This window comes from Azolla caroliniana, unplaced genomic scaffold, assembly GCF_043228905.1.
Source record: "Azolla caroliniana isolate FFs.n. ecotype wild unplaced genomic scaffold, voAzoCaro1.0.p SCAF_15, whole genome shotgun sequence".
NCBI classification, from domain to species: Eukaryota; Viridiplantae; Streptophyta; class Polypodiopsida; order Salviniales; family Salviniaceae; genus Azolla; species Azolla caroliniana.
Window position 1 is genome coordinate 1504181 of NW_028230450.1, and position 142620 is coordinate 1646800.

Consider the following 142620-nt stretch of genomic DNA (forward strand, 5'->3'; position numbering starts at 1 on the left):
CCTATGAAAATGCACTTGAAGAGGCTCATAATATCGAACATTGTAGGGGAACTCGAGGGGAAGTAGGCAATCATCATCACATGGGTTAATGTAAGAACTTCTTGTGGTAGTTGTCATTGTCGTCATCATCTTCTAATAATTATATGACTAGATTGTATGCTTGTCTTTTGGTACATGGAGGATGCAGATGATGAATGTGTGGAAATTAAACGGCCACGGCGGACCTCGTCTTCAAAGAGAAACCGAGCTGCAGAGGTTCACAACCTTTCTGAACGGGTAAAAAATGAAAGAAAAACTTAAAACATGAATGGGAATTATGGTTTCATGAACCATTAGATGCTCATCATGAATGGGGATTATGGTTCTTAAATTGATATATAAATATGAAAAGTTGTGCTTCACAGAACCGTCGCAACAGGATAAATGAAAAACTAAAGGCTTTACAGGACCTAATACCTAATTCAACCAAGGTTTGTAAATTCTAGACAAGTTTATCTGTACACACATTCATACATGTATATGTATGCTGTGCATGTAGTTATCCCATTAACCCCTCTTTTTCACAAAAAAATGGCTTTTGTAGACTGATAAAGCTTCTGTGCTTGATGAGGCAATTGAGTACATGAAGAGCCTGCAGATGCAGCTACAGGTGACTTTGCAGCTGTGAGTTTCTTTTTGGGCCTCGGCTAGTCTTTTCCTGACACACAATGTTTAACTTTCTTGTTTGCGATGGCGGGCAGATGGTTTCCATGCGGAATAGTGGCATGAATATGTCTCCAATGATAGTTCCTGTAGGAATTCCACATTTACAGATACCATCACATCATACGATGGGGCTCGGGTTGCCGATCGGCCATCCAGGAATGGGCATGGGCATGTATGGCCAAGGTATCATGGGTGGTCCATATCAAGCAACAATTCCAGGAGTGAGCCATTATGGAATGCCATACCAAGATGGATGTAGTGTCCAAGGTCAACCATATAACAATGCGCATAGTGTTGAAAGTCAACCATATCAGGATGGATGTAGTGTTGAAAGTCAAGTCTTTGACAAGGTCAAATTTCCTCAAGATGAAGCATAATTCTACATTTGGTGTGCTCTTGCTGTTGCAGATTTATGATACTTCCCGTAAAATATTAACCATCGGAGTTATTGCATTGGGTTAGTTGCAGCTTCCTGAACAATCCTTGTGATGTAAAGTATGATCAAGTTACTCATTGCTAGATGCCCTTTCATGCAAAATTGACCAAAATTGAGTCTAATGAGTATATTTGAAAGAAGTATCACTCCTGAGCTGTCTTCACTCGATCAAAAAGGTTTAGGAAGAATCTAAGCTTGATCATGTATTTGTATAGTTCGATCTGATTATTACCTTGTAACAATTGTATTTGTTTAAATTTGATGTAGACAAGGGTCTCCCTTGTTGGTGTAAAAATAATGCTAGCATGGAATTTTGAATGTTCAAAGTTTTTTAACCTTAATATGATCAAGCTCCTGGCCCTCCCATGTCACTTTGTAAATTACTACTACTATATCATCGCAGGTTTTTTAGTAAGTGAAATTACATCATAATTTGAAGTGGCAGATGTTCACAACATCACAGTTCCATTGGTTAAAAGTTTTCGACGCAGGTGACGATTTGATATAATTGTAATGTTTCATTCAATGATGAATTAGATGCTCTATGACAACAGAGACAGAAGTCGGCATCAACAACTGAAGTCCAAGCATATGGGATATTTGTCTTCAGGTGGAAAAACATGCAATAAGATGGGAGAAAAAATGTGAATACCAGTGGTGACCATGAAACTTAGGAAGAAATGTCACATTCAGTCAATCCAAATATGATCTGAATACGAAGATGTCTTACCTTTTGTAATGTTTCAATCAGAATTGATGTCTTACTTTTTGCAATGTTTCAATCAGGATTGGAACCAATGATCGATTATGATCTTGAAAAGACCTGAATTAATCATACCTATTTTTCTTTACAATTAATATTGATACACTAACTTGGCAAGGCGTGATTAATTCATCTTGGAGTTCAGTAGCTAAGTCAGAGATACTCGAGAAATCAAGGAGCTGTCTGGATTTCTCATTCGGTACAATGAACGCTAATAATAATGGTGACAGATACAGACCTTTGTTAAGAATGAACATGAAATCCTTTAATTTATAAATGTTGGTCCTCTCAAGTTCTCCACCCTATGCTAGTATCATAGTATGTAGTGTTTCCTTGAGCAAATAAATAATAGATTAGTTCATGCATTTATTTAATCAATGATGTTGCTTGAAGAAATAGATCAACCATCTACAACTTCTGCAGTTTATGGGTTGGAATTTCTATTAGTGTACACACATAGGCTTGATACCTCATTAATAAGGTGAATCCTTTCACTCTATTACTCAAAGGGCATGAGGCTATGATTTTGTAAGGTAGAAAAAATGCATAGATGTTAATTATCTTTATGTCTATCACCCCTTGCATGTATATCAAGTCCTTGATCTTTTTCAATGTCTTCATTTGGTAACAGATGCTTTAAAGAACCTTTCCTTACATGATCAACCATATTATGCTAAATCAATACGACAAAGATATGGCAAACATGTTTGAATGCAAGACAGAATATAAAGAACCAATTTATTTTTGTGGGACACTGGACAGACAGAAATAATTTTTTCCAAACCCATACAGTAACCAAAAGTTTTAGGGTGAGATTTGTTTTCTGAGATTAAATGCAACTATATGCTTTATCTAATTAAATGTGTCAATCCTTGAACTTGCAATCATAAAATTTGATGATTGTGCAATTTCATACAGTACTTGAAACTTCATACAATATATATGATGATTGAATCAGCAATCATCAGCTCCTCACTCACAAAATGAAGTTAGCAGTCAAGACCTGGTTGGCCTAAAAGGATAATTGAATTAGCATATTCCCTTCCCTCTCTCAATTAGAGAACTGGAAAAGCAAATGTACCAAAAATCAAATGTTGGTGCACTCTTTCCAGGCTCAATGAATCAAAATAGTCACTGCCCCTTCCATACGTGAAAGGATGAAGAAAAGAAATGTTAGGAGATCTACGTTCCACTAAGAAATATTTAACATGGAGGCCAGTCTCAATAATCATAGCGTGCAAGAAGAGGCCACATTAATTAGAGCATGAATCAAAATAATATAATTATAGGTCTTTTTTGCACTGACAAATCAATTGACAACCACATCATTCTGGATATTATCATATGATAAAAGGAGTTCACAGTCCGAAATACCCCAAATGTCCCTGAGTTTTCATCATTAACACCCAATGCCCTTGGTCAATCCAAGTAAGATAATGATATGTGGGGAGACCCATTTGCTCTCTTGCAGAAGTTGACATAGGGAGGGCATTTGAGGAAATAAGAAAAACCTCCAACCTCAATCGGCATCCATGCACAGACAGAAAGAGTGCATTGCAGCAGAAGGGAAAGAACGAGGTAGCGAAGGATGAAGAAAGGCCATGGGAGCTGGATGGATCAGGGGGAAGGGGAAAGAAATGGTGGGATCATGGGCCATCACAACAGGGGCGGGCCATAGCCATAGTTAGCAATCGCAACAGCTCGGTTTGAACCGAACCGAACTTCGAAACCGCGACTTGACGGTTTAAACGCTTCATGTTCAGGTCTTAGTAAAACGGTTCGATTTCGGTTTGGTTCAGTTCCAGCCTTTATCCGTTTAACGGTTTTCCCTGTTATAAACGGTTTAAAAACCTCGGTTTAAATTGTTTTAATATTGATCAAATTTCTTAAATTGTTTTTTGAATATTTTAAGCCTAATTTTGATACTTTAAGAAAAATCTTTCAATTTTGAAAATTTAAACTTTGGACAACATGGTTGAGGTGTCAATCGTAACAATGTTTTTGAATGATTATGTGGTAACTTGGTTTATGGACACCATTGGTTTATAGGTATAACCTCTGGCACTAATTCTACGACTTATCTTAAAGGGTTTAAGGGTAACATACGTTCACGAAACCATTTTGTCCTAGAACCTTGGGACAAACCCTTGAAGGACCTATGGCATGTGCCAACACGTGATGGTCTAGGAGCCTTAGGTGTTGGGCAATATATGTACATAAAGGGGACGATCTACTGAGTACTCCCTTCATTACAACATCTTAAGACTTTGCTAAAATTCTATTGGTGAGGATAAGCTCTCATTGTCGGGTTTGTTATTCAACTCTTGAAGTACAACATACGGTACCATTTGATGGTATGGGACACCAAATGGTATTTTAATCATGTCTCATATCCTTCCCTCGGGGATGGTCAATGTGGTTACGTTGCTCATCATACCCTTAATTCATCGTTTTTCCTTAATCTCTTATTACGTTGCTCATCGTTAATACGGTTCTTAACATCGTATGTAGTCTAAAAGATAACATTATCACACTCTTGTGGAGCAATCAGGCAATGGAACATCACAATGAGCTTGTTCATAATAATGATGTCAACAAATTATGTTGTGCACATCGTCATGAAGTGGTCACACGCAAAAAAGCCAACATAGCAAAAGTGAGGAGATTTATATGCTTCTTTATCTCTCACTTATTTACGGAGTGGAATGAATGGGAGTATAACTCCTTGTAATGAGCATTAATGTGACAATGGTCATGGATGCAAGTATTGTGCCGTTGTGAGTAACGTGTGAGATTATTCTATGGTATCTTTCTTCAACTTTCATAACCTTCTAATATACCTATCTAGGTCAACACATTTTACATTCTTGGAGTGAGAGAAGACAAGAGAGAAATATCTCATTCACCATATGATAAACCTCAACTTATTCAATAGATATGGTACACCCCAACAAACAAACACTTATTCAATAAATATGATAAACCTCAACAAATAAACACTTATTCAATAAATATCGTAAACCTCAACAAACAAACACTTATTCAATAATATATGATAAACCTCAATAGACAAACACTTAATGAATAAATACGAATAACCTAAATAGACAAACACTTATTGAATAAATATGATAAGCTTTGACGGACAAACACTTATTGAATAGGGAACCAGTGAGAGAAACTTCTTGTTTTACCATCACGAGAGAGGCATATCTAATGAACCACAATATTGGTGTAGTAACCAATGACAAGAAGGGAGAAATGTATTCGAGTGGCGTTAATATTCACATAGCAAGGGAGAAGGGCATTCGCCCAAGTGGTTGGTTTATTCTCTCAGAGAGGTAGATAGGTACATATCATTATCGTCATATGACTAAAAGCGAAGCATTTTTCACAAAAGGTATGTATGTGGAGTTGAGTAATAACTCACTCTCGACACTCAGAGGACTTTACAATTCAAACTTCTGGAGTCACGTCGGAGCTATGGAGGGTTCTCGCATTGCGAGTTGTAAGAGAAATGCGTGCAGGGGAGAGGATTGAACCATGCCCAGGTCGGGATCGGATGATGTGTGGAAGACAAACTCAGAACACGATCGGAAGAGATGGGGAGTGTGATGATTCTCAGACCCACAAAACTCATGTGTGCCAGCAGAGTTTCCCTGGGGCCTTGGGCTCAGATGGGGTGGGACCCTGACATGTATCTAATAAAGAGACTCTAGACATGGACATGGACAATGGACACTCGATTGGGAGAGAGACAGAGAGGGCCTAAGAGAGGGACCTATTTGCCCTTGTCTATCTATCTATCTATCTATCTATCTATCTATCTATATGTATAAATAACAAACAAATAAATAAATAAAAAAAATATAAATACATAAACATATACATACATATATACTACGTACCATACGTGCATTCGCATTCGAGAATGTTTCAATCATCCAGAGTATGGTAAACAACCTCAAAGCATGGTAAATACCAACCATACTTTTGTATTCGTTATTTATTATAAGGTAAAATTTTCTTTTAAGGTAAAAAGTGTAAAAAGAAGAAGAAGCATAAGAATGTTTTCATAGCACATGCATTCGTTTGCATTCGTATAAAAAGAATGTTTGCCAATGCATTCGAGTATATTATGTTGATAAAATAAAGAGTGAATTGGGTTTCAGAAACAGAGGCAGAGAGAAACAGAGACAGAGAGAAACAGAGACCCAAGAGTGTTGTGTTAAGAATTTGCCTCTCTGTCTCTGTCTCTGTTTCTGTTTCTGTCTGCATCCCGTCCCCTGATCTCGGCCATGGGAAAAGGAGCTGGTCGTGGCAAGTTCAAAGGGAAGCCCACCGGTCACCGCCACTTCTCGAATCCTGAAGAGATGGGTACATATATACCTCTCCATCTTCTAAAATAAGAATTATGTCAGAGCTCGTTGCTTGTCTCCTTCTTCTTCTTTTTGTAATGTGAAAAAAGTGAATCATTTGCCTTTCAATCATTGGAACTTGTCAAATATCTGATGCAGACGAAATGGGATATATGCAAATATGTATTTTTTGTATGTGCATATGCTGTAATATCCATGGTATTCGAAAGTGCAGATGAAATGGGATATGTGTAGATATGTATTTTTTCATCTCCCAAAAAGGTCTTCGATTCTTGCTGGAATGTATGTGCATATGCTGTAATATCCATGGTATTCGAAAGTGCAGATGAAATGGGATATATGTAGATATGTATTTTTTGTATGTGCATATGGTATTCGAAAGTGCAGATGAAATGGGATATATGTAGATATGTATTTTTTGTATGTGCATATGCTGTAATATCCATGGTATTCGAAAGTGCAGATGAAATGGGATATATGTAGATATGTATTTTTTGTATGTGCATATGCTGTAATATCCATGGTATAGTGGACAGAACCCAGTTTAGTAAAAGATTCAGAATGATTGTGAAGGTGGGGAGGTGTAGACACAGCCATTGTGGTCGGTGATGTATAATTGAAGGATCAAACCTCATTTGTGCTATAATGACTGCGACTAGGTCGAGACCTATTGGCAAGCCCACGAGGATGGGATGGCACAAGGTCATCCAAGTGGGCGGAGATGTGGGTATCGGGCAAGGTTTTTACATTTTCTATACATTTCCCTCAGATGCTGTCCCTAGCATGGGGGAGTTATTGAACAATGTTTATGATCAAAAGGTTTGTCAAGCGTAGATTTGTAGACAGTTTGTAACGAGGAGATCCCTCGGCATTTTTGTGTCAAAATGTATATATGCATGCATGTATACATACATATGCACATACTGCACATATATAAATATGTGTCTGCATGTGTGTACATACATCATACATGTATATCTGCCAGAAGGATCGCTGCTCTCTAGATAATTGCACCAATAAATGCTGGAAATCAGAGTTTTTTGTGCTATTAATGTGAATGGTATGCATTCCGATTATTAAAAGTGGTAATGATGAATATGTATATATGCTTTTTTCCTTTGTATACGAGATTTAACCTCTCTCATGGTGGAAGTTTTATACACTTATTATTAACACATAGGAAATTGATACAAACCTAAACCTTTTGAATCTTTTACAGTTGCAGGCTCATCTGGGAGGGCCCGAGGTTTTAGCAAACGTGTAATCTCTTGCTTCTCTGTTTATATATTTCATGTTATGGACTTAGTTTCATATTCCTGTGAATATATCTATGATTCATATGTACTACCGCAAATGTATGGAATGTGGGTAAATTTGGATAGTGAGATTTAAAGATCTTGTATTGTCATGCCATATGTTTGCTAAGATCTCAATGTAGGCTAATATTAGTGCACCCTTATATTCTAACATTTCAGGTTGAGGAAGAACCTGAAGATTCTGAAGAAGAATCAGAGGAAGAAGAATCAGATGACGAGTCTGAGAATTCTGTTAGTGTTTCCCTATTTATATCTGCATAAATATAGAATATATTCTGAGACATAATGTCAAATGTTGTTTTTGTAGTTGAAGGGTTTGTTTAATGGTTTCTATGCATTGCAGAAAAAGAAGGGTACTGAGGGTCTTATTGAAATAGAGAATCCAAATCTGGCAAAACCTAGGAGTATCAAGGCCAAAGACGTGGATGTAGGTTTTTGGGTTCTTTTGACTTTATGCCATTATTTGCAGTAGTTTTTAGAAGAAAAACTTGCAATCATGTGGCTTACACAATTGACAATGTTTCAAGAAATAATTCCTTTCCGTCTGACTTTGCATTATGGAATTATACAGTTGGATCGCCCTGCTGAGCTTTCAAGACGAGAAAGGTAATTTGCTATTCCCAACTGAACATGTTCTACTTTGTCAGGATGAAATTTGCATGGTTTGTGACATGATTTACTTTGTTTCTGATCCTCAAGAGCCAACAACTTGATATGCTAACTATAAGTGCGTGTGTTGAAACGTTCGTGTTGTTTCTAATCCTCAAAAGACTAATATCGATATGATTATCATTGAGAGACTGATCTATGGATGTGTTAACTCTCAAAGCTTAATGTGTGGATATGCCAATCCTCAAAGACTGATGTGATGGTGTTCTAATCCTTAAAGATGCATATTTTGATATTCTAACTATAATATGTTGGTAAGCTAACTATAATATGTTGAGAGACTGATCTATGGATGTGTTAACGCTCAAAGCTTAATGTGTGGATATGCTAATCCTCAAAGACTGATGTGATGGTGTTCTAATCCTTAAAGATGCATATTTTGATATTCTAACTATAATATGTTGGTTATAGAGAAGAGCTGGAAAAGCAGAGGGCACATGAGCGATACATGAAGTTGCAGGAGCAGGGAAAGACAGATCAAGCAAGAAAAGATCTAGGTTTGGATTTCAGATTTGTAGCAAACCATTCATTTTTGAGAATTTACCTTCTAAAAAGGAAGTCTTGAAAAATGTGGGACTATCTATCTACATACATTTTGAGAAATTACCTTCCAGCAAAACGTTCAAAAACATCTAAGTCTGGATTTCACAGTGTATTAAATCATATAGAGGATTGATTGTTATTTACCTTTCAGGAAAGAAGGTTGAAATGGTTGAAATACATATACCATTTTGTGTTACATTAATGGTTATAAAATATATTGTCATAGTTTGAAACTGCTTGTAAAGTAAATGATCATGCTCTGCTTCCTTGAAAACAATTTCGTTTGCTGTTATTACTGTGATAAAGTTTGTGCATATCTTACTTCTAGAATTTGTTTTCTTTCGGTGTGTTGGATTGTAGAGAGACTAGCACTCATCAAGGAGCAGAGGGCAGAAGCTGCGAAGAAGCGAGAAGAGGAGAAACTAGGTATATTCTTGTTCTTCTTTTTGTACCTAAATACTTTTTTTTCGAGTGTCGAATGGAGCACGAAAGATTCATTTGCGTGTGGATTCCTTCCTTTTGCAGCAAAGGAATCCAAGAAAATCGAGGGAAGGAAGTGATTGAACGATTGTGTTCTGTTTACACCAAGATGGCATTTTGGAAAATAGAGTCCAAATTGATAAGAGAAATGCCACTTTGAGCATTGAAATTGATGAACACGGTTTTCCGTCGATCGCATCAATGACAAAATGGCTCATTTTTTACGACAGTTTTTGTTGCTCTTTTGGTGCAAACAATATATATAGATAGATACATATGTAGTAGGGGCATATCATTAATCGAGATAATTATAAATTTAACTCTTTTATGTTTCAGAAATTTTGAAATCAAGATCGGCATAGAGATATGCAAGCAACTCTCTTGTGCTCAAATCTTATTATTTAGTTATTGCCATGATGGAAATTTTTCCTAGCCTCTAGCATCGAGGTATTTAATTTCTAGCTAATTAAACTTGTGATAGTCCATTCACTGATTGAATCAATATTCTTCGAGATTGTTCTGCTAGTCTTTACATGTGATGGTTGTGACCTCTAGACCTTCATAATAGACCATGTGCACGTGTACTATATCTCCTCCTAGAATTCACTATTTCTTCCTGCCTACCCTTTATGTTCTTCATAAATCACCGTCATTCCTCAGTTCTCACTTGGTGAAAATATACAAAGCGTAATTAATAGGATCTAGACATGTAATGTGAAAGTTGAAGGATAATTGATGAATTAGGTGTTACAAAAAAATAAATATCAGGGTGATTATCAATCAGATGCCCGATGAATGACACCCTAAAACCTTATTTCGAATCTAGGTGAAAACAAGCATCACATAGAGGAATTGCTGGGAAGTGAAAGCCTAAGGTCTATGATGACAATACCTTGATGATTTCTTCAACCACAATTGGATGTAGATACTATGGATGTGATGTGTGATGTAAGGTAAATACCAAGGTTTACTTGGGGAAAGGCAAAGGTCTATGATGACAATACCTTGATGATTTCGTTCAACCACAATTGGATGTAGATACTATGGATGTGATGTGTGATGTAAGGTAAATACCAAGGTTTACTTAAAAGTGAGTATTAGGTGGAAACATTTAACTACACATCTAAATTGTGGGTGGATGCGTAGAGGGTTTGAAATACTTACGAGTCACTTAATCAACCTAGCGCACTTGTATTAGAATCCAACTTAAAGAAATTTCTATAACTAGGCATGGTTATATTATATGTGATTACCAAACATTCACCTTAATTAGATATGGGATGAGACACAAAGGATTGTAAAACCCATCTAATACCATGTTGAAAATTCAATGTGAATCAAAACATAACACCATATACTTGTGGAGCAAATAAAACGAAAAGTGAACTGATAAAAAATGAAATTAAAAACCAATGGATGCAACAAGGGCAAACGTTCACAAGTCACGGGTTTTGGAGGTTCTATATTACGCGGTGTACTTAGCATGGTTAGTGAAGTTGGTGCCCATAAATGAAACCTCAAGTAGGTGGAACTCTTTAAATTGAGGGGCTTCACAATATTATTCCTATTTTTTCTATCCAAATAAAGGTATCTCCATCTATGGGTTAGTAGTGAGAACAATTGTGATATAATTTAAATGAAAATCACTTTCTTGCATACTAGGGGCGCACTAACTTATTGGCGACGTTAAGATTTTCAAGATGAAGATACTTCAATAACTTGGGAGACATGTCTATTATGAAATGCATGATTTATGTTATCAAGCAAAATGGATTAATAGACATTAAAAAGAAAGATTGGTAGATTTAGGCATTGCATAGAAGAATAACAACACTTCTATACAAACTACATGCATTAGTATTGGAAATTCATGAAAATGAATAATATGCCTCTACCAAAGTATGACCTTGTCATAAAGGTTTGGATCCAACATTAGAAAAGCATACCATCACTCGAGGTCAAGAAAGAAAGATTGCTACATGTATTCCAAAATGTTGGTTGTAATCAAACCACAAGGGAATAACTTTGTGGGTAGAATTGCAAATTACCGTTTTATAAAAGTGCATAGCACCCGCTGTAAATGCTAACACATGTGAATAAATAAACATTTTATGTCAATGATTTTTATGCAATAAATAACATGTTAGAGTCAACAATCACGCCGTTATGTGCTTTAAAACTTTTGTCCTTTTCGTTTTTACTTTCGAAGTAATAGGCCTAAATAACATGTTAGAGTCAACAATCATATTGTTATTTGTTTTAAGACTTTTATCCTTCTCGTTTTTACTTCCATAATAATTGGCCTAAACAACACGTTAGAGTCACCGATCATACCGTTATTTGTTTAAAAACTTCTATTATCGATCAAACAAAGAGCCATATAACGTTATGACTCTAACTTAACATTGTATGAACACTTTAAGAGTGTGGCCCCCACATTTTCTTATACCATGAGATAAATGTAAAACACATCTTTATCATAGAACAAGTACGAGTCCATAAGAAATCCGTGTACATCGCATTGATGCAACGAGAGCAGTTCTTAGCCATCCAACGCTACTTTGGGAATCCGACCAAGAGATATTAACAAGATGCTTGATGAGAACACATATGACACCATGTTTTGCTAATCCTATTGTCCGCCATATTGAAACTCATATTAAAACAACCAACCTCTACATGAAAAGGTCATCTGCTTATGGAAACTCACCATAAGTTGACAAGTTGTTAGTTTTAGTAATTGTCTTTGTTCTACTTGGTAAAACACGTTTGTGCAAAATCCCTACATTGTTTGCCTAATGCCATTAATGCATACAACAAAGAATTCGAGCGTTTTCCCCCAAAACTCTACTTGTATAGCAAGTGTTATAGCAAAAAAGGAATTATATTGCTCATTAAAGATGACTCGCATTTGTAGTTATGACGAGGATTTACCATGAGCCTTATTATTCATGTGAAACTTCGGATTAGAAAAACACTTACATGAACAAAACAAAATGTCTTGTTGTTTGAGGAATGCTAATCTTCATGATTGTTATATATTTTAGTGTTGGGATTCGGAATCCTCAATAATCACTTCAAGATTCTTTGGCTTCTAATTTCGAAAAAATCGATGTAATCGAAAGGGAATGGTTGGTTTGATGTGGAGAACGGGTGAAACATTTATCACCATGATAGTCACAACCTTCCTTGGAATGATGATAGTAACACCATAGTGTACCTTCCTTTTTTATAGGAAGGATAATTTCTTGGACATCTAGTTTCATATGGCTAGAGCTCTAGGATCATGGATACTCACGTGAAAACTCTTTCCAAGAAAATGACTCTCAAGGTTCACAATGGTGTGTATCTAGGACTCTTACGGATGTGTTGTAAGGCTATCTACTTCAAATATAGTGATTGCCCATTGAGCATGTGTATTGTTGAATGGATGGTGATTCTCACACACGAACTCTTGTGTGCTTGAGATGGTGAAGAAGTTAACTTGACCTATGGGACCACTTGTGTCAAAAGAGAGAGACGAAGGATCCTCATGTTCATGTTTCTGTGTGTGAGGTCTATAATGTTGAAATAATCCATTAAATATGCTTCACAAATCATATAGAAAAACAAACATGGTAAGTAGACTTGGTGAAAATCATTTGTGATTGAAAATTTAGTAAATCTTTAATTGTCATATGAGAGTTGCGACTCCTTCACTTACTTACATACAATTGTGTAACACGTTTATGATGAGAACCTTTTATATAATCATTCCACTCTTAAAAGATGAGCATACCATTCTCTTTCTTGTGCCATATCGTCCTTGCCAATCATATACATGCACTCATCGACAACAGATGAATTAATACATCCAAACCTTTACTAAAGTTAATCAAAACAATGTTGTTCTTACAAATAGAAACATGGGTTTTATTATCATTGAGAAGCTCTTCTCAATATGATGTGCAAACATTGTCATGACCCATGACCGTGACCAAAGTTAAGTAAAGAAGTGGTAGAAACATGATAACCTTTTACAAAGTCTTATCTTAAATGAATGGAATTCTTTAACTGGTACACCGTTTCGACGCAATAGCTGTTGAAAAGTTAACAATTGTACGAATTGATATTCAGAAGTAAATGGATGCATTGGAACATCACTTTTATTTATTTATGATAAGGGTATATCAACATCTGTGTGTCCTTGGTTAGCTATCCATTTCTAACCACTAGCTTCAATGCTTGTATTGTGGACTCTTTTTCTAGCATTGAACCATCTATATGTCATTATTATAAACTAAAAATCAGGCAAATTCCAAGGTCTACATATATTCTTGTTAGTCTTGTCTCCTCACCATGATCTAAGTCGAATGAATACATGAATCAAGGGGCATCGCTTGCTAGTCGTACTACATGAAATACATGGAATTCATACCACGTCTTGTCCAACTGAATCTTATGCATAATTTGAGCAGTGCAGACTAGATACTTGACTGCGAACGACATATTCCTCTAGTTATGTCTCGCACATGCATATTACCCCAACCCCCTTTTATTTTGAATCTACGTGGATTCACAATGCCACCCAATAGTGCAATATTGTTTTTCCTATGAGAGACCCGGGTGTGCTATCATTCCGCATAATGAGATATAATTCCTCTCGAATCTCTTGATCCACATCCCATTTGGAAAGAGTAGGATCACAATGGCCTAGAAAATGACCTACCATGCCCAAAGATTATGTAGTAAGACTTCAAAAGAATAAGGTGGGGGGGTGCCACATGTCATGTTGGGACGGGCCGATTGCCACGTGGCATGAGGCCATTGGTGGCCTCCGGGATCAGGGTCAAAATATGTGGGTGCCACTTGTCAGAAGGAGATTGGTTTGGGTTGTCCTTGTCACCATCAAGAAGGCTACATTTTTTTGGGTTTTTGGTGCCATGGCTTTTTAAAAGCCTTTTGATTTTATATTTTTTAATCTTATTTTATTTTGATTTTATATTTTTTAATCTTATTTAATTTTTATACTTTGTTTTTTTAATTTTTTTGATCTTAATCTCCTTCTTCTAAGTTCTCCTTCCTGCTCCTGCTGATTCTTTCTCATGGAATGCATCTGATTAATGCTTCTTAATCCTCTGTTTCCTGATTAACCTATCATTCATTCTTAATCTCTGCTTTCTGCGTCTCACTGAATCTCCAATTGTTGTACTATACCTCAATTAAGTTCTAACCATGGCACCTAATTCCTTGTCTGCCAAATCATCTACTTCTACTAATACTAGTAGTTCTGACATCAAATTCTCTGTTACTCATCCAAACCCTAATCTACTAACCATTAATCCTGCAAGGTCTACCAAGCACACCCTAATTGGTGCAGCAACAGCAGCAGAGTACGACATTCCCCTCTCATTAATTCATCATTGGAATGTAGTTACTGTTGTTTTGAGTGAATTCAATCTAGATTTATTGCTGCAGGAACTTCGCTCATGTGCCGAGTGACATCGAAATCATTGTGAATGGTGTAAGCTTCCCCCTGCATCAGGTAATATGGGGGATATATACCTATTTATATACTGAGAAACACTCTGATTACATGGTAAAACAAGTATACCAGCTATGGTTTGATATGTTACATCTGTATAATATGTATATGTATATGTGTATATGTATTATGTATTATGTATTATGTATTATGTATTATGTATTATGTATTATGTATTATGTATTATGTATTATGTATTATGTATTATGTATTATGTATTATGTATTATGGATTATGGATTATGGATTATGGATTATGTATTATGGATTATGTATTTGGATTATGGATTATGGATTATGGATTATGTATTTGGATTATGGATTATGGATTATGGATTATGGATTATGTATATTATCTAAAGAACCAACCAATGATGATAAGAGAAATTAGAATGTAATGTTCAGTGCCTCCTTGTGTTTTAGTTTCCATTAATCTCAAGATGCGGCCGGATCAGAAAAGTGATCGAGGAGCTCCGGCTGCATGATGACATGCTCGATAATTCGTCTCGCCACAATTATAACGCCGAGGATAATGACTCGATTGTCGTAGTGGAATTACCCGACTTCCCGGGAGGTCCGGACGCATTCGAATTAGCCATCAAATTTTGCTACGGAATAGACTTCGACATTGGCCCCGCCAACATTGCCCAATTGCGTTGTGCCGCGGAGTATCTCGAGATGACCGACCGGACCGTCATGAGCTCCAACCTCATTAGCATCTCGGACTCGTTATTACAGAAGATCATATCGGAGAGTGTCGAGAAATCGGTACAAGTCCTACACGCGTGCGAGAGCATTCTTCCGTGGGCCGAAGAAGCGAGGATTGTGAACCGATGCATCGACTCCATAGCTTCCAAGGTTTGCTCTAAGGACCCGTCGAGTGTGAAAGCATCCAATTCGGCCCGCCGGCGCTTGTTCGTGAACGAACTCCAACATATGGGTCTCGGAACTAGCCCTTTGTTACATGACCTAATGCAAGATGGTCATCACCACAAGAACTGGTCTCATTTCAATAATGCTCTCAAATATATGTCTCCTTTATATGACTCCAATAATGCAGCAACTGTTGAATGGTGGGCAGAGGATGTGTCTTCATTGAGAATAGACATTTACCAAAGGGTCCTATCAGCCATGAGATCCCGCGGTTTGAGCATCGAGAGCCTCGCGGGATCGCTCATGCATTATGCACAAATCAAGCTCCTCATGATGAATCCTTGCATTAAGCCTAGAAGGAAGAAATCGTCCCTCCTCGATCAAGCCAATCTTTGCGGCCGGAATGACTCGAAATATAGCAATGGCGCGACTAAATTCAAGGTCGAGGCACACCACGAGCAACGCATTGTTATCGAAACACTTCTAAGCATGTTCCCCGCGGGGGACAAGCGGTGCCTCTTCCCGACCAAATTCTTGCTAGGCCTTTTGAGAGCAGCTATCACATTGGACACAACATTGGCATGCCGACTCGATCTCGAGCATCGGATCAGTGCTCAACTCGAACACGCATCCGTAGATGACCTTCTCATCCCGACTTATAGTTCGGTAACTTCCGGAGAAAGCATGTTTGATGTCGAGGTGGTTCGGCATGTTCTAGGAACCTATTTGCATCCATACAATGAGCAAGATAGTAGTAGTCCAAGTATTGGCTCTAGTAATGTTGCTTCCATGAATGACCCAAATCATGTCATTGGATCTCTTAATGGTGCACCTCCACTAAGGGGTCTCAACAAGGTTGCCAAACTCATCGATTCTTATCTCGCAGAGATCGCTCCCGACACGAACTTGAAGGCCTCCCAATTCATTTCCCTCGCGGAGATGCTCCCGGATCGCTCTCGTGTCGTCGATGACCATCTTTATCGAGCCGTGGACATCTTCATCAAGGTATCATGGCTTCTCCTTCTTAATTAACTAGGGTTTCTTTCACGAGAAGTTTTGGTTTTCGACACTTTAAAGTTTTCGATGTACATTTCATTTGCCATATTTCATGAATTTAGTAGCGATATTGTGTACATCCTAGTGAGTTGTTACATGATGTGCTCCCCTTCGGGTTTTGGGTTCAAGCCACATTGGTCGTATCATGGATAGGGACATTTGTATTCGACACACAAGTCATCCAAGTAGACCCACATGGGTTGTTCACATGGTCATTGGAAACTTTCCCCAATTATAGAACACTTGGGTGAATTTTGGGAAGCATCCCCACCCATTTAAAAGAACATGATGTATGTGTTACATTACAATTGAGTTTGTGAGTTGCCATATTGTAGATGCATCCTACTCTACCTGAAATGGAAAGAAAGAAGCTATGCAGAGTCGTGGATTGTCAAAAGCTTTCAGAAGAGGCGAGAAAGCACGCAGTGGAGAACAAGAGGTTACCAGTCGAGATGGTGGTACAAGTGTTATACTTCGAGCAAGTGAGATCTCGAACACAAGGCCCAAACAATGGAAACAACAATAACGTTAATAACCCTCAACTTCCTCTAGGTTTATTAATGGAAGAGATGAAGAATAAGAATGATTCATTTGACTCGAGTGTCAATCATGGAAATAAGGCATCAATGTCTATGCAAAATGGCCAAGTGACACAAGCATCGATGGTAACTAATACACATGAGTTAATAGAAGTTATTGCGAGGCTTCAAGATCGAATTAAGGAGCTCGAGAAGGAGAATGATAGTCTTAAGCATGATCTTGTAGCTGCAGTAAGTGCAATCCAAATACAAGATACTACTACTAGGAGTTACACTACACTGCCTAGTACTACCAAAGGTGGCATGAGATTCTTTTCACATCTCTTCAAGTTTGGTAGAATGAACCCATTTACCTCAACTAGTCCTTCTCAAAGCAAAGTTTCTTCGTCATCTCCTAGGGCAACACAACACCAAGGTCAACCTGATGATGCCAAAACTACACCTCGTCGACGGAGGCATTCCCTCTCTTAGCCAAATCTAGTGATATATTTGATAAAGTCTCGTACTTTGAAAACATGCTATCAAGCTTCGTCGTCTAGTAATGGGTTTGAATTGACGGGGTATCGAGCTTGCTAAAACCTCTATAATCTTAAGTACTTTAACAAAGGTTTCCAATGGATCTCCTAGGTTTCTCATTTCCATTTTTACTAAATTTGAGAAATCATTTTGTGATCAAATGTATAAAAATAAGTTAGAGAAATATTAAGCATTTTTTTCAAATTTAGAGAATTGTTTTTTGGAAAAGAAGAATTATTCAAGATTCCCGATTTTTTTTAGTACTAGGGGCACTTGAATCATATGTTTTCCATAATTGTCCTTGGAATCAACAAATGGGCACTATATTGTTGTTGATTATAATTGACTAAAGTTTTCAACATTGGTTAAAACAATTAATTACATTACCCATGAGAGGCATGGTGAGAGTGCATGTCGGTACCTGTGCAATGATCCATGTCAATTTTTTCAAATCTCCTTGTGATCGTAGTTGCACACGTGTCATTCCTCCCATAACATTGATGCCATTAGAGCATGCATCTATACATTACCCATGGTAGGCATGGTGAGCGTGCATGTGGGTACCTGTGCAATGATCCATGTCAATTTTTTCAAATCTCCTTGTGATCATAGTTGTACACGTGTCATTCCTCCCATAACATTTACACAATTAGAGCCTACATCTATACTTTCTTGTTTACTACTTTTGTACTGATTGATCATTTCTTTGTGACGTTTTACTTCGCTTATAATCAAAACCGTGAGACCAATGGCAGCATAGCTAGAAAATGTCATGACAAATAATTGTTTTTTTGTGTACTGTAAAGGAAAATGATTTGGTCATTTGGATGTATACAATGTACACATTGCTCGTAATTTGTCTTCACGAAACTACGAATAATGTCATTAGTCGTGAATTCGGTCACAAAATCTAGGATGTTTCAATTTTAGATTTGTGTGTCATAAAGTTGAGAGAACCCAAATTCGATAATTGCAATTGGTCTAAGATATCTATCCCCATAGTAAACGAGCCTCTCTTTAGTAATGTCATTGTTGGGGGTTTTATCGTAAAAGTGTGATAATTTTTTTACCACATTCAAAAGATATGTAACTTTATGTGGATGTAATACAGTTTCGCAATTAATATTTTCATTGTTTGTGTGCTCTTTTGCGCCTTCCCGTGTCATTTCCTATCCATTCATCCAATCTATGTAATATGCAAGGTGCAAGTAAAATAACTAATGGTGAAATATTTTCAATGGTTCTTGCTATTGGATTTGTGTGTGTGTGTGTGTGTGTGTGTGTGTGTGTGTGTGTGTGTGAGAGAGAGAGAGAGAGAGATTGACCCACCCAAAATCAGAGCTGGAGATCGTTTTCCTATTTCTCTGATATTGGGGATTGCGTCATAATTGGGATATCCGTAATGCTTTTGTATTTGATGGTAGGCATGGAGTGAAAGCATATCTGACAAGGGTTTTGAAGAGAGTACTAATGTGGAAATTTTCTTTATTGGAGCAAGTGGAAATTCTTTCCTCAATGGAGTGTTCGTCTTGCTTATTGGCAATTCAACATGTTCCACTACCCATGTAGTGTAGTTAGTGGGTGACCATACTCCATTGTGACACCCATTGTAAGTAGTGTTTTTCACACGCTTTTATTCATATAATTGTGTGTTTTCACCAAAGAGAGAGAGAGAGAGAGAAATCACACCCATAATCACACTACATAATTCTATAGAAATCATAGTATCATATCTAAATACCTCCAAACTAATGTGTTTATCGCAAATGTGAATATGTATTCCAACTAACTAGTTAGAAGAAAGCTAACTAACTAGAAACTAACTAGCTCAATCATGAGCCTGGTAAAAGGTAGTAGGAGCAAGCACACCTCATCTCTAATCTATATGCCCCTTAGATTTAACACTTTGAAAAATTGCTACCAAGGCAACTACAAATTACCGTATAATGCCCTCTTGTGTATGACTTTCATCCATTAAGATATTAAGGGTTCCTTAGTACTATTAAGTTTAGTGTCCACTCGCTCCCCATTATCTTCATTAGCTATAAAGTGGAAGTGTGTATGCTTAGAATGGCATGATGTCCCTTCGTCTATGCCACCATTCTAAACAAAAGTTTGTATGTACTCTCAATGACACCCATCACAACCCACCATGAACAGGATTATATTAAGATTCACATAGTGATTCTCTCTTGTTTATTGCAAAACTAAATTTATGTAATCAATGTTGTGTCTAGAGTTTCGTAATATAGTTGAGAGCTAGTAACTCCAATGCTTTGTTGAAAGGATTCCCTTTTCTCCAATATTTGCACATTATGTGCAACTATTTCAAGGCAATGAAAGAAGTGGTGGAATGGCCTCATGCTAATCTTTTGGAGGCTTTAGAAAATGCAATCACAACGCATGTTTTCAGTATATTCCAAGAAATAACCACATTACATTAAAATGGGCCACTAACAAGGTATCCAATATGGGCAAGTCCATACCAAAAGAAATATATCCAATTACAAGGCTCATAGGTTAGATCCTACCAAAGTTCATCCTCAAAATAGAAAAAATAAAAATGGCAGCTTGAATAAGACAAATAGTGATTAGAATCCTACTCCCAAACAATGCTTCCTCCGCACACATCCAATTCCAATCCATGATGAAAAGCTCTTTAGTTGAAACTTACATAAATATGTGGCCTCACACCGATCCATATACTTGCATATGCCCATACATATACATTCATATGCATTCTTCGGTCAACAATCAGTTGGATTTTTTCATGGATAGATATAGGTGCATGTACACGCACAGAAGAGTATACTATACATAAGAGGAATGTGCTCTGTATTGCTCATCCATTCAAAGAGGCGACATTCTTGCAAAAAGAATACTACAAGCATGGTATTATTTTATAACATTCAACAGACACATGAGCACATTCGTGGAAGAGCCCTTACTGATCACTTGTAAACAAATCTGCAGAGATGAGGTTGTCCAACCATCACTAGCATAACTCAAATTATTGATGTAAACCAACTTCGGACGTTACAACTCCCCACAGTTTCGACAAGATGAAAATGTCATCAATATGGACAAAAAATATAAGTGATATTCATAATCGATATATAATTGATGTCCAATGCTTTTGCACATGTAGGCTGTGGAACATGCAAGGTGGTTACCCCAATAAGCATGCATGCCTCACCCCAGCTTTTCATATGATAACTTAATCGTAACGTTACAAAAAATAAGCATACACCACACTACCTTGACAAAAAACACTTATCCACAAGATCTACAAGTTCTCGACTTAGCAATCAGGAACCCTCTGTTGCCACCCATAACCCTGGAGATAATTATAACTGCATACCTACTGAAATGACAGCTTTGACCCAATCATTTTATTTACCAATCCTTTTTAATCTCAAATGAATAGTCAGCCTCCAAATAGCATCGACCATCATCATCAATAAACTGAAAAAAGTAACCAAAAGCTTGGATAATTAGCCCGGTGAAACAAATCTCAATTTTTCTCAATGAAAGAAATATGAACCCACTTTGCACAATACTGTATTGAAACAAAGCAGTTAGGTCAAGTATTTAAACTCATATCAAATGTATACAGGTCTTAGAGAAGGTGAGGTTCAGAAAAGTTCAGCGACAGAGGTATCAAATGCACACAAGGTCTAAGAGGCTAGGGTTTCCTTACAGAAGTTGAGCTCAAGGAATGTTCAGCCAAGTAGCTAATCAAATATACACACATCATTAGATTCTGATCTCAAATTTACATTTAAAAAAGTGATTGAGAATCAGCTAAAGAGACACTGATGTCAATCAACGCAATTTTTGGTGAAGCGCTGTCATTTTTCTACAGATATCAAAAACAAAACAAGACGTAGTTTGTTGTTTAATCCTGTGAGCTTATGTGATACCACTGATTATAATGAAATCATCTTAGGATAGAACTTGAAGAAACAAAAATCAGTGGAGCTCGATAGACAGTCAAGATGCAAAGCAAGGTGAAGAGACCTTCATTTTCATTTGCTTTTGGTGTGCATAATTCTTTGTTTAGAAAAAAAATTCTATAGAATTCTACTAATACTTTTCAATTCTGCATTCATAAAAACACAAACTGAGATACCAGATGTGAAGTGAAAAAGACATTTGAGATACTCTATATGCTACATGAATCTTCCTTGCTAAAATAATGAAACTTGTATAAGCTAGAATTACCTTGGTTTTGGCTGCATATACTCCCCGTGCAAGAATTCCTGCAGGAGTAGTTTCTTCATCCATTACATATGTATAAGGCTCTTGTTGAGGGCTGAAGGACCCCAGCATGACACGAATTTTATCGACTACAGAAAAAGCAAAAAAAAATCCAACACATACGTCAAAAGGCTCACTAAGAATATTGGACATAAATTCCCTTTTTCACAAAATTTCATTTTAAATATATAGCTATAGCCTATTATGTTAAAATGCACCAAAAGTGAAACATACTTAGAAGACCCACCTTGAAGGCCAGCTCTCCAAACTGTATTCAAGTAAGTCAAACCAGAAACAAGGTTATGCCGAACTGTGAATGAGAACTTGAGTTTGTAGTTGCTGCCTTCTTTTAATCTGAAACAAACTTCTGATTTATTGGCAGGGAAAGGAAGGGGAATAACAAGATCTTTCCTTCCTTTGGCAAGAATTGCCAAACCCACCACCTCTACTTCTGGCTCCACCTTTTCTGAACCAAAACAAAACCATCACTTAGAACACTAAAGTAATTAAACCTTCTAATTCAGGTAGACTACAATGCCTCAGCATGATAATGTACCTTCATTACTATCCAGATGCACACTGCCGAGAAGCTTCTCCTTCCATCTACGGAGACTTTCATCCTCCTACAGAACTAATAATACAGTGAGCAGATGGAACCTTCTTTTTTATACTTATGATATTATCGAAACAGGCTGAGAAGAGAAATATAAAGATGGCAGGAGGTGAAGCCCAGGGAAAAGGGACTTGTAAGTGGGTTGATCAACAAGGAAAAAAAAGGCAACAAAAGCAAAGGTTTGAACTAGCGATTATTCTATTGCCATAGTTAACAGTTTCTCTCTAAAAGTTCTGGTCTCGAGTTCAACGGTACCATTGGTTTAAATAGTCATTCGATGGAGGACGATTTTGAATTCAAAATACCTACACCATTCTATTATTCCAAATACCTGAGAAATTCATTTTGTTGTCCAGCAACTATTACTCAATATATGGTCACACACATTATTGAGCTTTCCAAATTGCATTCATACAAATCATATAACAAATCCTATTTTCCTTTTCGAATCCAGACCTACTGCCTGCACTCTATTGTCTCTTATTGCTAGATCTTTGTAGCAATTGCACCTTCAGCATGCAGCATTAACAGTTTTCCTATACTACATGAAATGGTGGTACAGGTCACATGAGCTATTCACTTTTATTTCTCTCAGGGAGAAGCTCTTCTTTAAAACCATCAATTTCTTGCTTGATTTCCAACCAGAGAATATGATCTAAATTCAATGATCCAACCAGTGCTACAAATCTTCTAGACAACCGTCATACAAACATTGATGGTGTATCTTATACCGTGCATTCTCTTGGATAGTCCTATAAAATACTGTGATCGAGCTTCCAACGTAGCTATTAGATGAGGTACCTCAATATATTATGTCCATCAAACAGAATATTCTCGAAAATCACTTCTTGGATCGCCTGCCTGAGCTCAATTTTGATACAAAGGGTCTCTTGCCAGCTGTTTGACGTGCATCACTATAATTCATGTTGCAAGCCAAAGTTTTCTTTGTTACCTTCCATACTTTGCCACACGGTGTCATGTTGAGTCATGTCATGATGTGCATCGCACGTGCCTGGGAAGACCAGTTCCCTTACGTCGGATATTCATATTAGAGCAAACTAACACTCTAGAAAAGTTGAGTGAGTGTCACCTACTAATACATTTGGAAGGGCTATGCATGTCCACCAAGAGTCAGGGTTACTTTATCGTCTCATTTTTTCTTTTGAATGGACTAGATATCACATGACTTTATGAAGAATATGGGAGCATTAAATTTATACTTCTGTATGATATCATATGCAAATCCCGAAATGGCAAGCTTCTAAATAAATGATGATGATGTCTTTCAATTAATAAAAAAAGCTATTCCTTGGACTGAAAGCAAAGATTTTTGACCAAAGATATAGATTCTATAATTGAAACATAGATTTTGAGACCTAAAGCATTGATTTTAGGGTTTAAAACGTATATTCTGTGTCTAAAGTCTTAAAGTTTTAAGGTTCCAATAGTGCATTTCTAGGATTCCAAAAAAATATGCATTTTAGGACTGGGCATTCTGAGACAAAAGAAGATAGATTTTTTGCGGCTGAAAGGCATAGACATTTTCTGACAAAAGAGCATAGATTTCTAATACAGAAAAGCATGGATATTCCTAAAAGAAGAGCATAGATTTCTAGAACTGAAAAGCATAGATATTTGTAACAAAAAGCGCATAGATTTCTAATAAATGACATTTAATTAAATAGAAGGAAGTAAAAAGAAGAAGAAGAAGAAGAAGCACGTGGTTTGTACCTTGTCTAGCTCAAGCTGCTTCTTGAGTGGGAGAAGCGGGCTAGGAACAAAATCCTGCGGAGCTTCGGAGGCAGACTGGCAGTCCAGCTCTTCGTCGTCGGAGTCGGTACAGAGAGAAATGCTGCTAACCTGCTTGTGCAGAAGAGAAGGGGAGGGATCATCAGGATCCATGGCTTCTTCCTGTTCCTGTCTCTCTCTCTCTCTCTCTCTGTCTCTCTCTCTGTCTCTCTGTTCCCTCCCCTGTTCCCTTGGAGAGGAGAGGGGGTCCTCTGTTCTCTCTGTCTCAGGCTTTGAATGGTGTCCGGAGGCACGGACACGTGCATGTCCGGACAAGTGTGAAACCGGACAAAACTTGTACCCCCCCCCCCCCCCTTCCCCGGACAAAGGCCCAAGTGTTAAAAGGGACCCTTCCTCTCTCTTTATGTATTCTGTAAACCCAACCCCGCGATCAAGGGCAACACAGATCAGCTCCCGGATTAGCTTTGTTGACATGAGGGGAAGAGAAATCCCCCCCCCCCCCCCTTCTCTGAATAGGATCTGCGCATCGGGTCGATTCAATATCCATGAGTACGTACTTAAACGACGTTCCAATGAATGACGGGAGCAAGAGCAAGAGCCTGGAACAGAAGGTGAAAGATACTTGGGATATATATGCAAGAACGTGTAAATATTGAACGAACAAAGTTAACATATATATATGTGTGTGTGTATGTATGTATGTATGTATGTATGTATGTATGTGACCAAGACATAACAAAGGGGGTTACATAATAGTTGCCAATTTGTTGTGCACGAAGCCCCCCCCCCCCCATTGAACCATGATCTAACCACCCATGTCATTGATAGATGAAGGTCGTTATCTCCCGCCATCACAGGTGCTTCCCTCGCTTTCGGAGACCTTTGCATTCTGAATCGGTCTGTTGTGCTAAAGATCTTTCGAGGACAAAACTCGCAATATATCTTACTTGAGAATCTTACAGGTTCCAATAACAATATTCTTCGGTCTCTTTTTATCTTATTTACTTTTTTTCACTTAGTAACATCTATATATGTATCTCTTGGTTGGTCCTTACATGCCATTGTGCCCTCTTAAAAGGCATTAATGTATCTTTCTTTAATTTGGTAAACGATCATGTTTGGTTTTCTTTCCTTTTGTCCTCTCTCTCTCTCTCTCTCTCTCAATATTTTTGTGTTCCTTTCTGCAAACCACTCATCCCTCCGTGTTTCATTTGTATCCGCTCATTTTGCGAATTCTTAACAACCGTTTCCTGATTAATTAACTCCGAACTTTGGGGCCGACCTAGAAAGGTTTTTGCTATACCAAAATATAAGCAAATTATAACTGGCGATAATGAAAGAAACCAAGTTGCACGCAACTACTCAAATGTCTTTGGAAATAACCAAATTTATTGTGAGCAAAACCTAATCATAGCAAACAATACAATAAAAAAAACATCATTGAAACACCTCAAATTTGCAAGTGGAATCTTTTCCAAGATACTCAACTTGTAGCAAGAATCCTATCAAGGATACCCATGTTGCAAAATAACAATCTCCTCCACTATATCAATGAAACATGAAACGCGGTGATCAAACATCTTTCTTTTGCTTAGAATCGTCAAACCTGTGAAGAAGGCCACTCGGATATCCCCTATTGTCATAGTTTGTCTCTAAAGAAAGAATAAGAAAACATCATCATACATTGCCAATTCTTATGCATATTATACCTATCCCCCACCATTTTCGTTCACAAGTCTCTTTTCCCACGTTGATTTTCCCCACCATAAAAAAATCACAGAACATAATGTTATTGATGGTAAATTATATATGCTAATGGGATGGAGTCTTGCACACACCAATAAACCGACCTACTATTTCTTGCATCCAAATATTATAGAGACATGGATCAATATGTCAGTAATATTATAATAGTATGCATGACACGCATGCATAACTACGTGAGAAGACGTGAGAAAATTCTCATTCAATGAGAATACAAATATCATATCATAGCAAATTCACTTATTATATATGATTCTTCATGGTTATGTTTTCGTTAAAATCATTCTCATTTTCCAATGCAATCTTTATCACGTCACATTGTTGTTGTCATTGTTGTGTGTGTGTGAGAGAGAGGGGGGGGGGGGGGGGGTGAAGGGAGACATAGTCTTACAAATCATGACATTATTTTATTATTGTCAACAAGCACATGTTCTTGGTGCTCACATGAAGTGCATTTTGGATATTAGTTTATTGTTCTTCAAACATTAGTTGCACTCGTTTGAACCTCATAATGTAATACATTTATTCTTTGATTTTCTCATGGAGAAAGACTCAAAAATCATGGATTCCATAGCCCACACTCCATAATGCCCTCTCATAAATTAGTAAAGCTAGTGACATTTGGGCAAATGTGTTAGAATAAACATGAGAGAGAGATCTATAAATATGAACTGATGCAAGCCTAGCATTTTGATCGTGCATTATATGTATAGTATAGGTAATTGAGAAAAAGGTTTAAAAAAAAAAAACACCATGATATATCTTAATGGTTAAGGTTACGAATAATTGTTTAAGAGGTCATGGCATCAAATCTTTATATTGCTTTGGAGTTTTGATATATGCTCATAACATCATCCCCTTCCTTTGGCGTTGTTCCACGAGTCGCAATGCACGAACTAGGAATCAACTTATTTTCGAATGCCAATGATACAATTCAACTATAAGTTTTGAGTCATTAGTGAGATTCTCAACAATCTTCAATTTTCGATCAATAGGCGTAATATAACCAATCAACCAAATATATATAATTTATTCTACACAACTTTGGAGTAGAAAATGTGTTTTGGCTCATATTTTAGACTTTCATCAAGCTCAATTGGTGGTAGAGGAGTAATAACACAATTTGAAATAGAACTTAAAGGATAAGGTTCTAAAAGTGATACCTAAAAATTAGGGTGAAGATACATCAAGGGGGAGAGAGAGAGAGAGAGAGAGAGACTACATAGGCATATGATAAGTAGAGGAGACTAAGTGTTGTAACGAAGTGGATTTTACATACAATTAAAATAATTGTGTGATTTTACCAAAGACAGAGAGAGAGAGAGAGAGAGAGAGAGAGAGAGAGAGAGAGCCCAGATGGATGTAGCTCAGTTGGTAAGGTTGCCTAATGGATGGCATCTAATAAAATTAAGAGAGCCCAGATGGATGTAGCTCAGTTGGTAAGGTTGCCTAATGGATGGCATCTAGTAAAATTAAGAGATCCTAGATGGATGTAGCTCAATTGGTAAGGTTGCCTAATATGGATGACATCTAGTAAAATTAAGAGAGATATATGGAGTAATAAAGAGATGAGAAATTGGGTTTCAAACCCAAGACATAATGTTAATTGTGTAACAACTTACCTATAGGGTAAACTAATTACAATAGAGAGAGAGAGAGAGAGAGATTACATTATCGTCTTCGGAGGCCAAATATGACCTATGAGACAAAAAATATTACATTTCATGTGATACATGTGAAAGTGAGTAGTGACTCTCGATGTTCACGAACTTTACTAATGAATGTTGCAATCGAGAGTGCACATTGTGGTTGTGAGAGGAATTCATGCAACAATTGGCCTCGATCGAAGAGATGTGGAAAACATGGTCGAATATGATCAAAGGCAAAGCATTGTATCAAAGTGTGATACTCAGACTCGCGAACTTGTTTAGGGCAAAGTGTGCATAGCCAACCACTCTCATCACTTGCCCCAATGCCATGTCTCACATCGCAATGCATGTGAGCTAAGTCGCATGGAATCAATGGTTCGAATGGGGGATAACGGTATGGGCTCCAACATGTATCGATGTGTACCGTTTCCCAGTTCCGCAAAGAATATGGTTTTGTAGTTAGTTGCAACATGTGTAGTATAATGTGTAAAGCATGAGCCTCCACATTTGTCCCATGTCATGATACATTGGCATTGCAAAAATGCCGCATTTACAAAGGAGTCAAGTGATGCATCATGAAGCAAGTGTCTCGCATCCCATCTACGAAACCATTTTTCAATATCTTGCATCCAATCGGAACACAAAATTATGCCTTTATGAGTCTTTTTTGCTTGCTTCCCATGCAATTCTAAGAAGTGTCATAGACATATGCCATAGAGGAAGGTAGGGATTGAACCCAAGACCTCATGGTCTCTATTGTAGTGTAGATTGAACATTGGAAGTTCCTAGCTTGCATGCATCCTCATTTCTAGCTTGCACACATTCTCATGCATTCTCTATTGCATGCATCCTCATGCATACTCTATTTCGAGATGGCTTACATAGCCCTACCTTCCTGTATAAATACTCAGGTGCACCTTGATTCTAATCAAGGTGAACAACACTAGTTACGAATTCTATAAGTTGAGTTCTTGTTCTTTTCCTCTCTCTTGTTTTCTAGTATTGTCTTCGCTCTGCTCTATTATACTTATCCGTGACAAGAAGTCGATGTGAGGGACTTTTTTGAACCTTAAGCATGTATTCAACAACCCTTTCCATGGTCATGATCTCAATGGGAAGCGATCCGGTCTCAAGGAAGAGGAGGGTGTATGGTGTTTGTAGAGAGAGAGAGAGACGTCTTCTAGGACCAAATTTGGCCCATGAGACAATTGGTTACAACAAATAGGATGTAATCCAATCATCGATGTTGAGAATCAAACTCAACTTCCCTAGTGTGGGAATTTGTGTGAACATCCCACCTCCTTCGTACAATAACTAACGTGTCATAGAAGTTAAGTCCTATGACACATATTCAGTAGGTATTTAAGTCTCCACCTCTTTCCCAAGAAACGGTGGTAGTAAGAGAATGTAGAGAGAATGTGACTACATAGGCACCTTCTCCTCCTCTTTGTAAATGTCGGTTCATTCTTGTTTCTTCTCAATACAATTTTCTTGTTGTTTGTGTTATTCTCTGACCGGACAAGGCCTAACACAAGGTGTCACGGAGACACTTCACCAAAGGGTGGTTACGGCATAGGATTATGACTCAACAATTACACCGACCTAAGTAGGTTACACGATTAGAGCGCTTTTGTTAATTACACGCGTAAGATATAACAGTAAGTACAGAACGGAAATCAACACAGAAGTATAAACACCATACGCTCTATTAATTATCCGCTGCGATTACAATGGGGTCCGGGCCTTTAAATAGGTTTCCGGCCCGTAGTACAAAACGGTGCCTATCGCACCTATTCGGGATCCGTCCGGATCTGGAACGGCATACCGTTTCCAGTCCGTCCGTCCATACTATGCTTATTTACAACCATACTTAATTAATTCCTTCACTCCGTATTTTGGACTCCTTGCCGGCCGGTAACACATGGCACGCCCGTGGGACAGTACCTTGTACGTCGAACCCTTCTCGGCCCCTTCATTGTTCACCCAAATTGTCCAAAATACTTTGTTCCAGAGTTTCCAATTGTTCTTCCGGTTGTGGTTGTTGCGGCTGTGCTTGCTGCTGCTGCTGTGGTTGCGGTTGGGACTGAGACTGCTCCGGCTGCTCTATAGGCGGCTGCTCCGTTTGTTTCTCTGACTCCGGCATCTCCGTTTGACTGCTTCCGGTCCGGTCTCCTTCCAGTAACGGTTCCTCATCACTGAGGTTGACCGTAACCGGTTCTCGTGCTTTCTCTTCCCGGATCCGGGACCTCTCGTAGCTTTCAAATTGGATCTGCGCCTCCAGCCTGTCGTCGTCCAGCTGAGCTACAAGTTGCCGGACTTGCCCTAGTTGGTCCTCTGCCAAGGCTTGAAAGTCTTCGGCCAGCTCATCTCTTATGCCGGTGAAGTCTTCGGAAGTCAGCATATAGCAATCATCTCCCTCCTTCCGCCGGTTCTCTACGTCGGCCCGGAGCAATTGGAGTTCCGCCGCGTTCGTGGCCCACTTGGTCCACCATTTGACGGAACCGTTGTCAATCAAGCTCTTGGTCTGGTTCAACCAGGCCCGCATGATATCCTGGATGCGACTTGCTCCCATTTGCGCTCTACTTTCCACAACTTGTCGTTCCTCCTTCAACTGCTTGATGAGATTAGCCGTATCCTCCGCTTGCTCTCTGTAGCGCGTCAGCTGCCCTTGATATGTTGTTTGCAGCCTCTGTAGTACCTCCGCCACTCTTTCTTTTTCCGCCTGCTGCTGCCTGAGGAGCTCTGTCCGAACCTTCTCCGCCTCTTCCAACCGTCTTCTAGTTTCCGCTTGTTCATTAGCGTATGCCGTTGCGGTCCGATCAACTGCTTGCCGGAGCTCATCCGTCCGTTCCTTGTGCTCCGTTTGCAACCGTTTATACTCCCGGTGCAAGTGCTCAAATTCCTCCGTTTTTTGTTTGAGCTTGCCGTTGATCTGGCGATGGTTCCGGTCCTCCCGGTCCTTTAGCTGCCGGAGTTCCTCTTTCAGGCGCTCTACTTCTGTTTCGGCGTTTCTCCGGAGCCTGTCCTTCTCTTGCAGCATTTTCTCCCTCTCCTCCTTGAGCCGGTCGTACACTTGGTGGCCTTTTCGTAAGCTCTCCTCGGCCCGGCGTAGATTCTCAGCAGTCTTTTTAAGTTTTGCCTCCGCTGCCGTCTTCAACTCTCTTTCGCGGCTCCTCAACGCTTCTTGGGCAGCTAGCTCATCCTTTAAGTCCGCAAGCTCTTGGGCTTGTGCCGCATTTCTCTCCGGAACGGTTTCCGTTGCCGGGGTCTGATTGCTATGTACAGGTTGATCTGACGCTTTATTCTGTACATTGCCTGGAGTCACCGGTGCTTGGACTTGTGTTGTCAAAGCCAATTGAGCCATTTCCCTTGTGACCCTGTCCAAGTCTTGTTCAAGGCTCCGGATTCTGGACCGGGCCGTCTCTAGATCTACGGTTGTGACGAGCAACCGTTCGTGGTGCGCTCTCTCCTCCGCCTCTATGTACTCGACCGCTCCGGCGATCTGCTCGCCTACCCACCGTAGCCACATGCTACTGGTGCCTTGCTGCTGTACTGGTCGGGTCGGCTCGTTCACTGTGGAATTGTCTGGCCTGAGTGCCTGTATCTGCCGTTCTGGTTCTACTCCTTGGCCGTTGTGTGTGCTGGCTGGGCTCGCCGGCTGTTGAGTTCCGGTTCTCGCCGTCTCCGGAGCCGTTGGAATGACTTCTTGTATAGAAGGCGACAAGGCCGGTTCTATACGCATCGGTTCCGGTTCCTCCCTTGCGGTTTGCTCAGGTTGAGTTGGGGGCGTTTCTTCCTTTTGCGGGTCCGAACGCTCCCCCGCTGTCCCGGCGGTCCTACTTCTTGACCGTCGTTGGAGGTGCTCTACTGGCTCCTCCGTTTCCTCTTCCTAGGTAACGGCATGTATCTGTGTCGTCAAGGGTTCCGGTTCCTTCTGTCCCGGTCGCCGTATGGTTATCTTAACGGGTAGGACCGGTGACACCTCCTCCGGTTCTGGGAGCCGTTTCTTCCCTTTCGTCGCCTTCGACGCCAGCAGCTGCTGTCGTTTGGACGCGGGCTTCGAGGTGCTTCCTTCTGATAATCTTGGCCGCTTCTTTGGCTGAACGGTCTCGACCGGCGGCACGAGCAATGTTATCCACTGAGCTACGGCATGCCACAGCTTCCGGCCCTCCTTGCCGTCCTTTCCTTGTACCATGTCGATTGCCGCGCACAAACCGTCTGCAATCAACACCGACCAGTCCACCTTGATCCCTTCATAGGTGGCTATGATCATCCCTGCCCGATTTTTTGGCATGACAGGGGGTCGGGGGTACACGTGGCCGTACTCATGGAGCACTCGAGCTATCTCCCTGAATAGCGGATCTTCGCCACCCTGCGTTCGATAGCCTTTGCCGGCTAGAGAGTACTCACCGAAATATCAGATGAGTTGCTCCGAGGTTGGGTTATCGATCTGAAAAATACCTCCCTCCAGAAGGCCTGTTAGCGCACGGATCGCTTCCTCGGTGATGACTTCTGTGTCGAGCTCCTTGATGACCCGGTCGGCTTCTTTGTGCGGTGGTGCCTCCATGATGGTCAAGAACCCATCCAGTCCGTGTTGCCTGAGCCATTTCCTGGCCGCTTCCGACAGCGTTTGTGGGTCCATGTCTGCTTCGAGGTCGAGGAAAGATGGCGAGGTAGAGTGGTGATGAGAGTGAGAGCGAGAGAGAGAGAGTTCCAAACGTGGGGGTTCTCTGAGTGCAAGTTCGCGTTTGCTAAGCTTCCACTGCCTTGGTGCTTCTATGCTTCTTGGCTCGCGAAATGAAAAGGTCTCCATGCGTTCTGCTTTTTCTCTGTGCGTCTTGGCGCCTTTTCCGAGCATGCGCACGTCGTGTACCAATTTAGTATTAAGTAACGTGGCGGCTCTTAAATGCCCACTACGTACCTTTTCGCTCCTTGCTTTCACGTCCGTTCATACCTCGATTTTTAATGATTTCTCTTTTTTTTTTTCTTTTTTTTTTTTTAATGACGGTATGTGATCTTACACATCCGTAGGTCCCTTCGGACCCTTACCGTTTTCCTTACGGGTTGCCGTGTCTTCCTTCGCCTCTGCTACGGGTTCCCCGTCGTCTTTTTCTTCCATCCGTGCCGTTCCCGGTATAGTGCCGGTGGGCTGCATAAACGGGTTACTTGGCATCGGTCCTTTATAGGGCTTTAGTCTAAATCCGTTGACCCACTTGCCTAGCACTTCACCGGCAAGTGTCCCTAACTGATAGGACCCGTTGTATTCCCGTGTCAGCCAGTACGGGCCTGTCCATCTAAACCGGAGTTTACCCGGCATCTTGCCCATCCTCGTTTGGAATACTAGCACCGGCTTTCCGATTTCGAACATCTTCTCATTACCTTTCCGGTGACGGTCAACGAACGCTTTCCGTCGTCGTTGCTCCAGTTCCATGTGTAGGATGCTGGCCAGCCGTTGCTCCTCCAGTTCGCATAGTGCTGCTAGCCGCATTTCCTCCGACTCCTTTTCATTCAGCCGTTCCCGTAGTTGGATCCGTAAGCTTGGTACCTGAAATTCCACCGGCATGACCGCCTCTAAGCCGAACGCTAACCGGAACGGCGTTGTCCGGATACTTGTTTTGTATGTCGTTCGGTACGCCCATAGCGCGCTATGGAGCTTTGTATCCCAGTCCGTCCGGTTTTCATTGACGATTTTGTGGAGAATGTTCTGGAGCGTTTTGTTGGTTGACTCTGCTAACCCGTTTGCTTGTGGGTAGTACGGTGTGCTCCGTTTATGGACCACGGCATAGAACGTTGTTAAGCTTTCAACTACCTGGCCGAGGAAGTGCCCTCCTTGGTCGCTGATTAATTCAATCGGACATCCATATCGGCACCAAATATTCTCGTACAGGAATTTTGCTGTGGATGACGCGATGTTGTCTCTCAAGGCCTTAGCCTCCACCCATTTAGTGCAATAATCTGTTGCCACGATGACATAACGATTACCTGTTCTCATTGCCGGTGGCTTGAACGGTCCGACAAAATCCAACCCCCACTTCTGGAATGGCTCTAGTGGAAGTACCGGTTGGTGTGGCATACGTGCTTGCTCCGTAGGCTGGCCCATTCGTTGGCATAGGTCACATTCCTTAGCATACTTGACGGCGTCTTTTAACGTCGTGGGCCACCATAAGCCGCTCTGCCATACTTTCCTTCCCGTCACTTCCCCGGCATAGTGTCCTCCGGCAACCCCACAGTGTGCTTCCCGTAAGATTACTTGTTTCTCGTCACTACGGACTGCCCGTCTCCATATTCCATCTGCTCCCTTGTGGTAGAGAGTGTCCCGTAACAGACAGAAATTGCGGCTCTGTACCGCCAGTTGTTTCCTTTCGTCCCGGTTCATTTCCTCCGGTGGCAGGCCCGTGCTTAGGAACTGGTGCATGTTTGTCAGCCACCTATCTTCTGATGCCACCGTGTCGTCCGTTGCCGTTTCCGGGGTGATACGGAATAACTCTGCGTCCGGGAATTCATCCGATACTCCGTCGCCTGATTCTCCGGACTCTAACCGGCTCAGGTAGTCTGCTACGGCATGCTGGATACCGGGCCAGTGGAAGATCTCGAATTCGAACTCCTGCAACAGCAAGGTCCAACGGGCCAACTTACCGGTCAGGGACGCCTTGGACACTAAGTACAGGAGCGCCGAGTGATCCACATGAAAGGAGAACTTCCTTCCCAATAGGTAATGACGAAACTTTGTTACACTGTAGATCATGCCCAGGGCCTCCCGTTCCGTCGTCGAATAGTTCTTCTCCGCTTGGGACAGCTTCCGGCTGGCGTAATATACCGGCCGGTACCATTTAGGCTCCGTAAGTTGCATTAAGGCGCTGCCGATAGCGATGTCGGAAGCGTCAACGAACACATGAAATTCCTTGCTCCAATCCGGAGGCTGCACGACGGGTGCTTGCGACAAAAGTACCTTCAGGGCATTGTATGCCTTATCCTCCGTATCCGTCCATTGGAACGGTGTCCGATGTACCGCGGTGTGTAATGGTGTAGCCAAGTCAGCCAAGTGACGGAGCATCCAGCTGTGCCACCGGATCTGTCCTAAGAATCGGCTTAGTGCTTTGGCCGTTTTCGGCGCCGGTGCCCCTAGTATCGCGTTTACTTTGTCCGGGTCGACCGCAATGCCCTCCTTACTTACAATGTGTCCCAGTAAGATTCCACTTGAAACCCCAAAGATGCATTTTGCTGGGTTTAAGCTTAGCCGGTATAACCTACACTTTTCAAGGCATAACCGTAGGTGCTGCAAATGGTCTTTTTCCCGGCTATAGACTGCAAAGTCATCCAGGAAAACCTGCATGAAGGCTGGAATGTATTCGCCGAAGATCTCCATGATGATTCGCTGGAAATTTGTTGGTGCCGTTTTTAGTCCGAACATCATTACTACGGCCACAAACACCCCCCATTCGGTGACGAACGCTGTCTTCTCCTGGTCGTCAGGGTGCATCCGGATTTGATTGTATCCGCTGAACCCGTCTAAAAAGCTATAAACTTCATGGCCGGCGACGGCATCCAGTACTCCATCCGTGAACGGAAGAGGGAATGCATCCGTAATTGTGGCTGCATTTAGTTTCCTGTAATCTACACACACGCAGATTTTACCGTTCTTCTTTGGGACGACGACGATGGGGCTCAGCCACGTCGCTTTCTTTACCGGCCGGATGAAGCCCACTCTTAGGAGTTTGTCGATTTCCTCCTTCACTTTGGCGGCATAGTTGGGGTTCATTCGGTAACGTCTTTGCGCCACTGGTTTCGCGTCCTTGCCTAAGTGGATCTGATGCTGATATAATTGAGGGTCCAGCCCTCGCATGTCTTCGTATGACCAGGCGAATACGTCGCGAAACTCCGTGAGAAGTTTGATCATTGCCGCTTTATCTTCCGGCTTCATTTCTTTGGCGATGTGTACCGGCTTTGATTCGTCCTTGCTTCCTAGGTTCACTTCGTCGAGCTGGGATGTTTTTACCCGTTGGGAAACGGCCATTTCCCGTTCCAACGCTTCCTGTGCTTGCCGTAATTCCCGAATCGAATCTTTGTCTGGTTCGGCTTCGGTTTCGTCCCGCTGCGGCAAGTATGGCGCTACGGCTTCAGCCACGTCAATCTCGAAAAGTGGTACGAACTTCGGGTGTTCCTCTAAGTACTGGGCTTCTTCGTCGTCTGCCAACCCTTCAAGCATGTTCACGCATTCCGCATACAACGGTGTGCATTCCTTACCGTTGCTCGTCCGTGGTTGTGTCGGTACCCGGACCTTGGCTTTTCCGCGCCGGAAGGTAATCATATTTTTCCGCCAATTTTGCTTGATGTGTGTTGTTTTCAACCATGGTCTGCCCAGCAACAGTGGGTACGCGCCTTGCGCCTGTAGCTGCAACACTACAGCCGAGATGTGAAATGTGTGACCTCCTATGGTGACTTCCAATTTCCGTATTAAGCCCGTCGGCCGTACAGAGCTCGTATCCGCCATCCGTAGCCAGAACGGACATGGCTCCCATTCATGTATACCCAAGGCATCACACGTGCGGAGGCTTATTACGTTCACCCCGGAACCTCCATCGATTACTGTGCCGGGAAGTTCGTGCCCTTTGACAATAGCTGTAATCACCGGACTACTAGTGTCCACCACCGTCGGCCTGTTGTAGGCGAGGAAGGTCGTCAATGCGGAAGATCGAGAAGCATTCGATCCCTGTTTCTTCCCTGTGTATGATAGAATGTAGGTCGTTGCACAGAGATGGAGAGAGAGACAAAAAACTCTATATTCCAATAGACAAGAATACAACAATCCAACCTTACAAAAAGGTTACAAGGTCACTATATATAGTGACTGACTTAGGGCAACTACCCTTTATGCTAATTACATAAATGGCCAAAACGGGATAGTGTGAATACGTCCATTATACACATGTATTCGACACTCCCCCGTAATGGGCGTATACATGGGTTATCTAAGATTACAGGTATAGACTTGGGTTCTCGGACATATCAGCTTTGTTCGAGTCGGCAGGGTCCGAAAGCAGAAGACCGAACTGGTCGGGTCGGAACAGTTGAAGCCGATCATTAAGGAACTGATGTCGGTTGTCGGGAACCATCCTGCTCTGTGTCCGGCTCTAACCGGACTGGTTTGTCGTTACGCCCATCTGATGCCGAAGAGACCGAAAACGGTCTGCCGAAAGACACTTGGTCATTCCATCTGCGACATTGTCGGTTGTGGATATTTTCTCTAGACCAATTTTCCCTGAAATGACGCAGTCCCGAACGAAGTGATATCGAACGTCGATATGTTTGGAGGCGTTGTGGTGAACCGGATTTTTCGACAGGGCAACAACACCTTGACTGTCGCTGTAGACAACTGGAGCTGAGTCATGGTCGACTTGTCGAAACGTGTGCGCCAGCCGACCGAGCCACAAAGCTTCTTTTGCTGCGTCGGACGCAGCTACATATTCTGCTTCGGTTGTTGAGGTCGCTGTGCACTCCTGAAGTTTCGACTTCCACGAGATTGCTCCATTGCCGAATTTGAAGCAGTATCCGGTTGTTGATTTTCGACTGTCTATACAGCCGGCGAAATCCGAGTCGGTGTAACCGACTACGCCTGAGGTTCGGTTCGGACCGAAAAGAATGCCATGGTCTTTTGTGCCAGCCAGATATCTGAACACATGCTTGACTGCGTTCCAATGCGATCGGCCAGGATTGTGCATAAATCTGCTAACGACTCCTACGGCATGAGAGATATCAGGCCGTGTCGCGACCATCAGGTACATAAGGGAGCCGACTGCCGGTGCATACGGTACCGACTTCATATCTTCCCCCTCCGGACCGGATGTCGGGCAGTCTCGCTGAGAGAGCCGAAGATTCATGGGGAGCGGGGTTGAAGCAGATTTGGCTGATTGCATGTTGAAGCGTTCCAAGACACGTCCGATGTAGTCGGTCTGAGACAAAAAAAGATGTCGTTTATCGCGATGCCGACTAATCTTCATGCCGAGTATGTGTCGTGCCGGACCGAGGTCCTTCATGGCAAACTTCAACCGCAGTTGCCGAACGAGATCGGCAAGTTCGCCCGAGTGGCGTCCAGAAATTAGCATGTCGTCCACGTAAATGATGAGGAAGATGGGTGATCCATCTTGAGCTGTGTTGGTAAAGAGACAATGGTCCTCATCGCTTTTTGAGAAGCCGATCGATTGGATGAAGTCGTCGAACTTCTTGTACCATTGTCGCGGTGCCTGTTTGAGGCCGTATAGACTCTTCCTGAGTCGGCAGACTAGATGTTCTTGGCCAGGTGCCACGAAGCCTTTTGGCTGCTCCATATAAATTTCCTCCTCGAGATCACCATGGAGGAAGGCTGTTTTGACATCTAGCTGAATCAGCTCCAAGTTGTCGGCTGCCACTACGCCGAGCAGAAAACGAAGGGTTGTCATTTTCACCACTGGTGAAAAAATCTCGTCGAAGTCGACGCCATATTCTTGTCGGAAGCCCTTCGCAACTAATCTGGCCTTGTACTTTGGGGTGGTCGAATCAGACGTCTCTTTTAGTCGATAAACCCACTTGCAAGGAAGAGCACGTCGGTTCCTAGGTAATTCGACCAGATCCCAAGTCTTGTTTGCCCGAATGGAGTGCATTTCCGACTCCATCGCCAGATGCCAGGTGGCGGAATCGACAGATGTCGATGCTTCTTCGTAAGACGTCGGTTCGCCGGCGTCGGTGAAGAAAATTCCAGGAGAGTACCTCTCCGGAGGTTGCGACAGTCTCTCGGATCGTCGAGGTATGATTGGACTGGTCGCATCGGGTATCGTGGTCGGATGGTCCGAAAGCGAGTTGTTCTGCTGTGCCGAGTCGGAGTTGTCCGAGTCGGTAGAGTAAGGTTCAGCTACCCGTGAAGCTGACCGTGTGTTGAGAGCGGGGCCTTCTTGAAGGGTCGGCACATCGGAAAATGTTACCCTTCGGACTTCGATTGGTTTTTCGACGGATGGGTTCATAGCCGACTCGTTGAACACAACGTCCGAACTTCGAACGATTTGCCTGCGTTCGGGGTCCCAGAGTCGGTATCCCATTTCGCCGTCGGATCCATATCCAAGGAAAATGCATTTCCTGGACCGAGGTGCAAGTTTTCGGCGATCATCTTTCGGAATGAGGGCGTACGCCTCGCATCCGAAGATCCTCAGCTTGTCGTAATTCGGCTTACTGCCGATCCATAGTTCCTGAGGAATTTGAAGTCCCAGAGGTCTACTTGGCGACATATTGATTATGTGTACTGCCGTGAGTAGAGCCTCTGCCCAGAAGCCATCCGACAGTCCGGAGTGTTGGAGCATGGAAACTGTCCGTTCTTGGATTGTCCGATTCATTCGTTCTGCAATCCCGTTTTGCTTCGGACTGTGTGGTGCCGTAAGTTCACGTCGGATGCCGCGTTGTCGGCAGAATTTGACGAATTCTTCGGATTTAAACTCTCCACCGTTGTCGGTTCGAAAGCATTTCAGCTTTCGGTCGGTTTGATTTTCCACCATAGCGAGCCAATCGGTGAAGATCGAGAAGACACGATCTTTGGTGCGAATTGGATAAGCCCACACCTTTCGAGTCGAATCGTCAATAAAACTGACGAAGTAAGAGGCACCGCCTAGAGACTGATGCGGCATTGGGCCACAGACGTCCGAATGGACTAAATCAAGAGGTCTCGTTTCTCTTGGTGCTGATGTCGGGTGTGATGCGGCTGCTTGTTTGCCATACTGGCAATGCTCGCAGAATTGATGGTCGGAGAAGGAGAGTTTTGGGATGTATCCGGCTCTAGATAGATGCGTGATGCCGGCCTTGCTGAGGTGTCCTAATCTTCTGTGCCATAGTGATGACACAGGAATATCCACCAAAAACAGGTTACCCTCTCTGAGCGTAACATGTAACGGATACAGTGAGTGTATCTTGGGTCCTCTAGCAAGCAGGAGGTTCCCCCTGTGGAGTGTCCACCCTCCCGAAGAAAAGCCGGCACGAATGCCGTCTTCATCTAGTTGTCCGACTGAGATCAATGGCCTTGAGAGCTCGGGTACATGTCGGACATTGTGGAGTACAAGTGTAGAGCCACCTGCAAGGTTGAGCTCTACTGTGCCGATTCCGATGATGTCACAGTGTTGTGAGTTGCCGACTCGAACTGAGTCGGAGTGACGGATCGTATATTGCCGAAATTGGGATCGATGAGGAGTCACGTGAAATGACGCGCCCGAATCCAAGAGCCACGTGCTCGATTCTTCAGTCGTGAGCAGAACTTCTGATCCGACTGGATTTTCGATTGATAGTATATTCGGGTCGTCCGGTAGTACATCAGCTGAGAAGCTGACGTAATTGATCTCCTCATGCCGGCCACTCTTCTTGTTGTTCTTGTTCTTGAGTGCGCGGCAGTCGGCTTTGATGTGTCCGGGTTTCTTGCAGTAGTTGCAGATTCGGTTATCCCGTGACTGGCTCCGTCTTCGCTGATTGTTCGGCGGCCGTGAGTAATCTCTTCCTCGTATGTTCGATCGGTCTGTCGAACCTTGTACTACGTAAGCGTCGTCTGTTGAGTCTTTGGCAAAAGACTTTCTCCGAGCTGCTTCGGTCAGGATTGCGCTCGTGACTTCGGAGTATTTAACAGCCGTGGTTGACGCGTTGCACACGGTTGTGACGAAAGTTTCCCATGATGAGGGAAGGCTACTCATGAGTATCATTGCTCTGAGTTCATCCTCGATTGCCGTCCCCTGTGACGAGATTTGGGAGCTTATGCTTTCGTACTCATTGAGGTGTGCTTGAACCGAATCGGATTCTTTCATCCGCAAGTTGTAGAGTCGCCGGATCAGAAACATCTTTGTTGCGGCGACCTTCTTTTCGTAAGTGTCCGACAGTGTTTTCCACAGTTCAAATGCTGTCGTACACGATTGCACCGTAAAGTATACCGATTCCGATAGGTGCATCCGAATCGTGGCGCGGACGATTCTGTCCAGCTTCTGCCACTCAATTGGTTTGTATCCTTCTGGAGGTTCTTCATTTTCGATGGGATCGATTTGCCCCTTGACTATGAGATAGTCCTGCATTTGCTCCTTCCAGAAGTTAAAGTTCGATCCATCGAACTTTCGTAGACTCATTTCTGACGAGCCGGATGTTGATGCCATCAAATTGGGTTTCGGTTGACGAAGCTCGGTTCGGAGTTGACTACGAGCCTTGTTGGAGTGCAGCCGGTTGGCTCACCCGATATCGTTCTAGTCGGATTTGAACCCGAGTCGGTTCGGCTTCGGAACTTGCTCGAATTGACTCCGGTAACTTGAGGGACAGAACCGACTGGTCTTCCCGAATGTCGCCGAGTCGGAGTGAGCCCGGTTCGCTTCGGATATATATGCCGAGTACCGATTATTGAAACCGATTATCTGGACCGATTCGGCTTCGGTTGACTGCAGCGATGAGAGAGACGGATCCGACTGATCCTCCCGAATGTCGATCAGCCAGATGAAGCACGAATTTGGGTTGTTGTCAGAGTTGCACAAGGGGATTTCACCTCGAGCGGTTACGATCACAGGGGACAGAGTACAACCTGCTGGCTTACTCCAAGCAAGGGGATCTAACGCGATGAGGTGCAAACCTCGTTTTTGTTCTTCTTCTCTCTTTCTTCGAATGACGCGAATACTGTGCAGGCCGTGTTGAGGTGAAGAACCGAATGCTGTGCAGGCGGTGATGACGGCCGAACCTCGCTCTGATACCAGATGTTGTAGGCGAGGAAGGTCGTCAATGCGGAAGATCGAGAAGCATTCGATCCCTGTTTCTTCCCTGTGTATGATAGAATGTAGGTCGTTGCACAGAGATGGAGAGAGAGACAAAAAACTCTATATTCCAATAGACAAGAATACAACAATCCAACCTTACAAAAAGGTTACAAGGTCACTATATATAGTGACTGACTTAGGGCAACTACCCTTTATGCTAATTACATAAATGGCCAAAACGGGATAGTGTGAATACGTCCATTATACACATGTATTCGACACGGCCCCTCCTCCGGATTCGAGAAGAGGACTGGTGCTGGTGGGGCTATACCGTCTGTCATGACCGTTTTTAGTCCTTCCGTAAATCGCGGCACGAGCTGCAAGAGTCTTCCTAATGGCAACGTGATCTGACATTCTTGCAATACTTGCCATGTCTCGTTTTCTGCGTGGCTACCGCCGGCACTCCCTATGGTATTCGCCTTTTGCCGTTCCGCGTCCGCGACGTTCCTTTCATTGGCTTCCTTCACCCATTCCGTCGCCTGTTTTCGTATGGCCTCTTGTGTTTCCCACTCTTTGGCCATGCCTTTCGACCGTGTGGTTACTTGCTGTACATCCGCCACTTCCGGAACCACCATATTAACTGCTGGTCGTTTATCGTAGCTCTTTGCCGGGCACTGGTTACTGTAGTGGCCTTCCTGCCTGCAGTAGTAGCAGTACTCTTTACGGGTATTGCTGGATTCAGCATTGCTGGTAGCCGGAGTCGGTCCCATAGTGAGTGGTGCGTTCTGTGCCGGTTGGCTCCTTGGGGTTCCATGTTCCGAGTCCCTAGTGTGACCACCTTTCTTGAAATAACGTTTCTTATTATTCTTATTTTTATTTCGGTAGTCCTGTCGTGGTGGATCGTAAAATCGGCCGTAGTCCTCCTGGTGCCTTCGGTAACCAGGGGAATGGTCTCTGTCGTATTGCTCGTGTCGTCTGTTGGACTCCCGATAACGGTCCGATCGCTCATACCGGTCGTAGTTATCATGCCGATCCCCGTACCGGCCATCATTCTCTTGTCTGTCTCCGTACCGGACATCCTGTGCCGGTCGGTACCGGTTCATTCTTTGCCAACGATCTTCATCTTCGTCTCGGCTGCTTCTTGGCTCGATCCGTCGAACGGGTGGTGCTTGTCGGTTTAGCAGGTTATACTCGCACCGGTCCGTTGTATGACTCTTGGATTGACAAATCACACACTGGGTTCGCATGGTGCACTCCACTGCCGAGTGTCCGGCATTCAAGCAGATTGTGCATTGAATTGCCTGCCGGAACCGGAGATCTTCATTTGTGGGTAACGCCCGTTGCAGTGCTCCCAGTGTAAGCCATGAGCTTGACTTTTCCATTTCTCTGACCCGGTCAATGACCTGGTCAATGGTGCTTCCTCGAAAGTCGATCACCGTACACACCATGCGTAACGGTTCCTGGAGTGCGTTTAAAAATATCGTCCGTAATTCCTCCTCCGCGGGTGCACGGGTAAGCTGGCTATGTATTCGTTGGAAACGGATGACGAATTGGGGAATGCTTTCCCCTGCCTCCTGTCGGATCGTATAAAACAGGCCCACCATCGTCGTCTGGTCGACCTCCTTGTGGAAAAAATGCAAGAATTTTGCTTTTAATTCTGCAAAGGTTGTGATGGTTGCCGGGTCCTGCGTCCGCCGCCATCGTGCCGCTGGTCCTTCCAACGTGACCCCAAATTCCGCTATCTTCGAGCGTTCTTCTTCCTCCGGTGTCAATCGCTGGGACGCGTGATTTGCTTCCCATGTCTGCTCGAAGGCATGAACATGTGCTTCCGCGTCCGGATCATCGCGATACTTTGAGTATTGGAACGGCATGTCGTCGTCCAGTATTAGGCCGCGGTTTAGTGGCGTTTGTTGATATCTTTCCGGTTTTCTCTCCGGTTCCACGTCCGGTTCTTTTGCCGGTGCTTTTTCCGGTTCCTTCACCGGCTCTTCTTCCGGTTCCTTCACTGGCTCTTTCGTTGGTGTCGGTGGCTTTGCTTCTTCCACTTCCGGTGTTGGTGGGTTGACGGCTTCCGTTTGCGGTTCCAGATAGCCCTGGTCAAACGGTTCCGGTTCTGGAGTCGGCACGGTATCCGACCCGTCGTCCTCCGGGCCGTCGGGGGTATCGTTGCTGCTCCGGTAGTTCGTGTGCACGCTGTATCCCCCGTCGGAATCCGATTCGTAGGCTGAAAATGCTTCTGCCTCGTTTTCTCCGCTTGCCAGCGCCTCGAGGAGGCGTTCGGTTTCCCGGAGACTACTTAGACCGCTTCCGTCGTCCTGGTCGCGAGTTTGCTGTAACCGAAGAGATTCCTCCGCGACTCTCCGGATCTCGTTGGAGAACGAACGATCCGAGCGAATTTCGTGCGCTGCTTGCTGGAAAGTCTCACGCCGTCTTTGCCGTTCGGCGAGGCGTCGAGCTCGGTCTGTAACCAGGTCGTGCGTTGGTCTAGTCATCCATTAAGCCGTCGTTCGCTGCGAGAAAGCAGGAATCGTGGTCGCCAAAACTGTGTTATTCTCTGACCGGACAAGGCCTAACACAAGGTGTCACGGAGACACTTCACCAAAGGGTGGTTACGGCATAGGATTATGACTCAACAATTACACCGACCTAAGTAGGTTACACGATTAGAGCGCTTTTGTTAATTACACGCGTAAGATATAACAGTAAGTACAGAACGGAAATCAACACAGAAGTATAAACACCATACGCTCTATTAATTATCCGCTGCGATTACAATGGGGTCCGGGCCTTTAAATAGGTTTCCGGCCCGTAGTACAAAACGGTGCCTATCGCACCTATTCGGGATCCGTCCGGATCTGGAACGGCATACCGTTTCCAGTCCGTCCGTCCATACTATGCTTATTTACAACCATACTTAATTAATTCCTTCACTCCGTATTTTGGACTCCTTGCCGGCCGGTAACAGTTTGTATATGTACATTGTGTTCTCTCTCTCTCTCTCACACACACACACACACAGAATCACTCTCGATTTTTTTTCAATCCAAAATAAAAATAGATAAAAGAGTCCTAATATTGTACAAAACATGTTATGGTGTAACATATTCTATAAAGCATATGACTATGTACTAGGCCTAGTTTCATTTCCATCCAAGTTTCTCCAGATTCTTTACAATCGAAAATAAAAATAGATAAAAGAGTTCTAGTATTGTACAAAAATGCTATGGTGTAACATATTCTATAAAGGAAATGACTATGTACTATGCCTAGTTTCATTTCCATCCAAGTTTCTCCAGATTCTTTACAATCGAAAATAAAAATAGATAAAAGAGTTCTAGTATTGTACAAAAATGCTATGGTGTAACATATTCTATAAAGGAAATGACTATGTACTAGGCCTAGTTTCATGTCCATCCAAGTTTCTCCTGATTCTTTACAATCACAATAAATAAATAAATAGATAGATAAAAGAGTTCTAGTATTGTACAAAACATGTTATAGTGTAACATACTTTATAAAAGAAATAACTATGTACTAGGCCTAGTTTCATTTCCATCCAAGTCTCTTGAAAAGGAGCAGGAAGTCAAAGGGTTTCAATATGGGTGTAGTCCATGGTCCCAATGTAAAAGATTTCTAGATGTTCATGTATTGTCCAATAGGAATGACTTCCCATGTATGCAAAGAAGGGAGTAAATTTGGTAGCAGAATTAACCAATTTATTGTAAGCAAACTCTACAAATGCAAATAATCTCAATCATTGTGTCGGTGGTTGCTGAAACAATGAAGATATTTATCCAATGTGTATTTGGTACATTTGATTTGATCATCAATGTGAGAATCTAAATTAATTTAATCAAATAACAGAGGAAACAAGGAATGAAGGGTGTTTAACACCCGATCACCCCTTAGTGAAGGTGAGACAAGACTTGAGTCCCATCTCGACATCCCATACCATTGAGTTTGGACATGTATCATACATTGGGTAGGAATGCATATGTAAAGCTAGAGATTTGCCCCATTGTCATACTGTCTATGTAATAATTTTCCCCTTCATGATGAAAGTTAGCCTTCTTTTATCAACCCAAACACTAGGCCCTTCTTTGTTTCACACTTCATTATTTTATTGGAAGAGGTCAAGTGATGAAATACTCAAAAGTTATTTCCCCCCATAGGATTGAGACTCAAACCTCGCCCTTCATTTGTTATGAAGTGGCCCACACCAACTAACCTTAAGGTTAGAAACCTTTGCTCATTATACAATGCGATTACGCTCATAACATATTTCCCATCTTCAAAAAATTACATTCTTGCATTGAAAAGTTAGGGAAGTTGGTTTTACGAGAACTTTTGGCTCCCATGTAACATCCATCCTTTTTATTTTAAACTATCCTTAGATTGTAAGTGTTTAGTTTAGATGTTGAATCATCAAAGTAACTAGAGTTTTAATAGAATTTGAATAATCATCATAACCCAAGAGCTCTATGAGACAACTAATGTGAAAGACATGATCGATTATGATGCCAACTAGAAGTTCGATGCAATATATAAAGAAAGCAATCACTTGAGGATTGTGAAAAGTCCACAAAATTGTGGAGCTAATTTACACATTTACCCATAAACAATTTCTTAGAGTCATGAGGCACATGTATGCATGGTCTTCACCTCTATTTAAACCGAATAGAAAATGGGTTGTTTGTTGATTATGGGGTCAACTGTTGTTTTTACATGTGATAATTATTCTCTTCTACTATTGCTCTTTTGGTTGAACAACAATATAACATATGTAACTTTGATTATGGATGGTGGCAGATTTAAAAACATAGTTGGCATTTCGAAATTGTCACTTGTAGCAAAAGTCTTCATTTGGAGGTATTGATTTAGGGTTTACCTGTGGGATTAGTGCTAAGGCCACATGGATAGCAACAAGCAATTGTTTCTTTTGTACTATTCAAGTGAAAGGTAATACTCATCATATCATACAATGTCTAATTGTTTGTTAAATTGGAGTTATAATTTTTAGATTCAACAAGTTTTGTCATGTTGTTATTTGATGCAAGACAATGGGTGTTTACACAATACAACCCAAAATCACAAATGGAGATTGTTTTCCTAATTTGGAAATATTTGGGATTGTGCCATAATTGGGATATTTGCAATCCTTTTGGTAGGTACGGAGTCAAAGCTTATTCATGAAAGTTGAAGTGTGTACTTATGTGGAAATTTTCTTTAATAGAACAAGAAAAAATCCTTTCCTCGATGGAGTGTTCATCTATCCTATTGGTGATTGAACATGACCCACCACCCGATTAGAGGTGATTACACTCATTTGTGGTGCTAATGTAGTGTTTTTCATGCATTTATGAATAATAATTGTGTATTTTTGTCAAGAGTGAGTGAGTGAGAAGGTGTTCTCATGTGGCATTTTTGGATGTTAGAGCATGTGGGCCTCAAGTGCATATTTAGGAATTTACAGGATGTCTCTCTCCCTACATAAGCAGGTAGAGAAGACTAAGAAGTTGTACGAAGCGGGTTTTACATACGAGTAATATAAGTGTGTGATTTTACCAACTAGAGAGAGAGAGAGATCCTAGATGGATGTAGCTCAGTTGGTAAGGTTGCCCAATGGAGACCAGGAGATCATGGCTCTCAAATAGCAATTGTTTGTAGTTTGATCTAGCAATGGGCGCGGTTCGGTTTCTTGGCCTTGAAACCAAACCATTTATTTATATTAAAAACCAAACCAAATTGTTTAAATTTTATGAAGCCATTCAATGATCTTTCAGATCGGGTGTTGTGGGATAGAGTGGCTTCAATAGTTGCACAATCTCTACGGAAAACATAACATTGTAGATGATGTGCCTTTTTTAAAACTAATGGAAGGATATTTTGTTTAAAAATAAAAATAAAAATAAATAAATAAATAAATAAATAATGAAGCCATTTAAACTAGACCAAATCAGTTTATCATAAATCAAAACCAAACCAAACCTATAAACATTTAAACCTTCAAAACTTTTAAACCTTTAAACCAAACCACATAAACCAAAATTGCTAAACCGTGAAATTCAAAACCAATAAGCCGTTAAACCGCTAAACCATGAAATTCAAAACCGAACCAAACCGAAACCAAATTGGATCATAATATTTGAAACCAAACGAAACGATTTATTTATCTTTGAACCAATAAACTGTTAAGCCATGGCTTAACAGTTCGGTTTGGTTCAAGCCGAAACCTTGCCCATGCTAGTTTGACCAACAACATGACATTGGCTCTCCTACCAACCGGCCAATATATTGTCACCCCTTTATGCTTGAGAATTATTCATAAGTTTCACACATGGAGGTGATACATTGATCCTTTAGCCTAATGCATATTTGCAATTATGTTGAGATTACCATAGTCATCACATGCATATTTGAATTTGTCTTTATCCTACATTTAAGAAAATGCAACCTGAGAATAAATCCCCTTTAATGTGGAGAATCATGTAGTGTCTCAGACACAATATCATTTATACAATCGTGGACAGTTAATGTGAACCACAAATTGTCACATCGTATCATTAGTATAATGATTGAAAACATTAGGAGTCGAATACGTGTTTAGGAGGGTGCATAAGACAAAACAAGGATATATGTCTCAACATGTGTTGAAATATATAAGAAAATTTAATGCTCAAAATGCATTTTGTGAATATGATATATGGGTTTGAACATCTCATTACAATGTCATTTCTTTATTATACACCTTTCAACTTATCTTGATATTGAGATCCTCCAATTGTCAATGATGATGTTTTTTTATTGTGACACAAGATATGTTGACTTGTGAATCCAACAATATGACATAAAAACTTGTTGATGACCACACCTTGTGGATACCTAAAGAGAAACTATGTTTCTTATTGTGTGCACATAGATACTTTCTAACAAGACTTTTGTTTCATTGAAGGTAAAAATAAGACAACGGGTGCATTGATAACTTTCCTCCATGCGGGTTAAAACATCGTTTAACGTCAAGTTTTTGAAGACAATAAAAACTTGATTGCCATTATTTCAAACTCTCAACGCAATCCAACATAGTAAGCTTAAAAAATCACAAGTTGAAAGACGAGAATTTTGACAAGGAAGGTACCTTCGAAAACTATCACCCTTTGAAATGAAGCCTATAGAAGAGCTTTAACATGCCTCATCAACTATAAATGAACCAATGAATGTTGAATGGAACTCACTTCCATTGTTCACCTTCTTTAAAGTGAGTCAAACAAACATGTTTATATAAGGACAATTTTAGAGCTAGACATTGCACCTACATAACTTGACTATTGAGTGCCTGTCAATTGTCAACCCTGTAGGAAATCCATTCATATGGACACCTTATCAACACGCACGTAATTGATGATTAGTGGAAAGATATCTCAAATTCCATTTGTAGTAGTAATAGTTTACGTGCCTGACCCTATAGGGAATGCATTTGTGCCGACAACTCATCAACACAAGTATAATCTGTGATGAGTTGAAGGATTTTTGAAGCTCTATTTATGGTACTAGAGGAGCCTTAAGCATATATCTGCCCCACAACGTTCGGCATGGGATATGTTATTTGCATTTAAGCATTCGAACGTTTACTTCATGATATTCAAGAAAGTAATCTACTTGGGGATCACTTTACTTATTGAATGGTACACGTTTGGGCTTGAAGAACGGTATCTAAGTTATTGGACTCAGGGGGCCTTGACAATACTTTAATGGAAGTTTGGGTCATCGATACAATATCATACAAAGATTGATGTGTGAGTTTGCCCGCCTTTGTCAACCATTTTGAGCGTGTTTATTCACCTAGATAAAATGGCATTGTTAGAGATTAGGGGTTTTTTTTATTTTTTATTTCTAGATAAGATGCCTTTGCTGACTGTTGGAGGTTGTTTGTTGATCTATAGATAAATGACACAATCAAAGATTAAGGTTTTTTTTTTTCACTGCCCACCCGTCCGGCCTTTGTGATAGCAATCGTGTATTTCACAAGACTTGTTGGTGATTACTCAAAGCAAATGCAAAAACAAAAGCATAAGTACGAATAAGCAATGGTTCGGTTTAGGCTTATCCGGTTTGGTTTGTCCAACCGGTTAAGCCTAAACCGGTTTGCGGGTGTCCAAACCTAAACCGGTTTAGCCAACCCGATTAAGCCTTGACCGGCTAGGTAACCGGTTTGAGCAATCCCAAACCGAGCTCAAGCCTAAACCGACCCGAACCGCCAAACCGCGGTTTGGCGATTTGGTTTAGGCTTGAGTTGAGCCGTTGCCGATTCCTAAGCTTCATAAGGCAAAGGCATAAGGCATAAGGCAAAGGCAAAAGCAAAGGCAAAAGCAAAAGCAAAGGCATAAGGCAAAAGCAAAAGCAAAAGCAGAATACAGAAACCCAAAATCCTGAATGCCAAGAAGCGGAGAAGATTCGTCTTTGGATACCTCATGGTGGGGGCAATGGCTCGTGCTCCCCACATTACATCCACGATCCCTCAGGTATTATATTGATTTCTAGGTCGCTGCATCTCTTTTTTTCTAGTCTGTTTAAGATGTAAAGCATCAGTGCCACATATTTCTCCGGAGATATATAAGCACGTGGGCTATTGAAATCTGCAGAAATAATCATATGCGCCACTGGATTCCTCAGTAGAAACTTATGAGTGTTGTATTCCTGTAGAGGTAAACGTATGGACGATGCAATCATTCAGAGTTAAAGCATATGGAGGCTGCAAATCTGCAGAGTAAAAGCATATGGGCGATGTAAATTTCAGAAAAGGAAGCATGCGAGCGATGGTTCTCTGCAGGAGTTAAGCATATATGATGTGGAATTCTGCTGAATGAATTGGGCGATGCAATTTCTGCAGAAAGAAACATCTAGTTATGGAGATAAGCATATGGCAATAAATTTCTCGAGAAATAAACACGTGTGGACGATGGATTTTTGCAGAAAAAACATATGGGTGACTGGTTTCTGAATAGATAAGAAAATCGGTGATGTACTCTCTGAATAGATAAGCATTCAGGTGTTGGAATTCCGAATTGGATTTCTGGAGAGATAGGCATATGGACAATTTCTGATTAGTCCAAAAGATAGGGTAAGGCTTCACATATGGCTGATTGTAATTATGCCATTGAAGGATGGGAATGGGATATCATCTTGGAATCCCATGATACTGGCCTAATCCCAGTACATGGAGAAAATCTCTTCACACCTCAGCCATCCATCATCACATCAGTGACTATGCCAGAAGAGCCTGTTTCAAGCTTAATCACATCAAACTTACCACGTTCTCAATCTATTAACACAAATAACAACTTTATATCAGCCAAGCTCAAAGATTGGGAGACAAATAGCAGCTCCCCTACCACATTGAATATGGGGAACACATCTGAAAGCAGCTTAGAAAGCAGTGTTTATAATTATAACCATGAACACTCAGAAACCATTCTTGATAACATTCATCATGATGTGTCTATAAAGAAGAAGAAGAAAAGAGATATACGTTTAGAGTGCCCAAACTTTTTGGCTGGAAGAATTCCATGTGCATGTCCTGAATTAGATGCACTGTTTGCAGCAGATCTAGACACTGAAGAAAATGCCAAGAAAAAACTGAAAATAGGCGCTCGCTGTCAGGTGCCGGTTTGTAATGAGGACATAAGCCATCTGAAGAGTTATCATCGGCGTCATAGGGTTTGCCTTAGATGTGCAAACTCACCGAAGGTTATCTTGAAAGATTTGCCTCATCGCTACTGTCAGCAGTGTGGCATGTTAGTATATTATTGATATCATATGCATTTTCACGAATATATTGTATGTTACAATGGGCATGCATTTTCACAGATATATAGTCTGTTTCAATTTCTAAACATGTTCACGAATATACAATATACTACATTGGCTGATGATTATGGTGAATATCCAGATTTCATCCGCTCTCAGATTTCGACGAAGACAAGAGGAGTTGTAGAAGGAAGCTTGAAAGGCATAATAAGAGGAGAAGGAGAAGGCCCGTGGAAGAAAGAGAAGAACAAGACAGTGTGGATAATGTTAATGATCTGAATGGTAGTGTTTTTGTCTTATCAAGAATCATGATCATTGGAATTTAATGGAAAGCTTCTCTTAATCAAAGCTTTCACTCTCTCATTGTCTCTGAACAAAATTCCTAATTCAAAAGAGATTTCCCTCCATGGCACGAGAGCACCTTCAAATAGATTCTTGGGTTGACCAGGTTCCAGATTTTAGGGTTTGTGTTAATCCTTACTGCTACTTTAGCAACTCACCTATGATGATTGTTTAAACCAAGCACCTTGATGCATGACGTCATGTACCTTCACTACGGTTAGCCATATAGTTACATGTATCATGGTTCATCATTTAGCATACTGGGTCACACCTTGTATTTGGCATATTCTCATGTATAGCATTAACCTTGTTGTCTCAGAAGAAGTTGAATGTCGAATGAACATCATCTCAAACCTAGAGGTACTGATAGACATCTGAACAGTGGTACTCATCAATACTTCAACATTGATACAATTTCATCACTAGAATTTTGGAATTATCTTTTCAATACTGGGTCAGTTGTCCTTAATGTCACATAAATTTGGTAGCCATAGCCTCTTCACCTTGAGAAGGAAAGAGTTCCTGTTATAGTTTCTATGTTGCAGTTGTATTCAGTTGAACCATGATTAATTATAATATTTTGTTACTTTCCACATCCAGTTATTTAATACACAAAAGTATGTATTTCTGTAAGGTAATTGTGTTTCACAAGCAAGACATAAAGAAATATGGTTAGGTGACTAGTCTTTTGTTTGCTTCCATGGCAGTCGAGGAATTTGCTCTGGATTCAGCTAACCAAGACACAGAAAATCGATGTACAATTGATGATTCATCTACAAGACATGGGGAAGAACTTATTACCTCCAATGACATCAATTTAGATGAACAGATCCACCACAACATAGATAATGCAGTGACACCTTTAATAGGTGTAAAGCAGCTTCTCCCGAAGGCATTATTTATTTCTACTCATCAAAGTAGAGATGCTGACTATGTATCACATGTAAGGAAGAGTTTTTCTTTTTGTGTGGCAAGTGTAATTTTATTATGTGCTCACACTCAAACCTAACAATGCTAGAGAGAGGCCCTTTAACATCTGGATGGCTTTGTGCATAGAACCTGAGTTAAGAGCCAATGCAAAGTCCGAAATAGGCCTGTTAGCATGTGGATGGCTTTATTATTGGTTCCTAATTAATGTTATGTGTACCCACACAATATTTTTCCCCTTGTTATTGTACAGCTTGAGATAGATTTTGAATTTACAGTGTCCGACTGGGCGCATTTCATTCAAGCTTTATGATTGGAACCCTGCTGATTTTCCCCGAATATTGCGTCAGCAGGTTAGAAATAACATTTTTGAGAGCTCATAAATTTTGTGATTAATTTTAAATAAAAATATTTATAGCTTGTATGTGACAGATTTTCAAGTGGTTAGCAAATATGCCAGTGGAACTTGAGGGCTATATTCGGTCAGGTTGTATTATCCTCACATTCTTCATCACGATGCCAGAAATGATGTGGGATAATGTAAGCACAAATTCAAAAAATTTCATATTGGTCCAAGTTTTTTACAAAATTATCTAAAATATTTTGTCAATTTTTAAGTGGATGTGATGCATGCATTTGCAGGCAATTGATGGGTGGATTTGCCATATGGAGAATTTACTTCATTGGCAACGAACTAGGATTTTGTGTACAAGTCAAATATCATTGCAGATGAAAACGAAAAGAACACATATACAAGATGGTAAGGTTTTACAAGAAAAGCTGATTATTGCATGCTCAAAATTGTTTCTTTTCATTAGGTTCATGGGAGATTGAACATGGAACTCAATTTGTTTAAAGAAAAAGCCCAAACTTGTTCTTATGAACTCCACAACCTAGTTACTTCCAAAAGAAAAAGGCATTACTTTTTCTTATGAAATCCAAATTGAGTGGAACTTGAAAATCTCGGATAAACTAATCAAGCTTGCTGTTTCATGGAATGATCAATTTTACGGTTTTGATGAATGCAAAACGTAGATCTAGAAATCACCCTTTTACCCTAGAATATTATATTTCCCTACATAGCTGGCCCTTTTAAGGTTCAAGCTTTTCCTGTTCTTGGGGTTTCTGTTGCTTGATGAGCTGTTCAATGCATTACTCTAATTACTCAGTTATTGATTGTAGGTAGTGTCATGAATGCAGATCAGAAAGAAAATCTAGCTCCACACTTGGTGGATCTATATCCCCCCTGTTTGGAGGCTGGATGTCATACGTATCTCTACATATGTGGATTTAATTTCTCTCATGCACGGTTTTTCTTGTCCTTCGGAGAGCATTACTTGGAATGCAGAAATTGTGAGCCTGTAACCACTCAAGATGAAGATTTTCCTAGTCTTCCAGTATGGGAGACAATAGAAAACCTCGAAATCTGTAAGATTACAGTGGTTTGCCCAGACGTGGAAAATTTTGGACCAGCGTTTGCTGAGGTTAGGCGTTTTTTTAAAGTTAGATATGTCTTGGTTTCAAGTCTTCTGAGAGAAGTTGATTTTTTGTTTTCCGACAGGTGAATACAGATAACGGTATCAGTAATTTCATCCCAGTATTGGTTGCAGATAAATGTATTTCTGCTGAGATTAATTCTCTTATATCTAATGTATGGTCTGATCAAGAAGGCGATAATGCTAGTCAAGGACAACTTTATAAAGCTGAATTATTGAAGCCACAATGGTGTTTGGATGTGCTTGTTGATTTGGGATGGACCTTGTCCTACAGTAGAAAACATATGTCTTTAAACAAAGCAGAAATTCAGAAGCGTTTTGCAAACCGGCTCCAGAATCTGTTGACATTTTCTTTAGAACATAATCTATGTGTTGTTACTAATCGACTTGTTGAGATAGCTCTTAAGGTTGGTATAATCAGGAGTGATGGGCCTCAATATATTTGGAATATAGAAGAGAACTCAACCTCAGCCAATAATATCCTTATGAATGAGGTGTTTTCTCCCCTAAACCTGAAGGCCGAAGAATCTAGCTTGTTGTCTTTGCCAAAAACCGAAGTTGGCAGCAATTCTTTTATCAAGGTACTCCCTTATTTGAGATGTATCTATAGACCTACTTAGACCTACTTGTTGAATCTTAGTATATCATTATCAGAACTTGAAATTTCTTCATTTTAAGGAGTCGCACAATCTGGAGGACGTGGCTGTCAATTTAACTTTAGCGAGAAAGAGCATAGAATCGTACATATATAAAAATGTGGAGTCTCAGTTGGTGAAAGATTGTATAGTCATGGAGATGGACGAAAGGGTTCCGCTTTTAGATAGTTTTAATTGGCCCCCTCAACCAACAAGGCATCCAATAAATGCTAAAAAAAGAAGACTTTGGCAAATCATTGTTGGTGCAGCAAGCGTTACAGCAGTATGTGCAGGGATGTGCTTTATGCTGGGACACCCACATGAAGTAGTGGACACCTACATCTCCTTCAGACAATGCTTTTGGGGCTCCGAACTCTCATAATAAATGGTGGTGTCTCTATTTCAAAGGGTTATTGCTGGGCCAGTTCTACTCAGGACTCAAAATATTTTATGACTGCTCAAAGATGGTACATGAGATGTCATCTTGGAATATAACAAATCCATAACACCATCTTACAAGTGGAACTTTGAGCATAGATGAAGTAATTTCAATGTGAAGTTTGTTTGGCTGAACTGATCGATCATCTACAACTTTGTACAACTGATGCACACCCCATAACTTCACGACACTGTTTGTCTTATACATTGTATAAATGCTCTACTCTAGAAGCTTCAGCAGGGCGTTCTTCTAATGGTGGAAGACTCACATCTACAGTCAGATTCATTGACTTGAATCATAACCATTGTTTAAAATTTTGGTGTCATGCTAAAAATCACTCTAGATGAATACATTACTTATACCCCTTAAAAAGCCACAAAATTATTACGATTTTATCAGTTTTGTATTTATGCATGAAAAATGGGGATTTTCATGCATCATATCTATATGAACCTTGTAAATCATTTGTTGTAAAAATAGTGTGATAACACCTACGGCCATTTGTAACATTAGTTTTTATTATGCTTGAATAATCACAGCCTTCTAGATGATATTGTGTTAAGTTGATCCTGATTAAAACATATTTATGCGTAAATAATCTGGTTTTGTATTACAGCCGTGCATCATCTTGTAGTGCAAATTTTGGAGCACTTCCTAAAGTATTGAATTAATGAATTTAATGCTAGTAGCGATAAATTTGAATTTCAAAATCCTTAGTAGAGCTAGTGGTTGATCAGTCAGTGATGTTTGGAATTGATTTGTGGATGTGAATGAAGCCTTAAATTCACTTTCTGCTTGTTTCTTTTATCCCCTGAACATAAAGTAGATCAATGTCTCTTTTTCGGATATTTATTCCTTTCATCTTGTTGCTCTCTCCTCTCTACATGCAAACAAAACATGGATTGTAGAGATAATTTGGAATGTCAAACATAAAAGCCTTCTATGGCCCAACAAAGGACATCCTAGAAGACTTTGGATTAAGTCTTTTCTGAGTCAAATAGTTATCCTTTGCCCTTTAATGAAAATCAAGTAGCAACATTGCAAAGAAAACATGCCACAAGTGAATGAAGCAAGGAGAGGAACTAGGTTGACTTCAAATATGCCAATGCTAATCTTAAATAGTCTATTGTTGCCATGCCCATCTCAAGATAGATGTTGGTACTTTGTGCACGATAGTGTATTGCAATGCCTTTCTTAAGATGGATATTGGGTATTAAGAGCACAACTTTATAACAAACACATCTATGCTTTGGTAGTAGAGTCCCTAATGTGTAGGGATTTAGGTAAGAATTTGTTGTCCTTCCTTGCTGAAGTATACCAAGAATTAGTGTAGGCTCCATGGACCATGAATGTGGTGCATAAGGATGTAGACAACATTGTTTGCAGATATGAATTTGGTGAGGTTTGTAGATTTTAAGAACACCTTTGACACTACCAGTGTACAAGTAAAGGTCCTTCAATATTCATCAATTATCTAGTTGTGGTTAGAATGATTGGAGTAAAATAAAGATGCCTCTTTCATAATGAGGTACTTAATTACATAAAGAGATTGGGTGGTTTGAGAGGATACTTCGCAAAGATAGCCATAGAAATATTGTTGCATGTTGATGACATTGTGTTGATTTCTTACTCTTGGCAAGGCTACAAATACATCTAGATGCTTTAATGTTAATACATAAGGATAGGTAAACCTTGTTCATAGAGGAAAAGGTAGCATACATGCAATCCAAATGCTTAGAAGTAATATTCAAAAGGCTTTGGTTCTCTTGATGCAAGGTTATGTGTGCTCAACTTTCTCATGGATGTGCAATTCTTGGTGCCCTTGAAAGACAATGTGCACATATACACTTTCACAAACTTCAACCAGAATTGGTTGGTTGATGCACTTGTAAAACCAATTCTCCTCTCTATGATGAAACTTGGAGATCATGCCTTTTGTAGGGCACAAGAGTGTAGGGGTTTGGAGACATTTAGACTCAATGATAAAAATCAAAAGCATGAATAGACTACAATACAATTGGGTAAAAATATTGGGTTGCAACCTCAAGAAATCGAGACACCATTCTCGTTAGTGACTTGTATCCAAACATATTTGGGAACTTCCAAACCCTAGGTTCAGCTCATGTGGCAAACAAGTTGACACTTATGTTGGCAAACCATGAATAATCGTTTTTGGCTTGCTAAAATGCAAGAATGATTCCACTCACATGGCATAAAAATGGATGCCCTATACCCATTCCATTATGGATTGGATTGTGTGTATTTGGTGTCCGTGATCAAAGTGGACGAGAATAAAACTTGTATGATTAAATTGGATCATAATTTGGTCTCCTCGAAGGACACCATTTTAAGATGTTAATATATATTTCTTTTGTTTTTCTCTCACTACTAGATCATATTTGGTCTCACATGGACATTAAAACAATGGTCTCCTTATATTTGTTGCACTAGTGTGTGAGAATCAAGTGCAAATATGCTTAGAACATAGAAGAAGACTCAACCTATTCAAAGAATATGGTTATGAATGAGGTGTTTTCTACCCTAAACTCTTTTATCAAGGTATTCCCCTATTCAAGATGTTTTTGATGTTCCTAGACATGTACATGTTAAATCTTAGTACATCATTATGAGAACTTGATGTTTCTTCATTTTAAATTGTCACACAATCTACAAGAATATGTAGCCTTCGCATTAAACTTCAGGGCATTCAAGTTTAGACATATTAAAGTGTCAAATCTCAAATGGCAAAAGATTGTACTATCACAGAGATGCATGAAAATATTCCCTAATTAAATAGTTTTTCTTTGTACCTAAATAGTAATAAGAGAAGACTTTGGCAAATCAATGTCAGCACAAGCACTGCTATAAGGATACATTATAGGGATTTGTGTTATGTTGCAATATTCACAGTAACTTGTGGAGATCTACATGATCTTGAGACGATGTTTCTGGACTTGCAAATTCTTACATGTAAATGATGGCTTACCCTTATCAAAATAGGGTAGATGTGCATGATTTCTACTCAAGGTTCAAACCTTTCTACAACTTTATTGTGATTATTTTTAAGTGAAATGATTCTTGAGTGGAATTATTTATAAATGGCTTTCAGCATTAGCCAAGGTTGGCTTGGTTGTTAAATTTGTTGATGACAGGTGTACAATTCATGATTTGTCCAATGGGGATGTTATTATTGCTTTTGGCATTTATGTCGTGGGTTGTATAAGCTCGTAGATTATGAAAGATCTATAAATGATTCAACCTATGCAATACAAGATTCTCAGGCTATTTTAGATGCAAAGATTTGGCATCCACGCTTTGGTCATCTGAATTTTGCAAGTTTGCTTCGCTTGCAGAAATCTGAAATGGTGTCCTCCTTGCCCAAACTTGAGGCACCTCAGAAACATGTTTGTGAAGGTTGTATTTTGGGCAAAATGCAACGTTCATCCTTTCCAAAATATGGTTCAGTTAGAGCTTCGCAGAAATTGTAGCTCGTTCATAGCGATGTTTGTGGTCCTATGCAGACACATTCTCTTGCGAACTATCTTTATTTCGTGACTTTCATTGATAACTTTTCTAAGCATGCATGGGTATATCCATTGAAGGCGAAGTCCGAAGTGTTTTTGTGCTTCAAACAATTTCTAGCTTTGGTTGAGAATTTGTCAACATGTAAAATGGGCACCCTCCGTTTTGATCGGGGGGGGGGGGGGGGGGGGGGAGTATATGTCTTCTAAGTTTAATTCATTTCTGGCTGAACGTGGGATAAAACATCAGTGTACAGTGCCGTATACACCTCAACAAAATGGAGTTGCTGAAAGAAAGAACAGGTCACTCATGGAAATGGTGAGGTGTATGGTCAAAAGTCAGGCCTTACCACATAGTCTCTGGCTTCAGGCTGTCATGTGTGCAACATATGTACTCAACAGGTGTCCCACTAAAGCATTGCACTCTATCACTCCATCTGAAGCTTGGCATGGCCAAAAGCCATATGTTGCTCATCTGCGTGTTTTTGGTTGTTTGGCATATGCATTAGTGCCTAAACAACAATGCAAAAAATTGGATGATAAAGCAGTGAAATGTATTTTTGTAGGATACAGTTCTGAAAGTAAAGGCTATCGTATGTATCATCCACAATCTAAACGCATTTTGGTTAGCTGTGATGTTGTTTTTGTGAAGGATGCAATTCAGCCACTTCTTTCATGTACGAAGGAGACATCAGTTAGCTCCAGAGATGTGTATGACACTTTGTTGCCTCTGTTTACAAGTGGACAGTTAAGTGTTGGCCCACTTGAGGCACCTTCTCAACCTTTGGAAGCTACTCATAATGATGCAAATCATTCCATTTTTGATGCAGATCATTCCATTTCTGATGCAGACTTACATGATGCACTTATTAATGAGAGGGATGATATAGAGGAGGCAAAGATTGTGCCTAAATGGCTGTTGCAGACTTTGCAAGACAGTAAATTGGATTTTCCTTTGTCATATGGTACTCGTTCAGGTTATCATAGTGCTTCTTTTGCATCAAATTATTATGCTATAACGGCCTCTAGTCTTTGTGATGAGAATGAGCCTGTTTCTTTTGATGAAGCACAAAATTTAGAAAATTGGATGGTTGCTATGCAATCAGAATATGATATTATTATGAAGACTAGTACATGGTCTTTATGTGACTTGCCTCCTGGCAAGAAGGCTATTGGCACTGAGTGGGTATATAAGCTAAAGAGTAAACCTGATAGAACAATTGACAAGTATAAGGCTAGGCTTGTTGCGAAAGGTTATGCCCAAGAAAAAGGCATTGATTTTGATGAGACCTTTGCTCCCACCTGTTGTATGACTATTGTTCGTAGCATCTATGCAATTGCAGCTCATCGTGGTTGGAATGTACATCTGTTGGACATTAAAACAACATTTCTAAATGGTGATCTTCATGAGGAAGTGTATGTATCTCAACCTAGAAAGGGCATGAACACAAAGTGTGCAGGTTGAGAAAGGCATTATATGGCTTGAAGTAAGCACCACATTCTTGGCTTGAAGCAAGCACCACAAGATAGATAAGTTAGAGAAATGAAATACTCAAGAAGAAGATTTATATTCACAAGTAGAATGAGAAATACAAAATGTAGCAGTACAAGGAGTCACAACCGACTTAGTATGAAGTATGAGGAGGCTGCTTTATATAGAGTCACCCTCTCTCTTCATTAATTTTACAACAACCATTCTCTCTCTCTTGGGGAATGTGAAGACTCATAGTCATGGGGAATATGTAACTCATTAGTTATGTGTCATAGAATATGATTCTATGACACATAGTTAATGTGTAGAGAGTAGTGGTGTGACTCTTGACCTTTGAGTAATCATAGATTCTCAAAAGGTGTGTTCACACATTGTGCTATGTTGAGCTTGATTCTCAACATTTACGTTTGAGTTTTCATGATGTTGGAGATGCATTTGATGTTGTTCTCTATCAACAGGCAGTTGGATGCTTTATTTACTTATGCATAACCCGACCTAACATTCAGTTTGTTGTCTCTCAGATGAGCAGGTTTATGCATTGCCCAGGAGTTAAGCATTGGCAGGCAGTTAAGCGCATCTTTCGTTACTTGAGTGGTACCTGGTCACTTGGGTTGTTTTATCCCAAGGGGGGATCACTACCGCTAGACCTGCGTGCTTTTTTTGACTCTGATTGGGCTGGTTGTTATGTCACTCGTGTGTCCACAAGTGGTTTTTGCTTCATGCTTGGTAGCTCATGCATATCTTGGTTGACCAAGAAGCAGCCTACTATGGCCACTTCTAGTTGTGAGGCTGAGTATAGGGTAACTTTCACAGCTACAGTTGAGTGTGCGTGGCTCAAATGCCTTTTAGCTGATTTGGGTGTTGGTCAGTCTTCTGCCACCACCATCTTCACTGACAATCAAAGTGCAATGGCAATTGCGAGGAACCTTGTGTTCCATGCTCACACTAAGCACATTGAGGTGCATTATCACTATGTCAGGGAAAGGTTCTCCGTTGGAGAGATCAGTTTGGCTTATGTGCCCACGCAGGAGAACATTGCAGACCTCTTCACAAAGGCTCTGCCTAAGGAGAAGTTTGAAGCTTTCCGCAAAGCTTTAGGCCTAATCCCATTTGTGGATTCATCTCAATCCACATAGCTTGGCATTTGTTTAACCATGAGTGTCAGCTCCTTGTTCAACGCATCACTCCCAAGGGGGCTTTGTTGACATATTTTGGTAGTGATGTGTGTGAACACATTTAGGACATTAATGTGTGAACACACTTAGGACTACAAGGGTATTTTTTCCCTCTTTAGGAGTTTTTTCCCCCTGTCCATAAAAACTCTCATAATCCTAAAGTGATGAAGCTTTTTGGGATTCAATGCAAGAACCCAACATCACCAAGCAAAAATATAAAGATAAACCCAAGCTAAACTTCCCTTTTCTAAGAGGTTGATTCTCAAACTACGAATCATGAAAACTTATTACATCTGAATATGTTCATTTATTAATCTCTGAGTCTTGACAAGCTTTGTGATTTCTATTTGAGTACACGTACTAACCTAAATTATGTACATTTGGTAAAGAGAGAGAAACATAAATGTGGCAACTCATGTTATTACCAAACATGATTGTTACCTGGAGTATGAACCAAAGGAGGTAAAATATTCACAATGTTCCAACTAACTACTCTTTAAGAGTATGGCATTGTGAGTTCTTCAAACAAACCCAAAAAAGAGAGATAATGAGACTGCTAGGGCATTTTATTATTAACGGTAACTGGGAGACCATATCAATAATTCCTTGTTGTTTCACTGTCTTGTATAAATCCAATGTTCACATGAAAACATCCGGAAGTTCAAATATGATCACCCCTCATGGCTATGCACCATGCCATAGTCAAATGAAATTCCTTGAATCTCTATCAAATACGACGTGGTTCTCTTTTTATATTCATCAATGTCAGAAAACAATATGGTGCATTTTCTTCACCAGAGGTATTGATGGCATTTAGGAGAGTCGAAAAGTCATGTGTTTTACTAGGATTGGTAAAAGGGCATGATATGTTTAACTTCTTGCCTTCTCGATCATTCACCTCTTTGCATCTTCAGATAGCTTTTGACGGTGGACTGCATATCCTTCTTGCGATACCTTTGTGAGAGCATTATGTCTCTAATCCAATGAATGAACCTTCCAAACTGCATGTCACCAGCAACATCTTGGCCATTAACATGCCCCATGTTTAATTCTAATGGCTTTAGGAGAGTTGACAAGTCATGTTCTTTACAAGGATTGATAAAAAGGACGTGTTATGGTTAACTTCTTGCCTTCTCGATCATACACCTCTTTAATGGTGAACTGCATTTCTTTCTTATGATATTTTCATGTGAGCATTGTGTCTCCTAACTTCATTTCACCAGCAACATCTTGGCCATTAACATGCTCCATGTTTAATTCTCATTGCTTCAATCTTATCTGCATCCAATTGCATTGCGGCATCTGCATACATATTACGCATACAAACATATGGGATAGGATTCTTTTCATCCAATTGTATTGCATGTTCGAAAGCCATTCTTCCAAGCTTTAAATCCCCCAATTTTTGACAAGCACCTAACAAAGCAGTCCATACTGGAAAATAATCTGATGTTGGCATCTTCTCGATCACAGCTAATGCCTTATCAAAGTGTCCAGCACGACCAAAAAGATCAACCATGCAAGCATGATGCTCTAACGTCGGTAAAATACCATAACACGTGCTCATAGTCTCAAAGTACATTTCACCCTTTTCTATTAGGCCTGCGTGACGACATGCATTAAGCACCACGGTGAAAGTCACTAGATTTGGTTGTATTTGTTGACTTATCATTTTGTTGAACATTTCAACCACAATATCATGCTTTCCATGTTGGGCATATCCTGCCAGAAGCACCGTCCAAGTGACGACATCCTGAATTGGAAGCTCATCAAATACTCCTTGCGCTTTACCAAGTGCACCACATTTTGAATACATTTCCAACAATGCAGTACCAACCAAGATATTTTCCTTAAGCAATCTTTCTCTAGAAATATCACCATGTAACTCTTGACCTTTCTCTATGGCTCCTATGTTACCGCATGCTTTCAAGATGCATACAAATGTGGATGCATCGGGACAGAAACCTGAGCATCGCATTTGTTCAAAGCAATTCAGAGCTAACTCACTATCCCCATGTTGGACATAACCCATTATTAATGTAGTCCAGGAGACTAGATTTTGTATAGGCAGTTCATCAAATATGTCATGAGCTTTTGAAAGCGCACCACATTTGGCATACATATCTACTAAAGCACCCCCGACCATAACATCTTTTTTGAGCAAACCTTCTCTAATGATCTCAGAATGTATCTCTTGACCCTTACAAGTTGCTCGAATGATTCCACAAGCTTTCAATATACAAACAAATGTTCTCCCATCGGGAGAGAAACCTTCATTTCTCATTCTATTGAAACAATTCAACGCATCTTCAGCATGACCATATTGAACGTACCCTGCTATAAGAGCAGTCCACGACACAACATTTCGGGTGGTAAGTTGATCTAATACTTCTTGGGCTTTGACAAGAGCACCGCATCTCGCATAAAAGCTAATTAAAGTGGTTCCTACATAAATGTCTTTTTCAAGTATTCCTCTTCTTAGAATATGAGCATGGATTTGAATTCCTTCATTGAGGTCTTTTCTCTTGGCACAAATCTTTAACAAGGAGACAAGTGTAGAGTCCTTGCTCAATCTTGTGGCAGTAGAAGAAGAAGCACAAGAAGCCATTCCAAAAGGGCGTATTGACATGAAAAAAACGTGAGTGTTTTGTAGATATGTTTGAAAGAGAGATGTCAGAAATATAGATGGAAGAATACCTTCAGGGAAGCACGTGGGAGGGAGATTGGTATCACAAAGAACGTCTGCAGAAGAGCAAGTGACGGATGAAAACAAGCATTCTTCCTTTCTCTCATCGCTACTCTTTTTGTTGAAATTGTTTCCTAACCAAATGTTCTGACTCTTGAGACCAACATTTCGGGAGATTTAGCTTTAATTTGGAAATGGGAACTAGTAGCGACTGCAATTTCGGATTACCGCGTACTACTCGAAAAATTGCCGGAATTTTTCTTCTTTGTCGAAGGACCAGAATGGTGTAGGCTTGTAGCATTCACAAGAGAAGGGTACACAGAGAATGAGCCTAAGACTCATGATTCTAGGCCATTTCCCATTAAATCACCCTCCACCGTCAATGAACTGTTTTGACTTGAGAGTTTAACACGTCTTCATATTACACATAACGTCAAGAGTGGATTCACTTCTGAGTCAAATTTCGTGATGAGATGAAAGCCCTTATGAATGCTCTTCTTGTTAACATGGCCCAATTGAAAATGGCATATTCATTACATGAAGAGATGGTTCACTACTACATCCAACATCGTCATGTGATGAAAGCCCTCTCTGATGATCTTTGTGTTAACTTGGCACAATGCTTTTGGGATTGGATTCACCTTAAGTTGGCTTGATGAAGCAACTCAGACGTCATATGCATTGACAACAATTTAATTAGAAAATGGAGTGTTCAATCTATGAAGAGAGATGGTGGTGGGTTTAATAAAAATAAGATAAAAGATTGTTTATCTGCCATTGTTACATGAGTAGATGACTGTTTATATCTAGGAATAAAATAACCAAATTTGAAGCAATTTTAAATTATGCTTGCCACAAAAATAGTGATAAACTCTACTTAATGCCAAAAAATACTTATTCAATATTGATTTGATTGTACCATCTAACCTCCCAAAGGATGTTTTGGGCAAGAACATATATATTGACAAGATTATGAAACTGATGTAATGTACAACTTAAAAAATCTGCGCGAAAGATTACTTCAAAACTACAATTTCTGCATGGAAGAGTTGAAGTTGCCATAACATAGTTAAGTTGAAGTTTTGAGTGCCCTTGTGTGTAACAAGACAAGAAATTGTCTCATTCATCCAGTCATGCACATGAGCAACAAACAAGTATGAAATTTAAGCAACTGCAGCTACATGACGTGATTATCACTAGTTGCCATAGCATAGTTCGGTTGAAGCAGCAAGATATCCTTGTGTCTTCACATCAAACGATCATATATTTATACGCACATAAGCAACAAAATATGACAGACTTTAAACTTGGTCGTATTCAAAATAGATTTACAGGCAAGAACCATATGAAATAATTGGTTTGAATAAAATATGTAAAAGATTTACAGACACTGTAAAACACATTCCAGAAGTTAACAAAAAAATATTGGGAGGGTTGATGTTTAACTACAAAGTTGAGTACATAATTCTTGCAAAACAGAGTTTGATTGACTAGCAGAAGTTGAAGCAGTCTTGTTGTTCTTCAAGCATGTCATTACCAAGTTATCCCCTGTTGTGAGAGTCTGTTCCAAAGAGAAAATATTAGCTTTGACCTGAATAGAAAACTTGAATATTATTGCAGAATAATGCCATAGTCATATATTGACTATATGTGATTGTTCTTATGCAAACTTACACTGCAAGTGGCACTGACATCGTCACAATTCCACCTTGATGTAGGAACACAACTCACATAATGGCACCATGTGCATTTCTTATTCCCATCCACTCCTCGGAATACCAGTACAAAAACAATAGCAAATCTGTGTATGCAATTGAAGAGTAAATGTGTTGCTAAGGCATTCGGCCAATAAGATAAAAGATTAAGATAGTCTATTCAATGGGATAAATAAGGCTCTTACCCAGCGATTAGAAGTACTAGGGCAATGAGAAACAAGATGTATTGATACAGTTTATGCTTTTTTGTCGGAGATTGAACTTCATAACCAGCGGGTATATATGCACGGTTTACCCAACCAAATTGAGGTCTCAAAAGCAGCACAAAACCAGAGAGAAAGCCCACGATAAAGCCTCCTATATGAGCAAAATTGTCAACGTGTGGCAGAATGCCGACAGCCAAATTCAATGCTACCACAAGAACAAGGGTAACTAAAGCTGCAAACTGAAACCAAAACAAAGATATACTACCCTCTGTTTAGTTTTTAGTTAAAGATGAAGGAATAGGTCATAGAAGCACAATAAATGTGAGTAATATATGTACTAAAACAAATCGGTCCTGAATAGTTCAGTTCAAAAGAAATGACCTTGTTAGCATAGATTGACCAGTTCGTAATCAGTTCTGATAACATGGCTCCTAGTAAGCCAAAAACAGCACCCGAGGCTCCAACTGAAATCCTTGATTGCAGAAACAATGCTGATAGTAGACTACCCCCGAGGCCAGATAACAAGTAAACAATCCCAATTTTCACTGTCACAGTAGTTAGTCAGTTTAGGCAATGTTCTACAATATCAAAAATACCTTTCTAAGGCAAAGGTATCAAAAGATACCATACTCTTATAGTTTTAGAATATTGAAGATGTTGGGACTTATTTCACACCAGCGAGACTGATTTTCTTGGCAGAAATGTCGGGATTTCTCGAGAGAGATACTGCATTAGGATTTACCCTGTACAATCTTCTCATTACACCATCCATCTAGTGATGTGCTTAATTAGCGCAAAGCTCAAAATCTCGTTGCTTAAAGAGGGCACTGAGAAGTTCTTGGTTAGATCCTATTGCAGTAAATCTCTCTTTGAAGAAATTCCAAAAACATTTCTTACAGATCTGGTACATATTGTCATGGTTTCACTGACTCAAAATACCCCAAATTCATCGACATGTAGCTTACATTTTAGAAGCTAGTAACAGTAGTATTTTTCATACATATTTTCTATAAAAACAAACAATAAAGAATCTAATTTCAAATGACACCACTATATATGAAGAGGTTTTTACTTACAAAATCCGAACTCTTGTTCTAATTTGATCCCAATGAAGAGTAAGCTCAGCATGTTAGCTAATATATGAACAACGCCTGCATGCAACCAAAGGCAAGTAATAAGGCGCCAGCCTTGATGATTATGCACGACCTTGTTTGTATCAAGGGCACCCAGTTGCTGCAACCTGCCCAAATGGCATAATAAAAAAAAACTTACAGAACATTTCAAGAGTTAATACAAAAATTTTGGTGATTAAACCTCATCATATTATATGTGGGAAATACTGTAGCATAGAGACACAAACCACTAGAGGGAGTACCTTTTGCAGGTACACCTCAAAATAAATATATAATTGGAAGAGAAGATAGAGTCCGGAAGGATAATGTATCCTACATATCCTTTACAAATTTCAAATAGAGCAATTCGCTACAGCAAGAAACATTGCTAAGAATCTCTAACTCATCAAGACCTTAGCTCTGATCTTAAATAAACTGTGATCAAACTGTCTTTCCAGAGGATGACACAAGATTACTGGAGAATCTAGTGTGCCTGTGTAATTCCTCTTGCTTTTGTATCCTAACATATATGAGAATTCACACACAGAGAGAGAGACTCTGTGTGTGTGTGTGTGTGTGTGTGTGTGTGTTTCATGCCATGCACACAACTTAAGCAACAGTTTGCCTCAAACTTCTGTAACTACCTAACATGAAATCTTAGTGATAACAATCCTTCTTTCAAGCATACTTTGCAGTTGCATTGATCTCTCTTCCCTTAAAGGCCTTTGAATACTGGCAGATGCAATATTTCATGGATGGCTGGCTGAAATCGCCATCCTAATATACATGAAACTTATTGAGACATATGCAGGTCAATTCATGCACACTTTCCGAGATAATGAGGAGTCCTGAACAGTTCACTTTTAAGTTTGGTTATTACGTCCCCTCTCCTAACTTTCTATCAAAAGAAATTTCTTTCCATGCAAATGCTTTAATTTGTAGTCTCAACTGCTTTTCTTCATATGAAATACCTCTCCATTGTTTATGCTGACTCAATTGTCACTACTCAATTTATATGTCTATGTATTAACCTGGATTAGATCTTATATATTGCCTCTCCTAACTTTGCTACATCTACTAGCATTCTTTGGATAATATGCCTAATCTGTTCTCTCAATTAACCTTCTTCACATAATATGCTTAATATGTTCTCTCTACTAGCATTCTTCACATAATATGCTTAATCTGTTCATTTTTGTGTGCCCTCTCCATTGAATGTCGAACAATCAAATAGGAGGGTATGCATATGTGTACACAATTAGTTTTACATAATATGCTTAATCTGTTCTCGCTACTAGTATTCTTCACATGAAAAGTCTTCATAGCTTTGCTGACTCTGTTGCCTCTACTTAGCCTCTCCATATGAATTTTTCTTTATAAATGACTCTATTAACATTGGTTCATAGTTGCCACTGGCAAGTAAGATAGGGATATGTTATTAAAACATATTCATTACTATGATTTGAATCTGATATACTAATCAGTTAAATAAAATACACATAAACTAGCTCCAGTTATGAAATTAGATATAAGACAGATAATGTGGTTACTATCTTAGCCCTGTTTCGATGCATATAAAGCACATGATGAGTTGAAAAAGGGTCCAATTTTACTTGAATACAAGATGCAAAATCTGGTTATGTCAGGATGCCTAACTTTTTTTCTAAATAAGTGCTTTTGCTTGGGGCTTATCATTAATCATCTGTGCCTACTACCCTTCTTAATGTGAAATGTCTCCCCATTGCTGTGCTCTTCAGAATCTTGGAAAAGATCGAGGGACAAACCTAATTTTATTTGATATTTTTATGAAAATGTGAATTAGAGGGGAGAGAGAGAGAGAGAGAAACTTACGCACGAGATGAAGGACCAAAGAGAGGATTCTCGCTGAGAGGTTGGAATGAGAAACGATGAAGAAACTTGGCGACGCACTTGCCATCTACAGTGTTCTTGGGGCAATTGTTGATATACATGGTGAGCAGAAACATGATCACATTCACAACGACAACGAGGGGAATGAGAAGGGAAATCCTCCTCTCCTTCGCCTCTTCAGGGAAATGCAGGGGCACACCAGAGTCTTGAACAGGGTATACATCTTTCCGACTCCTGACTGATCTGTGGGTCATGGCTACTTTCTTCTCGAGATCTTCCCCCATGCCGCTCAAATGTGAATCCGATTCAAAGACAAGCTCTCTCTCTCTCTCTCTCTCTCTCTCTCTCTCTCTTTGTCTGCTAGAGAGATTGGCAGAGAGCAGGGGTGGGCTATGGGGTGTCTTAGAGCTCACTCTGCACCCCAGAACAAGAACAACAGAGTATCATCCATGGCAGGACCTCAGAAATAGAAGGTCCATGGATTTTAAATACATACATATAAGAGGTGAGGTGAGCATGTGAACAACAGAAAAACAAAAACAGAGTCTCTCTCTCTGTCTCTCTCTCCACCGACTCTTTTTCGGATCTACATTGATATAACATCTCACTGATTTTATTGCTCGGAACCGAGGCTACGGAGAGTAGCCATTGCGGGTACGCAAGTTAAGTCTCTTTTACTCTACGCAGACGACATAGTTTTTTTTGCTCTCGGAGCCTGAACACATGACCTTACAACAGCACCTTATTGCCCTACATGACTTTTGGCACACAACAAGGACTGGTAGTGAATGTCGCAAAAACGTAAAAAGTCCCTATCTTTCATACATCGTCTTTCGCGTTAGGCGTAAATGTCCCCTAATCCTCTCTCATAAACAAGTTGAGGTATTTGGATCGTATGTATATCTGGGACTGTCACTTTTATTGCTCGTTCAGGTAAATTCTCGATGACCCACGCAACCAAAGATAGGCTAACGAGAGGGTATGCATCCCTCTCACTCTTAGAGAGACAATGCCACCATGCATAGTTTCAAGAGCCATGGACTAAGGGATGGCTCTTCGACTCATTAGTGACCCCTTCCCTCATGTATGCATCAATAGTATGGGCTCCAGGTCTTACCATCTTTCATGTGGACGCAATTAGAGAGACCTTTGGTGACGATGTTATCACGTCAACTCCGAAGCAAATCGACAGTACCACATGACATTATTAGAGCAGAGTTCAGTTTGCCCCCAATGTTAGTAGAAGCACTTTTCTAATTGGGGGTTTTTATTCATAGGATACATAGCCAACCACAAGATAGGATATCCCATCAAGCTTTTGAGGCATTCCAACCCCTATATGCATTCGGAGATACTAGCTCTTGGTATAGCACGGTACTTCATGCACTTCTCTAAGTTAGGTTTTATTACATGACCAAAATATGTAGATACATTCTTATCAAATGCACTTAGGGTGGCCATTGGACAACTTAGGATATCATCTCACCAACTTGAGATTGAGAATGGTCATGCTAATAGAGTCCCTAGAGAGGAAAGGCAATGTAGGTTATGTCACATAGAGATAGAGGATGAGTATCACTTTACATGCAAGTGTCCAACTTATGCCGAGATAAGGGCGAAATACTAGGACCCTCTCCCACCCTCTCCAAACTGTTAGATACCCCTGATATAAAGAGACTAGGTAGGTGTATCTTAGAGTTAAAATAACATAGGGAGAATAAACTACAAAGTGTAAGCCATAACCATTTTAATATTCACCAACATGTACATGTAACTAATGTAATTTTTCAGGAACAAGGGGAGACAATGAATGTGGACACACCTACACCACTCGGCCTCTCTCTTGATAAAGCAGAAAGGCAAAGAACAACCAAACGCCCTCGGATGTCGGGCTTCAAAGCAACTTGACGTGGAGTAGAAACAATTAAGAAGATAAGGGAACGTGACCTACGCCGCCTAGAAGCTATGGTTGGGATACCTCTTACATTGGAACCGCAGGCCACATCCACATCGAAACCCTTTGACCTCCCGCTTGTTTTCGAGAGACTTGGATGGAAATGAAACTAGGCCTAGTATAAAGCCATTTCCTTATAGAATACGTTTTTTTATTTACTAGAACTCATTAGCTTAACTTCTTTTTTTCTTTTTTTCTTTTTTCTTTTTCTTTTTTACTTTCGATGAATGGGTAAATACCCCATTTTTGTTGTAAACCAATTGTCTCATGGACCAATTTTGGCCTTAGAAAACGTTAATATCTCTCTCTCTTATGGGATCCATTCCAATGCTTAAAATCATAAGAAGTGCCAACAAAACAAAACTCATGAATGTAAAGTGTGTACCATGGAAAAGGACTCTCGTGTTTGCCACGCAAGAAGCCTTCTAATTGCATCTTGAAACGCATCTAGGCGCACCCATCGGATTCCATGCTCTTTGCACTGCGCATTGCTCTACTCCTCGCCTAGATTGGCCTGGATATCCCAATTCCTTTTAGAAAGCTAGACGTTCCTAACTCATGCTCTCATGCTTTGCTCTAGATAGCTTGTCATTGCCTCCTTCTCTTTGTTGGCCTTGATACGCTTCTTTTGTTTTCTACTCTAATCATACGATTACTTGTTGCATCTTTGCCAACACATTTCGCCAAGCCTATGGAATGGTCTTGGATAGTCTTGACCATTCTTGTCTCCTTACTAGAGTTCTAATGCCTCAGAATGATGTCAATGAACAAAGTCATTGCTCGTGACAAACCAACTAATTTCATGTACTGTACACATAACTTACTATGCCACATTGCTTAGGATATAGGTAGTATTGAATGCGTATCCACATTTTGAAACATTTGCCTGCAATGTTCGGCCTAAATTCAAAGACCCACAATAAGGTAACAAACCTCAAACTATGCTTGCATTCGCATTTTGGACATTCAATACCTTATTATGACACATGTCATATTAGGGCAAATACTACAAGCACCATTCAAATGTCACCCTAAGTTGGAAATATGTTCTCTTATATTATGCATTCATATTAGATTGTGTGTTGCAAGCACCCATCTAGATTTCTAGGAGCATAACATACTAACCTAACCTTAGGTCTTGTCCAATAGATGGTGCTTTTAGGCCATTTTTAATGAAGGACGATTTTGCAATGCATGTGTGGAAAGCGGTGGAGATGGTGTAATAAACAAAACCTTGGATTCAACATTGGCATGTAGATTGTAGATTTCTTTACAAGCGCATGAAATTCTTGGAGTATCGTAATTTAAAAGCCTTGAGTGACATCATTATTGTGCAAGCACTTTTGTTTCTTAAAGTTTCAAGAATGGTTAGAATTTTGTTATGTTCAAAGTTACCAAACTTTATCTTCAAGAAACAACCTACATTCTCAATATGGAAGTATGAATGAAGTAAAACTCTAGAGAGGCTTTGTTTTAGTTGTGTTTTAAGGTCTTTATTTATGTGAGAAATCATGCACATGTTAAAAATATGAATACCATTAAAAAATTGATTTTAACGCCAAGTAAGGTTTATAAGTAGTTAGTTTAGTGCCACTTAGACACATCGATGTCATTAAAATGCACTTGAATTGGCATTTAAACCAAGACTCTGAGAGAAGTCATTTCACATTGGTTAAAATTTCTTTTTAAGTAAGTTGGATGGTCCTACTTCACAGTGATACCAAGACACATCTACATCTCTCCCAAGATATTTCATGAGCATTTACCACCAAGCTACATCGCTCCCAAGATATTTCATGTGCATTTACCAACCAACTAGACAAGGGAACCAACACAAAAAAGCATCCTCTATATGTCTTTGAGAGAATAAGAGAAAGAAACAAACGCGCCTACATTACTCCCATGATATTTTCATGAGGGTTACATTTGGACAAAGGACCACTTAAAAGGATGAGTAATTCATTAGTAAACAAGGAGCTACATTAACAGTTTGATGGTTCAATGCTCACTCATCCAAGAATATATTAGTTCACTTTCGCATGTCACAAGATTTGAATTGCACTGAAACAAAACGAGAAGTGCACCATAAACAACCAATATCCATACAAATGTTTGTTATAACACCTGTTCTAACATGTACACTTCAATGCTCTCTTGTATTTCATGACATAAATACTCCAATATTATGTAGAAAGTAGTACACAGTACAATACAGCAAAGTCAACACTGCAAATATCAATAACACGCAGTGACACAAAATACCAATGAAATGTAAATATGTAACTGGCATCATAAGAAAATCTGTTCAACTCTTACACTCCAGAGAGCTGGTCAAGGGAGACACTAGGATATAAACTCTGATACACATGGACATGTCATGTTGTATTGTAACTCATATGACTACATTCTCAACCCCAACTCCATTCTGAAAATGATTGCGGATGAACAGTCAATCTCACAAGAACATGAAACAGAAGACATGTTTGCTTCACTGAAACTAAGAAATGACATTATATATAATCTCAATATCAAAAATGTTTACTGCCTCTAAATCCATTAAGTCTCAGATATGATATTCTCATGAAAAAAATCTTCAGTGTAAAGGCAACCTAAAATTCCAAAAAATTGTTAACTAGACATCAATTCAGTAAAAAAAATCAAATGTTAGTTCTTAGCTTCTTACACCTGCCCACTGCCTGACAAACCCCATGTATGTTCAATCATTCTTTCCCCATTTGTTTGTCGAGTCGGATAACATTTTGATGGAATGCCGATTCATAATAGATCTTCAGTATACAACAATTCCAACCAGGGACATGTTTTGTTTTCAGATGTTGGTATGTCCTCCAAACTTCACCTGAGTTGTCTCTCAAGAAATTCCAGCCAACTAACAGCCACTTATTTCTTTGTAGATAGGTTGAACAAACCAAGAATCCATAAAAGGTGTAACTTCTGAACTGGAGCAGAGAATGTGACAGCGAAAAACTGAAGACGATCAGTACTCTCTTGTACACTATCTCCTCTTAAATCCAGGTTTTCCTCTGCCCCTTCCACGTGTATTATTTTTCAGGCCTAAGGACCTAATACCTCGTTTTCTTATCACATCATTTGATGACTGATCCTTATGTCCACTATCTGCCCGGAAAGATACTTGTCGCCCACCAGCTTGAAACTTATTTCTAACTTTCCAATTACCAGTGTTATTAGACCCACTGTTTTCTGCCATTGAGATGCGTTTCTCCAGTGGTAAGGAATGTTCTCTGGCAAGTGAAACTTTATTACGGAAGGCATCCGCATGGACTTCATCTTTCACCTCATAAAACCTGAACAAAGAACAGAATTAATAATTTACCCTGAACATTTTAACAAGTCCTTCCACCTCCAGAGCTTCCCAAGTCTCCTCAAAGCCTTGGAGACTTCTAAGTAATTTTAGAAATCAGGAGAACTCTTTAATGTGGACAAACATTTTCCATAATTGTTATAATGGGTAGTTAATAGGAAATTAATTTGCTAGACTGAATGTTGACAAAAGGATGTTCATATTCTCATCATGTTTTATTACCTTGGCTTAGTGCTTTTTGCAGGATGCTTCTCTAGTTTCCTCTTCTTGTTTAAACTTCTTCTATCCTCCTCAGAATCCGAAGAGCTTCCATCATGATACGTACCTTCTCCATCACTTTCACTTTCAGAAACCATGGTAAAATGTTCATCCATAAGAGAAGACTTCTTCTTTTGTGTATTAGGGTGGAGCAGTTTGTACTCATCTGCTGTTTCATCCACTTGAAAAGCCTGCAAGAAGAATTTGATCAACAATATCAGATTACATTTTCTTATCTGCATAATTATATTCATACCATTCCAACTGCTATTGTCTTGGCTAAGGCTTTCATTTGCCTATTGCTTCTTTTCAAGTTTGGATACATGATTTAAGCTTTCATTTATGTAGCTCTTGACTAGCAAACAAAAATTATGAAAAAACACAAACTACAGAATAAACACCAAACTTCTCCTGCTATACATGGACTTGTACTAACAGCTAAGATATGTCAATCATTGCGTTGAAATTAGCAAACATATCAACAGAATGAACAAACCTTATCCGTAAACATCGATTTGAAACGATCATCTTCAAGCAGACTAGCTTTACTAGTTTTTGCTTCCTCAGAAAGATGTACTCTGCCTTTGCCTTCAAGTAATCTTGCAGCCAGTTCCTTATTCACTTTCGGAAGCTTCCGTTTTATCTATAAATTAAAATCGTGGAATGTCAACAGACCATCGGAAGAAAGATTCCAGTACCAAAGTTCATATATAAATATCAGTCATATTCACCGTTATGCGTGCAGCCTGTTCAGCATTTAGCTTTTCTTGAATGCGTTGCTCCCTGTAGGTTTCATATGCAAATGGATCTGCCATTGCCTTTGCCTTTTGAAAGTGCAGACCAAATCAAAATAATGAGTACAAAAAATGGAAGAAAAAATACACATGTATATTCAGCAACAAGAGTTACCTTGTTATATAATCGATGATCAATAAAAAACCCATGCATATATGCATGTAGCAAGTTGGTACCAATGAGATTGTTCAAGTTGAGCTTCTCTAGATCTTCTTTTGTCACAAATTTGAAGTCATCATAGATTACACTGTGACCTTCTTCTTCCAACTCTTCCTGCATAGCATGGATGATATTAGTAACTTAGGTTATCACATGCCAAAAACCAACTCACATAGAGAGTGCAAAATTTTATAGGCATACCGTCAAGTTCTCTAAGTATGAACACCATCTTGGTGCAGGACCTAATGCTGGTATAAAATAAGCAGGTATTTGAGGTGAATCCAAGGCCATAAACATAAGACCACTATTCCGAACCACACATATATCATTGATAATTCCATTGGGAGGTTCCAAATTTGTCATTGTTTCACCCTGCACAGCAATTGCATATTCAGAACACTCAAGGATCTCCCATGTAAGATACCACCAATATCCTATTGTTACATTGCTAACTTAAAAAAAATCCTGGTGAAGTTCATACTAATTAACAGCCGTAATTTCCATATTAAAAGACACTAAACAGTTATTTTCATAATTTGAAACAAATGCAGTTTTTGTAGTCCAGGAAGCTAGGACTACCTTTCTAGATAAGCATAAGAAAGCTAGTCATTATCCATGTTCCATTACACCACGTAAGTAGATAACATTACTCTGGTATAAATGTGTGACCCATATAAAGAGGGCGTTGGTGGTATGAAATGTCTAGGATCATATTATTATTGGCAAAATCAAGCGTGTGAAGTATGAAAAATATAGGTGTAAGCATGTTGTTGTTAAAATATAGTATCAAGTCTGGCTTATGTACTCACATTATCTGGATCCCAAATCCTCACCACGTGATGATCTGTACTGATTATTTGCCTTCTGGATGAGCTTAAGCTTTCATGCCATTTTATATCCACGATGGGAGTACCATACCTGTAGAGTTTCAAGGAAAATGGATCCTTTATAGAAGAACAATGAAACTAGTACTGCATCAAGAGTACAAAATTTGACGACAATCACAATTGCATGACTCTACTAGTGATCTACATACATCTATACACAAGAATACATCCAGTGTATAAAATTTGACTATTACCATTTATTTAATTAATGGAACTCCCTGACATCATTAATCCTTGATTTCAAATATATACATTGAATAGAATAAGACATACATACATGTGATCCTTGGTCAAAATTGGAGAAGATGATCGTAAATCATAGAGGAGCACCTATAGCATTCAGAGAGTTAAAAATCAATATGTCATATTTATAGATGTTCCCAGACAAAGCCTGACAATGCCTAAAACAGTAATTTACTTGGCCAGAACTGGTTCCAACTGCTATAAGAAAGCCTTCATTGTCATCAAATCGAACTGCTCTGATTCCCTAGAAAAACGATTGTAAGATCAATTAGTTTTCTCAACGTTACCTCACAAGAAGAAAAACAGTATAGTTCATGATCACCATATTCGTCACTACATAAGATGGGCATCATGCTGCAAAGCTATATTCATTTGTTTTCCAGGTTCTCGAAACCAAATGATACATATAGCAAGTTCACCTGGTCATTATGTCCTGCTGACCCAACAGCATCAATTCTACCAACTGCTGTTTTTTGCCTCAAATCAAAGCATTCTAAAGCTCCATCCTCTCCACCACAAGCTAGTAGACCATGAACTGGACTGTACCAAACATCAGTTTCTTTTGATCGGTATTATAAAGAGAAACAACTATGTGACATATTTATAACTACAGATACTCAATATATATTAGTGTATAGCCAAATATTGCTCACCTTCTACCTAAAACATTAACTGCTGGAGACCGTGTCGCAATCGGAGCTAGGAATCGACCCTGCACATTATAAGAAAACATAGCTATATGTCATACAGCATAAAAAGAACAGTTAATATAGGTGAATAATGTAAAGTTTGCCTTGCTAACCTGCTCCAAATTTATACGATATAATTCTGGAGAAGAAGCTGCAACTAAGAGATCCGTGGACCAGCAGTCATAAGCAAGATCCCTCCCCATCCTGAGAACCTAATTATCAGCAAATAGCATCTAATCTTTGATTGAATATGTGCATACGGAAAATATATAATCTAACAGGCAATGAGAAGAAAGCATTCATTATCAGAGCCCTTGAAGACTGCAATATTAAACAAGAAATTCGAAGCCTCTTAAAATGATGGAGCATAGACCACACTCTACAGATAGACCACATGAGCAAATGAAATGAATACAAAGAACAAACTATACAATCATGTTTCCTGTCAATAATACTTAATTCAATGAAAAACATTCCATTATCATAACTCTTAGTTCACACACTCGGCCGCCTTCACCAATTCAATCACTGCAAGTACCTTTAATTCCCATCATACCTCATGCAAATCATTACTTGTCAATATAACTGTGTCCTCTTACATCTAGTTCCTTGCTCAGATATATGGTATCACTTCTATCTTGCCAAAGATGCTTCTCTTGATCAATTGACAAAGATTTCTTTCTTCTTCTCTCCTCCCTTTCCTTCTCATTCTTCTTACTTCTCTTCCATCCCTTTCTTCTCACCCCAATCCTAACTCATCCTTCATTTAACTAGAGAGTATATAGGAAGTTATTTTACAATTTTATTTGCAAAAATATATAAAATTAAATTCACCTGGGTATACGTAGTTGGTAGTGGCTTCCGTATTTTGCATGCAACCACACTGACCGATCTGAACAAAGAAAAGCCAATTTGGAATAATCATCTCCAAGAACCTAAAACCAAGAAATTTGGTATCAATATCGTGCTAGAAAAGAGTTATATGGACTAATTATCAAATATTTAAATAATGAAATTCATCGACTAAAAAATTATACCTGCCAAATTATAATATCAGGTTTCACTATTTATTCAATTGCCACATTTCACTCAACACACAAACATTACAAGGTGGAGGAGGAGAGACAATATGCAGGGGACGCATGCAGGGGACGCACAAAGAAATGAGACGAGGAAAAGAGTATGGATCCACCGAGAGAAGCTGGGAATGAGGGAAGGATTAGCAAAAAGAGAGAACATCGAGGAAGGACAGGCCATCAGATCAATATCAAATCCATTTCCACATCCATAAATAAAAAGAATCTTCTGCAAAGCTAAGCTAAGCCAAATGGCCAAAATGCAAGTCACCTTAATTATCAATAGATGTAAAATACTGTTATTCTCTATTCTATGGACTCACAGAGATTCTTGCGCTTTGGATCCTCTCTTTCTTGTCACAAAGGTTTATTATATTCACAGAATTATCTCCCCACTTTCCTCTTAGAACTCAATTGACTAGCAACTTTTCTTCCTTTCTTCCATGAAATGGCTGAGCAACACTAAATTTATTATCAATTTGAACTTTTGAAACCAAGAAAGATACACCAGCAAAAACATCCTAATTTTTAATCTTCTCTAACTCACTTTAATTCACTATGTGCTCTTCCACACTTTTGTTATGATGCAATTTCTGCTTTAGGGCAATGAAAAACTTTTTTTCAGGAAACATTAGTTTTGTTGTCTCCTGCTATGTTGTATACAAGTCTTAAATTTTCTATATACAACTGTCCCAATCCTCAAGAGTGGAGACTCCATGATGTCAAGCTAGGACAATCATGACTGGCCATTACTTGGCTAGACTACATGGCTCAATCCAATAGTCAGAAAAGGGTATATGATCAGAGAAAAATGGCTGCCATTCAGCTGGACAGGCACACTTTCAAAAGGGGTTCACAACTTTAAATCACATAATGCCCCTCCGAGCCCTTATCGAGGAGGGCAAAGCCCATAATAAAAGGATTTGTTGCTGCTTTGTGGATTTCTGAAAAGCCTTCAACACTATGCAGCATGTTCGGCTTATGCAACAGCTAAAAGCCATTGGTATCCCAATACAATAGGGGATTTATGCACTGTATGACTGTGTCAGGATCTCCCAATGGTTTGTCAAAGGCTGTGGCTCGCATAATTGGAGTAAAACAAGGATGCCCACTATCACCCACTCTCTTCGGTCTCTATATAGATGAGGAATCACATTACATATAAAGATTCAGGGGTTCGGGAGCATACCTTGCAGGCATAGCCATACAAATATTACTATATGCTGATGATATTGTGCTGATTTCCGAATCTCTCAAGGGACTACAAAGACATTTAAACGCCTTAAAAGTACTTAGTACAGACAAAGGTTTGCCAATAAACATGGATAAAACTAAAGCGATGGTGTTTAACACCACTCAAGCATGGTTAACAAGATCAGAACCAGAATTGTTCTTGGGAGAGGAAAAGGTGGCACACGCACTCCTACACACACCTAAGTGTAACATTCATAGGGCCTTGGTTCCCTTACAGACGGTTGTTCGTGCCCGACTTTCTTGTGGATATGCAGCCCTTGGTGCTCTAGAAAGACAGTGTGCGCATTTGCAGTTCCAAGGGCCACAAATTAAACTGTGACCTATTCGATACACTTGTAAAACTAACTCTTCCCTATGGAGTGGAAACCTGGGAACCGGGCCTTGACAAGGAAAATAACTGGAAACATTTAGAGAAACCTTTAGTCTCAATGATTGTCAGAATGATAAGAGCAGAGCATCGGTTCACCACGATATAATCTGGGCAAAGATGGGAGCAGCCCCTATAATCATCAAGACATTATTCCGATCAGTGACCTGTATCCAATAGCTTTGGGAGCTTCATAAATGAAGTTACTCAAGATTGGCACATATGTAATCAAAACAACTTGCTGAACATGGAGACATTCATTGTTGGTATGCTGAAATGCAACAATGGTTGAGTCACATGGCATTAGCGTAGATGCACTACCCCCATTCCAATATAGCTTGGATTGTCCCCACCTAAACATGACCAGAGTGAAAAAGAATAGAGTGATCCGAACTGATATTGTTAACTTGGAAAACAAGATAACATGGATCAGCCAAAAACAAAAAAATTACAATCTATGCTTGAGACCTTTCGAATACAAAAATTACAATCTACCTGACTTGAGAATCTTACATGTATCAGATTCTTTAGTCTCTTTTTTATCTTCTTCTTTTTTTACTTAGTAAAATTTATTTTGTTTTGTTGACCTCAAAGACGAGAGAATACTTAAGATGTTATCACTTGTTTGGTCTTATATGCCATTTTGGCCTCTTAAAAGATGTCAATTTATCTTTCTTCTTCATCTTCTTTCTTCAGGTTAAAAATTTCGTTCGAAACATACAGCTACCCTCTGAATTTATGCATTAATTTATCAATGAAAGAATTGGCATCGATGTGAGAGCTGATTGTAAGAAAAAAGTGACCCAGAGTAAGCACAATACCTGAAAATCAACAATTTCAGCATCCAAATGTCTTTCAAATTTCATTGACATCTCCCTCACTTCGTACACCTTCACTTGAGGAGGATAGATGCCTGTCATAAATGCAAGGATTCTTGGATTGGGCATTAACTTTCCAATGTGTTACACAATCACAGGCAGTGTCAAAAAAACATTTTTCTTACAAAAAGGTAGTAAGACTTCATTGCAACTGTTCATTAGCACACATCTCAATATGTGAAGGTTTTTATCTTAGAACACCTAACAACTTAGAGATCTCTGTTGAGGATTCATATTCTCAAACACCTAATCATTAAATGGTATTTTGTACCTTCTCTGACCTTGAAACTAATTTTACCAAAATGTTCTAAACCTTCATCTAGATTTGCTTAAATCGTTTACTGACAGATACGCGAATATTGGATGGTTTTCCACTTCAAATCATAGTTGAGATGTATTGGTTGCTAGAATTTCTAAAACTGTCAAGGTGATTGATGAATAATGCAAGTGAGAATGTAACTTCTGAATCATGCAAACAAGAATTATATATGCTGGCTATTTTTCAGCTGGATTCTACTCGCAACTGCAAAGCATAGAATAGAGAAACCAATGACTCTATTTGTCTCTTCTTTTTCAAAATACAAACGTGATTTTCATACATGAAATGGCAAATTACGCTACAGTACGGATTTCTTTTTTACTCAAAGTGCAATCTTGGAATCCGATGAAGAAGAAACGGGAGATAGAAACCTGAGACAATGATGAATTCGTTGTCTGGAGAGGATTTTATCTTTGTAGCAGCAGTCTCGAAGTTCATGTCTTGAATCAATTCAATCCTCCGATTATAATCTGCAGAGAAAGAGAACAGAAGAAAAAAATAAAACTGGATGAAGCAAAAACAGGAAAAGCAAGGGGTAATGGATTATCCGGCAAAAGGTTTAAAAAAAAAACGACAGGTTAATATATGCAAAACAGAACAGCAAACCTTCATTTTTCTTCAGTGTTTTGAGCTTGGAAGGGGGGAGCCAGGAGGGAAAAGAGCGATGTTCAGAGACACTGTAGACTTTCACGCCGTTGAGGGATGTCACCTTCATAGTCCCCATCGAAGCAGGCCGACGTTTTTCTTCTTTCTTTCTTGGAGCTCCGTTCTGTTATGCTTCGTCGTCGTCGCCGCCGCCGCCTAGGGTTTAGGGTTTAGGGTTTAGGGTTTAGGGTTTAGGGTTTTGCAGGTCTGCGATGCCATAGACACAGAAATTTCTATGTACATATACAGTAAAACGTAATACGTATACACTGCGAGAAACAGAGGGGCAGACGGAGGCAGAAAGCGAGAGTTTCTCGAATAATTAGGAAAATAGCCCCATAGTTTCTCATATTTGTAGAAGTAGCCCCATCCTTTCCTTCCATAACCCTCACGCAATTCATGTCCAAATAAATAACTCAACTCTCTAGCCTGGCTGATTTAATGTTTACGGTTTACGGTTTACGGTTTACGGTTTAGGTTACAAGATTTATGGTTTATGGTTATGGTTTACGGTTTAGGGTCTAGGGTCTAGGGTTTTGAGTCTCGAGTCTATTGTCCAAGGTTGTCTCCCGATGGAGTCTCGAACATGACGCGAATAAAAGCCCCCGGTTGCAGCGACGAAAAAAGGAAATGTAGAGGTCATGTATATGAGGATTTATCCCTGGCTGGAATAATTGTATGCTAGTCGGTAGCTACCTTGACTACGTAGGATGTAGTTTTTGCTATCCTAAAACCACACCACGCTCTATCCCTTACTAAAAGGTCACTTTCTTCTTCTCACGATTTATCATAATGGTATATTATATCCCTTGTGAATTACACTCGATACTACTTCCATCCAAGCTTCAAAGGGGGGCCAAATGACTAACTCTCCCTCTATGGTTCAGATCTTAGTTTCAACACAACCTAATTGATCTCTTTTGAGCGCACAAACTACACCTTTTGGTAAGCATCTGTTCATTTCTCTAGTCACAACATAGTGTGGCGACAACTTGTCAAAGACAATGTCGTAATGAATCTACTCACAAATAGATACAAGGTATCCATGTACATATATGCAATTTGGTTCATTGAATGTGATGATGGCATCACTCTAATTTGATTATTAGCTCTATGTTTAGTAGTAATTAACTATTTACCTGTCTATTTATTGTGAGTAAACATGACTGGCAATTGATTTGCTCATGTGATTTTGGTTTAAAGTACAAGTTTTTTGCATTATAGAACATGAATATTGATCCTCATAGGGGGATGGTTGGTCACATAAATGACCCACCATTCCAAAGTCCAACATTCAAAGCTCGTGACTTCAATTTCTAACATAATTTGGCCCCACAACCAAGAGAACATTAGGACGAAATTCATCTAGTTCTAAATACAGTAGACATTCGGTTAAGTGCGCACTTTGAACGCAAGGAAAAGGTGCGCATTTAGGGCTTTTTTAGTAATAAAAAAAAAAACCCCAATTTTTTCTTTCCTGTTCTAATTTTGAGGAAACCCAACCCCAACAGCCATCGTTGAGGCCCTCCTTGCTGCTATAATCGCTCCCACGCTGCTGCAATCCATGTCACTCACCACGTTTCTTTCTGATGTCTATTTTTTTGTGTCTATGCTATGAATACGAGAGAAAGATTCTGAAGAGAAGGGAGGTCTTGTGGATAGTTTAGATGGCCTGATTCTCTACGTATTTTAGATGGTAATTGTTTAGAGATTGTGCGTGATGTCGTTAGTTTGAATTGTGGCATGTGGTTTAGGAGAAACGATCCACATACTTGGTTGAGATAGTGCTACAAAAATACCTAAGAGTAGAGAGCTATCAATCGATTAATAGTTTTTCTTTTATGTGAGTCCACATAACGAGCTATTAATCGATTAATAGCTTTCCCTTCATGTGAGTCCACATAATGAGCTATTAATCGATTAATAGTTTTTCTTTTATGTGAACTCACATAAAAGAAAAACTATCAATCAATTAATAGCTTTCCCCTAATGTGAGTCCACATAATGAGCTTTTAATTGATTAATAGTTTTTCCTTTATGTAAGTCCACATAACTAGCTATTAATCGATTAATAGATTTCCTTTCTTGTGAGTCCACATAATGAGCTATTAATTGATTAATAGTTTTTCTTTTCTGTGAACTCACATAAAGGAAAAACTATTAATCGATTTATAGCTTTCCCCTAATGTGAATCCACATAATGAACTATTAATCAATTAATAACTTTCCCCTAATGTGAGTCCACATAATGAGCTATTAATCGATTGATAGGTTTTCCTTTATGTGAGTTCACATAATGAGCTATTAATCGATTAATAGCTTTCCCCTAATGTAAGTCCACATAATGAGCTATTAATCGATTAATGGCTTTCCCTAATGTGAGTCCACATAATGAGCTATTAATCGATTAATAGTTTTGCCTTTATGTGAGCTCACATAATGAGCGATTAATCAATTAATAGCTTTCCCCTAATATGAGTCCACATAATGAGCTATTAATTGATTAACCAATCGATAGTTTTCGCTTCATTGACCCTCACCCAACTTGTGCAATGGTAGGAATGCAAGATCTAAGTTCAATTCATTTTGTGGTTCACAACATCAATTTTATTGAATGTTGATCATTTTGTTGTTTTTTGAATGTTTAGAATATAGTTTCAATTTGGTTTTATGTAATTTCATCATGAAACAATGAAATTTTTATGATCTCTATTTTGACCTCTATACAAAGCGCACTTAATAGAATGACACATTTAAGTGGGCACGCACTTAACCGAATGTCTACTGTAGTATACTTGAGGTTTTCTTGTGGGTCCATCGAATGTGTTTGTCTGTATATCGAGGACAACATTTCACATCTTTCATTGGACTAATTATGCATAAGTGTGAAACACTTCAATTAGATACTTGATTAATTACGATGAGTTAATTGAATGGAAATATTGTAGATTGTGCATGCTACTTGTACATAAAAACATGTCGTATCAATGTAAATGATCAATAATCGTGTGATAGTTTGTTTGTGAAATCATAGAATAAAGTGGACAATAAAATCATGACTAAAAGAATGTAGGGGGATTATAAATCATCATATTAGTAGCCATAACTAAATGTAATCATTGATTGAATGAGGATCTCTACCTCCATCCAAGATACTACTCACATAAGAAGTCATAAGGTTTGACAATAAATAATTTTATTAAGAACAACTCTAAATAAACATACACCATTCAACCTCATGCTTGCTTGATATTACGCTACTACTAATTTATTTTGACAATTAACGAAGTTGACACTATATTATCGCAAACTGTTATTTGAAAACACGCGTTAGTATTTGAATCCCTACATTGTATCCTCTTTATCATTAATATTTACGAGGACAAGAGCAAGAACTTGATTTACCTATGCTAGTCTTGATGTACAATAATATGTACATGTAAGTTAATTTCTCTTACTAATGGCCTTTCATTCATTATAAAATGTCAAAAGGAGGACCTTATACATACATACTTAAGTTTTTGAACTTGTGTACCTAATAAACACAACGTCTATTGCGATCATTTTGAAGTTGATGGTTGGTTTTTGTTCACTCTTGTTAATATTAAGAATCAAATTAATGAGTTTTGGGACATAATTGTCTAACGATGAAATAATCACGAACCCATATCTCGTTAATGCATGCATTAAAGTTACTTTTACACTTACAATATGCAAGCATCTTGCATTTTAACACACTACTCATGAATTGCATGTTATCATGAACTGGCATCTTACTAACATTGTTTCTACATACAATGTAGAAATCATGAAATTTTTATCTAGGAAAAAATTCAAACCAACCAATAAAAAAGCACAGGCATTTGATGTTGTGGAAATGAAGGAATACTTCCATTAACAATATAAATTGTAGTGAATGTTAAATAATGACATGGTGGTATATGCAACAACATGGTATCTGACCAATTCGACTATCCCCCAATTGTGCATAATTAGATGTGGTATATGAGTAAGAGAATCCAACTTTGATGGAAATTCCATGAATATGATGTTTGTTTCTAAACATTCAAAGGAAAACATGAATGAGTCAGTCCACTGACACAATAATATTTCATTATAAGCTTATAAGTTTTTAACGAGAAACCAAATGTGTGAATAGAGGATATATTAATTGACAAGAGGAATAGATGAAAAAGCTCAAAAAGATAACTTCCATTGCGTAAAATTTAATGTTTAAACTTACTTTACTTCACAACTTTATAAATGCATTCAAAGATGAATATTGAATGGTTAACAAGAAATTATATGTTTTGAATTCAAATTTATGGAAGAGAGATGATAATGCAAGACAACCAAATAGTATGAAGTCTTTCATGTTTTCAAACTAATTGGCACTGGTATCTTTATTCCATTAGGAAGAAAATGGTTCCATCATTATTTACCGACCCCAAAGGGTCAATATCCATTGAACAAGCCCCATGACAAAACCAATATTAATCATTCTCAAATTTGGATCACATTGGAAAAGAAGGAAAAAAGCCATGACGCTGACATGGTGGTTTAAGCATTTGGTCACAATATATACACAAGTCTCTTTCTCACCATTGTACCTGATTGTCAATATTGATCTGCATTTAATAGGAAAAAATAGCTACGTAGATCTAAAAGGAACATTAACAAACCTAATTAATAGTGTAACACAATAAGAGCTTGAAAATGACCATGATGCAGATTTAGCCTTGGGATGATAAAGACTGCAATGTAGATGACTTAGGGTGGGTTGTAAATCCAATGATATAGATGACTCTATTACCACAATGTTTGATAAGTTCTATTAGAAGGCACGAGACGTTCTCCTTCAGCTCATATCAGGAACACGTGTATTATGTTTTAGTAGACGTGTCACCGAACACACGGAAAAAAAAGACTTGACCCTTAATTTTCGAGATCCGTAGGGTAGTTTTGCCTATCGTATAAATGAAAAATCTTGAAATGATCTATAAATAAAATAATATAAGTCAATGAAATGTTTGTGTACTTATTGCCATCGTGCAATGTAACAAGGGAAACCTCATTAAATGATCACACACACACACACACATATGGTATGGCGCAACATACTTTGTTTATCAAATGGAAAAATGATCACACACATACCGTGGTGTCTAACTACTACCAAATATTAAAGAGGCCAAGTGAGGGAATCGCGGAGAGGGACGGTGCAGGTCGCACCGCTGATGGCGCGTTCGATCTCCACCGTCCAAGATGGATGTGGAATAGGCGCGAAAAAGCGCGCCACGTAAAAAGGGAGCCCGGCTCATACAAAATGGAGCCCGACTCATTAAAGAAGGGCTCCACTTTGTGAAAGGGAGCCCTTCTCATTCATGTTCAGGGAAGTATAAAAACCCATTCAGGCAAAATGGAGCCCGACTCATTAAAGAAGGGCTCCCTTGGAGCCCGACTCATTAAAGAATGGCTCCATTTTGTCAAAAGGGAGCCCTTCTCATTCATGTTCAAGGAAGTATAAAAACCCATTTTCTGTCATTTTCTGTCATTTTCTGTCATTCGTGGGTTTGAGGGTTTAGGGTTTTTGAGCGAGGCGCACCACCTGTCTGCGAGCACTCGTTGCAAACATCTCCGGTGAGGCACTGCGAGCACCTGCAGTCCAGAGGTAGGCATCATATTCCTTCTATTAGGTTTTGGTTTTTATTAGGTATCATATTCTTTCTATTAGGTTTAGGGTTGCTTCTAATAGGTACCATAAATGTGTGTATGATTAAATACATGTATGTGTGTATGATTCAATACATTTGTGTGTGTATGTGTATGATTAAATACATGTATGTGTGTGTATGATTGAATACATTTCTGTGTGTGATGGGTTTAGGGTTACATGTATGTGTGTATTTAAGATCTTCTTTGGGCTGTGAATGTGTGTGTTTGTTGTATGATTGAATACATTTATTTGGGAATGTGCGTGTATACATGTGTATGATTGAATACATTTCTGTGTGTGTATGATTGAATACATGTATGTGTGTATGATTGAATACATTTGTGTGTGTGATGGTTGAATACATGTATGTGTGTATGATTGAATACATTTGTGTGTGTGATGGTTGAATACATGTATGTGTGTATTTAAGATCTTCTTTGGGCTGTGAATGTGTGTGTTTGTTGTATGATTGAATACATTTATTTGGGAATGTGTGTGTATACATGTGTATGATTGAATACATTTCTGTGTGTGTATGATTGAATACATTTGTGTGTGTGATGGTTGAATACATGTATGTGACATGTGTGTATTTAAGATCTTCTTTGGGCTGTGAATGTGTGTGTTTGTTGTATGATGAATACATTTATTTGGGAATGTGTGTGTATACATGTGTATGATTGAATGCATGTATTTGTGTATTTTAGATCTTCCATGGGCTGCGAATGTGTGTGCATGTGTATGATTGAATACATGTTTGTGTGTATTTAAGATCTTCTATAGGCTGTGATTTAATACATGTATGTGTGCATTTAAGATCTCCCATGGGCTGTGTATGATTGAATACATGTATGATTTTGATTTTGCCAACATTTGAATGTCATTTAAATGCCAACATTTGAATGCTTGAATTTGCCCATGTGATTCATGCATTATTGGGCTCTTTTTTATGCCCACATTTGAATGTCAAATCTAAAATCTTGTATACATTCTTTGCGTTTTTTCTCCCTAATAATAGTAATGTAATGAATGCCTTTCTAAAAATGTTTTGTACAGATGGCTAGTCGGTCCAAGATCTTCATAGACTTTGATGCAGATTGGGGTGAAACAATACCCTATGAAGGGAGGTATGGCATGAATCATTTCTCTACTTTATATTGTGTATAAATAATAATGTTTGTGTGCTAACTTGAATGTTGGTTTAGGGTTTATGTAAGAAAGGGTGTTAGGTGCCCCAAATCCAATGATACGGAGGCTGAAAACATCATTACTCAAGACTCGAGCATGGATACGAACCCCATGCATGACGTGGGTCCAGGTGTTGAAGATATCAAAGTAAATGGTGAGTTTATGTCCATTCTTATAATCATTATTGATGTAAGCATATTTTGGGTTTTTCTAATGCAAATGTGACACCATTGTTATAGTGGACCCTATGTCCCTCTTCAAGTGTGGAAGAGACTCAACAGGTATCAAATGTCGCACCTGTATTGTGGGAGATTCGTGTAGAAAAGACGGGAGATGGTTTCGAAAAAAAGCGGACATGGAGGCCCATTTACAGAAGGCACATGGCATCCATGTAATACTGCCTCGGGGGCTAAAGATAGACGAAGAAGAGCAATCGACCTCCATGAGGAGTACAGCCACATCATTCTTCAGCGAATACGAAAGACAACGATCAATAAATCGTTTTTTGGATCCGGAGCTCAAGTATAATAGATCACGCCTATCACACATGAGGAAGTTGAGGACAAGAGCAATGGTTTGGATTCGAAGACGTGGAGCTCCTTCGGAAAATCATGGCAAAATGGGCACGAAGGACTTTGGGCATATGACTACGTGGAGTCATTTTGCAATGGTTGTATATGACTCAATGTAAATCATTTTGGTTGTATATGAATCTCATTTTGGTTGTAGATGACTCAATGTAAATCATTTTGGTTGTAGATGACTCAATGTAAATCATTTTGGTTGTAGATGACTCAATGTAAATCATTTTGGTTGTATATGACTCAATGTAAATCATTTTGGTTGTATATGAATCTCATCTTGGTTGAATATGAATCAATTTTTGAATCTCATTTTGGTTGTATATGAATCTCATCTTGGTTGAATATGAATCAATTTTTGAATCGCATTTTGGTTGTATATGAATCTCATTTTGGTTGTGTATGAATCTCATTTTGGTTGTATATGAAAATCATTTTGGTTGTATATTGGAATTGTTTTGGGTGTCAAAAGAATAAGACTAATAGCTTATTGACAAGTAGTGAAGGCAATGGTTTTTGAGAAAGGCCAATAAAGAGTAAGTATATAGAAAGAGTGCTTCGGTCCTTACGTAAAGAATACATAGTAAGACATAATGTCAATCCATTTCAAAGACATAATAAGACTCAATGTCAATCCAATTCAATGACATAATAAGACATAATAAGACTCAATGTCATTCCATTTCAAAGACATAAATAAGACTCAATGTCAATCCATTTCAAAGACATAAATAAGACTCAATGTCAATCCATTTCAAAGACATAAATAAGACTCAATGTCAATCCATTTCAAAGACATAATAAGACTCAATGTCAATCTTATGACTAAGGTTAAAAATCGGGAGTGCCATGACTAAGGTTGATTGGGCTTTGATCTTGCATCATGCCTATGCACTCCGAGATCTTGGGAAAGTGGCACATGTTCAACCCTACCTGCATGGTGAACCAGGATCTCCCGCCATACAACCATTTATCTTGATACTTCAAGATCAATGGATGTTGGAAATGTGTGAGCGGTTGACCCTAAACAACTCTTGGGCAATCGACTCGACATTTAAAATAAACCAATTTGGGCTACCATTATATGCCGCAGTTGCCCCCAATGCCATGGGAATTGGGATCCCATTATGGTACATGCTTTGTAGTTCTGATAAGGGGTCAAACCATGAGCAAGTGGCATTAGAAACTTGTTTGAGAGTCATATTCGCAAGGATGCCCACGGTGAGGCCAAATGCGATAGTGATCGATAAATGTTGGACGTCATATAATGCCATAACTAATGTGGTTGCAACAGACCGTCAATCTTGGATTGTTGTAAATGGGCAACGGTCCCAAACACATTTGTGGTTTGACATGTGTGTGGAGGAAACTCTGGCCCAAGTTTGGTAGAATGTTCAACTATGGACATGTTGACACTACCAATATTGTGGAAAGACATTGGCAGTTTATCAAGTATACTGCCTTGAGGGGAAGAATAAACCGATCAATTACCGACCTTCTACATGTCTTAATCGGGGACAGTGAAACTGGCACTTGCATAGGAGGAACGGTAATAGAGTGGTACAAGCAACGACAAGAAATATGTGAGAGTGGTCGGTTTGCACCTCGTGCGAATTGTAGGGATCAAAGGTCTCGACTTAAAGAAGCAGAGAGAATATTGGAAAGGTATGTCGAAAATAGACATCTCGCAAGAACTTATTGGCAGCAACAATAGACATCTCGTGCAACAATAGACATCTCGCAAGAACTTATTGGCAGCTCCCCAAACACTTCCAAATCCCACTCCGGAAAATTACAAAGAGGTGCTAGTCGGGCTAGGAGGAGATTGCCATTGGTTGACCATGAGAAGGTTCGGTGTTTGCGTTGCGATGGCTTGACCTTGACTTCAAGGGACTCAAATGTTACATGTTGTAAAAATTGTGGTTGCATCTTGCAATCATCCCGACATGAGCCATAATCTTAATATGTATATTTCAATTTAGGGTTGTCAACATCTGACATTTTAATATTTTATGTAAGACTTGTTATTTGAACCTTTACGTTTTTTTGAGAAATTTTATGGTCAGTTTCATGGAAAATATTTGTTGTACACTTACAATTTTGTGGAGTTTTTGATGTTTGTTGCTACAGAGTCGGGCTCCTTTTGACAGAGTCGGGCTCCTTCTTACTGATGTGATCTGACAGCGGGGCTCCTTCTGACAGAGTCGGGCTCCCTCTTGCATAGGCTGTCTGACAGCGGGGCTCCTTTTTGACAGAGTCGGGCTCCCTGTGGCAGAGTCGGGCTCCTTTTCGCAGAGTCGGGCTCCTTCTGACAGACGTTGTCAGCTTTTTATCCATCTTGGACGGTGGAGATCGAACGCGCCATCAGCGATGTGACCTGCACCGTCCCTCTCCGCGATTCCCTCACTTGCCCTCTTTAATATTTGGTAGCAGTTAGTCACGAGCCACACATACACATACACATACACATACACATACAATGGTGCAATGTACTTGGTTTATTAAATTGGATTGACATGCAATGTAACTAGGGAAACCTCATTAAATTATCACACACACACAAATACAATATGGTGCAACATACTTGGTTTACCTAATTAGACACACTAATAAACTACATCAGAAACCAAATCCTTACATGTTGTTAGGTTATTATTGGCTAGATGGATCAATCATAATTGAATAATTTGATTTTTGTTATCATTGGCAATGTTCAACAACATTCTCTCCTTGAAGGCACCTCCACCCAAGGTCTTTCACGCACAAACCTTGTGAATCTTCTAAGTTTGGACTAAGATGTGGACACATAATGAGAGATTCCTATCATGTGATGGAAATATTTTAGTTACCCTCAATGACAATGTTGGCATATTTTTTTTACTGACTATGCAGCATGTGAAACACATGCTTAACTATCCAGGTGAGGCGTGGGACGATTAGAATTTACATACATGAGGAAGAAGCTCCCTAATTTTGTTGGGATTTCCATTTACAACCGTACATATCGCATGGTTTTTGCTTTGTGCCTTTTTAGGAGTTACGAGTTACAACACATGGAATAGATGTTATGGGATGGTTGTATGTAGAAAAAGGCAAGGACGAGTTTATGCAATCAAAAGTCATGGGAGGGATGTACATGGAGAGAGACTAAGAGGGAGGGGGGGGGGGTGGGGTGGGTGGGGGTACTAATTGTTATCGTAAGCCACACACCCTTTAGCAAAGTGAGGCATGTTGTTTTTATGAAAAGAGGCACTTATTGCTACAACTCACACCATACATGTGTAGACCCTACAGGACAAATGATGGCATTCATATCAATGCAGTTATATAGCGAAGGGAAAAGGAAAAAACAGAATAGCCGGAAATTTATAGTAGCCCGACGAGAAGCAATCATTTGGTTTGTATAGGAGCCGTGATTTTGATTAGGGATTAGCACTGGAAAAGCCATCGAAACAGAAGAAGCAAGTGTTCCGATGTATCAAGAGTGAACAATGCAAGTGTTATATCACAAGAAGGAGAAGAGGAAAAACATGAAGAGCAGATTCGTGTTTAGTTGCCACTACTAAGTTTGGAACCCTAGATAGACTGCCGGTGATAAGCCGGAGGTGTCCAGTTCGGTAAAACAACCATCGGGATCGACAGGTCTCGAACCCACAACTTCCAGCTTGACAAGGCAATGCTCTAACCAATTGATTATCGATGCATATCATCCACAGAAAACATATACAATATGTATCCATGGGATCGTTACAAGCAACTTTGTTTTGGCTTTAGTGGGCGGATTTTTAATTAATCAATTAAAATTTATTTTTATTTTTACTTTTCGATGAATGGGTAAATAAAATACCCCATTTTTATTGTAAACCAATTATTGTCTCATGGGGCCAATTTTGGTATTTGAAGACGTTAATATATCTTTCTTTCTTTGAGTCTCTCTCGGCTTCCTTCCGGGGTAAGGAAGAATACGAGCCAACATTGGCCGACGTGGACTGTATAGGCCACGTGGGCGCGCCCCCGTGGCCCGTATACGAATGACACGTGGCTGGACAGATAGGCGTATACGCGCCTCATACGTATACGTGTGTGTATATACGTATACATACGTATATATATATATATACGTATATATACGTATATATGTATGTGCGTACAGTGCTCAGGCGAGAACTATCTTGTGGAGAGGAGATATGGCTCTGTTTCTGTCTTCTCCGAGTCTTCGATCTCTCGCTGCCATCGCCCACTACCTTCCTCCCCTCTCTGCACCATCCAAAGCCTCTGTTACCAGCAACAGCAGCAGCAATACCATCGTCCATTGCTCCTTCAGCATCAGAGCTTCCATAGATCGTTTCGACCACAAATCACTACAGGTTTCGTCATCGTCATCGTCTTCATCATCATCGTTGTCTTCTTCGTCTTCTCCTCCTCCTCTTCGTTTCCAACCATCAAGAGCATCTGCCTCTGCCTCTGGCTCCGTGGCAGAGGAAAGCATCCATTCCTTCACTGTTAAGGTATGTTGTCCCCCAAATCTCTTTCTCTCTCTCACTACTTTATTTTATTTTGTTTTTATTTTTTTGTTTCAATGAATGGGTAAATACCCTATTTTTGTTGTAAACCAATTGTCTCATGGGCCAATTTTGGCATTGAGAAGACGTTAATATATCTTTCTTTCTTTTCTTCTCTGGCATCCTCAATGAAGATATTGTAAGGTAATTCCATTTATTGTCGAGATGGAAAACACGGAAATGAGATACTCTAGATGTGTCTGTGAGTAAAATTTCCCTTTTTCTTTCTCAGTTGAAATTCTCAACTAGAAGTGTCAATGTATGCTTGCCCATCTGTTTGCCCATTCTTCTTCTTTTTTTCCCCTCATGAAGCCCCTGCAAGGTTTAACATGAGAATGTTGCCCTTTTTCTTCTCGATTAAAACTCTGGAAAGCGGATATTCCAGAGGTGTAAAAATATGCTTGTGATTTGTTTATACCTTTTCGTTCTCAATGGAATTAACTGTCATATAGAATTTTTGGTAGCTTTTGTAAGAGTTAACATGAATTAATCCCTTCTTTATCCACAGGTGTTAACAGTTGTTGGTGTGATATCTTTCCCCCCCTTCTCTTTTCTCATAAAATTTAGCATCTAAAGATGCTATATGGATTTTTTTCTAGGGTGTAATATGAGAATTTGCCATTTTCTTCGAATGGCATGTCTAAATCTAGAAATACGAAATGTCAACTTTTGTAAAGTTTATGATAAGATTTTCCCTTTCCTCTTTATCCAGAAAATTCCTTCTTGCTTGTTTTGTTCTTTTACTTCGAATAAAAGAAGCCATTTAGATTCTACTGTTAGGGTATATTTTTGTCAGCTGTAACATGAAGTTTTCCCATACCTTTTTCTTCCCAGTGCAAAATCTCATACACAGGTGCTATGTGGCTTTTTTTTAAAGGTTTCACTTGAAATTCTTCATTGATCATTGAGTGTCCATGTTTCCTAATATGGACACTCAGAGGATCTTTGTATATATCGGCTTGCAACCTTGGTACTGCTTTGATTTCTATTTCTGCAACCGTAGGTTTCATGTGAAGCCCATGGGCATGGGTTTGAAATTTTGGAATTCAAGATCCATTTTATCCCTTCCCCGACAGAAGAGCTTCGGTAGCGTACAATGAACTTGAAAGGTTGACGGGTGTTCGGCCATATATACCCTGTGGTTTGAAATCACAATGCTCTCTATAGGAAACCACAATGTCTATTCTCTTCTATAACTGTACAGAAAATCACACTACTTTTTGAGCGGTGGACAGGAATCTTTGTGTGCCCCTATGTACACAATTCACCAATCAAAACGAAAGTCCTAGTTCTCCTTATTGAAAGATTTCGCTGACAAAGGATACCCTCTAAGCACAATGATGGGGCTAGAGGTTGAGAAAAGAAGAATTCCTCTTCCATTGGGAAGGTTTTCATACAGAGGATCCATCCTCTGAAGCACAAATTGTGAGGCTCGACTTAGACAAATGAAGAATAGTTTTCTTCTTCTGCTTTGTCATGTCAATAGACCATTTGAATGAGAGAGAGAATGCAGATATATATTAAGGTGTGTTAGGGAAATCGGCCTTGAGATGAGTCATGATTAGAAATATTGGTGAATTCAAGCTATCTACACTGAAACAAAAAAGAAGAAGCTCTAGGTTTCTTAAAGTTTCATTAATCTTAATGCATATGGTTGAAATGTGTGAGATGGTTTACGACCATGAAGTGCATAACCAATATATATGGGATCAGTAGTGGCGAGGGGGTCGTGGTGTTTAAGTTTGGTTGATGCGATGAAATGAGGCTACAATGATGTTTATTGAGTGCGTCTGGGTGTTGTTGGGCAGATTGGACATTCGTGCCCTTTATCCTGGTACTTCTGTCTTCTTTGTCATCAACATTCACCTGGTTGGTCTATGATGGCTCTTCAGCATGTTGTGAATGGAAGTGTGAGACTATGAGAGAAACTTCTAATTAGATAGCCAAACACATTTGTCTACTCTTCCTCCTCTGTAGTATGAAAGATAATAAGCATAGCTATTGGGAGCGCAGTTTGGCCTGGAAAATATGAATCGCATATAAATCCTAAAAGTCGAGGTTTGATTTATTGGGTCTTAAAATAAATCAAACAAACTTGTGAAAACTGTGTGCGCTTCTCCTTGCTGCACTCCATACACAGTTTAGTTTTTGCAGTTCTGCTTGTTATTCATACACTTTTTATGTTTTAATATCAGACTTCATGTTCAACAGGATATTGATGGCAATGATGTAAGTTTGAGCAAATATAAAGGCAAGGTCCTTCTCATTGTGAATGTGGCTTCACGTTGGTATGTACATTTATTCATAGGTGCACTTTGAAGTACATGTTTTGTAACATATCATGGGCTATATAGGTTAAACTCCTTGAAATATGCTCTGGTTTTTTTACTATCAGTGGTCTTACAACTTCCAATTACAATGAGTTAGGGGAGATCTACAAAAACTTGAAGGGTCAAGGTAAAATTTGTTTTTTCCAATATATGTGCATAAGAGAAACAAATTTACTAGGATTTTGGGTGTGAAAGTGATGAACTATTTTTGGATCACATGTTGTAGATTTTGAGATTTTGGCATTCCCATGCAATCAATTTGGAGGCCAGGAGCCAGGTTCTAACCAAGAGATTAAACAATTTGCTTGCTCTATATTCAAGGCAGAATTTCCTATTTTTGATAAGGTTTAGTGAAGAAAAGTTATTCCTTGAATTAGTTTCATATTTTATAACATGCTCTCTCATTTACTTTGCTAAATTTTCGATTATATAGCTGATCCCTTGTTCTCTATCTGTCCCAACCCCCCTTGTGCCTCTTTATTAGGTTGATGTGAATGGTGAGAATACAGCACCAGTTTATAAATTCTTAAAAGCGACCAAAAGCTCTGGGCTCTTGGGTAGCCTTCTTGGAGACAATGTTAAATGGAATTTTGAGAAGTTTTTAGTCGACAAAAATGGTCAAGTTGTTCAAAGATATGATCCTACTGTGGCTCCTCTCAAGATTGAGGTGAGATTGATGTTATTAATGGTCTCTCTTTTCCTTTGGTAGAAGAATTACTGTATCTATTATTTTTATTATTGTAGAAAATGCAGGGATCTTAGACTAACTCTCACACAGCAAGATCACTTAGAAGACTTAAGGAAATATCAGTAGATTAAGAAAAACGAGCACTGATTACAATGATGTAGAATGGTTTATATAATCAGTATCTACAGGTAGGTGGAAACCAACGACCACTTAATTAGGTTCACACTATTATAACTATATTCACACCTAATTCACACCTAATAGGTACTTATCTAGGTTCATAATATTCTAAGTATGTTCACACCCAACATTTACTTAACTAGGTGCCCACTATTATGACTATGTTCACACCAAAGCTTTCATAGGATACACATTAAGTGTAACAATTATTAAGTCATAGATTTCTGTAGGCTGTGTGACATTCCTTGCTCTAGATGCACATATAAGCGGAAGGTACGTAGGCACTTATAATCAGATGTGTTGGATGTATGCCAATGTAATATAGATTGAATGTTGTTGGTTTAGAAGAATTTGACCTCTGGTCCACCAAAATTGATGTAAAAAAAGTGGTCACGGTGTGAAAGATAATGAGACTTTAGATTAATCTATCATATTAAACATGCCATCCTATAGTATTTCTTGTAGTTTCTCCATCTTCCAAGTCCTACCAGATTAATAGAAAGGCGATAAATAATAAGGTGGTGATATGATGGAAATATTAACACATGGTGAAACGAGTTAAAATATACGTTTTTTTTTCTTGCAGGCTGATATCAAGAAATTGTTGGAAAGTTGAACCTCACTCGTTGTGTTACTTTTTCTTTTGAAAGTACCCTATGAGCGCAAACAATGGCTAAGAATGATTTTCATGTAACCCGATCAGCTCACATCTTGGGCTGAAGGCCTTGTAATCTATTTTCTTGAAGTAGAACTGATTTCTCTCCCTCTCTCTCTTATGAAGATGGTAGGAAGAGAAATGAAAAAAGTATCTCGTTTGTCCAGTTCTTTTATGAAAAAACATGAAAGATCCAACCATGCTGTCTGCTTTTTAAAAAGTTTGTGTATGTTAAAATAAGCCCTGTGCTCGCACTGAGTCAGGAGAGTCAAACTGGAAAGCAATGAAACTGGGTGGAGCAAACATAAAGCAGAAAAGAAAGAATTGTTGTATGCATAGAGAAGCAAACTGGGTTGATCCTAACTTCGATTTTTCAATGTATGTTATAAGTCTGTCCTAAAGTAATAAACATGTTATTTTGTTTTTTGTTTTTGTTTTGGGATGTGTATATCTTGGCTATATGGCAAATATGTATTGGTTTGCGAAATGTTTTGCCCAAAGTATGTTTACTTAATATTGGTTTAAGTATCAAGGAAAGAGCCCAACAGATTCTTATTAAGCGGACTTTGTGAAAATAATATTTTTACTTAATATGGGTTTAAGTATCAAGGAAAGAGCAGTACATATTTTTCTTAATCGTACTTGCATGCAAAGGGATTGTCCAAGTAAAAGGGATTGACCTTGAGACTTTTTGCTAAGCCAACTTTTTCTTTGATTTGATAATTACATGTATGATAGTGCTAAGCCAAATTTTTCTGTGATTTGATAATTACATGTATGATGGTGAATGGAACGATTGGGGAAGTGAAGATAGAAAAGTTGCAGTATTGTTATGGTGAGTGTTGATATCCTGGTGATGGTGACTTAAATCAATAAATCTACTATTAGAAGACGATTCAAAGTACTGATTAGTACAAATTGATTTTCCAATTGGACATTTTATGTACTTTTTGGTTTCCATGTAGGTAGGTCAATTATTCATTAGTTTTGACTTTAAACAAGTATGATGGGTTTAATGATGAAGTTTTTTATCTGGAACCTTTAGGTCATGGGTTTTATGGTTTCGACGGAGTGTTCATCTTTTTAGCTTAAGCATCGGACAAATAAACAACTTTGATTCTAAAAACAATTGAGTAATGTAAAGTTATGATCAGCTAATTCTCTTCATTTTTGGATATATTGACATCATTGGGTGTGAAAATTGAAGGCACGATGGGACCCAACATATTGTGACAAATAAATGGTTAGGAACATTATGATGAATGACATCGAAAGATGTAGTTTGGTTTGGGACAGTTAATAAACTTACTAAAACAAAGGTTAACTAATGTCAATCAAAATAACTTGGTTAGAACACCTTTTACTATGTCAAATTTACATTATCAATGTGATTACTATTGGTGATTATTAATATAAAATCAACTCAATAGCTAGCTATAATTGAGAAAACCATTGTCCTATGTTGTAGTGTAACACATGCAACCGACAACTTGTGATACATCAATCAATGCTTACCAGATTAGGGCGAATAGGTTACAAATGCAATCACCTATGTTTTGAAAGATTAGGCACTTCCATTTTAGTTTATTATTTTTAGTAACAAGGTTGTAAATAAAGGAAATTGGTACAAGAAAGAGGATTTTTGTCCCAAGACGTACTAATTTGAGATAGAGCCCTCAATCTTCTGATTGAAAGTTTGAAGAGTATGACAATGATTGGATTGAAAACTGCACAAAAAAGTTGCAAAGTGATAATGTAAATATGTAGCAAGGAAGCTTATGTTCTGGATAGAAATTTCAAAAAGCTTGTAGAAGATGTCAAGCATGTGTCCGCTTCCAAATAAATAAACATAGATGTGACAAAGTAACTACAATTTAGTTATGCCACACCTTGGATTATATTCATAATTTGGGGTTTCGCTGATCTGGTTTCTGCTGTAAGGATTTCATATTTAGAAATTAATTATCGACCAAATTTCGCTGGGAAGTTGTGTGTTTTATGATTGCACATAAAAATAGGCATGAAACATATCCAAATAATCTCTTATCGGTAGTAGTAATGGGCATGGTTTCGGCTCAAAATGAACCGAACCGTTAAGCCATGGTTTAACTGTTTATTGGTTCCAAAAAAATTTAATGGTTTGGTTTGGTATGGATTCTCGTTAAACGGTTCGGTTCGGTTCTAAAACTCGGGTTTATAGGTTTACAAGTTTGGCTTAAAGGTTTAAAGGTTTTTGGTTAACTTTTGTTTTTTTACCTTAATAGTTTATTGATGTAATGGTTTAATTAATGTTTTTTATTGATTTAATTAATTTAACTTAAATGTTTATTTAATTTAATGGTTCAATTAAAGGTTTGTTTATTGATTTAATAAATTTAACTTAAATTCTTATTTAATTTAATCTATTTTTGTTTCTTTAGATGTTTAACTAGTTTGACTTAAGTGGTTAGGTTTAAATTTTTTATTAAATGGTTCAGTTTGGTTTCAACTTTTCCCTAAAAGGTTTGGTTTTATCTTTTTCTTAAATGGTTTGGTTTGGTTTTAAATAAACGGTTTGGTTTCGGTTTCGGTTTGGTTTCTTTGCCTTGAAACCGAATCGTGCCCATTGCTAATCGGCAGATATATTAACATTTGGTTTCATTGTACCTAGTTAATATGCTTCAGTATTTTTACCTTAATAGTTTATTGATGTAATGGTTTAATTAATGGTTTTTTATTGATTTAATTAATTTAACTTAAATGTTTATTTAATTTAATGGTTCAATTAAAGGTTCGTTTATTGATTTAATAAATTTAACTTAAATGATTATTTAATTTAATCTATTTTGTTTCTTTAGATGTTTAACTAGTTTGACTTAAGTGGTTAGGTTTAAAATTTTTATTAAATGGTTCAGTTTGGTTTCAACTTTTCCCTAAAAGGTTTGGTTTTATCTTTTTCTTAAATGGTTTGGTTTTTTGTTTTAAATAAACGGTTTCGGTTCGGTTTCTTTGCCTTGAAACCGAGCCGTGCCCATTGCTAATCGGCAGATATATTAACATTTGGTTTCATTGTACCTAGTTAATATGCTTCAGTATTTTACTATATCCATGTTACAAGTGACCTAGTAACTGCACCGTATTGGTTGGTGTATGACAAACACATCAAGCCCCATGATACTTGGAATTCCAACAAGATTTGGAAGCGCCCAATCACGCATCTAGCAGAAAATTGTGAGTTAAAATTTATTTCACAGATGGTTATATGGATGAGGAACTGGAACAGTAACCATAACAAGGTGAATGAGGGGCAAATAAGCTACAACTATGACTATACCTAGTATGTCACGACTGCTTTCATTATGTAGGCATAAGAACTTTCCTGAATCATTTTGTCAACAGCAATCATTAACTCGTTCACACTGCCTAGTGACCAAACCAAAAGGTTAAGGTAATGATGAAGCTTGTTGCTGTATGGCTATGCAAACAGAGCCAAGTAATTCTAAAAATATGTAGTGGGCCAAATAGCTACAGACGATTTCATGCAATCTCTAAGATTAAAAGAATAAGTCACTTTGAACCCCACTTTAATACAGAACACATAATGTGGATCATACACCAATTACATTCTTGAAGGAATCAGTTTTCATTGAAGGCCATAAATGGATCAGGTTCAAACATAGAAATATAGGGATTCCTTCATCGACATATGTTTAACATTTATTACAGAACTGACAAGTGTAAATTAAATCACCAGTGGAATGGAACATAATGACAAATACCGTTGAATAGAATAATACACTTGGAGCCTATTTTAAGCCTAGTTAGTCCTTCCATTTAGGGAGGTTCATGCACAATTTCTCTGGATTCAGCAACATCCTGGTTGTCTTCTACTTGTTGGAAGGTGGATAAACAACCAGTGGCATCTTCATTGATCCCGAAAAACCCCACCAATACACATAATCCTCCAATATACTCCATGGCACCGATATGTATGCCTCGGACTGAATCCACAATAGCAGCAATTGGGACTTGTATTGTAAGTCCCGCGGTTGCCGCTGTGGTGGATGTAAGCAGCACAGCTTTTGCCCACAAATAATCACTCAAAACATTGTCGAGCATTCCTGCCAAATGAAATAAAAGCTTTGATTATTCTATTGATTTCTCATAGTTCATCATAATCTTTTAGAGATGTTAAAAACTTCTAATGTACAGAAAAGACAGCAAATGGGCTGATTGCTGATTAGATCTTGGCCCAAAGATCTAGATGCAAAAACAGCGTATGCATGATTACTACTTGTTAACAGAGGTTGTCCATGCTTTGGTGGGTCCGTTACGTCATCTGCAAAAAGAACGTCAACAGTATTCCACATACACAAACATCCTTCTAATTACAATCCAAACCTTCACTAAGATTATGTTTACACATACATACATGATTTATAATATGCACTGGGCTTTCCTCATTACTAATTCAACAATGTATCACAGGAAATTGAACAAACAATGTATGCACAAGATATTTTAGTAGAATGAGAGTCAATATTTTTGGTATGAGAAAAAAAGGAAGTCAGTCGAACCTTTTCCAATGATAAGACCATATTGTAGGGCTGTAAGTCGGTGGAAAGGCTCCACCCCAGTGAAATGCAAAATGAGAGCGACTGGGAGGAGAAAAAGACCGTTGAATAAACCCAAGAATCCAAAGAAGAGTGCTGTGCTCGCTTCTTCACCTTGGGCCTCATCGGGAAGCTTTTTCCGTATAAGAGTTGTGTAAGCTGCATAAAAGATTGCAGATGCAACGCATAATAAATCCCCCCATATTGGATTTGTTGCAACACTTGATCCCTCTTCAGAATCTGAAAAACTAACCACTATTGTTCCTGTCATGCAGAGAAGTATGCTCCAAAGTTTAACCCACGTGAACTTCTCTTGCAAAAACCTCAACGACATCAGGAATGTAAACAAACTGGATGTTGAGCTTAGAATCGTGTTTGACTGCACCATATATGATCTTATGAGAATTTGGAGCTATATAACTGTGATGCGAAAAAATAAAGATATTTCTATGTTGTTAACATTTTTTGTGCAAATATGGCATGTAAGAATGGATGTGTGTATATGTACTCTCCAAATGCATGTTGATGTGTATGATTGCCTATGCAGAAGAGAAATAAAAAAACTCACAGTAACAGTTGTGTATTTGAGAGAGAGGTTAAATGTATATTGTGCAAGAAACCAGAAGGGGCACACAACCAAACTAGCATGAGCTATTTTTCTCCTTGTCCATATTATAGGTTGCTTCATGTCCAGATCTTGATCATCTAACGCTTGTTTCTCAAGAACAGCGTCCGTATGCCCTGTGTATCAAGAATAAAATCAAATGAAATCCTCAACATTATCCGCAGATTCAACAAAAAGAAATATGATGAAAAAAATGGAATTATTGAACAATCAGTCTAGGATTTGCAATAGTATGCCACAAACAGAGAACCTAGTATAAATTGAATTAACATGCACTAATATCATGGCAATGCCTAAAACATTAACAGCCTAAGTGAAAAACGTAAAATTTTACATCCCGAACTTGGATTGTCCAATGGACAAACAAATCCGTATGTAGTTAACTGAATTCTTTTGTCACCATCATCGAGTTTACTTTTACCCACTTCATTTCATAAGACACAATCAGTTCAACAAATCCAAATCCAGACCCCATAAATGAAAATCCAAATTACACATGAACTAGAATCAGTAATGACAATAATATGAAGGGCCCATATTCCCAATCCCATTGTCCATCAATTAAAAATCAAAATTCCATTCAATCTAGAATCCTCAACTCATTAAGGTAATATGGGGGGTTAATGTTACAGATAGAGGCCCATACATGCATGCTGCAAGACCTAAAGATAGAGAACATAATACAATATAGTCTTAATGAGAACCGTTGCAAACAATTTGCATCTACCTATGAGTGGAGTGAATCCAAATCATGTGATTAATCAACCTCAAAAAGCTTCAGCTTGGAAATCGCACAAAGATTCCAGAAAGCTGCTAATAAGTCGCTATTTTTTCATGATGTGTAGGCAATGCTGCATCACCTAAATAACCGAAAGTATGGTGCACTTTTTCAAATATTTTCTTCCCAGAAAAAGCAATACCTCAAGAGGCTAGAATAATACACTAATAACTCTTTTCATATATGGCATATTTGTCTTTTCATTCTAATGGAAAGTAATGAGAAGTAGCAAAAAACTCAGGGGCAGTTAATGAGAAAAGCACATAGACATATATGCATCTTATGCACAGGAAAGCTCAGAAACATAAATCTGAGTTTCTCTTTATCTCATTTCGTGACCCTAAGTTTTTAATATTCCTCGTTAATTTCCTTTAGAATGAGAAACCGCCATAGTAGATTATCGGGAAGGAATTAGACTGAGAGACGATTTTACGCAATTTATATCTATATCTGTTGTATACATACCATGATCATCTGACAAGACTTGCAATCCTTTCACTTCAAGAAGCATTTGATCAGAGGCAATCTTATTGGAATCCAGCAAATTCTCCGTCTCCGAATCCTTGAGCGTTTCAGAAACATCCGTGGGAGCATTAACATTAGAAGGTTCCCCGGCCTTCTTTCTCATCAGAAGATTCCGGGAGGCTCGACCGATCTCGACGACGGGGAGGTAGACAAGGAAGAGGGTGTTGCAGATGTAGGTGATGAGGAAAGGGGAGACGCCACTGTCCACCACGGACTGAACAACGAAGCTCGCAACGATCCAAATGACGGCCACAGCAACGACGTACAGCATGCCGAGGCACCATCGCCATGTCTTCTGCAACATCTCTGTCTCTGTCTCTCTGTCTCTCTGTCTCTCGACAAGTCGATTTCTTCCTTCCGTCCTTCCGTTCCACAAATCTCACATCGTCGCGCCGTTTCGGAGGTCGAAACGGGAAGCTGTCGATGGATTTCTCTTCTTTCTCCGTTTCGAACTCTGCTTCTGACTCTGTTTCTGACTCTGTTTCTGTGTGTCTGAATGTCTGGTTTCTTTTGAAACCAAAATACTCTGCACCCAAAGAGACAGAGACAGAGACAGAGACAGAGACAGACAGAAAGAAAAGAAAGAAAGACATATTATTAATGTCTTCTATTACCACAATTGGCTGTGATTCTTCTTGATCACAATCCCGATATTGGGCGGATGGATGGACAAAATGATGCCCATGCGGATCGAATGGGGGCCCGGGGAGAGTTATAAGCTCCTTGTAATGGTGTAGCGTAATCAATTTGCTTAGCAACGTTAAACATGGATTTCGGTATTGTATCGTACATATGTAGACAGATTGTGTGAAAGTTAAGTTGCATTAGTAGGAAAAGCGTGAGTTTGGCTATATGTATATAGGTAAGTAGACATATCGATTGGCCCACATGTGCAAAATATAAGCGTGATATTCTCAATATGACTTTTAACTCTTAAGGCAAAGTCCTCCATTGGTGGAGCACAATGCAAGCGCATTTTTAGCCCAAAAAGAAATGATTTCTACTAATAATTTATGTAGTGAATAGCTTATCTACATTATGCTAAAGCCTTTGTATATTATCATGGCAAATAGCTTCAATGAGGTTGCTTATAGCCAAAGGAGAGGAATTTAATTTGTGGACAAAAACTCCTCCACATTCATGACCTCATCAAGCTCATATCACCATGGGACTCGTGTGACATTAAAATGGGACTCTATGTATATTATCATGGCAAATAGCTTCAATGAGCTTGCTTATAGCCAAAGGAGAGGAATTTAATTTGTGTACAAAAACTCCTCCACATTCATGACCTCATCAAGCTCATCTCACCATGGGACTCGTGTGACATTAAAATGGGACTCCATCCACTACACTTAACTAACTCCAAACAATCTATCCTCAACAATTTCAATTTGTCAATGCAATAATACATTACTTGCAAATACTAATTGATTCCACCCATCGTACCTAAAGATGTTGCTTTGCATGTTATCCTTTTTGTTTGTACTCTTTGTAATGCATCCATCATATGTATGACCATGTGTTAAAATGCAAACATTTAACCTTCCGTTTGTACTCTTTGTAATGTCTCCATCATACATGTGACCATGTGTTAAAATGCATCCTTTTATAGCGCCAGGGAAAGATGCTAGTACTTCCTCTACACCATCTAGTAATACCTTTTCCGTACTCGCAATTCCTTGTCAATTTTCTTGCCTCAGTAACTTTTTATTACACATCATGTGCCATTTTAAAAATAATAGCAAGCATCAAACACTCCAAATTTGTCGAGGTAAAATTAAAATCTTAAAATGTTTTACAGGAAATCAGTTGAAGAACGAAATAGCAAGAAAAAATCAAATCAAACTAATTAGTTCATTCACTTAATGACATAGCACAAAACAATCCAGTGTAAATACTCTTACGAACATTATTCCAAACAACATGATTTGCCACAATGCCGTGTTAGCTCTACAAGATATTCTACCATCATAAGTTGTTTGAACAACATATACAATTATAATCCTTTCATCAGAAAAGATATTTGACAATGTTTCTAGGAGGGAACATGTGTTATAGAGATTCTCTAATGTATACTGTCCTTGTGCAGATCATAGATAGTATTTACACTATGAATGTGCGCAAATCCGTTTTTGAAATGGTAATTAGAAACAATCTGTTATTAAAATCAAGCTATAATATATACAACATAATGACTAGGCATTTCTCTCAAGAACTCACTATGAAAGACTGAACAAATGAATGCCTGAATGCCTGATCCGATTCGCATTTCACTACACACTTTCACATCTAAATTTTTTAAATATATATATAATTTAAGAACCTGGGGAGTCTTCTATTTTCTCTTCTGCACCAGAAAAAAGTTAATGCAACTCATGGGATTACACAATTTCAACGAGTGAAACTCAAAAGCTAGTTAAATATGGGTTTCAGTAAGAAGAGCATTAAGGGCCTAATGAATAACTATGATTATTAGTGTATAGTGCCACATATAATTATCTGTGCTAGCAATGAATGAATAAAAATGGACATTACTCATCCTTCAACTTCAGCTCGCTTGTTCCTAGATGGGACTGACATAGCCACTAAATCTCCCTGTCATCACAACAAAATAGACATGTCAATAATACTGCGAACACATTAAAACAAAAATGGAGTTAACTTTCATTTCTCCACAAAACAGAAGAAACCATTAATCAATGTTACATGCAGCATAGAGTTACTATTACTCATTTTTCAATACAAATTTAATAGTTGTTTCAGGTATAGCTCTCCACTATCACATCATTTCTCAACTGGTACATCAATTAATACCTCAAGACTAACATCTCATGTTGCCCTCGAGTGTCTCGGGCAACTACTAGCAAGGATATGCGAGAGGAATCTTTGTTAGATTCTTCAAAAGAATTCCGAAAGTTTGAGGTGTGCTTTGTATTAACAATTGGTATCAGCAAGTTTCTATAATTCTCTATTTTAGCTACATTGTAGCCTCATGAAGTCTTTGCATATACTTGTCATGAAGTCTCGTGAGTCACTGTATTGATTCAGTTAATTTAAGAGATTTGATGGCGTTTTCACTAGCTATTTAGAAAGAGAGTTAGGTTGCCATCTCTGATCATTGTATCGCTGCAATCAAACATCTATGGGGCACCGGAGACCCATAGAATCAAGTGATGATCATCAGAAACAAATGTTCCATACAACAATGACCAATTACTGACTTCTACAAACGAACCTTACGAAGGACATTGTTTCAGATTTCACTTTTGACACATCATATCACAATTTACGCAGTTATAGCTTTGGTATCATAGGTTATTTTTCCTTTTAAAGACATTTTATCACAGCAAACAATTTCATTATTCTCTTCAGCCAAGAAACAAACGTCATACACCCTCCTACTTCTTGAGGCAGGATCACTTCCCATTAGGAGTCAGAAATGGTTTGGATAAAGCCTGAACTGAACTGTTGAACCGTTATTAAATGGTGTGGTGGTTCAGTTCGTTTCAGGCTGGAGCTTGCTTAACCAGTTTGAGCTTGGTTCGGTTTGGCGGTTGCCCTATTTAATTGGCTCAAACCAGTTAAGCCATTTATATACTTTTCAATTGAGAGAGAGAGAGAGAGAGAGAAAGAGAGAGAGAGAATTAGAATTAGAATTAGAATTTTTATCGTCCATAAAGAGGCCAATTTTGACCTATGGGTCCAGAGTATACATGTGTTCTTGATATATGTCTCCTTCCTAAGAAGCGGTATTCATACGTTGAAGCACAAAGTCTCTATGTGTTAGTAAAGCATACACATATGAGCTCAACCTTCTAGGTGGTGTCTTATGTATGGCACTTAAGTTATCACTCCCTCTTAGTATGTCAGCATATCTTGAACGAATTGCACTATATGTCGAGCATGTGAAGAGCAAGTGACATTCATCCTCTACCATGCCTTCATTGCATACTTTACCTGTCTTCAAATTCGTTACATTTTGATACCATGATGCACCTTCAATACCTAACTTGTGATGAGAGAGAGAGAGAGAGAGAGAGAAAGAAAGAAAGAAAGAAATATTAACGTCTTTTAAGAGGCCAAAATGGCCTATAAGACCAAATAAGAGATTACATCTTTAAGTGTTGTCTCGTCTTTGAGAACAAATCAAAATAAAATAAATATTACACAGTAAATATAAAAGTAAATAACATGAAAAGAAAAGAAATGAGGGAATCTGGTTTTTGGCACATGTGAGATCCTCAAGTTAGGTATATTGTAGCTTTTGTCTTCGAAAGATCTCTAGCATAGGTTGATCCAGAATGGAAATGTCTCTGAGTGAGGGAAGCACCTACGGTGGCGAGAGATAATGGCTTTTATCTGTCGATGACAAGGGTGTCGAGGTCGTGGTTCATGGGGCTGAGGCCTACGTGCATGGCAAATTGCCATTGCCCGATCAATTGTAACCCCTTTGTTATGTCCTGGTCTGAAGCCCATTTGTGTATCCCGGGGTTGACTTCTAGCATTAGGAGTGATGGGGTTAAAGAATGTTGTGATTGTTCTTTGTGGATGAGCTTGTGTGGCTGTATTCTTCAACAACTTTTCCCGATGTCTCTTGAGCTCTAGCAAGAAAAGTCCTAGGCATCGTTGGTCCTCATATTCCATTACCTTGCGTAGTGGGCCAAAGCCTTGTTTAAAGAGGCAATGGTATCTCCCTCTGATTTCATAAAAGACACTACAATGACAAACATACTGTTCTTCAGATTCCACTCCTTGATGACACAATTGACAAATTCTCTCTTCTAGAGGTAGTCCTGTATATCTGCCTACCTCAATCTGTAGCTGATGTGATGAAGTTTGCAGTTGCCCTATCATACTACGCAGCGCATAGGATAGATGTATGTCCATATAAGGTGGCCTGATGACAAATCCATCCTCCGATGTATGTAAGAAGTGTGTCTTATAGTGGGCCATCTTTGTACCAAGTGGTATTTTGGGGCTGATCCATGTTATCTTGTTTTCCAAGTTAATAATATCAGTTCAGATCACTCTATTCTTTTCCACTTTGGTCATATTTAGATGGGGACAGTCCAAGCTAAATTGGAACGGGGGTAGTGCATTTATACTCATGCCATGTGACTCGAACCATTGCTGCCTTTTAGCATACCAACAATGAGTGTCTCTATTTTCAGCCAATTGTTTTGATGACATAAGTGCCAACCTTGGGTACCTTCGTTTAGGGAGCTCCCAAAGACGTTGGATAAATGTCACAGATCGGAACAACGCCTCGGTTATTATAGGTGCTGCTCCCATCTCTGCCCGGATTATATTGTGGGGCACCGATGCTTTGCTCCTTATCATGCGAGCAATCATTGACACTAAAGGTCTCTCTAAATCTTTCCAATGATTTGCCTTGTTAAGATTCGGTCCCCATGTCTCTACTCCATAGAGAAGAGTTGGTGTGACAAGTGTATGAAATAACCATAGCTTAGTCCGTAGCTCTTGGAACTACAAATGTGCACATTGTCTCTCGAGAGCACCAAGGGCTGCATATGCACGAGAAAGTCGGGCACAAGTGGCCTCTTGTAAGGAGAACCTAGGTCCTGTAAATGTTACGCCTAGGTATGTGTAGGAGTGTGTATTCCACCTTTTCCTCTCCCAAGAAGAATTCTGGTTCTGATCTTGTTACCCATGCTTGGGTGGTGTTAAACACCATCACTTTAGTTTTATTCATGTTGATTGACAAACCTTTGTCTGTACAAAATAGTTTCAAGGCATTTAGATGTCTTTGTAGTCCCTCCAAAGAGTTAGAAATCAAGACAATATCATCAGCATATAGTAATATTTGTATAGCTATACCTGCTACGTGTGCTCCGGAACCCCAAAATCTCTCTATGTATTGTGATACCTCATCTATATAGAGACCGAAGAGTGTGGGGGATAGTGGGCATCCTTCTTCACGCCAATTGTGCTAGCCACCGTCTCTGACAAGCCCTTAGAAGACCGCACTTTTCCTGACACAGATTCATAGAGTGCATAGATTCCCCATTGCATATCTATAGGAACACTAAGGGCTTCTAGCCGCTGCATAAGCTGAGCATGTGGCAATGTCAAAGGCTTTTTGGAAATCCACAAAGCAACAATAAATCCTCTTATTGTGGGTTTTGCCCTCCTCAATAAGGGCCCGGAGGGTGAATATGTGATCCAAAGTTGTGAATCCCTTCCGAAAGCCTGCTTGTCCAATTGAACGGCAACAATTTTGCTCTACCCATATACTCAAATTTGATTCTAGAATCGAGCCATATAGTTTAGCCAAGTAATGGCCAATCATGATTGTCCTATAGTTGCTTGGCATCATGGGGTCTCCACTCTTGAGGATTGGCACAATGATATGTTGAGTCCATCTAGTAGGAAAACCTTCACACATGGCTCTATTAAAGATGTGTGCTAGCAATGGGAGCAAGATGTCATAGGCATAGATAAAGTGCTCACCCACCAATCCATCATGATCTTGGGCCTTCCCAAATTGTAGCCGATCAATGGCATTTCTTACATTTTGTGGTGTAAAGAAGGTTGATTCATGTGGGCGTGAGGCATTTGGGTGGGGAAGAGGAGGTTGCCCTGGGATATCATATAGAACCTTTGCATATTCCTACCACACTTGAGGTGAGGTCAGTTGTGTGGTGGGTTGCCTCTCATTAAACATTTTCCATGCTCTTTTACTCTCTTGTCCTAGAAACAAGCGATACAAATGATCTTCAAATTTAGCCAAATACAATCTCTTCTTCTTCCTCACGGGGCATTGGAAGGTTGCTCTCGCTTGGTTGTGTGTATAAATGCCCCGAGTTACATCACGCTGCAATATCTCCTTGTATCACAACATTCTCATCATACCAACTATTTTGTATTACTCTACCGAGTTTGGGGCGATTGGCCGTTGTGTGAGGGAATGCATTTGTGGCTGCTTTATGCAATGATTTGGATAAACCTTGGGTAAGTTCTTCAAGAGGTGCGAAAGGATCCAAATCTAGCATGCCATTGTATACACCACAACTATACACATCAATTGTCTCATGAGTGAATAGATACTTAGCCAACCCACTCTCCTTAGCATATACATCCTTTGTGCATCCATCCTATCACACTTAGAAAATTCTTATCCTTCCCCCCACCTCTTCTACTTCACTAGGTATATAGACGATGCCTTTGGAGTATGGACATGCACCAAACCTCAACTTTTAGACTTCCTAAAATTCTATGGTGACACCACCAATAATTCTATTAGACTCACCATACAAACCTCTCCGATTAGGCTTCCCTTTCTAGATATATGGATCAACATTCTTAATAACAAATTCTCCTTTAACTGCTTTCAAAAGTCCCTTAATACCTATCAATACCTTCCTTTTTCCTCTAACCATCCTCTCCACGTAAAGCATAGCTTCATATCTAACGAGCTCAAAAGATACCTCATTAGAGAAAGCACGCCCTTAGGCTATTCTAATATGAGAAACTTATTTTTTCGTAGACTTACTAAAAGAGGATACAAACACTCCTTTTTAAGCATAAAACTAAAGCTTCTCTTACCCTAACCATTTTTAGACTAAGATATACCCATAACACCCCTAAACTAGGTATTCAAACTTTTCTAACTAACCTTAATAGTGATTTTATTAAGGATCCCCAACCTCTAGTATGTTGGACTAAATCTAAAACCCTACACTCACTTTTAGTCCAAACTAAATTTACTAGATCCCCACGCACCCCACCACCCTTACTTATCCCATAATCTATCCCTAGCATCCCCTTATCCTCCTTTAGTAGCCTCTTATAATACATTATCATACTCTCCCCTTATTACCCTCATTATTCCTTATCACCCCAATTATATCAACTCACCTTACATCATACCCCCTTACATCACATGCCCTTAAAACATACCCTTTTATACACCTTAACTACCCTTGATAGACATTTAAATCTCTCTCTCTCTCTCTCTCTCTCTCTCTCTCTCTCTCTCTTTCTCTCTCTCTACATGTCATTACTCTCACTCTTCCACTACCACACATTCATTATATGCACTCATCACCCCCCCCTCTCTCTCTTACCCCATCTTCACCATATATATATCTCTATTTTGTAAAAACAAGGCCTATTGCACTGATGAGCTCGTATGAGCGAAACTAGTTTGTAATAAGGCCTTCCTTAATATAAGTTGTCTCAATTCTCTCTCTCTCTCTCTCTCTACTCTACTCTTACACATTTCTCCTTTCTTTTCTTTTGGTATTTACCCTCCATCCAATAGTTTTGTCAAGAACCATTGCTCGCACTCCTTGGTTTTAGACCATTCGGTCTATAGATTAGAGAGAGAGAGAGAAATAAAGATGTCGCATCCTTACTATCCCAAAAACTAAGAGAAAAAAAAGTAGTTTAGGGCTTGGTTTGGTTCGGCTATGTTCAAGTTTGAACTCCAAACTAGGACAATTCCAAACCGGTTAAGCCAAAACCGAACCTTTGCCAATACCTACTTCCCATTGAGATCATGGCCATGGAAAGGGCTGGCGAATACATGCTTAAAGTTCAAAAAAGTCCCCAGCATCAACTTCTTAGAATCTCATGGGAAGTGAGCAAAAAGATCCAAAAAACACAAAAAATAAATAAATTGTGATTTGGTTGGATGCAAAATGTGGAAAGATGGTTTGGAAGATGGGATGCAACACATTGGCTTTCATGATACCTCAAAAGTTTCCTTTGTGAATGAGGTTTTTTTACATAGCCAATGAATCATTACATGGGAAAACTGTGGATGCTCACATTGCACACTTTATACTACATATGTTGCACCTAACTACAAAAAACTTGGTCCTCATATTTAATTTGTGTAAACAGTTTTTGTCTATCATATCTACAACCTCTAAGCTGCCTCATTTGTTTAATAGCTAGGGTTCAGAACTATCGTGAAGCAAAAAGAAAATTTATAGAATAAGAAAATTTGGTACTTGTGGATATGTATGCTCACATTGATGATGATTCACAAGGAGGCTCCCATCTTAGGATGCATCCATCAACAATGGAAGTTGGGATCAAACATCCTTAGAGTGACTTTTGGATATTGTGTGAATCATGCAACCCATATATGATGTTACAAATTATTGATATGGAAAATAACACATTGCCACTTGTCGACAATAAAGTTTTAACTTAAGATGAACTACAATTCATTTGACGTCAATATATGCATCTTTGCACGATAATAGTGATAATTGGTGGCCAGGTTCCTAAATAAAAAAATCTGCATATGCCAATTGTAATAGGGTATCTAGATAGTAAACAACTATTCATTTCAGAAGTTACAATGTGTACCATGTGTGAGTAATCAGTTGCTACAAAAAAAGAGCATCTATAAACATCTGAAAGTGTTCCACGTTTATGATGCATTGCATTAATTAAATAACTCATTAAGTGTATGAAAGGAGTTGCAAGCTTATAAAAGAAGCAATGAACCAAACATAAAAAAAATCATCTCATTTGCTAGGAACGTTTTCAACAATAAATCGATAAACTTCTTTTTCAATAGATTATGAAAGAAGAAATCATGCAAGTTCAGCATTACACAACGTTCTCAAAAACATATGAAACATGCGTGAGAATAACAAAATAGTGGTAAATCATACCTTCAAGAGGAATGCCATCTATTTGGAGCCTTGAGACTAATGATGCTGATGCTGTAGCACTATACCATGGCATCAAAGACTGTCCCATTGCAACAACCCCATGAACTCTACGCAAAACATTTCACCCAAACTCATCATGACTTTGAAATGTACATGGAATAAAAACACGACTTCACTTGTTAACATTGTTTTCCATCATGTTAAGAGAAAAACCAAACAAAGATGGAAGAAAACATCCACAAACAGATCTTACAGTGACCAGTTATAGATAAAAATCTAACTGAGATAGTTAGAAAACATGGAATAGAACCATGATTCAAAATTTAAGACCACTTTTACCAAGTACGGAAAAACAACCAACAATGATTGGCGTCCACATATGGACCTTATGTTGATAATAGAAAAACCAATTATGATGTTTAAAATGCGTGGATTAATGCCACAACTCTCGTTCTTAAGCCTGTTTCACCAAAGGTTGCAGAAAATATGACAACTGTGGAACAAAACATCTACATACTGAGCTTACATTAGGTTACAAACCAAAAACACTTAAGATATTGGAAAGACAAACAAAACGTAAAGAATGATGGTAAAAAACATTCATACACTGATCTTACATTGACAAGTGCAAACTCACCAGTCTATAAAGAAATAAATTGACTGAATTAAGAATAACAAAACGTCCCCTTCTACAGAAATACCATGTGCAGAGCCGACGAAGATGGAACAAAATGATTAGATTTTACGAATTACAGGCAACAAAAACTACCTTGGAAAAGTCAAGATATACTGACCTTACTTTGACACGTTACAGATGAAAAAGAGTAAATTTCGATGGAACAAGACAAGTGCAAAGTCATGGAAGGAATAACGCATTCCACATACTGAATTTACATTGACGGATTTATTAAGGATACAAAAACCTAAGTACGATTGAAAATACAATATTACCGAATTTATATTGATGAGAGATACAAAAACCTAAGTACGATTGAAAATACAATATTACCGAATTTATATCAATAAGAGATACAAAAACCTAAGTATGATTGAAAATACAATATTACCGAATTTATATTGATATGAAACAGATCCAAATACTTAACTATGGTAGAAAAAGGAAACTGCAAAAAGGCAAAGAATGGTGCAACAGGGAATCCACAAACTTACCTTAGATTGACAAAGTTACAGAGCAAAGGGCTTAACTACGATTGAATAAGATAGCATAGGGACCGGACCTTGCATTGACAAGCTACAAAGCAAAAGATGTAATTATGATAGAAAATATAACATAAGGAACCTGTGGAAGAAGAAAAAACAGACAAGACTTAAGGATGGAAGAACATAAGGCAAAAAAGGAAACTTGAGGAAAGGAACATACCTCCTGGGGGAAGGTAGAGAGCAGAACTTGAGATCCTTGGGGACAGAGGGGAGGGAGGGGGGGGAGGAGGAAGGATTCTTCAGTTGCTGAGAGGCGGCGCGACACTTGGGAGGGGATGCGGATGACACGAACAAACGTCGGGCTACTGCTGCTCTCAGAATCATGAGCCTGTTCGCCATTGCAGAAATGCAGAGAGCCGAGCAGAACAAAAAGCCTCTCAATTTCTGTGTAGAAGAGAAGAGAAGAGAAGAGAAGAGAAGCAGGGGAGAGAGTAGTAGTGGGGTGGGGTTTTAAGCCATCAATTTCTGTGTTTCTCTATGTCTCTCTAGACTCTGTTTCTCAATTCCTTCACTATGTATGTATGTATGGTATCTATGGTATGTATGTATGTATGTATGTATCAATATGTATGTATGTATGTATGTATGTATGTATGTATGGTTTGGTATGGTATGGTATGGTATGGTATGTATGTAAGTAAGTATGTATTTATGTATGTATGTATGGTTTGGTATGGTATGGTATGGTATGGTATGTATGTAAGTAAGTATGTTGTATATGTATGTATGTATGGTGTATATGTATGGTATGTATGGTATGGTATGGTATGGTATGTATGTAAGTATGTTGTATATGTATGTATGTATGGTGTATATGTATGGTATGTATGGTATGTATGTATGTATGTATGTTTGTGTATGGTGTATATGTATGGTATGTATGGTATGTATGTATGTATGTATGTATATGTATGTATGTATGTATGTATGTATGTATGGTGTATATGTATGTATGTATGTATGTATGTATGTATATGTATGTATATGCATGTATGTATGTAAGTATGTTGTATATGTATGTATGTATATGCATGTATGTATTTATTTATATGTATGTATATGCATGTATGTGTGTCTATATATATATTTATGATGGTGCCGGAGAGGTTCATACGATGGTCGGCCAGACAAGTCATGTCCACTATTGTATGCTCATGCCGGCGCACCGACACTTTCTTACGAAACAAGCAAGATGGGACTCTCTATCTCTCATGTAACATATATAGCAAGACCAATCAAAGAAAGAGATGGTCGTGTAGGACCTGACAAGCACGTCGAGCTCAATGGGTAGGAATCGCTCGTGTCTATTATTATGCATCAAATCATAAATAGGGTTGGCAAGGGAATCACGGCCACAGACGATGTAGGTCGCTCATCTGATGGTGCGTGTGAATTTGCACTGTCCGAGTTTAAATTGTTAGAGGTTGCCCAACCACATGTATAAAAAAAACGCACGACCAATAAAGTTGTTAGAGGTCGCCCAATCGAGTTTAAATTGTGGTTGCCTAGTCGATGAAGCAAGTCACCCAACCGCATGTATCTTCAGAGTAAGTTGGTCGCCCAACCGAAGACTATAAAACCCTGAAACCTATCATTATCTCTCATTTTTTCAAACGAGATTGACGAGTTTTTTTGCCGGGAAAGTGATTTTTTTTAAGCAGCTTGCAATCAACATTTCCAGCAATCACATTTGCCATACTACTATTTCCTAGGTATGTATTGTGTTTGTCTCTATGTTTTCTGTTATTTTGTTTTTATGTGGTTGGCTTTTTCATGTCAATGGATTAGGGTTCGGGAGAAGGTTTTGGTTGATATTATGATATTAGCTTGATACAATGGCTTCAGATTAGAATGTTAGGGAGAAGGTTTAGGGTTTAGGGTGATAGTATGATTGTAGAAACGATTTAGTGTTTGGTTTGATACAATGGTTAGGTTTATTCTCAAAAACTGTTTAGAACATGTTTAGGTAATTGATCATTAGAGATGTGTAATGGTTTACGATTTAATGCTTGATATTAGAATGTTAATGGTTTACAGTTGATATCATGATATTACCTTGATATTGATTATTAATGGTTTACAATGGATATTATGATATTAATGCTTGATATTAGAATGTTAATGGTTTATGGTTGATATTATGATATTAGGTTGATATTGATTATTAATGGTTTGGTCTCGTTGTATTATGTCAATCTTTATGTAACAAATGGTCTGGCGTATCTAACACATACAGAAACAACAAGTGCTCCTAGCCTAGACTCGTTGTATAAGGTTGGAAGAGATGCAAATGGGAACAAGGCTTGTGCATGTATTGTTGTCGTGGCGTGGCTTGCATAGAAGCGTAGCGTTGCGTAGACAAAAGATATCGTGAAAGTGAGGAAGGAATCACTGGGATTATGGACGAAAGAGTAGAAATAGAGTAAATAGAGATCAACAAGATATGACAAGATAGGATATTGAATGATATTTGAAGGAATAAAAGAGATTTATAATTATTTGATGAAAGAGTTACAAAAGTGGTTGTAAGCGTCGTTGATCCTTCGAACTTGGTCTCACAAGATAATCGCTCTTCTCTTTCTTGATAGTAGGCCACAACAATCTTCACTTCAATATTTTGATGAAGATAAGGCTCGAACCGCTTCCCTCTTGTTGAGAGTTGACCACCACGATCGCCAAGCTAGAGCTCCACCTTTATGTTGAACTTTTTCCTTTCTTTCTTTATTTTATGGTATCTCTTATGTAATATATATTTGATTGATATCTCATCCCTCTCCCCCCTTTGATCTTCTCTTTCACCATTTAAATAGGTGCCCCCATGCATATGATGCATTGGAGGGTACAAGTCATGCATGTAGTGCATGAAATGCATGTGATGCATGATAGGCATCTCGCTCATTTGAGCTTTCATGTATGAAAATTTATATGGCATAAGAATAAACATGAAAATATAGTTTTAAAAACAAAGGACCTAGCCTAATGGTAGGTGTGTTGACTTTGGTATATGAGGTTGTGGGTTTGAGTCTCTCAAATTTATTGAATTTGCAACATGTAATATTGTTTTTATATCATGAAAATCCTTTATTTTATATATATTATTAGTATAGAGTAAATGGTAAGATTTGAAAGTCATAGGGTGGGGTTATTGGTTCAAGTCCTCTCTTGTTCGTGTAACATAATATATTTATCTATATATATATATTATTTTTCTTTACATATATATAATATTATCATATGTGTTGTTAATATTATCTTTATATATAAAACATTATCAAATGTTATTTTAGTTACGTATTTATCTTATTGTAGACTTTTAATGTGAAGCTTTCGTACTTCACGACATCGTGACTAAGTATTGTCGCCTCTCGCCAAGGTGGTATTGCAAAAAGTGCGACATGGAAACACATTTATGCAAGGCACATGGAATTGACATAGTTCTACCATGAGGGATGCGGATAAAGGAGGAGGAGGAGGAGGGTACTTCGGGGTCATGCTTCAATAGCTATGAGGGTCAAAGATCACTCAAAAGATTCATGGGCCCCGAAATCAAGAACCATAGAAATCGACAATCATACATCCGGAAGTTGAAGGTTAGGGTTGTTTCGAGGTTCAACTCTATTCGCGTTGATCTCCGACTTGACACGGAGGCAGAGTTTGTGGCGTGATTTATGGACCACGAGATGACGATCTACGACTCCAAAAAGGATGAGCGGTTGGAAATGTTGAAGAAGAAGATTGCATCCAACATTCTTATGTAAGTATGTACGAGGATTTCATTCTTGATATGTGTTGGAGGGTTTATTGGTAGAATTCAGATAATAACATGTGTCTTATTGTGGTGAAATAGTGTAAAAAGGTGGGGATATCCACCGAAGAGGGTGGTGTGTCCATTGATGTGGGTGAGGCTCTAAACCCATCTCATGTATCTACGCCATTGAAATGAAGACGGCTGAAAATGTCAGTTCGTTGGAAGGAGGTGGAGTCAAACATTGATGTTGTCCCCCTAACATCATATTCAGATGATGTTGCATCGGATGTGGCCACGATACAAATTGAGCATGGCAAGGCCATCAAAACATGGACCCAAACACCAAACAAACATTTTTCCAGGTTGTTTATTTGTGTTTGTCAATTTGTATCCTACTAACTGACATTAAGTTTGTTTTAATTCGTGATATATGCATATTTCTATGCATACAGGTACTAGTTGACCTACGCACGACTCCATATGGTCGTTGACGTTACAGAGTCAGAACTTGAGACCATGTGCAAGGATGGAGAAATGGCATCAACATGCTTATAGCTAATGATGAAAAAGTTTTCCCTGCCTACATGGGAAGAAGTGGAGCAGTTGTGCCCAAAAACATCATTGTACTAGGCTCTTGAAGAATTTTTCATTGTATTTAGAGAATGGGTAAGTGTGTTTATATCTTCTAGAGTTGATATTAAGATCATGCGCATTTTCTTATAATTCTTATAATTGTTGAAACCACCTCACTCAAAAAACGTGGGTGACAATAATGAAGGCATTCCAAGTGCATTCATCACCCATTTGGAACGAGCCAAGTACGAAAAGCAAATGATGAAAGGAAAAGAGCTAGAGGTGCCCGAAGACTCAAATATAGTAAAACGTTTTTTGCACAAGGTTGATCCTTTTCGACAATTGTATTATAGTGTATATAATGGTGATGTGGGTAATACGCTTGACATATTACCCAAGAGGCATTATACATTGCTCATCGTGGACATTACCATATGGGTTTTGAATAACAAGGTCCACATACGATGATGTACCATAAAAATATCCTCAAATAGAAAAGATGGTGAAAGACTTTGCAGAGTTGACCCTGGCTCCATCATGGCGAATAGTAATATTTCATAGTATGGATCATGCTTTATCGGTCATTACTGCACTGAAGTCGAGATGCCATGCCACCAAATATATGGAACCTATAGATGAAGAAGGAAGGGACCTTGTTGACCTCGAAGATGTACTAGAGTCTAAACAAAGACAGATTTAGCTTAGCAGACGGAACAAGTGGATATGACACAACTATCAGTTGATCTTGGAGAGCAACCTGTTCCAGACCTCCTAATGGAGTGAATTGTATAATACTTTGTATTTGTAACTGAAAAATCGTTTTGAAGTATAAGAACTTTTCGTTTGAGTATAATTTCTTTAATCTATCTTATTGGTGTCTTGTACTTTATGTGTCTATCATATGTTTACAAAGGTTGACTTGTAAAGTATGTGGTTAAATATAATTTCCATTGAATAGATGATTTTAACTTATCGATTGTATGACAAATGTTGGTTATAATTGTTTCTTGATTAATATAATTGGATTTGGTTTGTCTTCATGATTTATGTTGTCTTTAATCTTGGTAATTTAGTTTCAAGTAAACACAATAATATTAAGTGAACGTCGTTGCTCACATGATAATACATTCACATTGTTCATGTATGATTGGCATATAATGTTCGTAGTGGTTTTTGGGCATGCGTGGTATATCGTGAGATATTCGTTTGTGGAAGTTTTTCTAATTAATCCAAATATCCTATTTACAAAATTGACATAGCAATCTTTATAAGATTTAGAGACAAATATAGTAACAAAATTGCATTTCTAAATTTGTTAAGTTGGATTCGAATTTAACATTATGTACAATGAACCATATTACAATTATAGTTGGATGCATTCCTATCATCTTATCTAAGATTAGGATAAATTTGTGTATGAATTGAGAAAATATCGGTTAAATTTTTAATCTTAAAAATATTAACTACCTTTATGAGTGATGTTTTTCAAAATCGTGTGCGCATGCATGATAGATTCTTGAAAGTTTGTTAAAAAATGGTAATTCTTGACATCTCACGTATTTATCAATAAAGGAATGTGACATATTACCTGTTTCAAATGTCCCAGTGTTACATCTCAACTCAGCCAAATGGTTGGGATTGTAACTTTTACGTGATGAAGACTATACAAATGTTGGTTGAGGAGTTCTTACGAGGATGGATATCTCCGGCTTTTGTAAGTGTAGTTGCAAATGGATGTATTATGTGGATTTTGTATAGTTGTGTTCTTATACATATTTGGTGACAGGGCACAGAGATGTGGTTCACCAAACGCGAAGTGGATTCACTTCAGAGATATGTGATTTATGTTTGTTGTTCTCAAAGATATGTTGTTTCATTTGTGTATGTTGTTTTTGACGTTGGTCGCCCAACGCTTAAAAATCAGGTCTCCCAACCTATTAATCACGCCACACAACCTATATTAATTAGGTCGCCCAACCTGTTTTAATATGGTGGCCCAACCTATTAATCATGCCACCCAACCGTCTTATCTAACATCTCTTCTCATAAACTAGGTCGCCCAACTTGTTTTAATATGGTGGCCCAACCTATTAATCAAGCCACCCAATCTATATTAATCAGGTTGCACAACCCTATTATCTAACATCTCTTCTCATAAACGAGGTCATCCAACCCGCTTAAAAAACATCTCTTCTCATAAACGAGGTCATCCAACCCGCTTAAAAAACATCTCTTCTCATAAACCAACTCGCCCAACCTATTAATCAGGCCACCCAACCTATATTAAATTATCATGTCGCCCAACTCTCTTAAAAAACATCTCTACTCATAAACCAGGTCACCAACCTCTTTAGAAACAACTCGATATCGTAAACTAGGTCGCCCAACCTGTTTTAATATGGTCACCCAACCTATTAATGTGGTCGCCCAACTTGACAAAAAAAAACGGCCTGAAAGCGGTCATATTAATATACAAATTAATCACAGTTTAAGTCACTTTAATCAATTCTTAAACCCTCGTTTTAATCAGAGTTGATTCATCCTCCAATTAATTATAGAGGCACATCTTATTCATACTCTAGTTAACTACATCTCTAACCAACCACTTGATAGAATATCCCACCAAGCCTTTAAGGGAAAAATACCAAGACATACTTGGTTCCTCTCCCACCCTCCCTAAACTATTAGATACAATAGATATGAAGAAATTAGGTAGATACATCTTAGAATTGAAACAACACAGAGAGAAAAAATTACAAAACGTTGATAATAATGTTGCTAGTGTTTACCAACATATAACAAATGAAGTTTTTCAGGAACAGGGGGAGACAATGAATGTCGACACACCTGCACCACTCGGACTTCTCCTTGATGAAGCAGAAAATCAAAGAAGAACCAAACGCCCTCAGATGTCGGGTTTCAAAGCAACTCGACGAGATGTAGAAGCAATAAAGAAAATAAGGGAACGTGAACTACACCGCCTAGAAGCCATGGCTAGGGCACTCTATGCATCGGGACCATGGGTCACACCCACACCAAAAACTTTTGACCTCCCACTTCTTTTTGAGAGACTTGGGTGGAAATGAGATTAGACTTAGTGCAAAGTTTTGTACACTACTAGAACTTTCTTAGCTTAAGCTATTTTCTTTTATTTTTAGTTTTGATGATTGGATAAACACTCATTTTTGTTGTAACCTATTTGTCTCATGGGCCAAATTTGGCCTTAGAAGACGTTAATATATCTTTCTTTCTTTCTTTCTTTCTATCTTAAATTTTCAATTAATCACATTCTGTTATCAGATTAATCACTAAAAGCTTCAAGGTTTTTTGTATACAGGATTAGTAGCAACAAGACCCATCCCGAAAGACCTACTTTAATGAATTATGTCGAGGCACTAAACAATTAGGTACCTAAAAGCATCAGAGACATTTCGAGTTTGGGTAATATTTTTTTTTTCAGACTTCCCTTCTCTTCCCTTCCTTTCCTTGTATGCAAGCGGGATCTTAATTGGAGACGTAAGCCTAGCGGAAGGGCGGGCGACATTCTCCCCACGCACGATGGTACCTCGTTTCTTTATAAACACGTAATCAAGGATTGGCTCTCTTTCACAAACTTTCTATGTACTCCGAAAGATGACATCATCATCCATTCCTCCTATTTCCCACTTACTACCCTTTCCCATTTTATTTTCCTTCATCTGGGTCGTTAGCTTGGAATCTGTCCGCCCCCCTGATTCTACTAGAAAGGGAGAAATGTTTCCTTATGCAATGTGTGAGTCTCTCCCACTAATCATAGTCTGTGCTTCTGGGGTTGCTTATATTCAAGAAGGAACGTTAAGCTTAATGCAAATGGCTAAGATCTCTCTGAAGGGGCCTGAGCCATCAGTGAGATACCATTCTGGAAGGGCTAGGATTCTAACCTTGTGTCGATAGTTACGGGCCAAGGAATAGTCCCATGTAGACAGTTTCTACTGGGCGTAGGCCTCCTAAAGGGTAACGGAGGAGTGCAAAGGTTTCGTCGGGCTGGACGGAAATAAGCCTTCGAGTGCAAAGGCAGAAGGGAGCTTGACTTAATGATAGTATTTTTTGCCCTACAAAGAGAAGGGCTTTCTAGACTTCCCCTTAGTAGAATCATCTAATAACCAAGTATTATCCATATAATTAGCCAAACCTGTACTGACAAAAAGCAAACCTACTATAAACGGGGAGGGTATAGTGTTGTTGTGGATGACCAAGTATCAAGTACTCGTAATGATGTCGACAACGGGACGTTCTCTTGTATTCCCATATGTGTTTAGCTCCGTATTTCTATCTCGTGATACTCAACTTAAAAGGATTTTTTTTTGTAAGGAAGTAGCGACATTGAAGGGTCATGGATCCGCCAGCACACCGAACCAAACCGGAAGGGCGAGCGACATTCTCCCCACACACGATGGTACCCCTCCCGAAGGAAGCAAGCATTAGAAATTGTTCCTCCAATGGGATTATGCAATATTTCAAGTTGTGACGTGGATCTTTTGTTACTCTACATCGAACCGGATACTAACCAGCCACATAATCCCTCAATAGTTATCGAACTCTCCGCCCCAACGGATCGTTTCCGGACCTTGCATACAAATGTACTTCTCTTATTTCAATTTAAAATCCATTGGTACTCCAATAGTAGGTAAAACCTATTAGATATCATGATTACTAGACTGATAGATATTTCTAGATAGATACCTTATTCAAACATAAATGTTCCATTCTGTCTCATCCCTAGTTGCAACCATGGAGATTAGATCATGCTCACCCTAAAGCTATTTGTCTATACAATAGTTATCTTTTTTGTTTCCCTCTTCGTTTTCAAATTCTTATCAAACGACCCTGGCCGAAACCCCAGACGTAGAGATTGAATCTCTTTATTTTTATTTATTTATTAGTTGCTCCATCAATAGGTTAATGATTTTATCAAATATTGAAGGAGAGAGAGAGAGAGAGAGAGAGAGAGAGAGAGAGAGAGAGAGATTTGAACCCTCGGTACATATGAACTATACAACGGATTAGCAATCTGACGCATTAGACCTCTCGGCCATCTCTCCAAGCAAAAGGATCGTTTGGACTTTAAAAAGATTTAGAAGTGATCGAGATGAATCCAAATAACCATGATTTGATAATCTCATTGTATGATTATGAGGATGGTTATGCAACTATCGACGAAGAGTTGGATTCGTCTTCATCCGACGAAGTGTTGGCATCGCCCACATCTGACAAAGACTGTGAGTCGTCTTCATCCGAACCGGAGGAGGAGGAGGTTGATCCCTTCATGTACTATTCGGACAGGTATTTTGTGTTCACAAGAGGTACGCACGATTTAATGCTTAAAGATTTATCAGGTCAAGTTAAGGTAACGTTTGAAACATTACACGCAGTCGCAAGGGGTGCACCTCTCAATCGACATGCATGGAGGCGCATGAAGAGTCGTCTCATGCTTAGAAATGAGAATGTGATATACCTTAAGGCATCATCTAATCTTCATGTTACTTAAGTAGAGAATTGGAGGGAGGTAGTATTGGCGTCACATTGTGGCGCATCGCATCGGCCATTGATAGGTACTCTGAAAGAGTTAAACAGACTTTGGTCCAATGACCTTTGTGACCATGGGATCCCTACTACATATGTGAAAGCACTGGTTGACCAATGTGGTTCTCAAGTTGTGTTGAGGTTAACTTCATCTGACATGGAAGGGACAAGTGTCATGAAATATAAAAAGTCTAGACCCATACAAGTGATCGAGATAGAGGCCCATAAGGTAGATGATACACTCACAGATATTCAAAAGACGTATCAGATACACTTCCGTATAGGGGTCGCAAGGGGTGCACGTGTGACTAGGTATGTTTATCACCGAGCTAGTGTGCCCATGCGGCAATATCCCTGCACTCGACGTAGAAAACCTTCACCCCAATGTGGGTGTACTTTCCATGTGGCCGCTCCAAGGAATGATAGGGTTGACCATGGAACCATGACCCTTTCAATATATGGACCTCATACGGGTCATGTACCGGGAAGTAGACCGAATGTGTACTATTTGCCAACACACCCTAATGTTATAAGTTGTTGCAAAGGTGGCCTTTTTTATGTTGGATGTGCACGACATTTGGCACGGATGAGCATGCATAAGGAAGGGTATCATAAGTCCAAGGCTAGTCCATTAGATCTTGTGAGTTATAGGTTCTTTATGATGCCAAAGGAGGTCCATAACATGGCCAACAAGTTAAAAATTGGGATTGCCATGTCAGAGGTTGATTGGTCTTTGATGATGCAAGATGCCTATGCACTGTGAGATCTTGGGAAGGTGGCTCATGTCCAACCTTACTTGCCTGGTGATTATGGAGCTCCTACAAGGCAATCGTTCATCTTGGTGCTTCAAGATGAATGGATGTTAGAGATGTGTGAGTTTTATGTCAATAAACAACTCTTGAGCAATTGACTCCATGTTTAAAACAAACCAATTTGGGTTGCCATTATATGCGGTTGTGGCCCCCAACGCCATGGGAATTGGTATCCTATTATGGTACATGATATGCAGTTCTAATAAGGGGTCAAACCATGAGCAAGTAGCTTTAGAAATTTGCTTGAGAGTCATATTTGCAGGATGCCTAATGTGAGGCAAAATGCAATAGTCATCGATAAAAGTTGGGCATCATATAATGCCATAAGTAATGCAGAATCCACATTCAGTGCCCAATGTGAGGAGTTAAAAGGTAGAATATGCGAATCAACCAGGTGTTTGACAATACATAGAAGGAGGATAGTGTGGCTTGACATGTGTGTGGAGGAAACTATGGCCCAAGTTTGGTAGCATGTTCAACTACGGACATGTTGACACTATGAATATTGTGGAGAGACATTGGCAATTTATCAAATATATTGTCTTGAGAGGGAGAATAAACCGATCAATTACCGATCTTGTGCATGTTTTAATCAGGGACAGTCAAACTAGCACTTGCGTTGGAGGCATCATTATTGACTGGTACAAGTTACGACAAGAAATATGTGAGAGTGGTAGATTTGCACCCCGTGCAAATTGTTGGGATCAAACAACAAGACTTGAAGAGGCCGAGAGGATACTAGAGAGGTATGAAACTAATGATGTGACAGTGCATATTGTGGACGAGCCCCGATATTGGTTTAAAATATTAAGCTTGACTAAAGCCACTATATGGTATAATGTATTGCTCCAGTGCTCATATTGTGATTGCCAAGACCCTGCGAGTAAATGTAACGCTATACTCGGCATCCATATGATTATTGAGAGGCACATGCCACATCTATGTGGGTCGTTGCCTTTTATAGATCACGCAGCCCATATGTGCAATGACCATTTCATAGAAACCGAAGTGGAGACAGAAGTAGAACCAATCAAGGAGACAAACTAGTGTGCATCAAATATGGAGCAATGGGAGTCAGAATTACAAATGACCGAGGTAGCTATTCAATATCTCAGGCAAGGGTTACGATCCCTCGACCGTGTGAAAGTTTTGGCATGTATGGTGTCCTGCAAAGAAATGAGACAAATGGTGGGGTATCACGTTTGTGCACCGGAACCAACCAATGAAGAAGACGGTGGATCCATTAGGCAAAAGCAAGCAATTGGTAAGCGGTAAGGTATTTGGGTTGTCAAGTGGGGCTAGAATTGTCAGCAGAAGATATGGTAACACCCTTTTTGTTACGGGTTAGAAATAAATTGTTGTATTGGGATACAACTAATTTGTCTCTACCAGGAAGGGTAGTTGTGGCAAACTCGGTTTTGCTTGCATCAATTTGGTATGTTGCGTCTACTTGGTTATTTTCACGTTCCATTATATTAAAATTACAACGATTAGTTCGTAATTTTATTTGGGGTGCTTCTCTGGGATCAAGGGTTGTTGCAAAAGTTGCTTGGTCGGTGTTAATCCGACCAATAAGTGAAGGAGGATTGGGCTTAATAGATCCTATGCTCCAAACTAAGGCTCTTCTTGCGAAGCATGTTGTGCGAGCATTTATGCCTGGGGATGAGTTGTGGAAAAAGTTATGGTTGTTGTATCTTAGCAACATTAAGCCTACTATAGGAGGATAGTGGCAGGATAGTTTTAGATGGTTGTTTAATTTTGAATTTCCAATTAAGCCTCAAAATGTTGGTTCTAGGAAATTTTTTACAAGCATTTTGAGGGCATGGAAGGACATTAGAGAGGCTCTTCTATTTCAATTGCCATCAATAGAAACCCAGTTTCTAAGGCAACCATTGTTATGGAATCCTTTGTTTACAGATAACTCTGGTTGTGTTTTAGGTATTAGACCACATTTATCGTGGGGGAAAATGGACTTAGGACCAGCTGCAAGTGTGGCTGATTGGGAGCGGTTTCAACTTCTCTCAAATGAGGACAAACAACGACTCTTGTCTTCATTACGAGGGGGATGTTTGATGTCCGCTCACATTCAACAGGCTTTTTGGAATTGACAAAGGCAAATTAACTTACATAATAATTATACATGGTATGGTCTTTTCTCTCCTTTGAGTATTTTATTGGGTGCCATGGCATATACTAACGAGGATAGAGTAAGATTTTATGAGGTTGGAGATGTTGGTTTTTTATATTTAGTGGAAGAAGAAGCTAAACTTATGCAGCTAGCCGCCAAAAAACCCATTAGGGTCATTGCTAGGTTAGACAAGAAGATTTTCCTTGATCCTAACCTTTTTTTGGCAAATCAGGCACGACGACTATGGGCATTTCAAAGCAAGCCGGTGGAACAATTGAATTGGGATCCGGCTGATTATGCATGGTTGTTGGTTGGAAGGTCTTCGATAAATGAACAACAAAGTAGGAGTATCCCTTTTTTCCAATATTATGTGGCTTATGGGAGACGCTTCTTGTTGCATCGACATTGTGTAAGTCCTCCTACTGTGCAAAAATATTGGGAGTCAGGTGCAATATCGTCTCAATATTTGGCAACTTATTGGAAGAGTTTATGGGCTCTACCATGTCTACGGAGAGCCATTTCTTTTAAGTGGTTATTACTTCATTATGCGTTACCTGTAGGTTTTCATTTAAAAGGACAGGTTGTTGATCGTCAATGTGTGTGTTGCCAATTACATGAGGAGACTTTGAAACACTTGTTCTGGACTTGTAGTGCAGCTCAAAAATATTGGGGAAGAATATTGAGGATGTTTTCGTGTAAATATAGAGGAGCGATTTTTTCATGGGGAGTTGTTTTTTGGGGGTCTTTAGATGTGCAGGTGTCCATGTACGAAGGGGAACGATGTGCAAAAGCATTGCGTGTATCAGAGAATAGAATTGAAGCGGTTGTCCCAAACATTGAAGGTGCTAAATATTTTAAATATTGTTTCGATTAATGCTTTATGGGTATGGTGGAAGTGTCGGTGCAACAAGAAATATGAAGGAATCGAGTATACTATGGTGGATATGATAAAGATGTTCTGGGACAACTTGATACACACAGTTAAGGGAGAGTATGATAATATCAAAGGAACAGCAGAAAAGGTATGTAAGAAAAGAAGGAAAATTCGTCAAATATGGTGCCCAATACCTCTATGGCTGGATGGGACACATGAAAATAGTTGGAATTACATGCCCCCACGATGGTTGTTTCCTCCGCCTAGTCCATTCTTATTTCATTCTTAAAGTTGGGATGTAATATATTTTCTTTACATATGAACTTAAGTTTTGTAAAATTTACGGAAGGGATGGATGATTTTTATGAAGGATGAAGCATTTAGGGAGTGAAAGGGAGAATTGCTTATGTCTTCATTAATTTTCAGATTTGGAAACAGTTTTTCTCTTTTCTTTGTTATGTGGATTGAATAAAGAAGTTTTTAGGTTTCTCATTATATATTAGGTGGTAATCGGCGGGATGGTTGATGTGGACTGAATGAAGAATTTCTTATCTTTGATAAGGATGAGTGAAGATGGTGGGGGGGTCGAAGCCGGCTACCATGAGTAGGTGAGGAAACTTTGATGTGGATTGAAGCATAATAGTATGATGACAGGATGAGTGACGACAGTGTGGGGGCTGAAGCAATCATGAGGGGTGAGGAAATACTCTACATTTACTTCGTTTTTTTGTTGCGTTTTCATCAGGAGTATCAAGTTCAACAACAGCAGCCACAGATGGTGGTGTGGATTGAAGCATAATAGTATGATGATAGGATAAGTGACGACGGTGTGGGGGTTGAAGCAATCATGAGGGGTGAGGAAATACTCTACATTTACTTCGTTTTTTTGGTGCATTTTTATCAGGAGTATCAAGTTCAGCAACAACAACCACATATGGTGGTGTGGATTGAAGCATAATAGTATGATGACAGGATGAGTGACGACGGTGTGGGGGCTGAAGCAATCATGAGGGGTGAGGAAATACTCTAGATTTACTTCGTTTTTTTGGTGCATTTTATCAGGAGTATCAGTTCAACAACAGCAACCACAGATGGTGGTGTGGATTGAAGCATAATAGTATGATGACAGGATGAGTGACGACGGTGTGGGGGCTGAAGCAATCATGGGGGGTGAGGAAATACTCTACATTTACTTCGTTTTTTTGGTACATTTTTATCAGGAGTATCAAGTTCAGCAACAACAGCCACAAATGGTGGTGTGGATTGAAGCATAATAGTATGTTGAAAGGATGAGTGACGACGGTGTGGGGGTTGAAGCAATCATGAGGGGTTCTTCAAGAGAGAAAGTCAAAGTATCAAGTTCAGCAACAGCAACCACAGATGGTAAAACCGTTTAAAGAGAACGCTTCTGGAAAGGTAAATAATGTTTCTATGGATGAGGTGTCAAATGATAAAGAGAACGAAGCTCTTTTGGGTAGTGAAACTACGGTTGAAAGCATTCACTTTAAGATGTCAAATCTGAATATTGACCTGCTTACCGATTTGAAGATTGAGAGTGGTGGCAATGCCGAGCATATTGAAGAAGTGAATCTTGATGATAACATACATGCCAAAAATATCATGATAGATTCAGGATCATCAAAGATTGTTTCAAACATGGCTGCAATGAAGACACTCTTGATTTCTTCGACCAGTTGCACAATGCGTATTGGATGACATCACATACAATTGTATCTTCAAGGCCTATATTACCAAGACAGCCATCAATAAAGGAACAGAGATTTATGATGACATTCTGAAGAAGGACATGTTGGAGGGAAAAACTAAATATCACTATGTATGTGAAATGTGGAATGCGGGATAGGTCTTAAGAATTCGTTGATGAACTTTTGGTTTGGAATGTAGTCTCAAGAGCCCACTATTGGCTACACAAGTGTTCGATAGTTTGTTACTTAATTATGTTGAATTTTTGTAATACTGGACTGTTTTGTTGTATATTGCCTTTGGCCACTTTATTTAATACCAATGGAGGATATTTTTATGGGGAAAAAGCAAGCAATTGGTGCGAAGAGAGGAGCACCAGTCAACATTTCAGAAGATCTTATTGGCTGCTCCCCAAACACTTCCAAGGCACACACCGGAAAAATGCAAAGAGGTGCAAGTTGAGCTAGGAGGCGGTTGCCAATATGTGCGACGGAGAAGATTCGATGCTTGCATTGTGATGTCTCGACCCTTAGATCAAGGGACTTGAATGTTGATTGTTGCAAGAATTGTGGGTGCATCTTGCCATCATCTCCAGATGAGCCATAAACATAGCTTGAGTGGTTTTGCAAACCAATGCATTTTGGTTTACGTTGTTTTAAAGTGTATTTATGTTAAAAGGATGTCATATGTTGATTTATGTCTTAAGTTTTATGTTATAAGTTTATTTCAGTTTTAAGTTTTATGTTTCAAGTATGTTATAAGTTGATTTATGTTTTATGTTTTATGTTTTATGTTTTAAGATTATTATTTGTTTTATGTTTAATATGGTGAAGTTCGTCGATTTTGGAAATTTTGATGTTTGATTTTGTGACAGTTTGATCTATTATTGTAAGTTTTTTTTTTCCAAAAAATGTTATTGTAAGTTTTAAGTTTCAAGATCACGCTTATTTGAATATTTTTGGGCAATCTGCAAGGAGTTGGGCGACCTCTGATAGGGTTGGGCGACCTTTGACAGGGTTGGGTGACCAAAGAAAGAAAGATATATTAACGTCTTCTTAAGGCCAAAATTAGCTCGTGAGATAGTTGGTTTACAACAAAATGGGTATTTATCCAATCATCAGAACTAAAATAAAATAAAGTAAAAATAGAACTTAAACTAAAAGAGTTCTAGTAGTGTACAAAATGTGGTATACTCGATAAAAGGAAGTGACTTTGCACTAAGCTTAATTTCATTTCCACCCAAGCCTCTCGAAAAGAAGGGGGAGGTCAAAGGGTTTTGGTGTGGGTGTGACCCATGGTCTCAGTGTATAGAGTGCCCTAGTCATGGCTTCTAGGCGATGTAGCTCACGTTCCCTTATTTTCTTTATTGCTTCTACACCACGTCAAGTTGCTTTGAAACACGACATCCGAGGCTATTTGGTTTTTCGTTGGTTTTCTGCTTCATCAAGGAAAAGGCCGAGTGTTGCAAGTGTGTCGACATTCGTTGTCTCCCCCTGTTCTTGAAAAACTTCATTTCTTACATGTTGGTGAACATTAGCAACATTATTGTCAGCATTTTGCAACTTATTCTCTTTGTGTTGTTTTAGCTCTAGGATGTATCTGCCTAATTTCTTTATATCTAGAGTATCTAATAGTTTGGGGAGGGTAGGAGAGGAACCAAGTATGTCTTGGTATTTTGCCCTTACCTCGGCGTAGGTGGGACACTTGCATGTAAAGTGGTACTCATCCTCTATCTCTATGTGGCATAACCTACATATCCTTTCCTCCCTAGGGACTCCATTAGTACGACCATTCTCAATCTCAAGTTGGTGAGATGATATTCTAAGTTGTCCAATGGCAACCCTTAGTGCATGTGGTAAGAATACATCTAGATATTTTGGCCCCGTAATAAAACCTAACTTAGAGAAGTGCATGAAGTGTTCCTTATAGTACAACATTTTAGATGGGAGTGGCTCTAGTGGGGTGATCCATTTATACCAAGTGTAAATTTGCCATATTTCTTGGCGTATTGCTTTATTGCGGTCCTCATGAGAGATTTAAGTGTTACCAATCGCGTGGTTGTACCTAAGGGGAGGGAAGTTATTAATGTCTAGACCGTTCACAAGAAGCCAACTCACCATCATGCCATACCATGAGCTAGTATAGCCAGACTCATACAGTGATCGAGAGGCCTTAAAGGTTTGTTAGGATATTCTATCATGTGGTTGGCTATTTATCCTGTGGATAAAGACTACAAGTTGAAAAAGTGCATCTACTAACATCGGGGGTAAAGTGAACGCAGCCCTAATAAAGTCATGTGGTACTGTCGATTTGCTTCGGAGTTGGCGTGATAACATTATCACCAATGGTCTCTCTAATTGCCTCCACATGAAAGATGGTAATCCTGGAGCCCAAACCACTAATGCATACATGAGGGAGGGAGTCACCAATGAGTCAAAGAGCCACCCTTTAGTCTGTGGCTCTCGAAAGTATGCTTGATGGAATTGTCTCTCCCAAGACTCAAAGTTGGGCGACCTCTGACAGATTATTTTTCGCACGTTCTTTCTTATCCAAATCGGACGGTGCAAATGACATGCGCCATCAGCTGAGTGATTTGCACCGTTTGTGGCCACGATTCCCTCACCAACCGTATTTATGATTTGATGCATAATAGACATGAGCGGTAGGAACACCTTTCGCAATTGTTCACATCCCTCATGTGAATGAATGACAAACTTGTTGTGTCGTTTTCATTCTCTTTGGGTGACACTCAGATGTGTACTTAATTTCCTTTGAAATATTAGTTCTATGTAGGGGATTGGACCTTAAGATAGTGGAAGGACATGAAGCTCATAACTTATCCTCTGATTCAATGATGTACTCACCAAGAAACATCTAACCTACTAGTATGACCACAAGTTTCATCCATCTAGCATGCAACAACTACCAAGGGCTGTACATCAATTGCTATTGCATGTAGGAGGCAACAATGACTATTGACAATTAAACATCTAAACTAAGTCACCAATACATTTTCATGAAGTATATCAATTGTGATTAGTCCATGAACACACAATATCTCAATGTTGTCAAACCATTCTAACTCAATGCTGATCTCAAGCAAAATCTTGTTTCTCTTATTCTGCTTGTGTATAATAAATTTTAATTTTGGTTATCAATTCAATATTGTTATTTTCCTTCAATCCTTGACAGCGGGTATCAAATCAAATTCATTAAAGCCCAATAATGAGAGCCAAGCAACACGTTCTAATAATATCAAGGCTAGCATTAAATATTATGTTGCTGATGTCACCTTAATGGTCAAGGGTCCCAATCAATTGTCTGCACATCAAGAACATGGATGATTGTAGCTAAATTCACAAAGCACCAGCTATTGCCAATCTTGGTTGGCTATGGCTATATGTTTATATCATGCATAATCAACCAGAACGTCTTAAAACAATTGCATCAACAACAACAAACAAATAGAGTTAGAAACTCCAGGAACATGGATGATTCACCAAAGCACCAGTTATTGCCAATCTTTGATTGGCTATGGATATGTCTATGTCATGCACAATTGACCCAGAACGTCAAGTCATTCTAAACAATGGCATTGACAACAACAAAACAAATAGAGGTAGACATGGAGCTGGATTATTTGAGATGACAAAAGTCAAAACTGAACTGAAGAGCTTCCATGAGATATCGAAAGATACTCAAGAGAGATCACAAAGTAGGCCTTTTTACAACATGGATAGAGTATTGTTTTCTTTTCTGTACACCCAACACCCTTATGTACATACTACACTCAAGACGACAAAAATCCTAATGGAAAAAAGGGGGCCGGATGGTGTATACATTGTATATATGTTTTTTTGTAAGAAAGCACTTTAGCAATCAATCATCTGATTCCTCAGGCGCGTGATATATGACCATATTTCCAGTCATATAAATATGTGTGTATATATATATATATATATTATTTATCTCTAACCATGGATGATGTGGTTCTGTTCAGAGATTCAATTTGTACTCAATTTTGAGTTGTGACTGAAAAGTTGGGCTTGCAGTAATTGTTCTCTTGGCAAGACTTCTAATATCCTCCCTCGAGCACTTCTCAGATATCCTTACAATCTCAGCTAAAGCTCCAGCTGCAACCAAGTCCTCAGCATTTACCTCTGAAAAGGTAGGACCAATATTTTATCATGTATTAGTCCAAACTCATGTTTTACTTAGTGTATGTTCCACTGAAAAGCCATATCAAAAGAAATTGCACAGGACAAAAATAATACCATGCTGAGCTAGATGGCACAGGGCTAGCTCAATATGTCGACGAACAGGTGAGACTTCAGTGGTAGCATTTGTAACCAACCATGTCAATGCCCCGTCCTCTATAAGGAGGGATTTCCCTGTCTTTTGTCCTGGTACGTTGATCATTGAAAAATCCAAATAGAAACGTGAAATGTTAGTTATTTTCAGTCTCGGCTAAGTAAACTATTTCAATGATGAATGTTACGTCTAACCTTGAGCAACAACTCGGGACTCGCATTTTGCAAAGTTAGCTATTCCTCTAGCAATTTGTGCCAACACGTCAGGATGCTCAGATCGGGCCATCCCAAGAAGTGCTTTAATTCCACCTTCTTCCCTCAACTTTATCTGCAACTTATCTGCAAAGTTTAATCAAATATACAAGTTCCAAGCATTTAGTACTAAACATTGTAAACCCTGTCTTATCTATGGCTATACAAAAGACATGAAATGATAATACCATTTCCGCACAGATTTGCAATTGCACCAGCAACCATTCGCATTGTCTGAGGATCTATTGCCGCATTGGCCATTGAAGACAAGAGCTTAATTCCACTCTGAGTTGTGATGAGTTCCTGGTTGGTCTCTGCCTCATAGAAAAAGAATTGAGTGGAAGCAGAAAATGAATCTAGTTTTTCCATTGTTTAAAATACTGTGAGCTTACCATTCATGGCAAGGTTGGCAATAGCACCAGCAGCCACACGTCTAATAGTTTCATCCTCTGAACTTCGTAACAACTTCAGCAGCGAAGAAAGACCACCAGCTGCTACGATCTTATCCTGATTAGATTCTATATTGAATACATAACATGTCAGTATAACAGAACCCAAGAACTCTTGATTATCAGATGCAAAAGGCAACTTAGCATTAAGATTTGTAATTTGTAACCTTCTGCTGCAAGATTAGCAACAACTTTAACAGCATGGACTCGAACGTCGACATCATCTGATTCCAATAATGCCAATATCTTGTCCAAACCCACTACACAAATCAAGAAGAATCATGTTAGAAATGATAGCACGATTACGTAAAATACATGCTCGATTCTACAAGTTTCCAATTCTGAAATTTGTTCTTCTAACTATGATGTTTCCGCATTACCTTTCTCAAAGAGTTTCCCAATAGTAACTCTTTGCCCATTTATTGTTTCCCGTAGATGTTTATTAGCTTTATTCGGTGAATCAGAACCAGTCTTTGTAAGTTCTCTTTCCCCGAGTTTTCCTGTCTGATGATGAAGAGATAACTCAGTCACCCACGTCTTAATGAAATAAAAATCAATACTTAGCAAGCAGTACCTCATAGGCATCGCAACTTTCCTGTACAATTTGCTGCTTAAGATACTTTATTTCATTCTCAAGCTCTTCTTTTTGCAGCACTTGTTCAGCCAGTTCTTTTTTCAACGATATTAGCTCATCTGCTAGTCCTGCATCCTGGGGAATACAAACTGCTGAATATTGATTCATAATTTGTCTTTTTCAAATGCAGTTTTAATAGATTCAAAGTGTGATCGAATGCCAACAATTATCTGTGGATTATCTTCTCCATTTAGAAACAAAAAATCAAGGATCTTTAAATACCCACAATTCATGTAAAATGGATGACACCCTACCATCACCAAAGATTAGGGTAGGGATTTGGCAGTGACATAGGATAGTCATAAATGCGGATCAAGCAACCAAGGAACTAGGAGACACTCTCGTTAAATATATGTGTATAGTTCGACAACTTCCTCAAAGCATATTATATTGCTAGACAGCAGAGGCCCGGAAAAGAACCTTTAACAGTAAAACAGAAATTTGATACTAATGTGTAATGCAACAAAACGTTATATATTCTTATCCAATGATAGATAAATCTTCCAATCCAGCAGAGTTGGGTTTATCAATCAATGCTTTCAGGCATACACTGTAACACAAAGTATCTATTGCCAATAAAAACATTAGTCTTGATTCAGATCTCTTTTTTTCATAAATATCCCCCCCTCCTCTCTCTCTCTCTCTCTCTACTAAGCATCACTTGCAAATTTACGTGAAAGGGCAGCCTAGGTTTGTATGCTGGGCAACTTGTAAACATGGAGAGAATAAATCACTCGTAATTAATTAATTTGAGGATGTTCTATGGTGAATAAAACCTCTTCTTTCGGTGCCATTTTGTTTTGAGATTTCCTTTCCATCAGCTCTCTTTCAGATGTTTCTCTCAACCTAGTTGCCTTCTCCAATTTCCTTGAAAGCTCCAACAGTTTCTCTTTACTTTCTACCTGCTTAAACCAAAAGACTATCAATAAGTTTTCCTAAATCCTATCAAGAAAGTTGATTTATTGAAATATTCATGGCTAGCACAGAAATACCTTAAACGTGGCTTCTCCTTTCACTCCATTCTCTATGTTTTCTAGTCTTTGCTCTAAAGCTTCCCTTTGCACACGTTCTGCTTCAAATTTGTGAGTCATCTCTGCGATTTCAGATTGATACTTTTCTATGCATGCTTCCAGTTCTTTCTGCTTGCTTGCTCTATCATTCTCCATGAACATCTGTGAACAAAACACAATATTCAGCACTCAATCTTCAGACCCAAATCTTAAGCCCAACATTTAAAACAGCAGATCCACCTCTTTCCCAGATATAGCAGATTCTTTCTCTGTTTTGAGACTAATTTTTAGGTCCTTGAGCTCATTTTCTAGCTCAACATGTTCTTGTTCCAGCTTTCTTAATGTTTCCTTTGTCTCCCTCTGAAGCCTCTTCTCTTCTGTGGCAGCATGCTGTTTAATTCAAACTAAAAGCTCAAATGCATGTTTTTTGCTTCTACAAAATTCATAGCCTCAAGACATATCATGATAATAGAGATGCAAATAGAGAAGGAAATGGACTAGACCTCCTTTAGTGCCTGCAACTGTTTTTCTGCCTCTTTCGCACATAAATGAGCTTCAGCAACCTTTCTTTGCATTTCATACTCAACAACAAGCATCCCCTTTCTCAATCGTTCATTGTCCGAGGTCAATCTATCCACATCCATCTGTAGTTTCTTGGAAAGGGTTTGGTAATCGAATTCCTCCTTCAGCTTAAGCATATTTTCTACCTTCATCGCCTGAGTAAAGGTTAAAGATTAAATACACAACTAAATCAGCCTTACCATATCCAGGAAACTTGAAAGACAGTAGAATGAAATTCCAAAAGACCCTCATACTCTTTGACCAAACAAGATAGTACTTGTTGTCTCTCCTCGATGCTGTGGTGATGGCCCAATAGTTATGATCAAGGATGTCCTTGCAGTTCCTAAGAAATATTGACAGTTCGATGGAAATTAAGAAGGGAAATTATGGGAATTCCCAGCAAAAACTGTGCTTCATTTAAAAATTTGCACAAGTACCTCCAAACGAATCTCGGAGAAGTCGAGTTAATTTTGAGTCTCTAATGGGAACATGTGGACTCCCTTCAGCGAGTGCATTAATGCATTTTCCAAGGGATGTAAGCGAAAGATTGATAAATTTAGCCTCCTCTAACAAAAGGCCATCACTGCCTGAAATAATGGAGCAAAAAACGTTCTTCACGAATAAACCTTTTCAAGAGGAATGTTATTTTGGAATACACTTAATGCTATCCCTTTCTAATGAAAAAATCCGAACCAGATTTGTGAATCCTTTCTGAGCCTGCCAAGTCCACGATAAGTAATTTGCTCTGCCTTATCATTGAAACTCCACATCCTTTGGAGTCTTTGCTTGTCTTCAGATTTGAACCATTTTCATCTAGAACCATCAATTCTCGATCTTGTTTAACTTTAACTGCCTTTTTAACACTGACCTATCAAACCAAGAAGTCTTATGCTTAGCAATTAAAAGCCAACAGCTCACGTTTAAGAGACATAAAGGTAGATAAAGATCTCTTTAAAGATGCAGAGAGTTCAACACCTTACCAGAAGTAAAGCATGACTTCGAGATGATTCGGTGTTCATCTTGGTATTTGCTGCAATTCGGTTAGATTCGCCAACTTTTAGGAGATGAAGAAAGCTCTCATGGTCCCTAATTTCAACAGAAGTTGCTCCAGGCAGTGAGACATCGCCAGTCTTTGGGTCTTCGACAACTGTGAGATTTTCCTTTCCTGGGGTAAGAAGATCATGTACATTCTCCATATACAACTGTCGAACAGAAAAAAAGCAATTGCTTTCAGAAGGGAGATAGATCGCATGCATGATTTTAGACGCACACAAATCTGGCCATTTAACTCATATGTTACTACTTCATTCCATGTCTAGGGATGCCTAGCTCCACATACCATGTTTGAGGAAAATACACATAGCATGCCTAGCTCAGCCTAGTTCATTCCATGTTCTAGGAATGCCTAGTTGCAAGTATAGGAAATAGATGTATTGAAATTAATAAAGGGTAGTGAAGGGTTACTTGCAGATAGGAAACCGTCACTGTATCATGATCAACTGGTGATATATTGGAAAGAATATCTTCCAGAGCTCGCACCATAATTCCGCGCTCGGCAACATCTTCTTCACCAAGTTTGCCAAGGGTGAATGTTTTTCCTGTGCCGGTTTGTCCATAAGCCATGACAGTGCCATTATATCCCTCTAGAACACTCTGATAAAAAAGAAAGTTTGTATACCGCATAAATCTTCTATTCAATTCTTAACATGGAGAGAAATGTTGTCATAAAAGGTGGAAGGGAATTATGGAAGAACCTCTACTACTGGCTTTGCTACCACTTCATAAACTCGTTTTTGTGATGCGGTTTCATTCAGGATGTCATCAAATTGATACGTATCACAGTCCCAGTTATTCTTTCTTAGTTTCAACCTCTTTAGCTACATGAAATAAAGGGCAAATGGAAAGTGGATACAATCACATCACTTGAAATGAAGACTTTAACCTCTCACAAGTGTGCATAAGAAAGGAAACCACCTCTGGCATGAGTTCAACATAGTCAGCAAAATCAGCATCCTTTCTTAGTTCTTCTGAATTTCTGGGACGAAGCCTCACAGAAACCCTAACCCTTCCTGGCACTGGAAATAGGCATATTTATAGTGTCAATTATATTTCTAAAACTACTTTAGCTTACATATATAAGATGCACAATAGGAAGACAAGAGAAAAACAAACCTTGCGCATTATCATTCCTGCTGCTTCTGCTTACTCGTCTCTCTCGTTCATGCTTTGAAATAGATTTAGTTCTAGAAGTAGGTGGTGAGCCACTTGATGTAGGTGATTGTTTTCCATTGGAGCTTATTGAAAGGGATCTCTCCAGACGCACCATCTCTCTTTTGGATGATCCACCTGAAGGAACGTTAAGGTCAACTCTAAAATTAGCAGCAAGTGCCATTTCCACGTTATTGATGATTATAGAAGAATCAATCCATAACATATATCTTCTGCCTAGTTCAGATCCTGAGTAAAGGAAAGGTCAAATTAATTCAAGGAATGCAATGCAGTCATTTTAAATGAGGAAATGTTGTGGTTTTATATAATGATAACCTGAATTGTGTATAATTCAAGAGAGGATTTCTATCTGCAGATCACGATTCTTTCTTGGATCAGAGACAATCTACCTCTGAATAAGGATGTAGGCACGGATTAATATTATCTATGATGAAATCCTCAGGCTAATCCATGATGAAATCCTCAGGGTCAGGGTTCGATCTTCATGGCGCTAATGGCAAGAAAGGGATAGGGGAACGCGTGGAATAAGAAGGAGGAGGAGGAGGAGGAGAAGATGGTTAAAGGGATCACACTACAGTGCACGACGAGTCTACTAGGCTGGAACAAACGACGTGCGCAGGTCCCTCGTTCAAGCAAAGGTTCAGGGACGAAATCTAAGGTACATAGCTGTCTGCTAGTGAAAGGAATGAGAATATAATCAGAATACCAGCTATGCTTCTTTTTCTTGTCGATTTATTTTTATAAGGAAAACATAAAACGACCGGTATGGAGAAGTAGTCGCCTTGCCACGATTTATTTGTTTACGACCAAAAAACCATATTTATTTATTTTTCTTTGATTCAACGTCCGGAATCATATTTTCAAACAATTCGAAAAGAATAAGGAAACTAGGCATGCATGAAGAAAGACTAATATCTCGCGTTGGAATACCCCAGAGACATACTTAGCTGGTTAAGTTTCTTCAGAAATAGGAAGCGAGATTAATGGTTCAACTAAGCACCTTTCTCGTCTGCTTTTTCCCTCTGCCACGTGCCTCCATTTCTAAATGCATTTCAAAGTTTTGAAAAGAGGAAAACAGGCATGAATGAAGATGAATCTTAGCTATGGAATTAAGTAGCTGATTTAAGTCGGAGTAACCTTGAAAAAAGATATAATTAATGAATGTGCACGGTTCTTCTCGGGTTTAGTATTGGCCAAAGTGATGAGGCTTTTTTTCTGCCAATTGCGTCGATGTCTCAATGCATTTCAAAGTTTTGAAAAGACAAAATTAGGTTTAGATGAAGAAGAAGCCTAGCTGTGGAACTCCGCTCCGCAGCCATAAGTGGCTGCTTTATTTCTGAGCAAACTTGAACCTACTCAAAACATCAACTTTCATGTCCTGATCATGATGCAGGCAAGGAACAGGCGGAGGTTATCTGAGCAACTTGCTGCATAAAATACTTTAAGAAGATCATGACCTGTGTAAGAATGCGAGATTTACAGTAGAAATTGGCAGAAGTAAGCAAGCTACGCAGAAGAAGATGTGATATATTGAGTTCGTTTCAAAAACGTTGATATCGCATCGCGTCTTCTGGTGAAAGAAAGGAAAACACTACGAAAAAACACATTATTGTGGTGTCAATGATTAAAAGAAGACAAGGAGACTTGTGTCTGTTAGCTGTGTACTGTAAGTCTGTGTGAAGGCAGAAACAGGACCAAAGAGGCACAGTAGATAGGAAATATTACCTGTTTTGTTCACAAAATCAAACGAATTCCTCCGGAGAACCTTCAAATTCAGAGAAGCCATGACAATGAGTGCAAACCTCCGGTATGAATAGAGAAACGTGGCCAAACGTGTGTGCGTGCGCGCGCGCCTTACCTGAGAGAGCGACAGAGAGGAGATTCAGCTTTCTTCGCAAATTCGAACGGATAACTCTCCGGAGGAGCTACAAGGTTCCTTCAAATCCCACAGACAATGGCAAAGCGTGAGAACCTGCAGTATGAAGGTATGAAAGGGAGAAACATGACCGAGAGAGACCGAGTACCTGGAGAGACAGACAGACAGAGACAGCTTCGTTTACGCAATTCGAGCTGAAGCCTTGGAAGGATCTGTCAGGTAGCATGAAGATGGAGAGCTATGGGAGGAACGAGATTACAGGAGGAGCTTCAACATGAAGGAGCCATGGCGAGAGGCGTGGAAGCTGCAGAGGGTGTGTGTGTGTGTGTGTGTGAGAGAGAGAGAGAGAGAGAGAGACAGTGTGTGTGTGTGTGTGTGTAAGAGAGAGAAAGAGAGAGACAGTGTGTGTGTGTGTGTGTGTGAGAGAGAGAGAGAGACAGTGTGTGTGTGTGTGTGTGTGTGTGTTCAGAATTTTGTTTACAAACCCATTGTGTCTGTCTCGTCTTTTGCTTTTTGCTTTTTGCTTTCTGCTTTCCTGAGCCTTTTGGAAATTTGAATTTGAAAAAACCACCATCTATCAAACCCCTCTCCCTCACACGCAATAAAGCAACTTATGAGTTGTTGTGAAGCCTGCAACGCCTCGGTTCAAGCCCAAAACCGAGCCGCTAAACCCTTTTTTTAAAAACGGTTTGGAGGTTCGATTCCGGCTTGAGCTTTGTTAACCGGCTTGATCCAAACCTGATTGGGGGTAAACC

The 142620-nt window shown here is 39.1% G+C and overlaps 12 protein-coding genes, 2 long non-coding RNA genes and 1 pseudogene across 19 annotated transcripts in view; 7 read left to right on the forward strand and 8 right to left on the reverse strand.

The window, feature by feature from the left end:
* LOC147854281 (uncharacterized) overlaps positions 1 to 1461 on the forward strand; it is a 2770-nt gene extending 1309 nt beyond the window's left edge. The window contains exons 2-5 of one of the 2 annotated variants that reach the window (XM_087331311.1): positions 181 to 276; positions 405 to 470; positions 584 to 663; positions 741 to 917. In XM_087331311.1, the coding sequence (XP_087187437.1) occupies positions 181 to 276; positions 405 to 470; positions 584 to 663; positions 741 to 768 (270 nt within the window). In that variant the 3' untranslated portion in view covers positions 769 to 917. Of the gene's footprint in view, positions 1 to 180; positions 277 to 404; positions 471 to 583; positions 664 to 740 lie in introns of both variants that reach the window. The other variant, XM_087331310.1, reaches the window with a different exon arrangement.
* A 4651-nt stretch (positions 1462 to 6112) lies between these two features.
* On the forward strand, positions 6113 to 9611 carry LOC147854282 (uncharacterized). The gene is made up of 8 exons (XM_087330849.1): positions 6113 to 6281; positions 7503 to 7543; positions 7759 to 7830; positions 7943 to 8026; positions 8171 to 8205; positions 8680 to 8765; positions 9172 to 9237; positions 9337 to 9611. The coding sequence occupies exons 1-8, from the start codon at positions 6203 to 6205 to the stop codon at positions 9369 to 9371; spliced, it is 498 nt and encodes a 165-aa protein (XP_087186975.1). The 5' UTR covers positions 6113 to 6202; the 3' UTR covers positions 9372 to 9611.
* A 4744-nt stretch (positions 9612 to 14355) lies between these two features.
* On the forward strand, positions 14356 to 18002 carry LOC147854283 (BTB/POZ domain-containing protein At5g48800-like). Its single transcript, XM_087331627.1, has 4 exons — positions 14356 to 14663; positions 14749 to 14815; positions 15238 to 16692; positions 17079 to 18002. The coding sequence occupies exons 1-4, from the start codon at positions 14506 to 14508 to the stop codon at positions 17751 to 17753; spliced, it is 2355 nt and encodes a 784-aa protein (XP_087187753.1). The 5' UTR covers positions 14356 to 14505; the 3' UTR covers positions 17754 to 18002.
* Positions 18003 to 20880: 2878 nt separating this feature from the next.
* Positions 20881 to 24611, reverse strand: LOC147854284 (rho GDP-dissociation inhibitor 1-like). The gene is made up of 5 exons (XM_087331668.1): positions 24403 to 24611; positions 22615 to 22681; positions 22306 to 22524; positions 22023 to 22147; positions 20881 to 21263 (listed from the first exon to the last, which is right to left on the reverse strand). The coding sequence occupies exons 1-5, from the start codon at positions 24571 to 24573 to the stop codon at positions 21195 to 21197; spliced, it is 651 nt and encodes a 216-aa protein (XP_087187794.1). The 5' UTR covers positions 24574 to 24611; the 3' UTR covers positions 20881 to 21194.
* Positions 24612 to 50166: 25555 nt separating this feature from the next.
* LOC147854285 (squamosa promoter-binding-like protein 7) lies at positions 50167 to 55752 on the forward strand. Its single transcript, XM_087331222.1, has 9 exons — positions 50167 to 51354; positions 51510 to 51649; positions 52417 to 52652; positions 52915 to 52989; positions 53069 to 53176; positions 53279 to 53396; positions 53819 to 54120; positions 54198 to 54713; positions 54811 to 55752. Exons 1-9 carry the CDS (start codon positions 50696 to 50698, stop codon positions 55147 to 55149), a joined length of 2493 nt encoding a protein of 830 aa, XP_087187348.1. The 5' UTR covers positions 50167 to 50695; the 3' UTR covers positions 55150 to 55752.
* Positions 55753 to 62631: 6879 nt separating this feature from the next.
* LOC147854286 (pentatricopeptide repeat-containing protein At2g13600 pseudogene) lies at positions 62632 to 64002 on the reverse strand (annotated as a pseudogene).
* Positions 64003 to 65426: 1424 nt separating this feature from the next.
* On the reverse strand, positions 65427 to 69427 carry LOC147854287 (RHOMBOID-like protein 2). Its single transcript, XM_087331352.1, has 6 exons — positions 68965 to 69427; positions 67078 to 67241; positions 66383 to 66546; positions 65981 to 66240; positions 65755 to 65881; positions 65427 to 65641 (listed from the first exon to the last, which is right to left on the reverse strand). Exons 1-6 carry the CDS (start codon positions 69264 to 69266, stop codon positions 65522 to 65524), a joined length of 1137 nt encoding a protein of 378 aa, XP_087187478.1. The 5' UTR covers positions 69267 to 69427; the 3' UTR covers positions 65427 to 65521.
* A 4065-nt stretch (positions 69428 to 73492) lies between these two features.
* EDA7 (embryo sac development arrest 7) lies at positions 73493 to 82007 on the reverse strand. Of its 2 annotated transcripts, XR_015531028.1 has the most exons (17): positions 81808 to 82007; positions 81573 to 81671; positions 80826 to 80917; positions 78142 to 78242; positions 77421 to 77511; positions 77272 to 77330; positions 77038 to 77158; positions 76794 to 76862; positions 76653 to 76705; positions 76298 to 76406; positions 75690 to 75860; positions 75444 to 75602; positions 75266 to 75358; positions 75031 to 75177; positions 74499 to 74725; positions 73880 to 74259; positions 73493 to 73844 (listed from the first exon to the last, which is right to left on the reverse strand). XR_015531028.1 is itself a non-coding variant. In XM_087331241.1 (16 exons), the coding sequence occupies exons 1-16, from the start codon at positions 81923 to 81925 to the stop codon at positions 73950 to 73952; spliced, it is 2019 nt and encodes a 672-aa protein (XP_087187367.1). In that variant the 5' UTR covers positions 81926 to 82007; the 3' UTR covers positions 73493 to 73949. The 2 variants fall into 2 exon arrangements, 1 of the variants encoding a protein (XP_087187367.1); XM_087331241.1 differs by having other exon boundaries at positions 73493 to 74259.
* Positions 82008 to 87008: 5001 nt separating this feature from the next.
* LOC147854289 (uncharacterized) lies at positions 87009 to 89851 on the forward strand. Its single transcript, XM_087331514.1, has 5 exons — positions 87009 to 87517; positions 88619 to 88689; positions 88768 to 88904; positions 88990 to 89141; positions 89804 to 89851. The coding sequence occupies exons 2-5, from the start codon at positions 88619 to 88621 to the stop codon at positions 89849 to 89851; spliced, it is 408 nt and encodes a 135-aa protein (XP_087187640.1). The 5' UTR covers positions 87009 to 87517.
* Positions 89852 to 93485: 3634 nt separating this feature from the next.
* Positions 93486 to 97819, forward strand: LOC147854290 (putative phospholipid hydroperoxide glutathione peroxidase). The gene is made up of 6 exons (XM_087331296.1): positions 93486 to 93839; positions 96105 to 96181; positions 96289 to 96350; positions 96450 to 96568; positions 96708 to 96890; positions 97678 to 97819. The coding sequence occupies exons 1-6, from the start codon at positions 93519 to 93521 to the stop codon at positions 97705 to 97707; spliced, it is 792 nt and encodes a 263-aa protein (XP_087187422.1). The 5' UTR covers positions 93486 to 93518; the 3' UTR covers positions 97708 to 97819.
* LOC147854291 (uncharacterized) lies at positions 97727 to 98185 on the reverse strand. The gene is made up of 2 exons (XR_015531032.1): positions 98096 to 98185; positions 97727 to 97830 (listed from the first exon to the last, which is right to left on the reverse strand). It is a non-coding gene; the product is annotated as an uncharacterized LOC147854291 (long non-coding RNA).
* Positions 98108 to 99626, forward strand: LOC147854292 (uncharacterized). Its single transcript, XR_015531033.1, has 2 exons — positions 98108 to 98250; positions 99538 to 99626. It is a non-coding gene; the product is annotated as an uncharacterized LOC147854292 (long non-coding RNA).
* Positions 99627 to 101389: 1763 nt separating this feature from the next.
* LOC147854293 (EamA-like transporter family) lies at positions 101390 to 104620 on the reverse strand. Its single transcript, XM_087331506.1, has 4 exons — positions 104207 to 104620; positions 102907 to 103079; positions 102303 to 102717; positions 101390 to 101846 (listed from the first exon to the last, which is right to left on the reverse strand). Exons 1-4 carry the CDS (start codon positions 104568 to 104570, stop codon positions 101560 to 101562), a joined length of 1239 nt encoding a protein of 412 aa, XP_087187632.1. The 5' UTR covers positions 104571 to 104620; the 3' UTR covers positions 101390 to 101559.
* Positions 104621 to 106583: 1963 nt separating this feature from the next.
* LOC147854294 (PPR containing protein) lies at positions 106584 to 115516 on the reverse strand. The gene is made up of 3 exons (XM_087330913.1): positions 115304 to 115516; positions 113923 to 114029; positions 106584 to 106864 (listed from the first exon to the last, which is right to left on the reverse strand). Exons 1-3 carry the CDS (start codon positions 115480 to 115482, stop codon positions 106833 to 106835), a joined length of 318 nt encoding a protein of 105 aa, XP_087187039.1. The 5' UTR covers positions 115483 to 115516; the 3' UTR covers positions 106584 to 106832.
* Positions 115517 to 134164: 18648 nt separating this feature from the next.
* Positions 134165 to 140444, reverse strand: LOC147854295 (kinesin-like protein KIN-UB). 4 transcript variants are annotated; one of them, XM_087331108.1, is made up of 21 exons: positions 140305 to 140444; positions 139933 to 140217; positions 139735 to 139835; positions 139515 to 139637; positions 139225 to 139413; positions 138741 to 138962; positions 138454 to 138628; positions 138198 to 138347; positions 138015 to 138103; positions 137703 to 137915; positions 137440 to 137589; positions 137182 to 137361; positions 136966 to 137094; positions 136130 to 136264; positions 135936 to 136059; positions 135723 to 135815; positions 135499 to 135624; positions 135295 to 135420; positions 135050 to 135193; positions 134819 to 134947; positions 134165 to 134704 (listed from the first exon to the last, which is right to left on the reverse strand). In XM_087331108.1, the coding sequence occupies exons 2-21, from the start codon at positions 140192 to 140194 to the stop codon at positions 134541 to 134543; spliced, it is 3024 nt and encodes a 1007-aa protein (XP_087187234.1). In that variant the 5' UTR covers positions 140195 to 140217; positions 140305 to 140444; the 3' UTR covers positions 134165 to 134540. The 4 variants fall into 4 exon arrangements, with proteins under 4 accessions (XP_087187234.1, XP_087187237.1, XP_087187233.1 ...); XM_087331111.1 differs by having other exon boundaries at positions 135936 to 136055; positions 136147 to 136264; positions 139933 to 140436; XM_087331107.1 differs by having other exon boundaries at positions 139933 to 140435.
* Positions 140445 to 142620: the final 2176 nt, after the last annotated feature.

Bases quoted from the DNA above. Each gene is read 5' to 3' on its own strand.
- LOC147854289 (XM_087331514.1), top strand. From the start codon at position 88,619: ATGGCTAGTCGGTCCAAGATCTTCATAGACTTTGATGCAGATTGGGGT. The intron at 88,905-88,989 runs GTGAGTTTATGT...CCATTGTTATAG, and splicing joins TGAAGATATCAAAGTAAATG to TGGACCCTATGTCCCTCTTC. The intron at 89,142-89,803 runs GTAATACTGCCT...GGGTGTCAAAAG, and splicing joins AGAAGGCACATGGCATCCAT to AATAAGACTAATAGCTTATT.
- LOC147854283 (XM_087331627.1), top strand. From the start codon at position 14,506: ATGGCACCTAATTCCTTGTCTGCCAAATCATCTACTTCTACTAATACT. The intron at 14,816-15,237 runs GTAATATGGGGG...CTTGTGTTTTAG, and splicing joins TAAGCTTCCCCCTGCATCAG to TTTCCATTAATCTCAAGATG. The intron at 16,693-17,078 runs GTATCATGGCTT...GCCATATTGTAG, and splicing joins CCGTGGACATCTTCATCAAG to ATGCATCCTACTCTACCTGA.
- LOC147854284 (XM_087331668.1), bottom strand. From the start codon at position 24,573: ATGGATCCTGATGATCCCTCCCCTTCTCTTCTGCACAAGCAGGTTAGC. The intron at 22,525-22,614 runs GTACATTATCAT...GTTTTGGTTCAG, and splicing joins GCATCTGGATAGTAATGAAG to AAAAGGTGGAGCCAGAAGTA. The intron at 22,148-22,305 runs GTGGGTCTTCTA...CTTTTTCTGTAG, and splicing joins TTGGAGAGCTGGCCTTCAAG to TCGATAAAATTCGTGTCATG.
- EDA7 (XM_087331241.1), bottom strand. From the start codon at position 81,925: ATGGGGACTATGAAGGTGACATCCCTCAACGGCGTGAAAGTCTACAGT. The intron at 80,918-81,572 runs GTTTCTATCTCC...CATTTATGACAG, and splicing joins CGAATTCATCATTGTCTCAG to GCATCTATCCTCCTCAAGTG. The intron at 76,407-76,652 runs GTATGTATGTCT...GAAACTCTACAG, and splicing joins ATTTTGACCAAGGATCACAT to GTATGGTACTCCCATCGTGG.
- LOC147854285 (XM_087331222.1), top strand. From the start codon at position 50,696: ATGGCTGATTGTAATTATGCCATTGAAGGATGGGAATGGGATATCATC. The intron at 52,990-53,068 runs GTTAGAAATAAC...TGTATGTGACAG, and splicing joins CCCGAATATTGCGTCAGCAG to ATTTTCAAGTGGTTAGCAAA. The intron at 53,397-53,818 runs GTAAGGTTTTAC...TATTGATTGTAG, and splicing joins AAGAACACATATACAAGATG to GTAGTGTCATGAATGCAGAT.
- LOC147854295 (XM_087331108.1), bottom strand. From the start codon at position 140,194: ATGTTATGGATTGATTCTTCTATAATCATCAATAACGTGGAAATGGCA. The intron at 138,104-138,197 runs GTACTTGTGCAA...AATATTTCTTAG, and splicing joins TCTCCGAGATTCGTTTGGAG to GAACTGCAAGGACATCCTTG. The intron at 136,060-136,129 runs GTACTGCTTGCT...CTTCATCATCAG, and splicing joins AAAGTTGCGATGCCTATGAG to ACAGGAAAACTCGGGGAAAG.
- LOC147854287 (XM_087331352.1), bottom strand. From the start codon at position 69,266: ATGGGGGAAGATCTCGAGAAGAAAGTAGCCATGACCCACAGATCAGTC. The intron at 67,242-68,964 runs GTAAGTTTCTCT...CCATTTGGGCAG, and splicing joins TTTGGTCCTTCATCTCGTGC to GTTGCAGCAACTGGGTGCCC. The intron at 66,547-67,077 runs GTAAGTAAAAAC...CTACTGTGACAG, and splicing joins AGAACAAGAGTTCGGATTTT to TGAAAATTGGGATTGTTTAC.
- LOC147854290 (XM_087331296.1), top strand. From the start codon at position 93,519: ATGGCTCTGTTTCTGTCTTCTCCGAGTCTTCGATCTCTCGCTGCCATC. The intron at 96,182-96,288 runs GTATGTACATTT...TTTTACTATCAG, and splicing joins GTGAATGTGGCTTCACGTTG to TGGTCTTACAACTTCCAATT. The intron at 96,891-97,677 runs GTGAGATTGATG...TTTTTCTTGCAG, and splicing joins TGGCTCCTCTCAAGATTGAG to GCTGATATCAAGAAATTGTT.
- LOC147854293 (XM_087331506.1), bottom strand. From the start codon at position 104,570: ATGTTGCAGAAGACATGGCGATGGTGCCTCGGCATGCTGTACGTCGTT. The intron at 103,080-104,206 runs GTATGTATACAA...CTTGATACACAG, and splicing joins AGTCTTGTCAGATGATCATG to GGCATACGGACGCTGTTCTT. The intron at 102,718-102,906 runs GTGAGTTTTTTT...TATATGGTGCAG, and splicing joins TCAAATACACAACTGTTACT to TCAAACACGATTCTAAGCTC.
- LOC147854294 (XM_087330913.1), bottom strand. From the start codon at position 115,482: ATGGCGAACAGGCTCATGATTCTGAGAGCAGCAGTAGCCCGACGTTTG. The intron at 114,030-115,303 runs GTATGTTCCTTT...TGTTTTGCGTAG, and splicing joins TCTCTACCTTCCCCCAGGAG to AGTTCATGGGGTTGTTGCAA. The intron at 106,865-113,922 runs GTATGATTTACC...TTGTGATGACAG, and splicing joins AGATGGCATTCCTCTTGAAG to GGAGATTTAGTGGCTATGTC.
- LOC147854282 (XM_087330849.1), top strand. From the start codon at position 6,203: ATGGGAAAAGGAGCTGGTCGTGGCAAGTTCAAAGGGAAGCCCACCGGT. The intron at 7,544-7,758 runs GTAATCTCTTGC...CTAACATTTCAG, and splicing joins CCCGAGGTTTTAGCAAACGT to GTTGAGGAAGAACCTGAAGA. The intron at 9,238-9,336 runs GTATATTCTTGT...TTCCTTTTGCAG, and splicing joins GCGAGAAGAGGAGAAACTAG to CAAAGGAATCCAAGAAAATC.